We start from the raw sequence: 144,179 nt of genomic DNA on the forward strand, positions 1-144,179 counted from the left end.
ATTCTGTTGCCCAGGCTAGAGTGCCATGGCGTCAGCCTAGCTCACAGCAACCGCAAACTCCTGGGCTCAAGCGATCCTCCTGCCTCAGGCGTCCCGAGTAGCTGGGACTACAGGCACGCACCACCATGCCCAGCTAATTTTTCTCTATATATTTTTAGTTGTCCATATAATTTCTTTCTATTTTTAGTAGAGAGGGGGTCTCGCTCTTGCTCAGGCTGGTCTCGAACTCCTGAGCTCAAACAATCCGCCCATCTCGGCCTCCCAGAGTGCTAGAATTACAGGCGTGAGCCACCACACCCAGCCTGATACTGCTTTTAGAATTCTGTGTTAAATATTCCATCTTTTGTCAAGCAGGGAAAAAATATAATAAGCAGAACCCATACCCCTCATTTTAATCATTAGTAATAAAAACCACCTAAGATCATTTTAAAAAGGGAAAACAGAAATCTTTCTTTTGGGTAATAGCTCAAGACCCTTCTAATGTTTGCCCCAACCCCTAAGAAATAAAATTATGACTAATCAAGTTTCAAGGAAACTCAGTCATTTTACGAAGATATTTGAGGCACCTGTTTTATGCAAGGCAGATTTGCTGGGCCTAAAAACAGGCCATGAGAATAAATCATGCCTTCCTTTCCTGAAAGCACGGCCATCAGCTGGCTGGGGCTGTTGTTGATGACAGTCATTGTATTCAAGAAAGTAGCTATTGGAAAGGAAAGGACATTAGGCCTCTCATCGTCTGGCAGTGGGTTTGGGGAAACAAGGACCAGTCTTTGCTGACAATAAGGACCAACCTGAGGGGGGAACGTAACTCACGTGCAGTTGTTGGGCTGCAAAAGGAAGAATGCCCCTTGCAGTGAGAGGAAACGGCAACTGCAGATTGGAAAGCAAGCAGAGTTCACAGAAGAGCTTAGAACATTCATCCAGGGCATGGCAGACAGCCAGCAAACGAGCGTGTCACGTCAGACAGCGATAAGTACCAGGGAAAGAAACCATGGGGCGCACAGAGGAGGGCAGCCGAGAAGGCGTGTGCTGTGGGGGGCTGGCACAGGTCAGCAAGGGGACGGGGAGAGGCGCTCTGGCCAGGGAGCTTCTCAGCTGACTGCAGAGAGGTGGAGAGGCCCTCATGGGAACGACTGGGGGAAGAACATTCCAGAAGAGGGAGCTGCAAGCACCAAGACGCTGTGGTGGGATGGGAACATGAATAGTGGATAGGAACAAAAAGGAAGGAGTGAGGTGGGAGTGGCAAGAAATGGTAGGAGATGAGGCCTGGTGAGGTGACAGGACACGGGGAGGGCAGGTCTTCTGGGGCTGGTCTCGTGGCCACTGAAAGGCACCCGCTTCCGTGTATCTCGGTGCATCTTTTCCAAGATGACTGATGTCAGCGTGCTGTTGGGATGGTGTCTTGCTCAGAGGGAAGCAAGAGTCTAAACGTTACCGAGTCTCCCCGAGACGTAGGTGCTTCTTGGGTCCAAGACGGCTCAGTGATTCCTTAAAGGCAGACAGACCCCTTCACCCTGACCAAAGATCCCAGGTCACTGTGACCATTGCCACCATGCCGCCACCAGACGAATGCATTCCGCTGTCCCTGCTCCTTTGTGTCACCTACTGGAGAGTCAAAGCAGGAACATGGTTGTGGTCGGGCACTGGCCACGCCGTGGCTGCAGTGAGGCTGCTGGGGGTCAGGGTGAGTGGCCTTCTGGCCTCTGTGGTAGGAGGCAAGACCTGTCTCTTGCCAAGATTCACACGAGGGCAGATGCCCCCAACACTGGAGGGGGAAGTTCAGATACTGAACTGGCAAAATAAACATCCGTTATTACCCCTGCCTACCTTGGACAGGTGGGAGAGGTAGCTCTGCTCTCTGTCAACTCTTGTCAACATCACACCACCCTCTCCAATCAGATCTAGGCCTACCTTGTTCTTTTTCATAAAACAAACGAAATAACCAATGTAAGTAAGCCTGAGTTTGACCTGCTGGTCAGGAAATTACCCTTGGGCTCAACCCACACTTTCTGGAACTGAGTGGGAGGTGTGCTGGGGCGCACTCTAATTATGAGCGCCCCTAGGTGGAAACATGGTCTTGCAAAGCATGGTGTTTAGAAACGGAGCCGCCGTGGTAGGGCCATGTGCAGTTATAACTGTAAGAAAAGCTCGGGGATGCGCAGCTTGCAATAAAACAGCAAAGCAAATTGAATAATCAGTTCCCTGAATACTGTGAAACATTATAAATAGTGCTGCACGATGAGTCAGAACTAACCACATAAATCGAATTTAGAAATTGGTAAAGAATATTTTCTGGGAAAACACTATTCTGTTTCCTTGAGTAAAAATAGCCACCGTGGAAAGGGTACAACTCCAGGATAAACCTGGCGAGGTAATTAGAAAGAAAAGGTAAATGTAGACTCTTCAGTCCCCTGTTCCGTCTGACAGCCTGCCTGCAGGGGGTGAAATGCATGTTGAGCATAAAGCAGGTGGAGGACATGCACCTGTGAAAGCTCGTGCCAGGTGTGTGTGATCTTCATGGCCGCCTACCCCGCACCCCAGATCCTTCCTCCACCCTCCGCTGCCCTGCTTTTCCCGGTGCGCTGACATCTACAGACTTTCACTGTGGCCTGCTTGTCTTCTACTTTTTATTTAGCAATAGCATTGGCCAGTGGGAGGTGTGGGCAGGAAAGCTTTGAGTGTAAGGAGGCAGCTTCCAGTAATCTCCCTCCTCACACGCTCCTGGCCTAGCCATGGCCCTGGCAGTGGCTGCCACGGAGTGTCCCTGTTCCACGGCTCTAGCTCCCACCCACTCAGGCGTCTCAGGCCTGAGGTTGGCTCCCCACTGTTGCTGGTCCCTGGGTGCCTCAACATCCCTTGTTCCAGCCCACAGCTCTGTATATTGTCCCTTCCTCGATTTCTTGAAAGTTAAACCTTTTCTAGTGTGCTATCTGTATTCTGCTGGGACCCTAATTGAAATAGGATCTAATGTTGGGCACCCCCGATCTACCCTTCCAAAGAAGGCAGCAAATATATATATAAGCAAACTCCCAGGAAAACACAGGCTAAGATTATGACAGTTTTATCATCTACTGTATTGTCTTTACTGACATGTTCACCAAAATACATTGGGACTGTGGAAAAGGGGAAATGGACATGAAGAGAGAAGACTGACAGTAGTGAAGTCTTAAATTCCGCCTCATTACCCAAACTATGTTTGGGCTATTCAGATTGGGTGGTTTGGAGGTAATGGTGACCACAGAATTACAACTTAGCCTAGAAGCTTGTAGTAGCAGGAAGAGAGGCTTTTTGCAGAGAAAAAGGCATTTATTGCTGTAAATTTCTGTCTTACAACAGTTTTTGCTGCATCCCATAGATTTTGGTATATCGTTTCCATTTGCATTTATCACAAACTATTTTTAATTTCCTTTTTGATTTCTTCTTTGATACATTGGTCATTCAGTAGGATGTTGTTCAATTTTCACATATTTGTGAATTTTCCAAGATTTCTCCTGTTACTGATTTCTAGTTTTGTACCATTGTGTGCAGAAAAGATGCCTGATATGATTTCAGTCCTCTTAAATCTGTTCAGATTTATTTTGTGGCCTAACATATGATCTATCCTGGAGCCAGTTCTGTGTGCACTTGAAGAATGTATATTCTGCTGCTGTTGGATAGGACGTTCTGTGTATGTCTGTGAGGTCCATTTGGTCTAAAATATAGATCAAGTCCAATGTTTCCTTAATAATTTTCTGTCTGGATGATCTAGCCATTGTTATAGTTGGGGTACTGAAGTGTCCCGTACTATTATTGTATGAACATTTGCTTTATATATTTAGATGCTTCAATGTTGGGTGCATATATTTACAATTTTTATGTCCTCTTAATGAATTGACTCCTTTATCATTAGATAATATCCATTTTTGTCTCTTTTTATAGGTAGGGTTTTGTTGTTGTTTTTGGTAGAGATAAGGCTTTACTATGTTGCCCAGGCTGGTCTCAAACTCCTGGCCTCAAGCAATCCTCCCACCTTGGCCTCCCAAAGTGCTAGGATTACAGGCATGAGCCACTGGGCCTGACTCATTTTTCACAGTTTCTTACTTAAAGGTGATTTTTGTCTGATATAGGTATTACTACCCCCACTGTCTTTTGCATTTCATTTGCATGGAATATCTTTTTCCATCCCTTCACTTTTTATATCCTTAAAGAGAGGTGAATCTCCTGAAGGTAGCATATAGCTGGGTCTTGTTTTTTTTAAAAAATCCATTCAGCCACTTTGTCTTTTTATTAGAGAATTTAATCCATTTACATTCTAAGTGACTATTACTAGGTAAGAACTTACTGCCATTTTATAATTTGTTTTCTGGTTGTTTAGGGTATATTTTGTTTCTTCCAGCCTTGCTGTCTTCCTTTGTGATTTGATGGTTTTCTGTGGCAGTATGCTTTGAATCTTTTCTATTTATGTTTTGTGCATCTACTGCAGATTGTTTGTGATTACCATGATCTTTGCAAAGAAATCAGTTCACATTGTCATATCCCAAAAACTTGCAATTAACTAGTAAGGATGTGAAGTTCATAACTGAAAAAAACGAAAACAAAGATTTTCAAAGAAATCAAAAAGGTTCAAGGATACATTTAAGCAAAGAATGAATTATGCGTGAGTAGAAGCCAAATTTTTAAGGTAACTAAGTATAGGTTCCTTATTTAGAAGATGCTTAAGATTAAGTGCTACAATCTGGAATCTTCACAGCAACTGAGATTTGCCAAGCGTGTGTATGTGTAAACTAAATGGCATAAACAGCATCCACATTTGGCAAACCCCTCTGTTTTCAGGCTATCCTTTGGGATAGCTGAAGGTGTCCTCTAAGTCATATTTTATAAAGTTTTTCAAGCACAATTTCCTTTTTTCCCCTTCCAACTAGGCATTTAAAAAAAAAACAGTGCTCATAGCATGATGGATATATTCATATGAATAATATTTTATATTACTCTTGGCTGCCTGAAGCTTTCAAGAGGAAATTTCATTGTTGGTCCAAGATCCTGGGATGGAAACTCACCAGCCCACTGACACTGGTGAGGCACGCCCACCAGAGCATCAGGGTGGAACAGTTGTTCTCTGGACTATTTACTGTGGTAGGAGTTAGGAATTTGCAGAAACTGTGTTTGGGAGGAGGAAGAGGTCTATGCCATGTAGTCTAAGCATATGTTTTCTTCTTTCTCACTTTGTAAGTATTGTTTTGCTGGCATTCTTCTTTATGCATTTCTGATAATTATTTTTTAAAGAGATGAAATCTCCCATATTACTCAGGCTAGTCTTGAACTCCTAGACTCAAGCAATCGTCCTGCCTCAGCCTCCCAAGTAGCTGGGACTACAGGCATGCGCCACCATGCCTGGCTGATTTTTTCTATATATACATTTTTAGCTGTCCAGATAATTGCTTTCTATTTTTAGTAGAGATCAGGGTCTCACTCTTGCTCAGGCTGGTCTCAAATTCCTGACCTCGAGCGATACTCCTGCCTCAGCCTCCCAGAGTGCTAGGATTACAGGCTGAAAACATATCTTGTGTGTGTGTGTGTGTGTGTGTGTGTGTGTGTGTATATATATATATATATATATATATCTAAAACTCAAGATCTTCCCCATAGCCAGCTCTTAATTTTTGCTTCCATATTTTTATTTATCTAAACCTTGAGAACAGTTTAAGAAGTCACCTAAGCTTGACTTTCACAGATCAGACTCCTCTGTATACTGCATTACGGAACCTTCTTGATACGACCTCTGAAATGCTGCTCACAACTGAAGCCTCTGTTCAAGCCTATACTCCTACGACCCTAGGCCACGTCTTCACACTGTTAGCACTGTAGCTACGTTAATTTAAACTTTATTCCTGTGATGGTCGTTTATGCTGTTCAAGTATTTTCAGCATTCTGGGCACATAGGAGGACTGTACTTCCTGCCCTCCTTGTGACAGGAGGGGATCATGTGACTGGTTTTGGCCAGTAAGTGGGGAGGTGTGTCATCGGTCACTTCTGGGCCAGAGCATTTCATTGCGCTTTCCCTCTGCCCCAGTAACTGGCAACTTTTGTGATAGTGGGGTAATGGGACCAGGCGATACGGACACAATGGACACCGAGTGTGAGCATGATGCGTCTTGTGACAAGCTATTTAGATTTAGGGTTGTAACCAGGGCATAACCTGAACTGTCCTGATATACTTTCCCACCGTCCATGCTAAACACTGCACCTGGTCACAGCACTACCCTGTCCAAACAACTCATCTCTAAGTACCAAAGTACAAATCCTTTAGGCTGTCATTCAAGGCTTTTTATAACTTGGCCCAAGTCTCCTCTTCCAGCCTTGGCTCCCACTTCTATACTGAACAGTTAAATGGGCTTCCTAGGAATTCACTGAGCATGCCCCCCAGTATCCTTTCCAAGTGGCCACATCTAGCATCTGTAACTAACGAAGGGGCAGAACTTAGGTCCCAGTGTGGATTTTTGCTCGGCATTCATGTCTGTCACTAATGGCTAAGAACTTTCTGCACTGACTTTTCCCAATTCTAGTCCCTCTTTCTGGAACTCTTATTAAACTAAAGTTGGATCTTCTCATTTGAGCTTCTTGACTTCCAACCTCTCTTTCCTGCGTTCCATCCCCTTATTTCTGTGCTGTACTCCGGGTTAATTTTCTCAAGATCTATGTTCCAGTTCACCAATTTCCTCTTCAGCGGGGCCACCTAGGTCTCTCCGCAGGGCCACAGCACTGTGCAGTGGTTTTCTACTCTGGATTTCAGTCTCTTCATTCTTGGATCTCTGAGCGTTTTTTAAATTTTTTATATAGTGTCATCCTTGCACAGGGGCCATGCTAATCTCTGTATCGTTCCAACTTTAGTGTACGTGCTGCTGAAGCGAGCACGGGGCATTTTTTAAAACCTTCTTTTGCACTCAACTAAGCATTTAACAGGTGTTAACTGCTTCTTATATCAAGCACTTCTATGCAGTAAAGAATGAAAAGACTTTCAGGTTATCTTATAAAAGCCATAGTGTGCCAAAAACAAAAATTCTGTATCATGTTTTGCACATACTTTTTATTTGTTGAATAAATGAATATTTTATCAATATGTACATAACCACATAGAGCGAGCACTATATTTAGAGCAAAATATTTGGGTTCTAATATGCAAAGCCACTTACCAGCGATGAGGGCTTAGGCAAAGAACTTAATCTGAGCTTAGCTTCCTCAACTGTAAAACTAGGCTACTCAGACCTGCGTGGTTTATTGCACAATAAACCACACAGGTTTATTGCAAGGTTCAGATGCAGAAACAAAGTGCGATGAATACAACTTAGAGCAATACAAATATAACAAGTAACAGCAATTGAATTTCAGGTTGAAGAATAATCACACCCTCGGATGGTATCGATGGAGTCAACGAGAAAGTGACAATAGCTGATTACTAATGAGAATGAATATGCCATTCTTCTGAGTGGGAAGAATTCTGCAAAATCCTGTAGCCTGTCCCTATGACTAATCACTTCCTAGACTTCATGAAGATGTCAGAGACCCACCATCAATAACTCTCTCACAGAAGCACAGGGCCAAATGTCCCACGTTTATTTACATATGAAATGTGTTTAATACAGTTATGATGATGTAGTGCATAACACCTGACAGCAGCAAGACCTTTTGAGGAACCGAACGTTGACTACAGTATATCATGCAAGTATCTATATATACACAAAAGAATTTTTCTTAAAAAAAAAAAAAAAAGGTACAAAACATGATCAGGGATAAATACAAGATATAAAATGCAAAAGAAAACACAGAACAAAAACCAAACAATAGAACTCTCCCAGAGAACTATAAACGGAAGGGACAGAAGAGTACCTCTGCTGCACTTAATAAAGCAGAACTACTGACATGAAATATACTTATTGAAATGACGGAACTAAACCCAGGTGGCTCAGTGCTTAATCTAATGGCCAATTGCAACACTCAGGCTGCTGCGTTGCAAGTCGGTGGTTGAAGTTGTGCATCCCAACTCTAAGTACCAGAACATTTGGCAGTAGCACCCAGAACAGGAAACACCAACTCTTCTGACAGCAAAGGGTTAAGTCAACTGTGATTTTTTTTTTTCCTGTCAAGAGCCAGAAAAATACTTGATATTCTTAGTTGTGTTTCTGTAACAGTTAATAAATTACATGACAAAAAACCTGACTATATAAATCTATTGGTCTAACGACATATTTGTAACTTTTATAGTAGTCCAGCCCTTTCGTAACTTCATCTCCTTGTGCTCTTTAAGCTGGCCTTGCAAATTTGCCCAGAAAACAACCAAAATAGTTTTTGTTTCCCTTTTAGAATACCCTGGGTTCCCCATTCCTCCAGATGCAATTAAGGAAAGCTACATTGTTTCCTGGAGTCCTGGCCTGTTTTTACCCGCCGCTGGGAAAGAGGCGACCTGCAAGGCTGCTTGAAATACTACATGGCGTGGCCTGGAAGCCACACGCCCGCACCGGAGTGCAGTTGTGCCTCAACGGTGCTCGCTCGCTGAGAGCAGGCACGTCGAGGGTGGTGCTAAGACACTTAAAAGTTCCTAGTGTTTTTGAGACCCACAATTATCTATAATTTATGTAGTGAATTCTAAAAATTAAAAACACTAAAAAAGGCATTATTTTAGCCTGTAATTAGTTAACCCATTCAAATTCGCAACATACAAAATGATTTATTTGAATTCAGGAACTGCCCCTGTTACTAAGAACTCCGTTTTAAAGAAACAGTACAAAAAAGAAAAAGTCTAACCCAAAAAAAAAAAAACTCAATATTTTCCACTAAATACTGATACAAACATGTAACAAAGAGTATAAAAAGTTATTCATTTAAATATATACAAACTCTTTTAAACTCAAATACTGTTTTAATACTTATCGAGGATATATACGACCAGGTGAGGGTAGGTGGAAAGAGAATATATTGCAACAGCCTAGACAGTACTGTTAACTCTATTATACTGTGAACTTTTTGTAACAAAAATGTCTTTTTTTATTCCAATGGGGACAGGGATTTTCCTTGGGGAACGTCTGTGGCTATTTCTCAGCTGAACTCATTCTTTTGGATTTAATGAAGGCCATGCCGTGTGTCCGCATGTGAGTATTTAAGGCAGCTTCAGTTTCAAAAGTTTTTGCGCACACTTTGCACTTTCTGTCTGACACGGCGCCGTCGGGGGATTCGTCCTCCGGGCTGGGTTTGTTCTCCTGCTGGCTGTCTTCCCCGGCCCCGTTCTGCTTGGACACCGGCTGAGGCTCCTTCAGCTTGTGCACGATGAACAGGTGCCTGGACAGGGAGACGTGAGACGTGTAGCAGAGGCCGCACTCCCGGCACTGGTAGGAGGAGCCGTCCGATTTGTGTTGAGGGATGTGTTCGTGGAACTGCAGCAGGTTTTCGGTGGTGAAGCCACACACGGCACATTTGTGAACCTTGAACACGTTGATCTTCAGCTTTTTCAGTGGTTGGGTGATCGCTCCTCTGGGAGGCCTGAAGTCTAGAACTGGTTCTTCCAACTTCCGCTTGGGACTGGGAACCTTTGGGGGCGGGGGGGGCCAAAAAACAAAGCAAATGACACAACTGAAAACCATCCTCCTCTACTGATAAATGATCAGTTCTGACTTGAGAGCTGCTAGGAAAACGTGTGCTGCGTGCTTTGAGACTTAGAGGGCACTGAAATCGCGCATTTGCCACCCCACTGGAGGCTCACACACTGTTCTCTGCTCCCCAGACAGGAACCACACCCAGCCTCTGGGGCCCAGCAGTGGACAAACAAGCCTTGTCTTTGTGGAATTTATGTTCCAGCGGAGCTGGACGGACAGAAACAGTAGGAAATCCACAGCACGGGAGAGCCAGGAACACCCAGCAGGGCCTGATGGAGGCTGGACAAGCAGCAGGTATGTGAGCGTCAAGTGACATTTGAACAGAGGCCTGACGCAGCAGGGACTGTGGTCCAGTACCCAGGTGGGAGCAGGCTGGCCCGAGGGGCAGAGTTCCAGGGACACTGCAGGAGACGGCACAGAGTGAGGCAGGGAAGCTCTCAGGGAGAGACACGGCCGGACTCTGCTTCTCCCCTAAGACAGGAAGCTGCTGGGGGACCTGCCAGCTGTCCCTGCCTTTTTCCTTCTTTCTACTCTCCAACTCCCTACCTCAGCCCATCTCCTCACTTCTAGTTCTGCAGAAGTCCAAGCCACGGGGCCGCGTCCCCCCTACCCTCCAGGTCCCTCTCTCCTGCCCTGTGCACAGGCACCTTCACACGTGGCCTTAACCTGAAGCCACCTGTGCCCGTATGTTCTTTAACTCCGAGGGGAAGGACGGCGTATTAACGTGACACTAGTCTGATGAGGGTTTACTCAGTGATTAACTCCTTGAATGTACACATGTGCTTTACACCCAGGTACACTCCAGACGCAGCACCAAAGACCACAGGGCCCCTTAAATGCTGCACTACGGCTTTCTTTACCTCCAGTAGCGCTTGGCACCTGCAACACCCTGTACGTGGGTTCCTATGTACGTATATATTGTTGCCGGACTGAAGTTTACTATCTGCTGATAAAATCACAAATTTGTGCTTTAATCATTACAAAGAGAATTGAGGAATCACATTCTTATTAGGTACCCATCACAACCAATATATTGCCAATAAAAAAAAAATCTAGCTATAATACATTCCTTCTGGCTAGGAACCAATTTCCATGAGTCAACGTAAAATTTTTGAATTCAAATATGCAAGTAGATCCCTGACCCTGTTTCTGCAAGGATACAGAAGAAAACTTAGAAGATTACCTTTCAGAGGCAAGATGAGAGGTCAGAATGGGTGTAGAGGGAGATTAGCCACTACCTTATACCTCTATGCATAGTCTGAATTTTAAAAGGTACGCAACTAGACAAACGCTTGCATGAAAAGAATGAAGGGTGAAGCGAGTCAGCACAGCTTCACTGTAAAGCGAGCGTCTAGGATGTTTCACCTTGGCGTTGTCTTTTATCTCCACTTCCTCCTCGTTGGTGATGTCCGTCATCTCTTTCAGGTCGGGGTCCTTGATGCCGTGCATCAGCTGGATGTGCTTCTCCAGCATCAGCCGCTTGGTGAAGGTCCGCCGGGAGTCCGGGCAGTGCCTGCGGGGCGGGGCGAGGGCGAGGAGGTAACGCCCCTGCTGGCAAGACCGCGCCCAGCGACCCTCACCAGCCAACAAACAGCACACTCAGGTGGGCCAAAGCGAAATAAGCCAATTTGTGTAACTTTTTTACAGCTTTTGTTAGAAATTCTGTTGGTTTTTGTGTCCACAGAGGACCAGCCTTATTTGGTTCAGATGGAATATTTATTTTCTAGGTTTCCTTAAAGTATTTTACTTAATTTATAATTCTAGATGGTTTTAAAGTGTTCTTTACAATGACTCAGTGTTCCCTCAGAATTGTCATGACAGACACTTCAGTATGAAGAAAGTCCCTCCCTGACCCTTCATCCTGATGTTAATTATTCCTGTCTGCCTGCAACAAAGAGCGAGCTTCTAGCCCAAACTCTTCAACACACAAATACTGCATGTGTGTGTATCACAGCACCCAAATATGTGCCTGCATATTAAAATGTAGAAAATTATAAACAGATCCAAAATAGGTCAATTAGGTTTTCATTTTGTGCAAAAGATTATAGATTTATAAAGATCATTTTTCTTTGAAAAATATTTTACTATTAATAAGAGGCTAAAGACAGGTTTTAAAAAAAGTTAATGACCATGGTGATTAAATGCTCTAAGCCAGACGTGAAGAATGCCACTGGAGTGAGGAGGGCTGCAAAGTCTCTCGTGGTCTTATTCAGAAACAAATTTGCTGCCTTCAAAAGGGCTTCTGTGGGTTTTCTAATGACTGGCCCCACAACCCAACTGCATGTTAGACACTGTCCACAGGGGCAGTGGCGGCACCACCACCAGAGGACAAGCGCTCTCGGGGAGGAGGGGGGTTTTGCTGGCTGTAAGTTAGACGACAATCCCAGCATTTTACTGCCTTTCAGTGACTGCATGGGGAGACACAGAAAACTTATAGGGAAGGAGTAAGCCAGGCCAGGCTTCCCTTCCGTCTTCTTAGCCCAGGGCACCCTTCTAAATTCTGATTCTTTTGATCTGGTCTCAACACACAGACTTTATTTAGGGAATATTCTCACCTCACCAAAATCACTCCTAACTTCAATTTCACTGAAGGAGAGTCTACCTCCCCAGTTTTCCTGCCCCGCAAACTTTCCCTAACTGGACCAAAGTCATCATAAGCCCCCAGGAATCTGACTGCCGAGCTTCACGACCCTCCAGGGGTCCCCCTGGCCTTGCTCTGATCAGACATTCATGCGACCTACAGGCTCGCTGGCCTGAGGATCCCTGTTACATCATCCCACTTTAGGCACATTCTGGCTTAGTGGGTAAAAAAGATTTTCCACTAACATTGTAAAGTGGCTTGTGATTGTCTACTGGGGCCTGAATTGACAGTGGCCATGCCAGTCCCTTGAATGTGGCCTCAGCCACTGACGGGTACTGAAAACAGGCCGCCCTGCCTCCTGTGGCAACTGTAGCCCAGGCCCAGCCTAGGACGGAATCTGGAAGTAGGCCCTGGCCGGGCTCCCTCTGAAGCCCTGAGTAAACCAACCAGCCCGATCAGGTGCATGCAGAGAGGCTGGAAGGCATCTTGTTTAACTGCTCACTACACATCAGTCACCTCCTCAAAACTCTCAGTAACAAAATATATGCCTCTGGATCACAAAAGAGTAGACACAGGCTATGCAAGAAAATGCTCCTTAGTATTTTTTAAGTGTGACAACCCAATCCAAAACTGTGCCAAAACCAGAGAAGGTAATTTAAGAAACATAACCTAGGAACTGGGGATCCTAGCAAGCTAATGGTAAAATATGGAAAACCTTCGAGAAGTTAGTTGCCATTGAATCCTCTCACTGTGCTCGCCGTTAGAAACCCCGACTTACGAGCAGGTGTACACTTTCCTGATGCCCTTGTGCTTGATCCGGTTGTGCCGGCACAGGCTGTGGGACGAGCTGAAGGACTTGTCACACTGGCGGCAGGGGTGTTTCTTCATTTGCTTGATTAGGACAAAAGAGAGAAAGGAGAGAAAGTCACTTAAAGGAATGAAAATAGGCACATTTGAAGAATTAAACTTTTCCTAACAGTTTGAGCATCCCTAATCCAAAACTCTTCAAATGCCAACATGAGGCAACAAGTGGAAAATTCCACACCTGACCTCATGTGACAGGCTGCAGTCAAAACTTTGTTTCATGCACAAAATTATTTAAAATGTATAAACTTATCTGCAGACTCTATATGTATAAGGTGTATAGGAAACAAATGAATCTCTTGTTTAGACTTGGGTCCTATCCCTAAGATACTTCATTATGAATATATAAATATTCCAAAAATCTGGAAAAAATCCGAAATTTGAAACATTCTAGTCCCAAAAATTTTGGATCAGGGATACTCAACCTGTATTTAAGGATACAATAACAAAACTAGAAGATTCTTTTTTAAAACGCAGTAGAAATGGAGGGCAGGGCCAGAGCAACCACAAAGGGGCTAATTTCAGGGAGACATTTAAGAGTAAAAAAATATATTTTTTCATTCAAATACTTGTTTCTGATTCAACACAAACATCCAAATATTTGAAACAAAACATTAAATTTCTTTTGCAAAAGAGTTCCTTTTTGAAAGCAGACAATACATGAAAATACTATTTCAGTAAGTACCCAATAAAGCCATTACTTTGTTGTATATAGAATATGCCGTCTTACCCAGTTTGCCATGTTAAATTTCTGGCTAATTTTAAACATTTTAAAACTTTACCCTTTAAGGATTAAGTATCAAATAATAATTATTTAAGGGAAGAGTTTTCTAGAATACCTTTTATTTTAATTAATACTATTTGATTATCTCAAGAACACAACTTTAAAGCTACTTTAAGGAGGCTGCCTGGTGGTTTATCTGGGGAGTGTGTATACAAGCTAGCAAGTAGGTAAAGCCTAACTTTTTCCCCCTCATATTTAAAAGTTTCCTACTTTGGCTAAGACACAACTTAGCCAATGTATTTCCATGCAGAACCTTTGAAGTAAATTAGTAAGTAGCTTAACTTTAAAACAAATTCTTTGGGTATGACATGTGTAGCAGTCTGGAACTAAACAAATGTCATATCACAAGGAAATTAAATCAAAGAGCTGTTACAGCCTCATGAATGAAACAAAATTTGGCTCAACCCTCATTAAAAATAAGGCTGAAGTAGGACTCATGTGAGATAAACTTCCAATTTTTGGCAGGAAGAAGAGATAAGTAAACAATTGCAAACTAAATGATAAAAGAGATTTTTTTCAAATTTTACAATTATTTTTCCACCTGACAAACATGTCCTTATTCAAACTGCTAGGCAAATCTGAGTGGCTGAGAGTCTGGCTCTACAGCACCAGAGATGGGCGGACACCTTGTCTCTGCCACCACGGGTCATGGGACCTGAGGAAGGTTATTCAGCCTCCGGGAACGCCCCCGCCTCAGCTGGGAGGTGGCTCGCTGCCCTGCCTTCTTGAATGTAGCCAAAGAGTGAATAAGAGGTAACAAGTTTACCTTTCCCCACCAGTTCCATGTGTAGTAACAAAGTAACAAGTCTTTATTTTAGATCAAAGCTTTAAGTCATGAAGAAACAAGACTATGTTTCAATAAAGATATTTAAAACTCTAGTATCTATTAACAATTCCTTTTGAATTTGATACATATAAAATCGACACTATAACTAAAGATCGACAGCAAGAGCTAAAACACAGACATCTTTCTAAAAGCGGGGCAGTTTTAGCAAATAATCGTAGCCAATTTAGAGAAGAGAAATAATATCTTTCAGGGCAAGAGGGCCCAGAGAAAGGAAAATTGGATTTTCTATTAAGGTGAAGGATTTACAATTTTATTTCTTGTTACTGTGCAGTTATGTTAATATCAAAACAAAATGAATAGAGAAATGCCAGTAAGGACATTCTCAGCAGATGATAAATTAAATGAACAGCTTAGCTGAACCAATACCTATTTTCAAAAGAGTCGACGATGTGTTAGATATCCTTTATCATCTTTATGAAAAAATGTAGACATCAACTCTGCAATCCCAAAACATTACAGCAGGGTTTCTGATTCACTGGTGACAAGAAAATGAGAGTAAATTTAACACCAGTTTCCAGATCAAACCTGCCACGTTTGCCCTGCCTAACAAAACACATGACTTTCTTCCTCCGTTAAATTTTAAATATTGACTTATTCAAAGGTACTTTACTTAATTTATTTTTATAACTTCTACCCTTCAATATTATGAGTTCATACTGCTACTTTAACAACACAGAAAATTTTTATAAGTCAAAAGAATGGAAAAACGGTGTTAGGAAAGCAGACAGCCCATCGCCACCCTTCTGTTTAAGGCCACTTGCTTCCTCCTGGGCTCGGTGTAGTGTAAGCTGAGACTGAGGGAACCAGGGCCGTGAGAGGACTTTTTATAGTTAACATCAGTAAAGGGACACGTTTTCCCACTCAATTCTGAGTTATTTTGTTTTTAAATAGAACTCTGCAAAGAAATAGGAAACTAATAAGCTGGCAGGGTCCCCAAAATTTTTAGCATAAAACTTTTTTCAGAGTAAAAATATCAAATAAAACACTTGGGCCCATTTCTTAAACTTTCTCCCTAATTTTTTGGATTCTCTTATCTTCACTGCTTTCAAGACAGAAAGCATTAACAGTTCCTCCTCTCACCCAATGACGTGGAGAGTGCCTACCCCGTGGTCGGCATCGCAGCTCTGGGACGCACACTACCTCTAAAAGCCACTCTTTGTGGACAGCATTTAGTGGGTGTGTCTCTGCCCCAGGCTCCCGCACAATCCGCCATTTCCTGTTCTGATAACTCGTCCCTCTGTCTCCGTGCTTGCAGGCCTCTTTCTATTTCAGCTGACTTCTGAGGAAGTTAGAGGGGAAAAGTCCCAGCTTCACGCAAACAGCTGGCAGGCATCCACTTCTCCACCCTGTCCTGAGGGTCCCTACCTCCCTGAGGGCTCAGCCTCGCACCTACATGCAAAGAGCCTCCTTGGGACCACCACACACCCAGAAGCACCCACAGACTTAATACTGAAGGGTGCAGAATTATTCTCAACCCATGCTGACACACGCCCTGTCAACACACTTTATGAAAAAGGGAAAACCAAACCAATGACAAAGTACAGCACCAGGAAGTCCCTCAGAATTTAACTCCTAAAGCATGGAACAACACTTCCACTTGGGAATCTATTCTATGGTTATCTCCACACCCTGTTACAACCCAACACACTTGCTCCTAAAAAAATAACTGCTAGCAAGAGTTGGGCAATGAAAACCATAGGAATTCTAGCAAAAATGGAGGTAAGAAAACAACACTCAAAAACTCAATGACACAGCCAGTAAAACGTACATGCACATGTGCTAACACGTGCATGAAGAAACGTCAAAATACATGAGAAACTTAGTAATTACTGGTGGCAACGGCAAGAATCGGACTTTCCACTGCATTCCTTTGTATTGTTTGCATTTTTGAACCATGTGAATGTAGCACATATGCTAAAAATTCTTTGTTGCCTCAAAAAAATTTTTTAAGTCAGGTTTATTAACTTATAATTTACAAAGGTGAGAGTTGTGACAAATGGGCACAGTTGAATAACTGCCACTACAGTAAAGAGAACAGCTGCGTCACCCCCACAGTCCCGCCCCCAACGCCCAGCTCCTGGCAACCACAGTCTGTTCTCTATCTGTGCAGTTTTGCTGTTTCCATTTGCCACATACCGTGTAGTATGTACCTTTTTGAGGCTAAAGCCTTTCACTTGGCAAAACACATGTGTAACTGACCATGTTGTGGGGTCCAGCACACCCCTCCTTTGCACTGCTGCGTAGTGTACCGGCATGGGGACAAATCCAAACGTGTTTTATCTGTTTACTAGTTGAAGGGCATCTCGAGGGTGTTTCCAGTTGGGGGGATTATGGATGATGCATAACATTCACTTACATGTTTCTGTGTAGGCATCTGATTTTATTTCTCCTGGATAAATACCCAGAAGTGGGATTACCGAATCATATGTCAAATAAGAAACTGCCCAACTGTTTTTCAGAGTGGCTGCTCTTTGCACATCCGCCAGCGACGGACAAGAGCTCCGGCTGCTCTGCAACCTTTTCGGCACTTGGTATCACCATTTTACAGGGTGGTCAGTGGTATTTCATAATGGTTTTAATTTGCATTTCTCTTAATGACTTACGTTATTAAGGTAAAAAATAATTTTTCAACGAACAGATAAAATACCTACTTATATATAACTTTTCCCCCAAAGAAAACTCTGACTGCTATCAAAGATTTTTGGTTTTTAAAGGAACATCAGGGGTGTTTTCACTCTCCTTTAAGCTTCTTGAGGACGGGAGCTATGAACTGTTCATCTCTGTACCCCTGACATTCAGCATACAGAAAACATTAAGTATTTACTAAGTGAATTCATAAATAAAGATTAACTAAACACAATTATCAGAAAAATATCAGTAGGTTCTACAAAGTAATCACAAAGTGACAAATTTAAGCTAAAGGGTGAGACAAGTATGTTTAACACATTGACTGCCGCACTAGACAAGAAATTTTTTTCCTTGGGGCCATGGTGTTTTATTATGAAAATAGAAAAAAAACTTCAAAAACAAAATGATCCTTTCTAATTTAATGAAAATTTTATTTTTTATTGTTTTCTGTGAGTTATATCCAACTAAATTTTCAGTATTAATTGTAACGATAAGAACATCAACAAGTAAGATTTTCATGAACCAACTGCAGGGTTTTGCTTCGCAAGGCCCCGGGCTCAAAATTAGTGTGAGTTAAATACAACTCACGTGGCAGTCAATGTGTTAGATACTGATGGCAGCGAGCCTATAAAAATGAAGATATTGAGGACACAGGAGAGCAGAGTCACTGAGCAGGAAGGTGGGGAGGGATTCCAACAGGAGGAAGCACAGTTCTTCCTGCGTGGCCAGAGCCAAGGTGCCGCCCGCGGACAGGTGCGATGCTTATTAAAGTCAGGGGTGGGCGGCCAGGAAGGGGCCAGGAAATTGAGGGGATTCCAGCACAGAGGCTTCCATTTTCACAGTGAAGCATGTGCAGTGCACCCAGATACTGGGGCCTTCGTTTTCTTTCCTATTCCTTTAATTATAAAACAAAGGCTTACTGCAAAATGAAAGAATAAAGACTGCTTCCAATCTCACCCACAGAAATAACCATTGACAATTTCCAGCAATCTAGCCTTCCCATTTCTTTTCTGAATATACAGTCAAGTGTATTTATAAAAATGGGTCTGTATTATACATGTCAACTTTTAACCTGATTTTTTCCACTTGTAAAACACAGACCTACACATATTTTGACGGTTCTGCATTCTTAAGTATGTATCCTGTTGCACAAATAGACCGTATTTTGCTTAATCATCTTCTTCTACTAATGATTCAGGTTGTTTCAATCTCTTAGTAATTACAGATGCAAATGACTATAATCAACCAATTATTTCCTTTGTATAAATTCCTGAAAGTTGTCTTTCTAGTTTAGTTGTTGTGAAAAATGTTAAGGCTCCTGACGCTACTTGCCAAACTGTCCTCAAAAAGGATTCACGCTCCCACCACCTGCTTGTTCACCAAGCGTTTCCAATACCGGATCATTATTCTTCAATTCTGCCAAAACGACAGTTAAGATGCATGTCACCTTTTTCCAATGCCTGGTGATGCTTAACACTCATCCATGTATTTATTCCTTGCCCATCTATATTTCTTCACTGAACTGCCAGACTACATCCTTTATGTTGCTTTCCATGGAGTAAGGACAGAGGACAGACAGAAGGGCATGTGGACCAGGGTGAGGGCTTTGGGTCATCCATGAGTGTGATGGGAAGACGCCAGAGATTTGATACAACCAACATACGTTAGATGGGTCACTCTGGCTGCCCAGTGTGGATGCAGGGAGGCCAGGGAGGCGGCGTCTGCAACGATCCCGCGCAGAGCTTGTGAGCCTCGGACTTGGAGACCAGGGGAGGTGGGGATGGTTGGCTTCGGTGCAGCTCTCAAGGGTGGAGAGCTAGCAGGATCTGTGGATGGGGCAAATGTGGGTGACAAAGGAGGGGAAGAGGGACCAAGGATTGCTCCAAATTCTCTGGGCTGGGGACCTGAGAGAACAGAGTTGCCACTTACTGAGAAAGACTCGGGGAGAAGCAAGCTAAAGGATGGTGAGGAATCGAGTTAGGTTTTGGGTATGTTAACTTTGAGAGGCCCACTGGAGAGGTAAGTAGAGGAACTAAACAGGTGGTAGATTCAAGTTTGGAGCTCAGGAGATATAAATCTGGGAGTCACTAGGGTATACAGATGGCATTTAAAGTCATGGGCCTAGGTGAGAACATCAACACTTATAAGCTGGAAAGAGGGTGGAGCATGAGAACCAAGAGAAAACCGTATCCAGGAGGCCCAGAAACGAAAGCATTTCAGGACAACTGCTTCAGACAGGGCAAGTAAGATGACAACTGAGAAAGCCAAGAACCCCAGGCTTGGGGACAGGGAAGTCACCAGAAACCTCGACAACAGTGGTTCTGATGGAGTGGCAAGATGAATGCTCAGATGGGAGGACAGAAAGCCACTTCAGGCAGACTTGGTGTAAAGAGGGGTGGGGGGAGGCAGGAGGGGTTCAGTTCTGTCCCAGCAAGAGGCACCACGGCATGCTTTACGACGACTAGAGAATGATCCGGGAAAAGCTGAAGATGCAGGAGAGAGGAGACAGTGTAGTTGGGATATCCTTGAATGGTCCACAAGGGAGCTGGAATGAGCGCACAGATGGAGGGGTGGTCCTTCCAGAGGGACACAGAGTCACCATTTAAAAAAGTTCCTCCTGCGATCAGCTGCAAAAATGTTTTCACTGCGCTGTCTCTCCTTACCTGTAAGGCAAGATCCAACTTCCTGGCTTTCTAGAGTGTCCACAATGTAACCCTCAAACTGGCATCTCAACTGCATCTGCTGGGACTTCATAAACTTTCCATTCAAGGCCAAATTCATACCTGCTGAAGACAATGACACATTCTTCCCCTGCCTGTCTAAAACGGCCTGCATTCTCTCCCTGAGCCCATTCAAGCCCTGTCCACCTCTTGGGCCAGCCCAGCTCTCAGCTCCTTGATGGCCCTCTCCAACGTCCCCAGCCATGTCCCACACAGCTATAGAGCAGGCTGCTGGAAATCCACACCCGATGCGTCACTTGCCTGCTGAAGAGAAGTGACTTCTCTGGTGCTCTCGTAGCTCTAAGGAGCGAGACCTTGGCTTGCCTGCCTTACCGTCCCAGCCTGCCTCCGCCTGCTTTCGGCACATATCGGGCCCTGGAACCACCTGCTGGTTTGTGCCAAATCCACCTTCTTTCTCTTGCTGCACCGTGTGCGGAGCAAATGCCTGTTGTGCAGCCTTCACATGCCTCTTCAGGCAGCATTTCTGCTGTGAAGGCTTCCCTGGCACCTCCTAACCATCCCCCATGAAACATGGACGCTCACATCTCTTCCTTACCTGGACCTTACTCTGCCTCCTGTGCCTTAGATAAAATTCTACCTCTTCCCTTCCATGCATCACACTGGATTTTAATTTTTAATTCAATTCTCTTCTCCTCTGACCTCTTTAAAGGCTAGACTGTCTTTTATTGTTCACTCTATTCACCGGGTCTCAACAAGTAATAAGCTGAAATCTGAATTCGAAGCACTTTTCATTTAGCACTTAATTATATACCACCTGTGATTCCTCTAAGACTATCATTTTACACTCAACTCTCATATTGGTTTTAGCTTTTAAAATGTTTTCTTTTTCTACCCAAGTGTAAGCATCTGTAAGGCATGAATTGTATGTTACACTTCATTTGTACTATCCCATAACAAAATACCATGCAGCTTGTTACTAAAAGAGGTACACACAAAAGAAAAAACAGTTTAAAGTTATACTCCCAAGATAAGAATGGCCATTCTGACAGTTTCAGAACTGTGCATTATACTATAATATATATGTACCCAGACAAACCAAAGACAATTTAGAAAGATAGAAATAGAATATATCTGAACAGGTTTTTGAAAAAGTCTACAGTCTAATATGTCCCCTATAAATTAGCTTTTCTATAGAACAGCAATGTGCTGAGATTACATCTAAACTATAGCTCACAAAGTGATTTTTTTAAAAGAAACTCATTTTTTAAAAATGTAATATTAGCATATTTATTAAATAAATAAAAGTTATCATTTCCACTCCAAGACCTCTTCAAAAAGCTTTTTCATCAGGATAAGTAAAACCCAAGGCTTCAGAGGCACTAAAGTACCTTCATTTATTCATGTTAGGTCCAGATATAGTCAGTGCGTGCCCACAACGCTGGAAAGCTTTCACTCCTGTTATATAAATGTTACCTCCAGTTATATATGGTAAGTTATAGAAATAATCCTGCTTACCCAAACCACCTATGCTTTCTTAGAAAATGGTCTTTTACACAGACAAGCAGGCATCCCCTGAAGCTTGGAATACGGTAGATCATAAATTCTAAAGTCCTTACTGAGCGAATTTAACATCTAGAGCCCTGGTGAGATTTTCCAGTTCCAATTTCACACCATCCAAGAATAAACAAACAAAGGGGTATTTTGATGAGCGCAGCACAGGAAACCCAAACTGCCTACATGGGAAAGCCTAAAAAATATAATTTTCCAGTACCAAAATTAATCATACCACCTAGGTTTCTATATTCAAACTGAGTGGTTTTGGGGAAATATATAAGCTCAGAGTATAAATTTAGACCAGGAATGGGCCAACTTTGTCTGTAAAGGGCCAGAGAATAAGTGAGTGAGTTAGGTTTCGTGGGGCACACAGCTTCTGTTGCAACCACTCACCTCTGCCCCGTGGTTTAAATCTAGGCAATACCACACAAATGAATGGGCCTAGCTGTGTTCCAATAAATTATTTACAAAAACAGGTGGTGGTCCCACGAAACAGAGCTTGCTGATCCTTAATTTAAACCACTGTGTCACGTTCCATACGAAACAGAAGTCTCCATCATGCAGAACCAAATCTGGAAGTGGCTAATCTAGCTAAAACAAGTTACGACTATAAAGTGAGGAGAATGCTTTTATTTTTTCATGTGACCTGCTCTCAGCAGATTCTGAGAACCAGCACTGTCATGGCCATGCACGTAGGTTACTGAGGTGACGACTTTGAAATAAACAGTGTTCATAAGGACGAATGTGTGCTTGCTGCTAGGCTTGTTTAAAACAACAAAACAAAATCAAGTCTTCTGACTTTCTGGTTACAGGACTATCTGGTTTGCTGATGACATTGTATAATTGAAACAGTAACGACATGGAACAGTGATAAATGCACAATAACAAACAGCCAAATCCAGAGCAGATGGGAAAGAAACATGTTGCACACCATAGTTTCCGTGCTCAGAGCGCTGTCAGGCACTCGGGCAGAGGAAGAACAAAGTGCTGAAAGGAAGGCTAACTGCTAAAGAAGCTGCCAGCGTCACGGCAACGAAGCCCAGAGATGCCGGCTAGGGCACGGCTGGCCGGTGGTGATCGCAGCAGAGGCCTGGGGTTGCCACTGCCGCCCCCGGCCTAGACAGACCCCATGGCTCCTCCCAGTCAGGGGACGCTTGGAAGGATACCCTCCTCCATACGCTTGAGTATATCTTCACTAATCCTTATCAGAGGCCCGCACAACAAATCCTGATTAATCGTCACTCTCCTTCCCAACTGACATCCGCGAAGAGAGCGGACAGGCGTGCTGGGGCGTGTGCTGCCATGCTTCGTGACCTCGGAAACATTCTCCAAGGACCACACGGCTATGAAAAAATCTCTGCCCGATTCTTCTAGATCTGGCTCAGCTTCCTTCCCTGCTGTCTACTTAAGGGGGTTTGTCCTCTACCTCTGAAGCCACCTGGGTTCCTGGATCCACACGTACAGATGGGTGACACATGATTTCTCTTATTTTTCCTGCTCTCAGAGAATACGGTCTTCACGGAGAGACCCCTTGCAGAAATATACAGAATGTTTTCCTTCTCACGTAATTTGTAATACAATCTTTTGGCCCTTTGTAATTATAAAGCAATCCAAAGAGAAAAAGGTCACTGTCAAAGATTTTTTTCCTCTATAATCACTAGTACTTTATAAAAGAAAAAGACAAATATTGGTACATAATAAATTAACACATTCTGTCTGAAGACCTAAATAGAATCTTTCTAATAATTATTCATTCACACAAATCAAATGACAAACTAATCATTCCTTTTAAAGACAATCACTGTTTTTCATCAGGTGATCTGTCAGAAATGTGTTAATAACTTAAAAAAGTAAACACAAATGTTAAGAAAGCTCATATTACATCTAATGATGACAGGTTACTTTCTCTTTAGCCCCAGCCCTACATCATGTAGGAATTTTCCAGCTGTCTAAATGAACCGTATTAATGAGGTCCGGCTGGTAGGTATGACCAACCAACAAATCTGAAGTCATAAGGAAAAAAGGGGGGGACCCCTGAGACCCACGGAGTGACCCAGGAAGGCGCTATACACCCCAGTGAGAGGACCAACTGCCAGGCAGCTAAAAGACTCTCCTCTGTACTCCGTGTCTTGTTGGTGTTGATTCCAGCCTTGCGATTCCTTGGTTTTGAGTGGATATGAGGAAAAGATGACCCTGTGGGTTCCCTCTTCCTTCCCTGAACCACCCTCTCAACTGGGCATGAATGTGGACTTGCTGAAATTTAGTGAATCGGACAGAACCTTCCTCTGTGCTCACATCTCACCCCAGGCTCCGGCTCTCCTCCTGCCAAACAATAAGAGTTTGTTCTCACTGTAACTTGGGGTGGCTGCTTCAAAGCCCACACCCCGAGGCTCTGGCACAAGGGCTAAGAGCTTTGAAAAAAGTCCTGCAGTCCTTCTGGGTCTGAAGTTTTCCCACCTACAAACTAATCCCCAACCTCTCAGTTACTTCCAGCGCTGTTTTGTAACTCCTTAAGTCAGCCAGGACCCAGAATGGCCTTTTATTGCCTTTGACATCCCCACTTGTGGCATGTAAAATTATTTTTCTGGTTGTTTTGGGTTTCAAGGTAATAAAGTCACGTTACAGACTGAATTGTGTGTAAATTCTTAAAATCTAAACATTGGGGGGCCGGGCGCGGTGGCTCACGCCTGTAATCCTAGCACTCTGGGAGGCCGAGGCGGGTGGATTGCTCAAGGTCAGGAGTTCGAGACCAGCCTGAGCGAGACCCCGTCTCTACTAAAAATAGAAAGACATTATATGGACAACTAAAAATCTATATAGAAAAAATTAGCCGGGCATAGTGGCGCATGCCTGTAGTCCCAGCTACTCGGGAGGCTGAGGCAGTAGGATCGCTTAAGCCGAGGAGTCTGAGGTTGCTGTGAGCTAAGCTGACGCCACGGCACTCACTCTAGCCTGGGCAACAAAGTGAGACTCTGTCTCAACAAAAAAAAAAAAAAAAAAAAAAAAAAAAAATCTAAACATTGGGTCTGAGAGTTGGATTTAGGAACGCATTCTCCTAAAGAAATTACAAATGATGGTTGCATTCCTGAGCAAGTCCATGGCAGCCTTGCCGAGTGTGACAGAATCATAACACTGGCCTAACCACCACCATTTTCAGCACTGACTCACCGAAGAAACCTAATCACCCCCACCCCCCCGTTCTTCAAGGCATGAAGGATAAGGCTGTCCTCCCCAACCTCCACCCCGCAGGACCTGCACCGACACTCGACCTGCCAGGGATAGGAAGGGAAGCGCCTCCAAGTTTGAGACAGGACAGGGGAGGGGGTTTCAGGGAGGCATCGGCCTGGGCCTAAGGTGAGTTACAGGGCGGGAAGCCAAGGTTTTGCCGTACAGTACAGTTAGCTTCTAAGTGTTGTGAGCAGCACGAAGAGAAGCAAAACCAAGCCTCGCACCAGCCAAAAGGAAGAAGAGGAGGGCTAGCAGCGAGACCCACTGTGGCCACCAGCACCGGGAGCCCAGCTGGAAGGAAGGTGCTCGCCCGTGACGGAGAGGGAGCTCAGTCCCTGGCTGCGGGCGATGTTTTCAATAAAAAATGTTCCCAAGCCAGCAAGTCCTGGTACATTCCCCCAAAGCAGATGCAGACAGGCACCGAGTCTCCTGTTTTTCTGTCCCGGCAACAGCACCAGCCCAGTGTCAAGGGAGCTCTACTTTCTGAACCTCCCAGAGACAAACAGGAAAGAGCCAGGGGGAGGAATTAGATTCCTCAGTCTCCAAAATAACAGCAGCCTGGTAGGAATGCACTACAAAATGTCCGAATGTCTGTAAACATCTTAGTCACTGTGGTGTTTTTAAGCACCATGCTCTAGGCAGTTATTGCTTGCCTCACAGGGTTACTGATTTTTCAGAGATGAGCACCGTATGTGCAAAGATACAACTTGCTAGCTATAACTCAAGTGCTCTAAGTCTGTGGTCCCCAAGCCCCCGGCCGTGGACCAGTACTGGTCCATGGCCTGTTGAGTGACTGGGCCACAGAGCTGAGCCACCACCCCCCATGGCCCCATCTATGGAAAAATTGTTTTCCATGAAACTTAGAAATGGGTGCGGGGGCACAGCAGGAGGTGAGGGTGGGAGGGCGAGGGAAGCTTCATCTATATTTACAGCCGCTCCCCATCACTGGCATCACCTCCTGATCTGCTCCCCACCCCTCCAGTCTGGAAAAATTGTCAGTTCCTGGTGCAAAAAATGTTGGGGACCGCTGCTCTAAGTGATTTTCTAATACCTGTTTAATGAGCCCACACTAAACCACTCCCTTTTGGCCAGTAATTCTAGCCAACGGCTTGCATCGGCCAGGCGGCAAGGTAAAACTGAAGGTACAAATTTATGGTTACAAAGAGAAGTGAGCGTAAGTGGCCACAGCCAGTCCTTGGCCAAACAGAAGGTCTGAACCAGCCTAGCCAACCCAGGACGCCACAGCAGACACACTGCTGTGTGCTTTGATTCCTTCCGCAATATTTACTGAGCTCCTACTTTACCTTGCCAGGACCTCCCTGCTCTTGAGCTTATAACCTGTTGAAGGTGGCAGAAAAATTAAAAAGAGGGTGGCAACGCAACAGGCGGAATGACAGAGGTAGTCACAGATGCATGGGCACAGTGGGGACAGGGAGACTTCTGCTGGCTGTGAGGCAAGGAAAGGGATTTCTAGGCAAAAGGAATTGGAAGTAGCAAAGACAAGGAAGACTATGACATATGTCAAGAAGCTACAAACACCTCTGTGTTGCTGGAACAAGAACAGGCGGGGTCAGGTCATGGCGGGCTTATGTGCATGACAGACGGACTTACAAGAGATGGCTCTGGCAGCTGTGTGGGTCTACCAGGGAAAGCTTTGTCACCTGTCATGGGTTCTAGTCATAGGGGGATTGGTTCTCTTAGGGACCCTCCACTGGGACCACCAGCCCCTAAACCCTGAAAGATTTTCAGAAACAAGCCCACTGAACCAATTACTGGGACTCAAACACATCTGTCTGGCTACTGTGTTATTGATTTTACTGTACATCCTTCCATTTGGGGTTTTTATGCTTAACATCTAATGGAATGCACATGAATATACTCTCTCATACAGTATAATCAGAAAACATACAGATCATGACAGCAAAAGGAGTTAATAAAGAAAGCCATGTCTTTCTTTAGACCACATAACCGAGCATACATAAATATGTATTTGCAGCCTTTCAACCTTGTTTGTAGCAACCTCAGGTGAGTTTACAGAAAAATGCCACCTAAAATGGGCTGCAACAGACATGTGACCAGATACCAACATTTCACACCTAAAAGCAAATCTTTGTAAGAATCTGAAAAAGACACCTCTTCTGGCTATAAACAACAAGATGTGGAACAGTATTTTACAGTCTTATTTGTGTCACATTTTCAAAATAACTTGTTAATCTTTCCTGAAAGGCCTTATTTTTCCTCATTTTACTGTCCCTTGTGGAAAAATAATCAGTAAACTCTAGAAGTGGAAATTGGTCCTTCCTTATCATTTCATTATCTTCCAATTTAGAGGGCCAACCCTTCAAGTTCCTTCTCTCTGTTTCGCTTTATCTCAGTGAAACAAGGAAGAATTGCCGAGCACCGGCAAGCTTGGGGCTTTCCGACGCTGCTTCCTGATTCAAAAGTAAACAGGTTTACTGTAATAGTTGGACTGAAATAGATTATAAACTAACATCGAGGCAAGTAATTTTTAAGGTAAACTTTTTAAATGGAAGATAACGCCCAAAAGAAAAACCTGCAGGTTTTCTAGTTATTTTTTTAAAAATATATTAACTCTTAAATGGAAGTTATTTTCCATTCTCATCTTTCCGTTAGGCAGCTTTTATAAACTCTTCATCATTAAGAGCTAAAGACCCTAAATAGCTTATCTCTCAGCTGCCAACTAACTTAATTCCTTCACAGTAGAACTTCTCAAGGGGAAAAGAGAAGGTAGGAGAGTAGGAGGGAGAGTGTATGTGTGAGTGTGAGGGTATCACAATTATCTAGGAAAGTTTAAAAATAGACTCACTCCTACCCAGGTCCTACCCACTTCTCCACTCCTCTACCAGATCATCAGAAAAACTGATTCTGATTGGCGTCTCTTTCTCTCACCTCTGCTTTAGGGCAACTACTGCAGTCAGGCAGGGGCCTCTCTCCTGCGCATTTCTCCAGGTTTCCAGGTTTCTGAGTCTGTCTCTGCAGGAAGAGCCACTGTCTCCCAGGAGGCTCCCATTCAGCCTCCAGATACACCCTAGGCAATCGCTAAGAAATACCAGCCACTCTAAAATATTTCATGACTCTGCAGGAAGATTTGCCCGATTAATGAACGAGGCAACAGTGCTATTAACCACAACTGCAAGTAACTCCAGTCAAGCATTAGGTCCCATCTGAGGAATATAAAACTATTACACTCAACCATTCTTCCAAAACTACAAACACACGTTCATTTAATGATGGCATAGCCAACTTTAATCAAGATTAAACATCTAAATTAAAATGACTATGTCAAAAGCGGAAGTGAAAACTGGCTAGAAAGTCACATAGCTGCTAACTGTTTCACATCTACACTGAAAGAGTCGGTGAGACTGAATTTAAGCTGTGTTGGAGACGCCAAGCTTCCAGGCTGCGCACACAGTGACTGTTCAGCTTGGCGCTTCAGCCCTCCAGGAGTCTGGGCTGGAAATTCGCCTGTGCCGCAGTCGGGCTGCAGAGCCTGGGCAAGTCACTGACCGTTTCCTAAACTTCACTGCCTCACCTGGAAAGCGGGATTAGTAACAGTGTCTACGTTGGGAGCCTGCTGCAAGGCCTAAATGAGATGACTCGGGCCAGCTGCTGATCCCCTCAGCCCCTCACCCTTACCATCCCTCCCTCCAATCTAGCCGCAAGTTACCAAAATCACCAATAGCTAAATGCGTATTTTAAAAGGCTCTGAACCAAAAATTTTCAACATCATTTTTACAAGGCATTTTATATCCTTACATTTAAAAAAAAAAAAGTTTTCATCAAATAGAAGACTTCTATAAAACTATATATAGTGAACCATACTAATGGCCAATAAAATGAAGATAAAATATAAACTATAAAAAATTAAATTATTCAAAAATAGAATTAAAATATAGATCTTTTAAAAATATGCAAATACGTAAGTATAGCCGAAAAATATTTAGAATAAAAAATATACTAATATCAATTTCAGTGGCAAAAATTAATTAAAAACAAGTTTTATAAAGTCAGCAGTGATATACACCTCTAGCACAAAGCATTCATGCACAAACTGTAATTTAAGTGCCTTTTAACCCTTGGACTTACATCTGATGCAAACAGAGTCAAGTGAAAAACCATCCTCTGTAACAACCGACCAGAGATAGAGCAGAATATGCAAATAAGTTAAATATATTTCTCCTAAAACCTTGAGCAAGCACAAACAAGTTCTCAACCAAAAAGACAGGAGAAACTGATATTTTTATTTTTTACCTGTAGCTAGAATAATACGATTTTGCCAGAAAGTATCACCGTAGCTAAAAGATGAGTTTTAAAAGGATAAAAATCTATTACCTCCCCACATTGAGAGTAATTAAAGACCTTTGAGCATTTCCAGTAGTGAATGCCTAATGACAACGGATAAAAAAATGAAAATGAAACCACCTGGCAACGAACTGCACGAACTAGACGGTATTTTCATCTCCTTAGCCAATGGTCGTGACCGCAGTAAGGTAGGAAGGCAGAAACAAAATGGAGATGGAATGTTTATTTCACAAATTTCAAATTTAAAAATTATGCCCAACCATATATTTTTATAAGCATGACTAGGATCCAGGTTGGGTGGGTGGGTATTTCTTAAAAATTTCACATGTATATATTACACATACATGTATCTATTTACAAATCCTGTGCCAGTGGGAGTCTCTACAAAGCTCCACAGTGAATCTACTCTAACCATGACTGTCCCAAACCGGGACGCATACGCAGCTCACTGTTGTTTTAAGAAGTACAGGACAGCACACAGCATCAGTGTCTCTGCTAATGTCCCAGCACGCCGATCCTTTCGTTTCTCCCATTTTCCTTCGCTGCCACTGCCCTCTCTTTTACCTCGCTCTCTGGGTGAGCTGAAAATGTATTTCAGAACAGTAAAGACTAGGAGCAAGTATTCCAATCACCCACATCCACTATGCAATGCAGGAGATGAGATGTGTGGACTTATCTTAAAAGCTTCACGAACCCATTGCGAACAGAAACATTAAGAGATCCTAAAATCGTTTATAATCAAGGCATTAAATTATATCAAACAGACTTTGGGCTCAGCAGCCCCTCTACTTACTAATACTGAAGTTTCCAACCTCCACAGAGTTCTGCTCCATGTAGTCACCACCGAGCGAACACTGGGTGGGGAGTCTTTACACAAAAGCACTTGGCGTCAGCCTTCCCCAAACTGCGAACCCAGCAAAGGTGCATTGGTGCCATGGAGGTTGCAAGCGAGGGCCACAGGCACGAGGGAAGCTGCGTGGCAGATCCCTGATGATAGTCAGCGAGTGTTCTCGACCCTGGCCACAACACTGGAATCACCTGGAAGCTTTAAAAACGCCCATGCCAGGTCCCCTCCCCAGCGATGCCAGTTAATTGGTCTGGGGCACACGTGTGCTGGGATGGTAGTAACAGCTCTCCAAGTGATTCCAATGTGCAGCCACTACTGCCTGAGTAATTCCAGTGACAGGTCAGACACTTCACCACACCTGACTCCAGCTGGCCTGTAATTATCACGCACTGGTCCTTACACGGAGGACACAGGTATCTGAAGATGGCTACCAGAGTTCCCTCTGACTCCAACTTCTTTGTTACTCCTGGCCCCGTTTCTAGACTCTCGCCATTGTGGCTACCCTACTCTGCTAGCGTGTCAGCACCCGTCTTAGCCTGGTGACACGGGAACCTGAGCACACCATGTCAATTCATGTGGCCACCTTACTGTGCGTGGCAAACATTCCCTGTCATTCTCTCCCCTTCAGGGCACACAGAAGAACATACTTCTCAGCCCCCTCAACTGAGGTTGTACACATGATTCGTGCTGACCGATGACGTGTGTTGTGTGTGATTCTCCAGTCTTTTTCTTCTTTCCTATTGAGGAACACCTATGCTGAGACAGTGGGGCTGGAAGAAGTGGCCTCGATCACTGAGTTACGAGTGGAAGGGACACCTGCCTAGAGAAACGTTCAAACCCATAGCAAACTATGTGCAGGAAACAAACTTTTATTGTATGAATAGATGGGCTTTGGAGGATTTTACTGCCACAAAGTATGGTCCCAAGGCCAGCAACATCAGCATCACCTGGGACTTGATAGAAACACAAATTATCAGGTTCCATTCCAGACCTGCTGAATCAGAAACTCAGGGTGGACACTGGCCATTAGCAGTTTGACAAGCCCTCCAGCTAATTCTGGTGCACACTCAAGTTTTGAGAATCACTAGCCAGATTATGGTGCCAAGTTAAAGGAGAGCGGTATTAGCTTCCTTGATATGAATGCCGTCTCAGTAGCTACAAAGGAAGATTATATTAATATTTACAGTCCAATTCACCCAGCACAGCAGGCCGCTCGAGGCGCATGTGGCGGCCACTGTGGGCCTGATCACCAGGAGCCACCACGGCCTGAACCGCCAGGAGGTGAGCTTTGCAGCATCGTCGCAGCCGAGAAGTACACGCCCAAGGCCAAATACCACGGGGACGTTAAGCTGCTGTTGCTCACCAAGACTGGAGGAGCCTACCACAAAGACCTGGGCCCGTGCTACAACCTCTCCCAGGTATGCAACAGCAAGGTGTCCGCGCATGTCCTTGAGGGAGACCACCGCACGCTGCTGGAGGGCAGCGACCTAGAATCCATCGTGGGCATCATCCACGGCTCCCTGGCAGAGCCACCTGCGAGTGTGCAGGAGGGCTGGGCCCAGCCCCCACCAGACAGCTCTGCCGCTCCCCTCACCTGGCCACCCCCCTCCCCTGGCCTGTCCTGCTGATGTGACCCTGCCCCTCTTGGCTGCTAGAAGTAGGCCAATATGCATGTCCTATCCATCTGCCACCATCCACGGGCACGCAGGGAAACCAAAGCCTGATTAGAGACGCCCCATCTGTGAAGAGCCAGCACAGCCCACGGAAGCCAGGCTGAGCCTTTTGTACCAAGTGGACTTTGCCGCTTGGTTGCTTTGTCGTTTCTCCACTTGAATTCGGTATTTACTGCATTGCTGGCAAAGCCTCTTAGGGTCACCTTCACCCTCTGTGAAGACCAAAGAAGCCACCCAGCCGGGCCCTGGGCACCGTATCCATTCTGCATCCACTGTACACCCAGGTGGCCGCCCAGCCTGCCAGCGGAGCCCCTTCTCAGCCAGGCCTGGCCCCTGCCCACTGCACGGGAGGTGGCAGGCAGAGCAAGTCCCCCCGAACCAGGACAGGTTTACATGTACATAAAAATAAAGATTAGCCAGACGTGATGGTGCACCTAGTCCCAGGTTCCAGGAGGATCGCTTGAGCCCAGGAGTTTGAGGTAGCAGTGAGCTACGATGATGACACTGTACTCCAGCCTGGGCAACAGAGCGAGATCCTATGTCGAAAAAATAAAAAAAAAAATCTAGGTTCAGAAAGGAAATACAGGATAGAAAGAAAATGAAGAAAATGGCTACTATATACTGTGTTAGAGACATGATCTCATCTGATTTAATTTCAAAAGAACCTTATGTGGTAAACATTATTTCCATTTTAGACATAAAATGAAGCTGGAAGGTCACTTTGTTTTTTAACAAAGCCACACTGCTAGTGGGTGGTGGTGCCAGAATTCACACCAAGTCTCTCCGGCTCCTCCCATGTTACAAACGCAGAACCGGACCACATCTCCACACCACGGAGACTCTTGAGAGATCTAAGGTTCATCTGGGTGTCACCTGAGTTCCATAACCCAACACATGCACCTCTGCTTTAGGATCTTTCATTAAAAAGTTCAGTAATAGTTTTTAGATGTGTAGGGGTATACCAAGCAGCAAATGAGAAAATGACAACAATTATCACAGATCACGTAGTGATTTCCTAGATTTGAACAAGTACGCACACCTTTTGCTTTCTTATTTTCCTACCAGCTCACGTAATTGCAGAATGTTTGATCTCTCAGAATGACCTCAGATACCTCTTTCAGAGGATCTTAACTTGAGGTTCCTAGAAGACCCCTTAGAGCAACCAATCAAGAACATGAGGAACGACAACAAAAAGAGGAACATTAGGAGGTACATAACTTGTCTAACATTGTATGTAGAATTCTGTGTATTTGTACATGTACGACAAAGGGTTCATCGCTTGGATGAGATCATCAGGTTAACGACACAGACAAGCCCATCCTCCCGATTTTAGGGTTGAAAATAAAGAGATAACGGAGGTGAAAGAATTTCTGTGGTTAGGAAACTATTTAAATATCCAAACCTAGACTTCTAGTAACCAGTGTGTACTTGTGACTAACACAAAGCCCCTTTCCATATGTGGAGTAAGGGTCCAAAGAGAACTGCTGCACCAGTGACTCCGGGGATGGCCCTGCAGGCACCACGCTGCCAGCTACAGAGGACACCACAGTAAGACAGACACAGACCTTGCCCTCAGGGACAGCTAAAACCTGGCCGTGACAAAACAATAATATCAACTTTAGAAAGTGGTCGGGTTTTTTTTTTTCCCTAAGTTTTCTATATAGAACTTCTACAACACACTTTTTACAATGCTGCTGCTTTAACCATTTTTATTTTTTAAATGGCTAAAGTAGTAATTCAGCAAGTTGTGGGTTATAAAATGATTATGCCGTTAATAAACATGTATTGAATATCTGTCAAAAAATTTAAGTACTTGATATCAGGTTATAACAAATTACTAGAAAAAAGTTAAAAAACACTTAAAGTAGATACTGGGTTGGTATTAGTTTAAAAATGCATTGGAGACAGAGAAGTTAGCTTCCGAATAACTAGCATAACTGGAACTATGTTTATGAATCTTAAAGACAAGCCTACTGAATTACCTTTATTTAAAAAGTAGAAGTCTACACAAAATATTTCTTTTAGTAAAGAATTTTTGGGGCCGGGCGCGGTGGCTCACGCCTGTAATCCTAGCACTCTGGGAGGCCGAGGCGGGTGGATCGCTCAAGGTCAGGAGTTCGAGACCAGCCTGAGTGAGACCCCGTCTCTACTAAAAATAGAAAGACATTATATGGACAACTAAAAATCTATATAGAAAAAATTAGCCGGGCATGGTGGCGCATGCCTGTAGTCCCAGCTACTCGGGAGGCTGAGGCAGTAGGATCGCTTAAGCCGAGGAGTCTGAGGTTGCTGTGAGCTAAGCTGATGCCACGGCACTCACTCTAGCCTGGGCAACAAAGTGAGACTCTGTCTCAACAAAAAAAAAAAAAAAAAAAAAAAAATTTTTGGATGGGAACTGAAGAGAGAAATAAAGGTCAAAAATAATTACTGAAACCAAAAGGTCATCTAAAACAAACAGCAGTGAATTACTTTTATGTGAATTTTTAACTTATGCCAGTTGGATTTACTCCTAACTTAAAATCCTTTCTCTAAACCCTATCAAAATAACAATCACACTAGTAGCAATAACAATAAGGTAATGACTACAGTATGGTTGGCAGAATGTTTAGATGAACCCCAAAATTATTCTATACACACACATATTATTTTTTAAGTCATAATTATGGTATTGAAATCAAGTATACCTTCACAGTTCACTGGTTCAGAACATGAATGTACTTATCATATTGCATAATCCTATTTCATTGGGTAACCCAATAAATTTAGATCTTTCCAATAACTTCTTGCCTGGTGGAAGTAACATTTATGCTTTCCTAAGACCTTTAGCCAAATATAATTTTCAATCCCTTTATAAATTTATAGCATATTTCATATTTATATCTCATCTTAAACCCAAAAGGACTGGAGAATGCTTATCACCTCACATATAGTTCTTCTCTAGGTACCTCCAACACAGGACACTGGGCAGCCACTAAAGCATGTACCCATTTTAAAGAGGAGGAAGTCAAGTCTAAGGGAGGTTAGATATCCTCAGCTTACTGTGAGGTAGGTGCAGAAGCCCCCAAAGACTGTATAGATGGGAACTGAAGAAAGGAAAAAAGCATGAAGTCCAACAACGAAAGAGGTGGGGGACACCGTCACACAGTGGGATTCTGATAAGGTAGAGTGGACCCGGAGAGCCATGCTCTGAAGGCTGGACTATTTGGAGGGCGACAGGAACAAAACACCTTGTGCAAGAGAGCAACACAACCAGATCTGTCCCTTAGGAAAAACTCTGGCTACAGTGAGAACAATAAATCCGAGGGAGAACTGACACAGCCTAAACCAAAGTAGTGGCTATGAAGAGAGAGAAATGGGTGGACTAAAGGGTACTCAGGCTGCCCCTGAGGGGGCTGGGTGGACAGAAGGAATTACTGGGTCAAGAGGAACACTGACCTTCCGCAGAAGCTGGGGGCAGGGGAACAGCTGAGGTTCACTGTTGGGCAGGCTCAGACGAAAGCCTCTGTGCGTTATCCAAGAAGCCGAAACACTTAGTAAGTGGCTGGATTTCGGAGACTGGCATTCGGGTGAGAGGCCACAGCTGGAGACACAGATCTGGCTGTTTTCTGCGCACATGCTGTATGTGAGAAGTGGAGCAACCAGACTGGCCGACTTTCCCCGAGAGTTAAATGTTTTGAGGACAGAAACCTGATGGGTGTTCCAGCAACCACGAGAAAACCCAGAAGAAAGTGGCGTTCCATGGTAAAGGTAGAAAACACTTTTAGAAAGAGCTGCCAATCGTGCAAAATACTGCCGTGGGGCCAACGGAGGCAAAGAAGGAAACACGTCCGGCGACTCCACAGCAAGGAGGTCCTGAGAGCATGGGTTTGTTCAGTGACGAGGTGGATCTAAAGCCCGCAGGCAGCACGCTGGGGAGTGGACGGGAAGGGACAGTGCGGACAGCAAGGTGCCCACTTGCTAGTCTGGGAGAAGACGGAGCAGAGACAGGGCAGGAGATGTGAAGTTCGGGGGACGTGAGTATTCTGCAGGAGGAAAGGCATAAAGACTGGGAATCGGTGCGGGACACTTGCACGTCGGGTGTCTGGAAGTGGATGGAGGGTTCCAGTCTGACTCACGCCCTGGCTGCCGCTCCCTTCAACACTCTTTCCACGCCACTGGCTTGTAAAGACATGACTTCTGTCCCCTCCCCACCTCCCCTTTGCCCTCGCAGGAGGCCGAGGGAACAGAATCGAAACCACAATCCAATCTGATGTGCCTCATCCCAAAAGGCAGGGCCTCAACTCCTTCAAAGCCAACCCTGAAATCCTGCCGAGCCAGACATTTCCTTTCTGACGAATGGCTCCATCTAGCACACGAGCACACACTGCGCACACACGTCCGGTTCCGAGTGGGCTCCCGGCCCTCGTCCTAGAGCAAACGGTTTCCCTAAGTGCTGTACTTCATCCCACCAACTCTTTTTTGGAGCCATCTCCTCATCGTACCGTCTAGATCTAATAATTACCCGATGTGCAAGATAAAGGTAGTAGTTTTAAAAAGGAAAAGGAAAAATCTGTAATGTTAGAAGATAGTTACAGAAATCTCACACGTAAAAGGAAGGATGGGACTACTAGATAACTATTAAGGTGAGCTCCTGTTTTAACATTTATGGTACCCAGTTTGGATTCCAAGCAAAAAAGACTTTTCCTAGAATCACCGTATCAGGCTCTGAAAGAACTATTGGTAGCGTGTTTATACAGTGGGTTGATAAAGTATTGTTCCTTACAAATGACCCAATATTTACCATGAACATTACAGGATGCTATATAGGATGCATAAAATTAAGATGATTAAATAATCAATATGCCACTAAAGGCAAATATATTCTATAAGTAACTTATTATAGTTAGACCGAATATAATAAAAACATCTTTTTGCAATTTATGGTCATTGTGATCGATCCTCAAAGGCCATTTGGATGGTAACAAGGTAAAACATGTCAGCTTAATTAGTTGCTCAAATAAATGGTATAAATAAATGAGATTACAGAGTAATGCTTAACACACTTAATATAACAAACTAGGCAAGGGTATAGTATATACTAATTCCTATCTACTCGTTATACAGGTTCACTAAGGAAAACTACTTTGTTCTATTAGCTACAGAAATAAGACGGCTTTCTTTAAAAACACCATGTATTTGAAGCCACTAATCAATCTTAGCATCACTAAAAGTGGGACACGTTGGCATTATGTTCCTCATGATGACACAGAAAAAGAATATAGCATCTATGACACATTCTTATCTAAAAAAAATTCAATCTGAATCTAATCAAACTTCTGGGAATTATGGGATAAAGAGGAATAAGTTAAATAATACCAAAAAGAAGCAATTACCTAAATCCAGTAAGATGAGGAATAATCTGTAGGACAAACAACCCAGTTGTTCCAACAAATCAACAGTACATTAAATAAATGAAATAAAACGGCGGGAGGGCAACAACCACATGCAATGTGCAGGCTCCTTCTGGATCCTGACCATAACAAACCAACTCTGAGACAACCAGGAAATGTGAGCGCAGCCTAATCATGTATCTAATACAGTATTAGATAACATCTGAAAATAATTTTGCTAATCTTATTCGGTCAAATAATGGGTCTTTTCAAAATTCCTCAACAGTTGGAGATGCGCACCTACTATTTCAAAAAAGAGAAAGAACATACATATTGTGACTCAGACTTTTTGGCGATTTTGAGTTACAGAGCTTCTCCCCGAGGGTGAAGGTGAAGCTCCTCTTCCCGCTACCAAACTCAAGGAAGAGTCACGTGAGTCACACAAATGCTACTAGCAGTTTTGAGCACATCCACTTTCTTTCTCGCCCCGTCTTCCTTATTTATCACAGGGCTGAGAGGCACATTCAAACGGTTTACTATTGTTCTCAGTTTCCTCAGCTATAAACACAAACATGGTGAATAGCTTGCATCTAGTCTTGCCGTGTGCAAGTGAAGGAAACGATTAGCAAAATCAGAGAACAAAAACAGAAGCATTTGGAAATGGCCATTTTGCAGATAAAGAAACTGAGGCACAGAGACAGAGTGGTTTTTGAGGTCATGCTACCCATGACTGACAGAGCCAGACCGAGAACCCGAGTCTCGGCGGCTTGCCAGTCGGGGCTCTTTCTCCCGCTCATGCGGAGCAGCCCCACTCTCTACTGACCTTCCCATGCTCCTTCCTCACGTGGGATATGTACACATCTCTCTGCGTGAACAGGCGGTCACACTCCCAACACGTCCACCCAGGACTGGCCACTTTCTTGGGTTCCACTGATTTTTTCACAGGAGATGGAGATTTCTTTTCCAATTTCTCTTTCCCGTTCATGGATTTGGTGTCGTCTTTGTTCTGATTTGCTGAATTTTGAGTTGCAGGCTTAATGCTCAAAGGCAAGTTTATACCCAAGTTTGGAGGCCCTTCAATACTTTTCAATGTTCCATGCATAGACTACATTATAAAAAGAAAAGAAATATCTATCACAAATCACACCACTAAAAGAAAGCATATGTAGACTATCTTAATTCATTATAGACATTTCAACAGGATTTTTATATTCATTCAGAAATATTTAATATACAAAGAAGAAAACCTAAGCTAAATATACATTTAAAAAGATAAAGGCGTATTAATTTTTATGATTGCCGTAAGTTATTTATTTTTAGTTCCAAATAATTTTTAAAAGCTTATATATTTGTGCCATTTTAAAATTCTTTAAAGACCAACCTTCAAATTAAAATTCTTCAATTTGAATCCAGATTAATCCTGATACTCTATCCTCCCACAATGTCCCAGACGGAGGCCTCTCTACAAGAGACCACTTCTGAAGAACACTTTAATTTCCCATCAGCCCAGAAATGTCTAAATAGGCTAATATACCACCATCAGGTATTCAACCAGAATGAATCGAATTGAATGAACATCTAAGACCAATGCGTTAATAGCAAGCCTTTCTCCTTCCTTTCATGCTCTTGGAACACTTGTAACAGTTTGGGGTTTGCTGTGTTTGCTGGCTAATTTTCATCTGCCTACATCCTATTCCAACTCAGCCCTTCTTACTGATAGCACCCAGGCTTGAGAACGATGCCCGTTAGGTACGTAAAAAGTCTTTTAAAATCGTTTAGCTGTTCATCATCACGTTAGGTATGTAAAAAAGTCTTTTAAAATCGTTTAGCTGTTTATCATCATTAACGTAGCCACAACAGCCATCTTCAACTTAGGACTTCAAATTTGAGAAAGATAAATTAGTACAATTTGATTGTAAGACCAGGTCACTTTGGTTTTTGTTTTGTGTACTAAAAGCATGGAGAGGAAGGAAGGAAGGAAGAAAGGAAGGGGGGAGAGAGAGAAAGAAAAGAAAGAGAGAAAAATCTGTGCTTCAATATATAATTTATCTTGGAATAGGGCCTTCTCTTCTTATTGGCATTCAGGCTGGTAGTTAGCCTCCAAATTCCTGAGCCTACAGAAAGACGTTAACAACAAAAACGTTTCCACAGTGCAGGACCCCCTGCTGGGTCACAGACTCAACAGAGTGGAGAGCTCAGCCCCACATCCCTTCTCGAGTGTTCAGGTAAGGAGCCGTTCCTTCGGCACACTCTCCATACTTACTCAAGGTAAGGTCTTCTCTAAACAGTACCACGAATCAGCCAACCTTCTTCAATACTGTCTTTCCCCAGAGGAAAAAAAGGGGGCTCGATGATTTTCTCACTAGCAGAGATTACAAGATCTACCCAAATAGATAACCATTAAACTGATCCACAAAAGGGGAGTCGGGTGAATGTCTAAGCATGTTCCTTTGCAAAGAAAAAATCTGGAGCAAGACGTGATTTCTTGATAGTCAAAAACTATACATGTGCTTCTTTTCCACTATGCAGGGCAGAAGGCTTCTCTGTTTGAATGGCCCTTTTTCAAAAGAGAAACTAAGTTTTTACATTTTTAAACACTTAAAACCCAAAGAAAACAAAATCTAAAACCTTCTAATAAACTTTTCTTAAGTTTCTAGGCAAATGCATTTTCACTAATGGACAAGTTGAAGAGAGAGTAAAGTATTAAAGTATTCTTCTGAAAGATAACCTTAAAGTACTATAGAAATTACAGAAAAGCAAAAAGTTCTTTAACAAAAGAAGGTGATGGACTGCGTGCTAAAAAGAGCATTTCAAATTTACTAATTTTATTTACACATTGTAAGTAAAAACAAGACTATTAAAAACAAGTGTCATTTTTAAATAAAAGAAACACAACTTAATTCTTTTAGAATTGGTTTTTCCAGCTGGGCACAGTGGCTCATGCCTGTAATCCCAGCACTTTGGAAGGATCACTTGAGGCCAGGACTCTGAGACAACACAGTGAAAACCCTGTCTCTACAAAAAAATTTGTTTAATAAATAAATAAATAAATAAAAGGTTTTTTCTTAGCTCCTGTAACTTGAAAGTGTACTTTAAATGTAAATGCCAATGTGGAATACAGGGGTCCTACAAAGTAAATAAATACACATTTTGGCAGAACAAATGACACAAAGTGGATTAAACTGGGCAAAGAAAGATCCGCCTTCAAATGAACATGCATGCGGAGAAACACTGTTCCTGTTCCACTTCCTCTTAATTCCTTCCTCATAAAAAAAGTACGCAGCACAGGTGCTGAGCAATGTGAATAAATAACAAAAGCTAAATATATTACCTTAAAAATGAAAACAAAAACAGGGTGACCCTAAACTGTATCCTTACCTATCCCCAAACACATAAATAAATGCAGGATAATATTTTAAAATGCACAGAACATACTTGAGACGAGAACGTTAAGTGATTATTCCCACTGTTTTCATGTCATGCAGTCTTACAAAGGTTTGGATGAATAAAAACCATTCTTTCCTCCTTGCAGGCACAGGATTTGACCACTCCTCTTCAGTTCTTGGAACCTGTATTCCCCCAAATTCGCTACTAACACAAGGAAGGCCCTAACCACAAAGTCGCTGACCCCCCCTGCGGACATAAAGATGAGTTCCAGAAAGCCAAGACCTTAAAAGCCTCTTCAGAAGCAACTGTTCTCTTGTTCCTTTTTTCTTGGTTGGCCCATATATTGTATGTTAAAATATTTTGGTCTAATGCCAATGTCCCTAGGTTTTTATTAGCAGTTTTGGGGTTTTCCTGATGATTCATTAAATAAATATTTATTGTCAAGATAATTCTGTAATTTTAGCTAAAACACTGAAAATATCTTAAAAGAAGATTTTACTGTACTTCAAGTGAAAATGACGAAACATACCTCCCATGCATTTCATTCACTCTAGTAATGGCACAACCACTACTATCTTCACCTTGCCAATAAGGAATAGAATGTCCAAGATGTTAACTTCATTTACAGTAGCCAATTACTCTGTCGGAACTCAAATATGTTCAAGACAAGAAATTTTAAGGATTAATAATACAGTCATTTAACTGACATGGGACTAGAATAATTCAGAGACTTTACTTGCTCTTTAAACTGATTTTTTTTTTTGTACAGTGTATTTTTAAAAGAGCAAAACTAAGAGAAAGAGATTCAATTCATGATAATACTGGGTCTCTTGTTTCTCTGTTTAAAAAGTAAATCATTTTAATCTCTGAAAGCCAGTGGATATTATCTCCTAATCACACAAGGAATAAAATTGTTGAACCTATCACAGTGGACAGTTAAGAAGCTAGGACTAAGCACTGGCCTTAGTAAGCTTAAAAGGCTATAAATAGACTTTGGTGCCCCTTTTGGGGGTTAGAGAGTAAATAATCCCAACTGGACACATACTTATTCATTTCATTAACTGAACACCCCCCACGGACCAGGTACTATGCTATATCCTAGATATTTAATAGTCAATTCACATGCAATCTTTAGAGGAAAAAAAGGACTAAAAGATCTAGGGGCATCAATTATAATGCAAACTTAACTGTTTAAAAAATTGCAAAGGAAAACCTTTATTTTTCTAAATATACCGATGTTTGTAAAAATTAACACAACTCATCACAGCCTCTACTTCTAAATCTCATACAACACGAGTTCTCAAAAACAGTAAACTTCACAGTCATCATTTTCATATACATATATATGAACCCTAATACCCTACTATTCTTTTAAAAATCAAGGCATGCATTGGTTCCTTTTCACTAGCCTTTTACAGTGAGCAGTTCAGGACTCCTGAAGGAAAGCATCCCACAGTCAAGTGAACACACCATGACAGCATGTAAGTTGCTCACTGACAACTACCAGCATCCATCCCTTCCTTCAATAGCAAGGTATGCTTTTTAGTAATCTGTAGCTCAGGCTTGATTTATGAGCAACGAATGTATCTGCAATTCATTTAAAGGAGAGGATAGATGCACACACACCTTGATATGGTCCATCATAAGTTGCTTCTGTGCATATAAAAGAGAACAGTCTGGACACTTGAAAACAGACACCTTCTGGTTTTCAGTGTGTTGGTCAAAGTGGCGATACAGCAAGGTTTGCAGGGTGAACACAGTGTCGCACATGGAACACTTATATATTATTCTAAAATAGAAGAAGTGCAGCGAAATAACGTCAGTCAGCCTCATCTCTCACGTCTCTGCTACTTTACAGCTGAAGAACTCAGGAGGCAGAAGCACATTGAGTACACACAAATATCATAAAAAGAACAAAAGTTTGGCTTTGAAACAAACTATGGAAGACAACTAGCATCACTCAATCCTAGAACAATCTTAACATTTTGAGTAAAGACGCATTTGGCTACATTTATTTAGACGTCTAAATTAATGACCATTTTACTACTCGCAAATCTACAACTGTACAAAGTCGTCACGTTAGTTACTTTGACACAGAGCAAAAGCATCCCCTTTTTTTTTCGAGATTTTTTTTTAAGATCAGACAAGGCAATATAGCTTGATTGTGGTACACTAACTTGAACAAAAATTTGAATTGGATTAATGAACTAAGTAGGCCTACTCAACTCCAAAGTTTTCTTTTAGCATTAGCAGCAATTTTACACTTAAATGTCAACATTTCTATACTTGTTCTTAACACAAGAAGCCCTATGCCAGTAACCAATTATATAGTGAAATAAAGAAACAGGAAGGAAAATCCACACCACTGGTATTTAAAAACACTTGAATGTTTCTTGTGCTTTAAATGGTTTAAAATACTCACTTGTTCACTACAAACTATTTCTGCACCTAATATGTTATCACCAAGCAGCCTCCTTAAATTAATTCAGCAGACCTTAATCTTCTGAACATAATCCCTCCTACCCATCTACACTCTCTTCTGAAGCCTGGGCAGGAGATGCTGATGTCTGCAGGGGTTAAAGAAGCCTCATCTGCTACCAACCTTCACCTCCAATGGATCTGAACGGCCACTTGTGAACAACTCTGACCACAGCAGGTCACGCTGCTCCTTAGGGGTGGCCCTATGGGAATCTGTGTCTCCTTTGAAGAACTATGAGGACAGGCACAAAGAATTCCAGGGAGCAGCTTAGGAAAAGACCAGAGAAAAACAACTGAATGTGAAGGTTAGACACGAAAATTTGAGGTTTCACCTGGTATTTCCACAGCAAAGTTAAAGAAAGGAATGCCTCCTAAAACCACCTGCCTTTCCTCTCAGGGTCTCAAGAGACCACTTTCTTACGTAGCTTCAAACCTCACTGTGTGATTGTCTGTCTAAAAATTATAGATTTAGCCTTTATTTCTTTTCAGTTTTTGGGGGTGTTTTGGGGGGTTTTTTGGGGGGGGGGAGGAATAGGGTCTCACTCTGTCTCCCTCTGTCTCCCTGGCTAGAGTGCAGTGAAGTCATCGTAGCTCATAGCAACCTCAAATTCCTGGGCTCAGTGATCCTCCTGCCACAGCCTCCTGAGTAGCTAGGACTACAGTTGTGTGCCACCATGCCCAGCTAGCTAATTTGTCAATTTTTGTAGAGATGGGGTCTCCCGCTGTTGCTCAGGCTGGTCTTGAACTGCAAGGCTCAAGTGACCCTCCCTGCCTCGGCCTCCCAGAGTGCTAGGAATACAGGAGTAAGCCACCACGCCTGGCCTTTTTTTTTTTTTTTTTTTTGGTCTTTTTCTACATAAGATTTATAAATTTAACTGGAACGGCACATTTTTATAAGTTCTTGACATGTTAGTTCCTTTACCTCAGAGCACCAGTCCCCTTGATTGGCAGGAGGGGGGCTTATTTCTGAAGATCAGACAAGGTTGTGCAGGACTTTAAAATGCAGCCCAATGTGAGTACACTAACGATGTGCCATCACTAACCTAACAGGTGTGACAAAGATGTTCACTTCCTCACTGTCTGAAATAGCTTAGTGTTGTGAACTGCCCAAACATCCAGTAACGTAAGTGATTAAATAGAACAACTATTAGGTCATTAAACACAAAATGCCTAATTTCAAATCAAAAGTTCAGTTTATTGTGTCTCAAACAAGACGCAGTACATTTAGTCAGAGTTTGTGCCTAAACTATCGACACAGTTTTGCCATCTCAATGGTAGCTTGTTTATGCCAGCAGCAAAGAAACCTGGAGAGCCAGTGGTGATGAAACCATGAAAGGCATTTTCCACAGCTTGTTGAGAATTGAGTATTTTCCTTGCAAGGTGTGGTCCAAAGCCTGGAAGAAGTGGTAGTCAGTTGGTACAAGGTCTGCTGAATACAGTGGATGACAGAGAGTTCCCAAGTCCAGCCCCTGTAGTTTGACCAGTGTTGTCTGTGCAACGTGTGGTCGAGCATCATCTTGCAAGAGGATTGGCCTGTCTCTATTGACCAATCTTGGCTGCTTAATTGCAAGCATCCTCATTATTTCATCCAATTGGTTGCAGTAGACATCCGCTGTAATTGATTCACTGACCAGGTTTCATGAAGCTGTAGTGGATAATACCAGCACTGGACCACCAAACAGATACCATTAGCTTTTTTTGATGACTATTTGGTTTTGGACTGTGTTTCAGCACTTCATCTTTATCCAGCCATTGTGCTCAATGCTTGCAACTGTCAAAAAGAATCCATTTTTCATCATACATAACAATATGGTATAGAAATGGTTGGCCTTTATGTTGTGACAGAAGAAAGGGAAGCTTCCAGACGATTTCTCTTCTGACACTCATTTAATTCATGTAGTACCCATCTATCCAGCTTCTTTACCTTGCCGATTTGTTTCAAATGGTCCAATATTGTTGGAATAGTAAAGTCAAACCTTGTTGCTAATTCACCCGTAGGTTGAGATGGATTCGGTTTCACCACAGCTTTCAGCTCATCATTATCCACCTTGGTCTCAGGTCACCCACATGGCTCATCTTTAAGATTAAAACCACCAGAACGAAACTTCTCAAACCATCGACATACTGTGTGCTCATTAGCCACATCCTTCCCAAACAGTATGTTGATACTTAGAGCTGTCTGTGTTGCATTGGTTCCATGACAGAACTCTCACATTTGAAAATAATACGAATTTTTTTTACTTATCCAAGGTTTCACAAAAATTGCTCTAAAAAAATTTTTTGAAGATAATCACAAGCCAAACTGTACATTTGAAAGAATGAGGATGTACCTTCACAATAAAAATAAAAAAAGTGTCACAGAGAAATGTCAGAGATATCAGCTGTCAAACTTAGTACTTAAGGAAATCAGACATTTCATACTTAATAACCTAATCCTGTAAAGATTTTTTTTTAAATGATGTTGCAGACATATCCCAATGACATGGAAGGATTTTCATGATATGATCGAATTTTTAAAAGGGCCTAGAAAAGAAACAGAAGGCATATGATTGTCGTCATCTCTGCTGGATGATAGTATATGTATTCTTTTTATTGTTTTGCTTGCCTGTATTTCCTGGTTTTTCTGTAAACAGCACATAACAGCTTAAAAAGAGAATAGTTTCAAGAAAAGAACTGAGATTTACTAGCTAGGCTAAGAGTTTCCTCAGGATTCAAGTCACACGTTTTGAGAAATAACCATTTCAGGAAAAACGGCATGGTTCATTTTATTCATGTTGCATTCTTTTGGGGAGGGATCTTGTTTGATAGTTGTCTTGCAGTTAATAACAGAACGTATAAACAGGAGATAATCAATTTGTGCTCAGGTATCTTTCTGAGGAAACTGAGGAAGAGGCTACTGGTATAATATGGGGGAAATATAAAGGGGAAGGTGGTGACTTCACAGTGGAGAAGACTGGGGGACACCAATTTGACTTGGTGACAAAGGGTGCCATCACCACTAACCAGAGGACAGGTGGACGCTGCCAGAGCTCCTGATGGGAGCAACAAGGAGACCACAGCACCTCCTATGAGTCGTCCTGCCAAGAGCACGAGTCCTGTCCAGCTATGAGGAAGCAGCGACAGGCCAGGGAGGGCTGACGTCAGACTGGGAGGCCTGTACCCTTGTCCTGCAGGGCCAAAGACATGAAAGGGCAGGGGAAGCCGAGCGACTGTGCCAGACGGAAGGACACTGATGAGTCAGAACAATTCCATCCAAAACGTATACCCAGAAAGGATCTCGGACGAGAAAGGAAAAAGACGCCATCTCAACAACTGGAAATTTGAATAAAATCTAGGAATTGGACAGTATTGCAATCAACACTGATGTCTGGATTGGGTGTTATATGGTGGTAATTGACATGACAGTGTGGGGGTGGGGACGGAACACTACAAAGTATTTACTTCACGATGTGCCTTTACTCCTAAATATAAAGGGGGGGGGCAGGAGGGGGACGACACCAACTCCCATAAATGCTGACAACTGAGGAATCTGGTGTGGGGGGCGCAAGAGTTCTCTGTACCTTCTTCCAACTTTTTTGTACGACAGAAACTATTAAAAACTGGTGCTAATGTTTTTGTTTTTTACAAAAAGCCCAAATAAAGGCACCAGGACCCTCACGTGTGGTTTTAGGGACAGAACATGAGGATGGAGCAAATTCTCCAAAGACAAGAGAAAAATTCCAGGGAGACAGACTGCCAGGATTGAGGAGGGGAAAACACTCCAGACAGGGAAAGAGCGCTCTGCACAAAGGCAGAGTTCTGCCTGGGCACGGCTTGCTGGGAACAGCGAGAACCCCGGCGTGGCGTGACTCCCAGGGGCGTGGGAGTGGCAGGGGAGGGCACGGTGGAGCACTGAAGGGCTTTGAAAGCCAGCCTGGGCGAGCAGCCGGGTAACTACATTGTAACAAAGGGTCGGGGAGCAGAGGGGAGGTGGAGAAGAGAAGGAGACAGAGGGTGTGGAGCAAGAAGCAGGAATAGAAAGCCAAAGCCAAATACCCACGACTCAGGTCAAGCTGAGAGCCACCAAAACTTACCAGCACGTAGTGCCACACTTGAAACGGGTGTAATAGGGGAGTAAAGGATTCTAAGCTCTGAGGCTGCTACCATAAGCCGCCTCCATTATCACTGACTGGATCCGACCAGATGTGAAGTACGACCCTCCGTGTCATGCACCTAATCCCCACAGCCCCAGTGAGGTTTCCCAAATGGGACGCAAGACTTACAGAGATTTGATAATCTGCTCGGTGTTAAATAAATCCCATGGCCAAGGTTCAAATTCAGCTTTCTGACTCCACGGTCCGCCACCATGCTGTTTTCTAATTTTGTGTGTTTTATTTCTTAGGAACTTGTTCAAAAACTCTGTCTCTTATACAATGTTTGATTTTAGAGCTCTCATTTCTCTACTTACATACATTTAGAAACTGCAAATAAAAGGAAAGCGTAGCAAAAGCAATTGCCGTGAATTAGATGTCAAGGAAAAAATAAAAACGGACACAAAACTTTATCAACATAAAATACAGTAATGGACATTCAAAATGATCTTGAAGCATCCAGAAAACATCAAAGGGTGTCCAAAGTGTCCTTTTGGACAGCAGGGAGATATGCCTGCCCCACACTGGGAAACAGGAAACAAAGCACTTACAACAACAACTGGCACACAGTAAACGCTACCTGAGTGTGTGTTAAATGAAAATCTCGTGTCGTGCTTTTAGAACTGAGGTGCTGGGAATGCAGGACTTTCTATTTTCAGACTTCCATGTGTTCTCTAAAGAAAATGGGTGAGGGGTTATTTTAATATTGATCGTTAAGAATTAATGCAAGCATCTGCATAATCTGGAATCATTTGCATGACCACCTGTTAACCAAATACTGCTGGGAGATTTCCGTGCCTGAGGTTCCTTTGCGGTGGGACCTACTTACTGATTTTGGACTAATGTAAACAGGGCAGAGATGGATTTAATGTCAAAATGAAACTCTTGGGCCAAATGTAGGCCAAACGGCCACAAGATGAAACCTTTTACGGTAACTTGAATTGGAAAAGGTGACAGAAGAGTATCTTAGGTGCCGCAGTCCAGGTCTGACAGGCCCAGCAGGGCCGACACACCTGTTGCCACAGCCAGGGCGTGAGACGCCCACCCTCAGGGTACATCAGTGCTATTTGCTCACATCTCCTTTTGTTTACCATTTCACCTGTGAATCTGTTGTAGTTTTATACCTCAATATACAGTATCTATTTTTAGGCTTGTACTTGTTAAAGAACCAAAGTATTAAAAAAAACTTAAAGAAAATACTAGAACAATGTTTTCCTATACACTGCTCAAATTTGAGGAATATTGTTTTAGCTGATTTTAATCATTTGCTGCCCTATAGTCCCAGGTAACAACTATTACTCCAGAATTCACACAATTAAGTTTCATGTATTTGAATAAAGAGCCAAATAAAAACTACATTGACTGCACGGGGCAGGCTGCATCAGTGCCCAGAAGGCTTACTTGTCATGAAAACTGAGGACACTAAAATTCACTAATTCCCGTCTTCAGAGTCAAGATACCAAGTTGCACAGGGAGCCCCTGATTTGGGATGTGTTTCATGTTGAGGATTAATCTACAAAAATCAGAGTGAAGGTATTATTAGGATAAAACTCCACTGTTTTTTAGCAAACAGTCATTTCTAGTCTTCAGTCACATTTCTCCAAAACTAAATGTTCCAGTAAGAGCTCTGTGTGTGTGTGTGTGTGTGTGTGTGTGTGTGTCACATCTACATATGTTCCCCCTAATACGTCCTTGATTATGGAGTTATGGGCAAAAACATACCAACAGATTTGGACAGCAAATCTTGCCTCGAGTAATTATCAAACTCTCCATTGCCGTAAGTGATCCACGAATGAAACGAGCACGACCAGAAGCATTTGCTCCAGTGCTGTGCACACGAAGAGAGAGTGAGGAAATGCAGGCGGGAACTGTGCTTACAGAGCCCCATGCTGACTCGGGGACGGTGTGCCACACACCTGAAATACGCCGTCTCATTTCACCCTCACTAAAGCATTGCCCTCACTTCATGGGGAGAAAACCACGGGTGAGAAAGCGTAACGGGCCAAGGTCACCCGGGTGGCGGGCGGTAGGATCTGACCCTCTGCTGCGAAGTTGCCCTACTACGGGCAGCCCCTAAGTGTCTGCTCACGAACCCTTTCATAATTAAAGACTCCACTAAGCAAAAAAAAAAAATCGATAGAATTAAGAGCAAGATTATGGCAAAAATAAAATTTACTTTGATTAACCAAGGACTTATACTGGCTATGAAGTTAAACTCAGTAACCAGTGCCTTGAATTGACTTCATCTCATAAATATTACTTTTTAAGTAAAAATGTATCCTATGAAAAAGGAACTGTGGAAAAATTTAAAGATGACAGGTTTGGTTTTTTTTTAATAGTTTTCCTAGAACTTGTCAAAATCATCTTATAAATAAATTAGATAAATATTTGCTTGCTGAACAAAAATTGATGGCAAGAGCATAAATAATAGGTAACATTTTTGGACAAGGACTTCACCTAGAAAGAATAGAAAGGTTTGGGGTGAACTATGAGCTATGAGCTGTACTTCAAGAGCATAAAAATTGGCATAGTTGTGTAATTTTTCATATCTTATTAAATTTTATTAAGTAGAACTACTACCCTCCTCTAAATTACTAATAAAGTAGTGGATTAAAATGTCGGGATGACTTACTTCGGTTCTCCTATCTTGAGGCCAGGATGCTGTGTGTAGGCATGGGAATGTGTACTTGGGGCAGACTTAAACGCCATTGGACAAATAGAACACTTGTAGAAGACTTCACAGTGGGAACCTTGAATGTGAGACTTCAGCGCAGCCACATCAGAGTATACAACATTGCAATGCACACATCTGTCAGAAGAATAAACACGCAGTCATTAGCACAAGACCACTACACATGCGCAACTGTGCAAAAAATGGGTAAAATGAAAATATCTTCACAGCCCTTTCAGGTTTCTAATGGCCTTTTGGAAGTGTGTTTTGAGTTTTTTTTCTATTTATAACAAATCAACTTATTTTTATATGTTTAAGAGGAAAGATTATGAAGAAGAAAAATAAAACTCAAATGGTGTATTTTTTGAGCCTCTTTAAAGTTTCTAGGAATGAATGAGCAGATTCCAGACTAAAGTGAAACTGATGGAGGGTGCAAGGCATGTCAAGACTAGGGAACACAGCAAGACCCTGTGACTTCTGACTTTGGAGATTTCCATATGCTGAATTCTGACACCAGTGCCCTGAGGTTCCTACCCATCCTCAACACTCAAATGGTGTTTCTAATTCAAGAAATTGCCAATGTCTAAACCTACATGCCATCAGGAGAGGGGCAGAGAGGAACCAATGACTATTGCTCCAAAGCCATGGCCCACTGTGTCCTGGTGCACACTAATGTGGGTCAATGTATCTGGAGGTTATGGTGGCCCATGGCGTAAAGAAGGTCAACCACCTAGGTTTTCTGTCTGCTAGACTATAAATCTAAGTATATTTGTATTTAAGAAATTACAAGAATTATAAACTTCTGAAAAATCAGCATCTCTAAAACCTGCCTCTCTAGCTAACTTTACTTTTTTGATTTCTAACAATTTGACAATTAGCTCATCCCTTACTCAAATCTAATCCTATAGAAACAACTTTAAAACTAAGATACATTTCTCCTGTATCTCATCTTTTTCACACCAAGACTGTCACCAACAATTATATCACCTCCATTTGATGACCCAATCTACCTGAACTGTTATTTCAGGCACTAGAGACACCCACGCATACTAAAATTACTGTGAGTTAACTTGCTGTGTTGTCTCAAACAGCTTAATGCCCTCTCTGTGTTAGATACTCATTTGTAAAATGAGAAGAGTTGGAATAGATCATTTTTAGCCCTTCCCAACCCTAGAATCCTATGACTCCACTGAAAGGGGAAGACTACGTAAAACAGAAGTAGACGGGTCACTAATGAAACCGAAAATGAAGGTCCCACCACTCCATGAACCATAAACAGAAGATTTTCCCATGAAAGGTAGAAAGGTGGTATGTTCATCAAAGGCCAAAAGACCAAGGAAGGACAAAAAGAGATAAAGAGAAAATCACTGATTCCTTGAAGTCACTTGGAGTAAGAGGAACGTTTACAGAAAGGAAAGAAGAAGTTAAAAGTATAAACTAAAGATGGAATTTTTTTCGTGGCAGGAGGAAGTGGCTATGACTCAGTCCAAAGTACCCAGGGAAAACCCTCCTTAACATGAGGAAGCAAAGCAGTGCCTTTAATAAGAACTTACAAAAAGAAAATGTTGTAAAGCATTGCCTACAGATGAAAGAAAAGGTTCGAGGGCAACAGAGGCCAACGGAGAATGTGAGTGAGACTGGAAAGAGAAAGCAGAATTTGAAGGGCTCGTACAGGATCCTAAATATGCTATGAAAAAGCCAGTCTACTAAGAAATATTTAATATCCCTGAAGTCCTTTGTGTTCTGGGTGCCAATCAAGTTTCTTTATTTTTTGAATATTTTTTAAGAAGTGTTTACAATATAGAATCCCATAATGACTCCCCTTTCTAGATGCACATCCAGTGTATCAGGTGGCAGGAAAATTCAGAAAAATATTTGACTGTTACCAAGTTAACCAAGAGCTAGGGGTTAACCAGGGGTTAACCAGGAGCTAGGGGTTAACCAGGAGCTAGCTGTCAATATTTGGGAGATGTCGTATGAGCCAGAAGAGAGAGAATGAGGCACACTGGCTTCATCGAGGAAAGACAGAGGAAAGCATCGGAGCCATGTTGCCATGTTGGAGCCTTCTCTGGCTAAAGACAAAACAAACTGAAAATGATTAACTATGGAGCCAAAAGGAAAAGAAAAACACCACAAGGCCAAGGGGCTGCCAAGTCCCAGTCAAACATGAGAATGGACCATTATTTGAAACAGCAGGAAAAAAAATTAAGGTTAAAATTATTTTCTCTCTACTAAAAAAAGCAGTAAGCATGAACTAAACCTCATAACAGACAGTTGTTTTTTTGTTTTGTTTTTGTTTGTTTTTTTACAGTTCGTATAGTCTCAGGTCCCACGGGTGGGAGGGTGGGGGGACCTATACTTAAAAACTTTTGGTAAAAATTTGAAATCTGCCAATTCAAAACACCAGATTTAAGCAACTCTGTGAATGGAGCAAAAGAATAGAAACGCAGGGACAGTCTTTTCCAAGTGAGTTGATTACTTTCAGCCTACATGTGGAGCTTCTGTTTTAATTCAGGAAAGCTACCAGGAATGGCTAAAATTGCAGAAGCCTTACTTCCTTTCCTTTATTCATTCCAACCTAAGTTTACTTTCATTATATTAGAAAAATAAACTAAACATTTGAGAAACGTTTGGCATCAGTTCTCACAAGAATAGCACTTGGAAAATGTCACAGAGCTGCTTTCTATTATTAAACATAGAATCCACTAATAATAGTTCAAAACGTGATAAGAACCAAAGTATTATTCTGCATGGACTTTGTGGATCTAGGGCACCTTTGATTATCCTGTTTTACTCTAAGACAGCCCAGTGGAGCTGGAGGCAGGCAATGCACCAGTTTTATAGACAGAGACATCACAGCACAGAGCGCATACATGAACTATCACAAAATCAGTCCCTGGCAGAAGTGGTACAAAAAACTCTGGTTTCTTGATTTCCAAGCCAAAGGTTTTCTACCAGGCTATATCCCAACCCATAAAACATGTGTGTGCTAGAAGTTTGGAGGCATGAGATAAAAATGTGAAGTCTCATAGCTTAGTGTTAGAAAAATGGGCACAGTCACCCAGGAATCAAAGATACCATAATCTAAATTTAAATAAAACCATCAAATCATGCCAATTGAACTTTGTTTTTACAAAATAACTGTATTATAACTAAAAAAAAAAAAAAAAAAATCACTGCATATTAACAATCTAACATTAAAGTTACCAGGTAAGGAAACACTTAATGTTAAGATAAATGTAAAATACAGTAATACCTCTATTAACAAAGACTCTGTGCATTGGTGACATGCTTTCTTGGGGCATCTTCATCAGGTCAAAATATAAACAGCACAGGAATGCATTTCAGAAAGTCATAAAATGGCGAATAAAGTTCAAGTATATCATTGCTCAACGCTAGCTAATCTATAATTAGATTTGCCAGATGTAAAATACACATCTAGGAATCTTAGCGGGCAGTGAAAGAGGCCATAGTTAAGATGTGCAGAGAAGACGAGATACACAGAGGAGACCTGGACTCAGGTAAGGGAAGAGGAGGAGCAGGAGAAAGAAGAGGAAGTGGAGGAAGAGAAGGTTATTTGGAGTGGAAGGCTCTTCCAGAGAGAGTAGTGTTAGAAAAGAACATACACCCAATCCTTCGATGTGGACAAAATAAAACTAACAGACCATCGCACCTTTTCTGTTTTCAGTAGAGGAAGAAAAGTCTTAAGAGGTACAGAAATGCATGGTATTCTTGCAGGGGTTAAAATGCAAAGAGTGGCCAAGCATGGTGGCTCATGCCTGTAATCTCAGCACTTTGGGAAGCCAAGGCAGGAGGATCACCGGAGGCCAGGAGTTCGAGACGAGCCTGGGCAACATGGCAAGACCTCACCTCTACAAAAAAATTTTATTAAAAAAATGCATAGTATGACAACAGAAGTGTGCTAAAAAGGGTACAGAAAGAAAAAGCTGACAGTCACTCAAAGCCAAACTTTCACACACGTGTGATTCTGCCTAAAGGTTCCGTTTACCCTCAGCTTTGTGTGGACCGGCAGGACCAGTATTACATTAAAAGGACTCAAATGGATCAACTCTGACAAGATAAGCTGGGCTCCCAGAGGATCTGTTAATCGAGGTATCACCGTATGACCCTGGAAAGTATGTGCGCAGACCACTCGAAATGCTGTGTGGTTATAAGTGAACGATATACTGACCGAAAACCAACTCTCCGAGTGTAGTGCAGACAGTTCTTGGTGACGTGGGTCTGGAAGTGCACCGACCTGCAGATGGCCCCGCACTCAGGGCAGGTGTAGGGAGATTTGTGCTGGTGGATTCTCTGGTGTGATGCATAACTGCACTGGTTAGGAAGCAGCATCTGGCAGACAGTGCAAGTCTTCTAAATAAACCAAAGGGGGAAACAGGGTTGGTCCTACGAAGTATTTTCTAATTTGCAAAGAACCTTGGTTAAACCTCAAAATAATTATACATCCCTCATTTTGAATGCTACTATAATTGCCTCTAAGCCCAAGGGAAAAGCAAACTTGAAAATTACATGTCCGCTGTAAAATTCTTTATCCTGTAAAATAAAAAGAAGATGTACTACGTAGTCAGGCTCATCCCAAAGTCTGGGCTAAAAATGTCAGCTTTAGGTAGAGCTCCAATTTTGTTACTTTTGCAGTTTGTTTAATGCCGAGAAGAAGTATTAGAACAGGTATTCTTGCAAATTATGTTAGCAAATCAACTTTAATGTGTATTTACAGGTTTGTGGGCATACATATCTTGATAGTAGTCACAGTTGCCACAATTCATAAAAAATTTGCTTCAATATAATAAAAATCAATTAGAGGCTAATCCAGTTTCTTTGTTTTCCCCCAAATCACTTCAGTTATCTGAAATCTGAAATATGGGAATACAAAAGAATGGCTACAGCAATTAGTTCTTTTTGCACTTAAATTGAGCCTTAAATGGATGAGCTGGCCATAATTTGTAATTAAAATCAATGAACTCAAGCTCGAATACATAAATTTACACATTAAATTGAAATTGTATAGAGCTTAAGATGTGATTATACATGAAATAAAATTAAGACTGAAATCCTCTTTGGAGAAGGTTCTAAATCATTAACTGTCCAGAAAAACCCAAACTGTATTTATCCCCTTAGATGTAAGCACTAAACACAGTATATTTTTAAAACACAAAACCAAAAAGACTTAAAGTAAATATAAACTGAGGTCTTACTTCCACCCCCAAAATAAACCTAATCTAGCACATGACATAAACTGTGTTTGAATACTTTACAGACATCCGTATAAAAACAAGTTAGCTACCATCTTCTAAAGTGTACAATCTATATTAAAGTCAAAGAAAGTCTCAGAATATAGATTCTTGCTAAGATGTAAAACACTCTTCCATATTGACAACAGTTTTGAAATTTTAAAACAACTTTTTATTCTTCTAGCTTTTGAATCAAGCCCAAAAATTCAGGTTTAAACTACTGAGTGATTTAGACTAAGAAAAATGGGGGACTCACTTGAAAATTCTTTGTCGGTTTTCTCCTGAAAGGACTAAAATACAAATTTTATCCCACAAAATGTTTATTATAATCACAAAATAAGAATATTACAGGCAGCTTTGATGAAGTTATTTAGCATCATTAAAAAAAATAGCATTCCTTTTCTAGTAACACATATTTCAAAGGTTAAAACAAGCTACAACAAGGAAAACCAATCAAGAGGTTCATTAATTAGAAGATCCTATTAACATCTATGTTATCAGAGGTAATCACTTGTTTCTTTGAAGTAAATTCTTCTATCCACCCTCACACAATCCTGGGCAGTGAATTATAATGTCTGAATTTCCACAGGTATCTTAAAATATCTCGTACGTATTTGGGAATAAAATTAATATTTTCTATACTAAAAGAAGTCACAAAACATTTTTTACATATAATATATTCATAATATAGATTTTATATACTACGTATATGTATACATATATATAATATGGATATGTATATATACAGTAGATATATAAGTATGCAGTGTGTATGTATATATATAAATAAACAAAAATACATGAACTGGCCCCTTTCCACCATGAGCCACAGCATTTCATTTAATAATCTATGAAATAGATAATGTCTCCATTTTACTGATAAAGAAATGAGGCTCAGCAAAGTGAAGAAAGTTGCCCAAGGCCCCACAGATATTAAGAAGAAGAACCAGGATCTGAACCAGGCTCTGAATAATTCCGAGGCCTCTGATGGAGGAACATGAGGCGTGGGGTGGAGGTTACAAGGAATGAGCAAATGAAAATACACGGAGGAAAACCATGAGCAAAAGATGTGAGCCCCCCTCTGCCCCTAAAGCTTCTCTCTTCTATCTAAGGCAATGTGATTACACTACTTTTACAATAGTTACAAATAAAAAGGAAGTCTAAAAAGGAGATAAAAGTGTTCCCTAAAAGCTGAAAAAAAAAAAATGTTTACCTTAGATTTCATCAAGATATAGCACAAATGGTTATTCTTCACAACACACATAAAATGCACAATGACTGAAAATCATTGGGATTTATCATAACCCCCACTATAGGAATTTGCACTCATCCATTTCCATCAGCTGAGGCTCCTCCCCCACTTTAGATACAGAAGTACAAGGAGAAAGGGGGTCAATAAGGACTATATATAGCTTCAAATCAAAATGCTTTCATATTTTGCAATTACTCAAACGGGAGAAGTCGGTCATTGGGGAACCAGTTGGATACTTAGGGACCCTACCTTTAATTTATACAGATGCAAATATATTCATGCGCATACACTGTGTCTAATCCCACATTTCTATCTTTGTTTACCTGCCTCCTCCACACTTTGCCTCCCTTCCATTTTGAGAAAAAGCACACCATTTTGGCTGGAGACATTCTCCTCCTGATGCTTGCACAGTATCAGTAGTTTTACACTCATATGGTATTGTTTACTGAACTGTACTCCCTCCCTCAAGTTTTACTCACTGTACCTGTTATAGAAAACATGTCATCCCCGCTTCCCGAGGTAGTGGTGATGCATTTTCACAGCATAAAAGAGTATATACTACACTAGCTTTTCTGGAATGCTTGGAATTCATGACGATGATGCACATTCTGTGGATTAGAGGGATGCATTTGAGCACAGGGGCAGATAAGGATTTCCTTGTGGTCTACAACTGAGGTCTCCAAGCCCCAGGCCACAGACTGGTACCGTCTATGGCCTGTTAGGAACCAGGCCGTACAGCCAGAGGTGAGCACAGGTGAGGGAAGCCTCATCTGTATTTACAGCATGGCTCTCCATTGCTCCCATCACCATATAAGCTCTGCCTCCCGTCAGATCAGTAGGGCCATGAGATTCTCATAGGGGCACAACCCCTACTGTAGACTGCTCACGCGAGGGATCTAGGCTGCACTCTCTTTATGAGAATCTAATGCCTGATGATCTGAGGTGGAGCTGAGGCGGGGATGCTAGCACTGGGGAATGGCTGCAAATACAGATTATCATTAGCAGAGAGGTTTGACTGCACAATAAACATAATGCATTTGAATCATCCTGAAACCATCCCCCTCCACAACCCCCCCATGAAAAAGTGTCTTCCAAGAAACTGGTCCCTGGTACCAAAAAGGCTGGGGACTGTTGGTCTAAAGGAATCTGATTTTCCTTCCTTTTTTTGTTTAAATCAAATAAGTTGAAACATATCTTAAAATTCTAACTCTCTACTGTATAAGTTCAGGCTACTTACTAGAGGATAAAGCAGTTTAATGTGACAGTTCTTGCTTTTCCAATAGAAGCAAGCATACTAAAATGCACTGAAATGGTTTTGTGTGTCTCTTGACATTTTACTTACATCATCTGAAAAGGGAGAAATGTTTTTCCATACTTAGATAATGAACAGCTAATTTCTACTCTGGGGCAGCCTCGTTTGCTCAGAGAACCATTACTTCTTAAAGTAGAATATAACTTTTCAATAGTCAGGTAACACTAGAAAACTACAGGAAGACAGAGCTGAAAAGTAATCACATTCCACGCTTTGCAATTACAGCCAGCCCTCCGTATCCACGGGTCTTGCGCATCCACGGATTCAACCGACCACAGATAAACATATTCGGGAAAAAAATAAAAAATAATACAAATCCAAAAATAAAGTATAACAACTATTTACATAGCATTTACATTGTATTAGGTGTGGTAAGTAATCTAGAAATGATTTAAGGTATATAGGATGATGTGTGTAGGTTATATGCAAATACTACACCATTTTTATAGCAGTGACTCACGCATCCTCGGAGGGTCCTGGAACCAATGCACCCAGCACATGGGGTACTGAGGTACAACTGTACTGTTCTACCCAATCCTGGCATTGGAATCAACAGCTGGCACGCAAACACAGGCCACAAGGAAGGGGAACAGGGCACATTATGGCCCTGGTAAGGAATCAGAGAATGCTAGGACTCAACATCCTCTTTCTACAGAGGAGGAATTATCCAAGTTAATAAGGAAAATAATTCTACATGTTTCCGTTCGTATTTTAAAGAAAAAAGAAACAGCTTGGGAAAGGTACATGGGGAAAACTACGCCAGGCTAGAGAAATGTCAATATAGCCATGTATTTATGCTTAAATTTCAAATAGACCAAAGCCTGCAGCAACATGAAACACTGAAGCTAAAGGTGGAAACATTGCCAGGTTAACAACCAGCCCGGATGCTACGTGAATTACTGTCACCTCATTAACAGCAGTTTCATAATTCTGTCTAAAGTATAATCACCAAAAAACAATAATAATAAAGGATACCAGTTTCTTTTGTGGCTTTCACTTTTGCCCAATGTCACACTGAGGACACAAAGAGAGCATTTCGTTTCAGATCTCACTTACATGGAAATAACACAAAGCAAGCGTTATAGAAAAACTGGCCCTAATATGTACCTTTTGTTCCCAAAGCTAGTTGGCTGTGGTGGTTTTGTCCTCAAATCATTCTGGTACACTCAAAATCCCTCATAAGAGCTGACAGCTAAACAAGCAAATTTACAGAAAACTACATGGTCCACACTTAACCTACTTAGTAGATTATCACTGCAGAAAATAGGTAAATGAGGGGCTGGTAACACTAAAATATAAGCTGGGACAGAACCAGCATGACCAAAATTCAAATTAAGCACTTAGGAGCGTAGGACCAAAACCCAAAGGTCTTGAGTCTTCACCTCCTAACGACGTGCTGGGGGACTGCAGGGGTTAAGGGGAGACAACTGAGCCGGCGCCACGGTTTCCAGACGAAGCTGCGTGAATCTAGAAAGAAGCACTGGCAGGGCCTGCTCAAAGCAGCTCAATGTACTTGGTATGTCGTGTTAATGATGCCCAGAAAGTTCCTGGAACTAAAATGAACGAGCAACCCCTAACACAAGGACCACTGCAAACATGTCGCCTATCTGTATAACCCCAGGAGTCTGTTCTTACAGGATTCCTAAGGTCCTTCCAGCCGTAAGATTCTACGCTTGTGCATCTTGGGGAATCAGCAGGATAAAGCAGGAAGAATAACGAACCAGCAGCAAAGAAACCGTGCCTGAGTTCCAGCTCTGCCACTCACTGGGCATTTGCTTTCCCCATTGCAAAATAAAAAGGCTGACCACAGGACTGCAACATTCTATGATTCTATGCCTGATGCAAACGCCATAGGAAGAAAACGGATTTTCATGATTAAGAGGTTACAGTGTGCATTTCTAGTCTGTACTTGGCTAAATTTAGTCATGGTTTTACTAAGAGATGAAGCAATGACATCCAGATACATTTAAATATCAATTATTTAAACTACAGTCACCAGCTCTTAAATACTTCATGGAGGAGAGAGAAGGAAAGCTTCTAGAACTGACCTCTCCCCTACTCCTTTTCTCAACCTAAAGCAGGGATTATGATCAGATAGGTCAGAATACAAACCCCCAACTGGGGCAGATTTACTGGTGTTAAAAAGTCAATTGCCCATAGCTCTATTTTTATAGCACTGCTTGGTTCCACACCAGGGTCCTAGGCCCTCTGGCTCTCTCCCTTCACCTCTTGCTCCAACCTCCTCCTCCCCCCATCCCTCTGTGGGGAAATCACACACAGCCTGGGCAGCCTAACCTCAGCCCAAGCATGCCTTAGGTCCCTGGGCCATATCTCGCACCTGCGTGTGATAAAATTCCAAGACTGGGGCTCAGGCCTGGGGAATGTAGGGCAAAGAGGGCCCGGAGCTACATTCCACCCAGCCCCTGCCAGAGACCTGCACTAGGCCTGCTGAGCACAGGGCCAGTTCATGATGAAGTGAGACTTGGATTTTCCCTGGGAATTATTACTTCTGTACAGAGCAGCCACAGAACACTTGGAGGAGGAGCAGCACTGGCAAAGCAGATTCACCAAAGGCCACCCAAGCCTTCCTCTATCCCGTGACAGGGTGGCAAAGTCTCCGAAGGCGACGGTGTGTGCGGGGAGGCGGCGGAAGGAGCTGCGGGGAGCACAGCCCCAGCTGGTGCTCACAGGAAGACACATCCCGTACTGGGTGCAGAGAAGCAGCCTGCAGAAACCTAGAAAGGGTCTGTTCAAGACAGAAACCAGGCAAAACATAAAATGATATCGAATGGAAGAAAAAATGTAAAATGAAACATAAAGAGAAGGGAGATAGTGACTGGACTAAGCCCAGAAAAGGTGGTTCTTGAGAGAAAGGCTGAGGTCTTAAGATGCTCTCCAGATGTGAAAGCATAAAGGAGCGATCATCACTGCTGAAGGCTCCTGAAGATGAGGCTAAGGAAAGGAAATTTACCCTGGGGGCGTGGGGGGAGGAAGTCAGAGATTCAGAGAAGACAGAAATCCCAAAAAGCCAAACGGAATGCCTTCCTCCAGGGAGCCTAATTCCAAAAAACAAGTGAGAATTGCTGTCTGAATATCTCAGGCAGAGCACAGATAACTTGACTATGGAATCTCTCCTTGAAGACAGGACAGTTACATTAGGACCTTTAATAACAACAAAAAAAATGAAGTGAAACTTCCACTTCCAGGAAAAATGGAATAAAAGTACCTTTCCCGGCCGGGCGCGGTGGCTCACGCCTGTAATCCTAGCACTCTGGGAGGCCGAGGCGGGTGGATTGCTCAAGGTCAGGAGTTCGAGACCAGCCTGAGCGAGACCCCGTCTCTACTAAAAATAGAAAGACATTATATGGACACCTAAAAATCTATATAGAAAAAATTAGCTGGGCATAGTGGCGCATGCCTGTAGTCCCAGCTACTCGGGAGGCTGAGGCAGTAGGATCGCTTAAGCCCAGGAGTTTGAGGTTGCTGTGAGCTAAGCTGACGCCACGGCACTCACTCTAGCCTGGGCAACAAAGTGAGACTCTGTCTCAACAAAAAAAAAAAAAAAAAAAAGTACCTTTCCCTATTCTTCCCACCAAGTGCCACTGGACACCCTGGGCATTATACATAAAACAAACACAAAAGGACTCTGCAGGGTGGAGCGAAGAAGGCAGTCTGGCTGGGGACCTCGGGGATGACAGGGCGGTGAGCTCCTCGTTTGTTTTTGCCTCATATATCCCAGATCTGGAGCTGAAGAAGCTGGTGATCTAGAAACACCAACAGGTAGAGAGAAAAATCCCCAACAAAAGCCTGCTCTCTATAGTCAAAGGACCAGAAAATGGGCAGTCTAGGAAAATGGAAAACTTTTAGACAATTACTGCTCCATTCCAGGCAAACCCCACAGAAAGCACTGTGGCTCCATCCCAGCCCTGTGCCAAGTGTAGGTGGAGCCCAGACTTCCACCCTCTTGAGACTGTAATGAAGTGTCCCAACACCCCTGGCCCAGATGGCCTCAGAGAAGGCCATTAGGGAAGAGGGACTTTCATCCCTGCCAAGTGGTAATGAGCCCCCTCCCTTAGCCCAGCAGGTATTTTTTTAAAATCCCAAAAAAGAAATCTCCAGGCCCAGGTGGTTTCACTGGAAGATTCTACCAAACATTTCACCAAAGAATTCTACCAAAGAAAAACCAATTACACACACTCTTCTAGAAAAACTGAAGAGGAAGGAACATTTCTCAATTCACTATATTAAATATAAAGCTAGTATCAACCTACCCCAGACAAGGACAGAACAAAAAGAAGAAACCTACATGAATATAGATGCGAAACTCGTAACAGAATCTTAGCAAATATAATTCACAATATATAAAAAGAATTATGCAGTCTGATCAAGTGGGATAAACTCCAGGGATGCAAGAAGAAATGAGCCTCGGCCGGGCGTGGTGGCTCACGCCTGTAATCCTAGCACTCTGGGAGGCTGAGGTGGGCGGATTGTTTGAGCTCAGGAGTTCGAGACCAGCCTGAGCAAGAGCGAGACCCCATCTCTACTAAGAATAGAAAGAAATTATATAGACAGCTAAAAATATATATAGAAAAAATTAGCCGGGCATGGTGGCACATGCCTGTAGTCCCAGCTACTCGGGAGGCTGAGACAGGAGGATCCCTTGAGCTCAGGAGTTTGAGGTTGCTGTGAGGTAGGCTGACGCCACGGCACTCACTCTAGCCTGGGCAACAAAGTGAGACTCTGTCTCAACAAAAAAAAAAAAAAAAAAAAAAAAAAAAACTTCCAGGGAAGAAAAGATAAGAAAGTCTTCAGGGATATCTTAAAGATCAATGTAATTTACCCTTTAAAAAAAAACCCAAAACTCTGAAATCAATAAATGAGTTCAATAGTCACAGGATACACTATATATGTATGAAAATTAATTGCATTTCCATATATTAGCAGTGAGTGTATTCACCAAAAAATATCATCCCATTTACAATTGCCTAAAAAAAGAAACCTAACAAAACATGTATAGGACTTGTATGATGAAAACTACAAAATGATTAAAGACATCAAAGAAGATCTAAATAAATGGAGAGAGAGTCTGTGTTGATGGACTGAAAGACTCAACATAGTAAAGATGTTGATTCTACTCCAAATGGATGTAAAAATTTAACACAATTCCTACCAAAATCCTAGCAAGATTTTTTTTGTAAATACAGATGAGATTATTCTAAAATTTATATGCAAAGGCAAAAGAACAAGAATAGCTAAAACAATTTTAGGAAGGGAGAATAAAGGTGGAGGAATCAGTCTATCTGATTTGAAGACATCACACAGCTAAACGTGGTACTTAAGACAATGTGATATTGGGAGAGGGACACACAGATCAATAGAGTAGAAGCAGCCAGAAATATCCCCACACAAGGATGCCTGACTGATACCTGACAAAGTCGCAAAAGCAATTCATTGAAGGAAAGACAGCCTCTTCAACAAACGGGGCTGGAGGAAGAAGACAAGCACAGGGCAAGAGAAGAAATGAACCTCAACCGAGGGCCCATACCTTAGACAGAAATGAACTCAAAATGGATCACAGACTTCAATGTAAAACACAGAACTATAAAACTTCCAGGGGAAGAAAGACAAGAAAATCTTCAGGATCTAAGACCAGGCAAACAGTAATACCAAAAGCTGAAAAGGGAAAATTGATATATTAGACTTCATCAAAATTAAAAACTTGTTCTGCCAAAAACCTGTTAAAAGGATGAGAAGATAAGCTACCGACTGGGAAGAAAGACCTGCAACCACACAGCCAACAAACCACTAGTATCTAAACTCTCTCGAGAACTTGTAAAACTCAGTACTAAAACAAACAAAAAACCTGATTAGAAAATGGGCAAAAGATAGGAAGAAACACTTCACCAAAAGAGACACACAGATGGCAAATAAACCTATGAAAAGATGTTCAACACCATTAGTCATTAGGGAAATACAAATTAAAACCACAATGCAATAGTGAAATGGCATCACACACCTATGAGGATGGCTAAAGTAAAAACTGGTACCATCACCAAACGCCGACGAGGATGCAGAGACACTGGGTCCCCATACACTACTCGTGGGAATAGGAAATGGTACCACCACGCTGGAAAACTGCTTAAGAATCTAAACGTGCAACTACCACGTAACTCAGCAATTACATTCCTGGGCATTTATCTCAGAAAAACAAAAACTATGTTTTTGTACACCATGTTCATAACAGTCCCAAACAGAAAACAATGCAGATGTCCTTCAATGAGTGCTGGTGAAACAAACTATGGTACAACCATATAATGGAATACTACTCAGCAATAAAAACGAATAAACTGTCGATACTATTGATTGGACACCCAAGCAATCATGCTGACGAAAAAAGCCAATCCCAAAGAGTTATATATTACATGGTTCCATGTGTATAACACTCTTGAAATGACAGAATTATAGCAACAGGAAACAGGTTCGTGGTTGCCAGGGGTTAAATAGGGTATTGGGGTGGCTAAAAAAGGGCAGCACAAGAGACCCTTGCAATGGTAGAGGAGTTCTGTATCCTGCCTGCGCCACCGTCAACATCCTCCTTGAGATATGGTTCTGCAGTTTCATGAGATGTTCCCTTTGGGGGGAACTGGACGAAGGGTACACAGGCTCTCTCTGCATTATTTCTTACATGAATCTACGATCATCTCAAAATAAACAGGGCAGGAGGTCCCTCTCCCAGGGAGGTAGTACCTTGCTCCAGGCCCCAGTAAACTCAGAGGCAAGAATGCAATAAGTGAAGGGTGAGGACCTGCTGGTCTAGCAAGGGCCCAGGGGCTGCACCCTTTCAACCTCAGGCACCCTTCAATGGCAGCACGGGGTCAGCTCAGGAACCCACTGCAGATGACCCCCTAAGTACGACTAACATGGAGGCCAAGGAAACCCTGCCAGGCCGGCAGATGCAGGACCTGTACTGGGTCCCGACTCCAGAAAGGCCGGGCCGGGGAGTGGGGCCGTGGAGGGCATTTACACACGTGGGGTAGTCCACTCTCTCGATTCACCCGTGAGCTACCAAAACGTGGAGGTCAGAGGGGAAACGGAAAGCCAAGGTTTCAAGCGGTGGAACACGGAGGACAACAGAGGAAGGGAGGAACTCGGCAAAGCCTGTGGTACTTGCGGTGCCATTGGATCGACTTCTAAATTTTGGAAGAAGACACAGTTCTAAGTGACATTCTCAGAGAAGAAACAATTCCTGTGGGTAGACTTTTCTTCCCCAAGTCAACAAATTGTCAACTGGCCAACGGTCATGTGATGGTAAACTGGAGAGATGAAATGAAGGGTATTTCCCCTTCTCTCTCCCTGCCTCCCACCACCGTGGCTACCGGATGCTACAGCAGGTGACAGCAGTGGATGAGAACCACCCTACCTGCCACTACAGCAACAGCCACAGCCACATGTGTCTGACTGACCTCCCGGAGCTGGGGGGAGACTCGAGCTCGGGGTAGGCTGGATGCTGAGGCAGCAGCCATTCCTGCTAGCATAGAAAGCAGATCCCTGGCCTGGGTCTGCGTGAGAACCGTGAGGCTGGGCCCAAGGAGAATGGGCAGTGGTGGAGGGGTTCCTCGGACTGCAATTCCAAGGAGAGAAGGGAGCCAAGAAACAGTGTACCAGGGACATGCTTATGTAGCCCTGTAGCACCTGGCCGTGCCGTCGGCTGACACTCACTAAATGTCAACACTCTTCTCTGGCGAGCCGGGTGGATGACTTAGCTAGGCAGAATTGGAGAAAGGAAATAGAATAGGAGGCAAACGTTTTGCTTAGAGTGTATTTGGCCTTAGAGTTAAAGGTACATTCATCATGACTCATTCCTTGGACTCGGGGTGAAATAGGTGACAGGCACATTTTACTTGCCCCAGCAAAATATAAAAGTGATGCCAAAGCAACCACACACACAAGAGATACTTATCTCCTTCTGCCAGGAAAAGACCTTCACCCATTTGACCCTGGTTTGGCTGTTCAGACTAAAAGGTTAACAGCAAACAAAAACTGAGAGAACACAGGGGAGGAGGAATATTCCTACCTCTCTGCCCATGTCCTTCCTCATTCCTAGAGGAGGGATCCAAGGAAGACAGACACATCTGAGGGCAGCTCAAAATGCCAGATACAGGGCACCCAGCCAGCAATAAGAACCCTCCTAAGCCAGGACATGGCCTACCGCTCCCCACGATGTACCCACAAACACAGAAACAGGACAAACGGAACTGGAGAAAGGGCTTTTTGGCCCTCTTTCCCTTTCACTGCATCCTTTTGGGATGAAAAGAAATATGACCATTTTGATTAAGTAGTGACAAGGTAAGAGGATATCCAGACAGACAGAGCTCGAGCATGATCACTAGGACAGGCTAAAGAGCTACAGCTGCCACTGCCTTCTTCCACTGCGCAGCTGCCTTCCTCTTCTTTGAGCTTTCTACTGTCAGAGCCGATGAAACATTTAGCATCAAGCCTGCAGGAATGTCCTAAAAACTCCTCATTGCTTCCATTTCCACTGAACTGAAAATCCAGCGGAAAAAAAATATTGAGATATTCTTGATCTTTTGTTTCTAAAACTCTAAATCGTACAAAGAACTTAACTCAGTAACTGCCCTTCTGCCCTTCGGGAACTCTCCGCCAAGACGGTACCAACTGCTGACCTGCAGCAGCAACCTTCCAATTAACAAATATTGGCAGATAAAAAAATGAAAGACCAGTTTAATGCTGAATCTTCACAAAGAAAAGTCTGAGAGGCAGAGCACATTAGCTCAAACTAGCACCCACTTTGAACTTCCCAAGTTTTCTGGTTTCGACAATATGTTATATGGGTTAAGTAGAATTTATTTCCTTCAACATGTCCAGTTCCTTCCAAATAACTGTATCATATATGCGTTAAACACATTTATCTATTAGCCAGATGTTGCCTCATGGAGTAACAAGTAAGAGATAAAAGGCTGAAATGTCACCAATATCATCCTGTACTTGGCTACAAAACAGAAGCTGCAAGCATGCACGTACACACACACACACACACACACACACACACACAGTAATCTGCTTAAGTAGAGATGGGTTTGCCACTGTAGCCTAATTCATTGCAGTGAAGAATATTACTAAATATACTTCTAAACCATCATCTTAAGTAGACACACCATAAAAGCGGGTACTGATTAAGTGTGTTTAACTATAAAAGAGATTTCATTATTATAAATAACAGTAAGTAATTTTTAAAATCTCAAAATCATCACTAATAACTCATGAACTCTGATGATACAGCCTTACCTGAACACTTAATACAACGGGGTGACACTATAATTAGCTATATCTCTGACTTCCGATATATAATCCAATGACTGAGCAGTTACCAAAATCTAAAGTACCATACATAGCTCAACTAGTACATACGGTGTACATCTGGCTAAAAGAATTATCTTCCCCCAAAAAACCATTTTTTGAAAATAAGATTCATGTTTCCACACTGTTTCTATTCTATGAAAACGATCCTTTCTCTCTCACGTGCATGCGTGCCTGCTGGCATGCCATGTGCACACATACACACACACCCCCATTTAACCAAGCTCCCACGCCCAAAATCAAAGGCATCTCATCAAGCACTCGTGTCTACAGACTCATCACTGAAACACCAAGATTTAAATGATACTCTACTTGTCCACACGTATCTGCAGCCTGCTGGAAATGTGTAGCCAGTGACGTCTCATCCTGGAAGACTTCGTTACACTCCAAGCATTTTAGGTTGTGTCTACAGAGTTTGGAGGGGTCTTCATCCAGGGGCATGGCTGGGGTGACGGGAGTGGAAGGAGCCGATATGACCGTCCCTGTGATGCCAGACTGAATTTTTGTTACAGTGTGCGTGCCGGCTCCCCCAGGGCTCTGCAGAGTGGAAGATGGAGCGGAAGTATTGCTTGATGGAGAAACTATCATTTGATCTGCTGGGACTGGCTTTAGAATTAAGTGGGAGCACTGCATCACCACCCCTTTTTCCTTATGCCCACGGGCATGGGAAAGGAGGCTGCATTTGTTGTAAAAAACAAGGTTCTTTGTACAATGGTTGCACGTTACTTCGATGCGCACACTACGTCTGTCGTAGTGCTGGGTCAGGCTCTTTTCAAGCGCAAAGGAGTCCCCGCACTCCAAGCACTTGTACCCACGCGTCGGTAACGTGATCCCTGCATTGGCGGGAGGACTGAGGTTTGGGATGTAAACTGGGACTGGATTGACACTGCTCAGCACCTTGTTGAAAGCTTCCACCACCGAACTCTGCAAGGATGACACCACCTGGACTCGAGACACCTTTTTGGGTGGTTGCGAGGCGGCTGCATTGATTATTGCCTGCTTTATTTGTTGCTGAGGTTTGGTTAGCACTTGGCGGAGTTCAGAGGCGGCCTGGGCACCCTGAGGCAGAAGGTTAAGGTTGGCAAGGTGCACAGTCTTTGGCACGAGTTTGGCATTGGCCAGGCTGGACGCCGGCACCACAACAGTTTGCTGCTGGATGGCGTTGGCGGCTTTAATGATGGCGCTGCTGGCACTCTGGACAGAGGCAGCAGATATGACAGTGGCTTTCACTGTCGTGTTGTTAGCAAGCTTCAAATTAATGACTTGGGATCCTGCCGTCTTGACAGCGGACACTGGGAGGAAAGCAGTAGCCACAGGTTTGATGGTGACCTGCTTCGGGGTCAGCTCCACAGAAGAAACCGCATTGGCCACAACTGCCGACTGCAGAGGCGCCCTGGGGGGAGAGGCAAGGACGGCGGCTGTCGCTGTGGACGACAGAAGGGACGTCACAGAGGCCATGACGGACGGCGTCTGCTCGGAAGGCTTCTTCCCAGAGTCAAGATCCGCTTCTGGCAATACCCTGGTCACTGTTCTCTTGATTTCCCCAGAAGACGTCTTAATGGTTTTTATGCGGACTTTGGGAATTGCTGGTGTGGATCCTGCAGGAGAGGACGGGGATCCCTTGCTGCTGTTCTCGCTTGAAATGCTCCTGGGACTATCTGGTGGCTTTTGGGATGCTTTCTTTGTCCCATCGATGAGACTCTGGGATTCAGGAGACTTGTCGGTGGCTTTCGGGCTTTCGTTTACTTCTTTTGGTAACGGAGAGGATTCTCCTGAATTGGCCACTGGTTCTTTGCAGGAGTCTGAAGCCGCCTTTTTAGCGCTGAGAGCCGCGATCGCAGCTATGCAGGACGAGAGCTTGGAGGATGACTTTGTCTTTGACGGCGCAACGCTGGCGAGGCTGGTGTCATTCTTCTCTGAGCTCAGCTTCCCGTCAAGGATCTTGTTTTCAAGCACCTTTTCAGAGTTTTCCTTCGATTTATCCTCCGCTTTTCTGACTTTAAAAGGTTCATAAACACTCAGGTTTATAGAATTTGTTTCTGTTTCTCTCTTAACTTTGTTTTTATCTATATTGCCTGATGCAGAGGTTCCAGTTTTGCTGGAGTTTTCCCCTCCGAGTGACTTTCCTTTATCGTAGTCCTGTTGGGGAGCCGACCCTGGCAACACGTTGGACCTGAAGCTCGAACGCACGTCTTCCTTGTCAGGCGGGTCGTCCACCTCTATCTTCTCGTCGTCGTCAAACTCTTCAGCGCTGGAGATGGGACTGAACTGGCTGAACGCTGCATCTTTCAGAGTCACCTCAGAGGCAGGTGCGTCTCCTTTCAAGGACTTTGCTCCGTCTTTGCTGTAACTGTCCAGGGAGGATGCCGTGAGAAACCCATTGTGCAAGCCATTGCCGGTGGGATTGTGGCCGTCCTTCTCCCCGCCCTCGGAGGAATCCATGTTCCGAACGTTCTTAACGATGACACTGACGCCCACGTCGGAGGAGGACGGTGTGTGGGAGTCGTCGTCTCCGTGAGCATTCTGTTTCATGTGGCTCTCGTGGTCATCGTGTCCAGACTCGATAGCTGCTTTAGGGTCGACCATATCTGGGATGTCAAATGCTGCCAAGAGGTCATCGAAGTCTGGGGTCTTCATGTCCCCCATGGTCATGAATGTGATCAGAGGTTCTGTTAAACGAACAGAAAATAACTCCATCAGCAATTAACGTCTTCTAACCATGAGATAAGTCTCCTCGCAGGATTTACACTAACGTAGTGATGATTACCAAGAAAGAGCAAAGTTGTGACTGCATTTTTATTGTAATTACAGAACTCTGAGTCAAAGTGAACAAACACCCAGAGAATATGCACAGAACCTAAATAATTTTAGTTCCAAAGTAATCCCTCCAAACTGCTGTGCAGTGTGTGCAGTGCAGTGTCACCAGCGTGACTCCTCGCTAACAAGAATGAAATTGATCGAAACTGTTACAGCACAGAAGAGCAGGTTTTCGTGTAGCAACTACAAAATGTGTCATTTTCATAAAAAGCTACTACCAGACATATTTTGGAATATGACAGTGTTTAACTGACAGTATTTGATTCTGCTGGCAAATTATCACTATCATAGTCATCATCAGATTGGGAATACACACTAAAAGAAACATAATCAAAAAACCAATTAGAGATCTCAACATTCATCTGCAGAGGAAATGAGCATCCAAACCCACCACACAATATCTACTGCTAATAAGTCCACCTAGGACTTAAGAGAAAATAACAGCTGGGCATGGTGGCTCACACCTATAATCCTAGCACTCTGGGAGGCTGAGGCAGTAGGATCGAGTGAGCTCAGGAGTTCCAGACCAGCCTGAGCAAGAACAAGATTCCGTCTCTACTAAAAATAGAAAAATTAGCCGGGCATAGTGGCATACACTTATAGTCCCAGCTACTTGGGAGGCTGAGGCTGGAAGACTGCTTGAGCCCAGGAGTTTGAGGTTGCAGTGAGCTATGATGACGCCCTCTGCATTCTACTCCAGGTAACAGAGTGAGACTCAAAAAAAAAAAAACCCAACCCATAATGTGCTTATTCCATCAATTTTTATTTAATCCTAATTATCCCTATTATGTTAAAAAAAAAAAAAAACACTCTCAGGTGGTAGGAGGATGGAGAGTTTTAGGAAAATGGACAGTTACAGCCTTTCCTAAAGATGAAGGACATGTAAATACATGCAGTGCTCATGCTTGGGGTCTTTAAAAGGAGCCCTTCACTCCACCTGCAGAGGACAAGTGATTGTGGGGATCAGACAAAACCTCCACTGCAAGGGGGCTGTTCCGCTCCCTGGACCCCCAGATCGCTCACTGCATCTTAGGGTTCTATTATTTCCTGGTATGTACCCCAGTGTGTGTGTGTACTTGTCTCTTCTAACCCCCCAGCCTGAGGACAAAGTCCCACTCACCTTTATACCATAAATGTCAAATAATTAACACATAGTACAAGTCAGGGGCCAGAACACTGGATTTATAACAAAAGAGCAGGCCTGGACCCTGCTCTGTCGCTCACTAGGCTCTGGGACCCTGGGAAGTGACAGAATCTCTACCTATTCCTTTCTGCAGTGGAAGTGAGCATCTAGGGAGAGAAGCAAAGAAGGAAAGGAAAGAGGGAGGAACAGAGAGAGAAGAGAAAGAAAACGAAGCAAGCAACCATCAAGTCGGAAGGGAAGAGGGTTACAGCTGAATTTAGGTAACTTCCAATAGAAGAATTTGCCTAGCTGATTTATAGGTACCTAGTCCTACACTCTTTGTTCTTCAGTATTTATTGTCATTGGTCTTCCTTTAATGTTTTAGTCATCCCTGAGAAGTTACCTTCCATGTTTTACTAAAGCATTTAATACTTTTTTTTTTAACAATTTGTAAAAGATCATGCATTCCTGATCAAAGCAACTCTACCAGGGTCAAGGTAGAATTTAAACTCAGACAAGAACATGCGTACCTGTGAAAACTCACACAAACCACAAATCCATCAACAGCTGCTAAGACCCTCAGTGTGTTAACCCACTCTGGGGACACGTCCAAACACTCCTAAGAATTTGGTTGGGAAAAACTACTGCTGATGGTGAAATAAACACCTAAGGTTCGATGGGAGCTGAGGAATAAATCACCTTCCATTCGCACGTGTCTAAGTTACTACAGAGCTGAAGAAGTCACATGTACTTTTCCCTCAGTGGCTTACTTAGCCCGGAGAAAACACTCCACGGCCACTATTCTCTTAGACGGTGTCTGTGGGCCCACACAGGGAAAAACATACCCCAGTATCAAACTACTGCCAATGTAAAAGGTACACAGGAAACAAAACCTTTCTACAGTGATACTGATGTGAAACTATCTATGAGAAGTCAGACCCAGTGGGAAAGTCTGAGATTATGGTTTTCTTTTTTAAATGAAATTGAATACCTAAACTGCAAAATGTGGGCAATGAAATACCCATCTGTCAGACACTATATCCACATAAGAATCCACCCACTTATGAATAATCCCTGAATGTCAGCACACTTATTTTTAACCATCATATTGATGTTGTAAAGTCACCATTAGCAAGGTATCCCTGTGATCTATCTTTACCAACCATGTTCATCTATGGCTGGAGGTCACTGTTATTAGAAAATTCAGGGCACAGAATCATGAACCACCCCTCCCCCAACACCAAGGTTGAACAGGCCTGACAGATGGGCTCTTAGTGCCTCCACTTACCCAAAGCTTGGCCCCAGCTCTGGAAGTCCTCAACGGTAGCTGGGCTCTGCCAAAGTCCCTCTACCCACCCACCCCCCTTTTTTTTTTTGAGACAGAATCTCACTTTGTCACCCTCGGTAGAGTGCAGTGGTGTCATCATAGCTCACTGCAACCTCAAACTGGGCTCAAGTGATCCTCTTGCCTCAGCCTCCCAAGTAGCTGGGACTACAGGCACTTGCCACCAACCACATCCAGCTAATTTTTCTATTTAAGTAGATATAGGCTCTCGCTCTTGCTCAGGCTGGTCTGGAACTCCTGAGCTCAAGCGATCCTCCCGCCTAGGCCTCCCAGAGTGCTAGGATTACAGGCATAAGCCTCCATGCCCAGCCCCCTCTACCCTTTCTTTATAGCTAAATGGCATTTGTGTCATTTGCCTTCTCTTTATGATTGTGGTGAGCAAAAGACATCACGTAGTTTCACACTGTTCATCCCAGAGGGCACTCAGCTGAGGAACAAAAAGAAGTTAAGAGATAACTCAAATACTCAGCAGGTGGTAGGCCCAGATGGCAGGTCAGAGGCAGCAGTGCAACTGGCAGGTATCCTCAGGAATCCTGGGAGGGTTAACACATGATCCTGATCATCTCCTGCAATACGTACCAGGGACCCGCCTCATTTACAAACAGGCACGCAGCAGTATCAAACCACCTAATCAATGTTAGTGAGCTTGTTGCCCACCACGCCATCCTATCTTTTCCTATGTGACCAGCTAAAGCAGAGTTAAGGTCTGGAAAGTCCCAGAGAGGAAACTCCAAGCCTGCAAACCCTGAAAGGAAGTGAGAAGCAACTTTTTCTCCATAGTAATCCAGCCACACCCGGCTCCCCAGTCCCTTTATTTCACCTAAGATTTGTACTCTTCTCTTGGGGGAGGCGAGTGAGCCCGGGGTGAAGTGGCGTGGCATTTCGAAGAGGTCACGGCGAATTGCCAGTGGTTTAAAAAATATCAGTCAGCCATCCTTTACCTGAAGGAAGTCCGACTCTGAGCTGAAAATGCATAATGGAAATTTTGCAAAGCCTCGATGCAGCGGCAACTGAGAGCACATCGTGTCGTCTGAAACCCAAGATCACTGCGGCAGGTGGACTCCCCTCTCCGGGGTTGTATAATTAATGTAATAAATACCGCTCTCTGTAACTTTACACTTCTTTTTTGGTTTATAGAAATGTTTTTCATACCCACAATCACACTGTCCTATTACCCTTTCCTTCCCACATTCTGAACTCGAGAGCAAGTGTTCCACTTGCCAGAGGGAAAAAATGTTTAACTCCCACTTCAGTTCTCAGTTATATTGAATACAAAGAGAAATATTTATGTGTGAAAGTTTTCTTCATATTCCACTCCAATTCCTAAGTACTACTGTCTTAAAAATAGACTCTTTTGCTTAAAAACACTATAAAAATAAATCTGTCCTCTTTTAAAAGATAATATAGAACAATCTCATTTTAGCTTCCCTTACCCTCAACAGTTAGATTTTCAAACAGAATTAGCTTTAGTTATTATAACAATGTCTTTCATTTATACCCTACAAAATATACCTTCCTTCAAAGGCACTAACGGCCTTTTATTATAATTTAAAACTAAACCCTATACAAATAAACCTGTAATTCACTAATAGCATTTGTGCTTAACGTATAATGTCCTTTCACCCAAAGACACCGATAATATCTGAGGGGGAAAAAATGCAAGGCCTGTTTATAAAAAAAAAAATGAAATTGAAAGAATCACGTCTGTCACATGATCACTTTATTCCCTCCTATGATACAGACAAAACATTCCCTTTCCTACCAAAGCCTCTTAAAATTATAGAAAGCTATTTCATCTTTGTTGGCAGAAGTCAAAAATTATCAAGTAAAAAGGACACCATAAGAAAACCCTATTCACCCCCTAATCATACTTCTTATACTTTCTAATAAAAAACTGTTCCTTCTTTGCAATAAAAAACTGTTGGTTTCCCAATTTCCAACTAGAGAATGTCAGTATAGAATGCACAGACACAATGCACACGCATCCTCTTTCTTCTAAGCCCTGTAACTCCTCTAGTTTGGACTATCTCACTTTCTACCTAGACAAAATACCCTGTTCTCCATTTTCCTATCCTCTCATTCAGAATTTCCAGATTAACCTTTTTAAAGATACATTTCCAAAATATATCTATCACCCTCGCTATTAAAAATCCTTAAATCACAAATTAAGTCCAAACTCCTTGGCCTCCCCGCGAAGTCCCTGCATGATCTGCCCCCACCCGCCGCTGAGCTGCAGTGCAGGGCCTGTCTGGCGGGCCCAGCTCTCCTTCCCCATCACGCTGCCCCCGGACCTCAAACGCCCCCCAACACTAACCTCACCAGCCATGAGCCTCTATCTCCCCATCTTCACAAAGAGAAAGAATAAGAACAGCCACATCACAGGCTGTTTTCTTCCTCTCGCTATATGTTCTAATAATAAAACAAAACGAGAGGGAAGAAAGCTGAATTCATGACTTTTGAGACGAGTGAAGAAGTTTCAAGGTGATGATGGTTTGAACAGAGGAAAAGGAGGAGGTGGAGGATTCCTGGTACTTTCCAGAGTGGGGGCACTGGCTCCTTAGTAGATTTCATTTCATTTCAAACGTACGGCCTTTCTCCTAATGTGCACGTGTCTCCAGTCCTACTCTAGGCATCATCAGCCATTAGCAGGGTCACCTGGAGTTCATAAATGGAAAAGAATGCACAGTTGTCTCTTAAAGAGCAACAAAATTTCATTAATTCACAAAACAAAATATCTTAGTGTTTCTCTGACTTTCCTGTGACCCTTTCTCTTGACTTGTCTTCCCAGCCAAGCGCTAACCAAAGATGGGCTGTCATCTCCATGGCGCCCTGCCGGATCCACACCTCCACAGCACAGTCCCCCTGACGACACAGCTGCCCAGGGCCGGCTCACAGAGCAGGCCCCACAGACAGCAGAACACCAGGATGAGCGGCCTCAACGTGACATGGGTGGATAAGAGCACTTGGGCATCATCTGCGTGGCGAGGAACCCCAATCCAGAGCAGCAGCACCCACGTCCTAGAACACCAAGAGAGGCCAGGGAAGAACAGGAACAGAGAGACCGAGCTTAGAGAGAAGACAAAGTGACAGTGGGCTAAGAAGCCCTCAGCACACTGCAGAGGTCTCTGGCCCCTGTCCTCTGGAAGGGAGGCAGCCCCAGAGATGGCAGCAGGGGAGCCCCACTGCCAGGCCACCAGCAGGTCAGGCACTAGCCGGGCGCACCGTGAGAGTCAGGGTGAGACATGGGGCCAACCCAGACATCCAGCAGTCAGAAAGCGACCAGGCCATGTCCCCCAGGAGCAGCCGCAGTGAGAAGAGGCCAATATCTGTTCAGGGCGACCCTTACGGCCATGCTAATTGGTGGCGTCACCTGCAGCTCCAAAAGAGCAGAATTTCAGGTCAAGCAAAGCATTAAACGGAGGACTAAGAAGGAAAAGGAAGAATGAGACACAGAGGAAAATTCCCATCTCTGTCAAGGTACATCAGTCAATACGCCAAAGGCAGAAATAGAGAAACGGGCAGAATATTTTTTGTATTTTCATATGCGGCAAGGACTGCCCACGAAACAGCACTGAGTAAATTCATGAGTTTCTTTCCCTTCCCCCCTGAAATCCTAAAAGATGGTATTAAAAGTATTTTTAAAATGATGTAAGTAGGCAAATACAGAGAGACAGAAAGCAGACTGGCAGCTGCCTAGGGCTGGAGAGCTGCGGCTAAAGGGCACAGGGCTTCTTTCGGAGGTAAGGAAAATGTCCTAAACTTGACCGCGGTGACGGCTGCATACCCTGTGAACACACTAAAACCACCAAACTGTATTCTCTAAATGGGTGAGCTGCGTGGTATGTGAATTATATCTCAATAACTGTCGCCAAAAATATATTCTGCGAGAACGGCATCACAGCCGAGGTGAGACATCAAATAACGTTTGGGGAAAAGGAAAAGGACAGGGGAGTGGCCACTGACTCAGCAGGTCACGAAGTGACACCTCGAGGTCTCGCAGAAGGCTGCTGAGGTGGCGGACGGGCAGTCCTGGACCGCCACAGACGCCCGGCCCCGCAGCGGCAAAGGAAGGGGGAAATGGGGATGGCCGGGATGGCCGGCAGCAGGGCCTGGAGGGCGTCTGCCCCCGAGCCAGCCCTGACCCTCCCCGCTACCCGCTACCCGCTACCCGGGGCAGCTCGGGAAGAAGAGGAGGGAAATCTCCCGGTTATCAACGCCACGGAAGCTCAGGATTTCACAGCCCTGGAGTAGGAGACAGAAAGCAGGACCCAGGGCCTGGCCTCCCATTTCCTCCAGCCCCAAGGCCAAAACCCAAGCTTATTCTCCCGGCAGGAGCATGGACCAGTCTCCTATGAAAACAAAAGCTGCAGTGAAAAGACTCCAGATGCTGACTTGTGGGAACCTCCAACAACAGGTCCTGCTCCACAAGAAATCAGAGAACCCCCCAGGGCCAGGCCCCACCTGTGTGGGCAGAGCTCTCCCCTCCTCCGGGCAGCCAGACCCGTGAGGAAGCCTCTAGCACAGGAGATCAAAATCAACAAAAAAATAATTTTTTTAAAAAAAAGACAGAGATGATGCCAGGAGAGGAAGAAAAAGAACATATATACAGTTACTATGCTCTGAGTAAAAAGGACAGGAGTTATAAAGGAACTTTTATAAATTATAGTAACAACTGAAATAAAAGATAAAACAAGAAAAAAAGAGTCAGAGAAATCAGGATATCTCTCAGCATAGAACTAGAAAAGACATACAGACAATAGGAGAGGCATGAAAATTACAAGTTCAACCCAATTGGTTCAACATCTGACTAGTGAGAGTATTCCAAAAAGAGAAAATGCGGAGAGAATATTAGCAAAGAAAGAATACAGGAATGTCTCCCACGACTAAAGGAGCCAGTTCCAATTGAAGGGGCCCTCACAGGGCTGCCGGATAAAATAGAGCATGCCCAGTTAAATCTGAACATCAGATAAACAACAAATAGTCTTTCAGAGTAAGTATGTGCTGTTGCGTATCCAAGCATCTTTTTGTTTTTTGTGTTTTGAGACAGGGTCTTGCTCTGTTGCCCACGCTGGAGTGCAATGGTGTGATCATAACTCACTGCAGCCTCGAACTCCTGGGCTTAAGCAATCCTCCCACCTCAGCCTCCCAAGTAGCTAGGGCTACAGGTGTGAGCCACCACACCCAACTAATTTTTCTATATTTTTTTTTTTGGTAGAGACAGGATCTCACTATGTTGCCCAGGCTGGTGCTAAACTCCTGGCCTCAAGCAATCCTCCTGCCTCAGCCTCCCAGAGTGCTGGTATTACAGGTGCAAGCCACCGCACCCAGCCAGCATTTTTCATTTGCTAAATCTGGAAACCTTCTACCTCTATTGGCCCAGCACATCAAATGAAAAAAAAGTCCACACTGTAGCAAAATTACAGAGCACCAAAAACGTAAGCAGCAACCAACAACTGGTGGGGCTTACTGTGTCCCAGGCACAGGAACAGGTTTGCAGGTGTCAGCTCCCGAATCCCCACAGCCCACGGGCACTCAGTGCCTTTGCTTCCAGACAAGAGGGGCCTCTGACCTGGGCCTGTGCTTTAGATAACCCATTTATCTCAAGAAGTAAAACAGAGAAATTTGTTTCAGTCTTATAGGAAAGTTCTGTTTAATTTTATTTTCGATTTTTGAAACTGGATGAACAGGAATTCCAAGAGAGACTGGTAAGGAGAGGGGTGACTTTCGTGTGCAGATCATAGCGTCTGCCCTGCTCTAGCAGAGAGTGGGCGTCTAAGCAGGCCAGGCTCCCCACGTAACCAAGTTCCCCAAGTCCTCTGCACGGAAGGTACGGTTTACGGGAAGCAGGGGTGGAGAGTGCTTAGAACTGCCTAGAAATCCCAAGTCAGAGAAGTGAGGTGTCGGGAAAGTACAAAATTATCCTGCATAGAGACAGGCTCTCTGGGAAGCCTGCGCTGCCAAGACTAACTGGGATCAGTGGGTCCAGCCATAGCTTCCCCACCCCTACCCTCGCCACGCCCGAGCAGATCTCGGCTGTCCCAGGCTTGTGGGCTGGGCCGAGTGTGAGGGCATCCTTTAGCCTTTGGCCTTGAGGGAGATGCCTGGAGAGTAGGCTCTAAGGCCCTGGGTGAACACAAGCGGCCAGAGTTAGATGTAAACCTTTTAAATATTTAGGCCTATGGCATATACCTTGTAAATATTTAAATATACCTTTTAAATATTTAGCCATCTGGTCTCCACTTGTTCTCTTGCCCCAGGCCCTACAAACATTAAGGGCAGGCTGGAGCCTTTACTATTATGATTATTGTGATTATTGCTACCCCTAATTCTATACATTAGGCAGAGAAAGCATCTTGCTCAGGGACATATGGTCAGGAAGTGGGAGGGCGGGTGAGGACCCAGACCTTCTGCCTCCACAGGTCAGGCTTCTAACCTTCTCTAGGGCCACAGAGTCAGCAGGTAATATCTAAAATGAAGAAGCCCACGTTTAGCAGTGTAAGCAAATTACTGAGAAATAAAGTCAGTAACAAAAGAACAGATCAAAAGTTCAAATTCACTGCCTATGGGCATTATGATTGTTGAGTACTATTTTTTTGAATCTATGTACATGTATTACCTTGAAAATAATTTTCAATTGCTGAAAAGAGTTAAGTAACAACCTTAAATTTACATCTCTTCCCTCAATGTAAACAACTTAAAAATCACACTGCTCCTCAAGCCTCATTCTTCCCAAAAATGCATAAAATATACTCACAGTTTTTCTTAATGCAAATGCAAATCTGTCACAATAATATTTCACTAACTGTAATCCTAAGGGTGTTACTGCATTTGATGTGGTCTTAAAATTGTTTACAGCGAAATACAGCAAATTACTATTATTTGTCAGAAAAATGTTATATAACTGAAAACCCAGAAATAGTAATTTTAGATTCAACATTAGGTGTCATGAATATACAGAAAGGATTATTAAATGTATTATTTTTAAGGTCTTCCACCTGCCCCCTACCCTCAGTGCATTTAAAGCATCTTCAGTGAGAATTAAAAAATAAAAGATGGGTAGGAGAAGAAAGACTTTCAGTATTCAACTACTTCTGGATTATCTATATATTCTAGAAAGCTATAAAGCTCATAAACTTATTTAATGCAGAAACAGGGAAACTGTCCGTCAAATTTACCAAATGTAAGAGCACACAATTATGAAATGTTAATGACAATTCCCCCATAGACCAAGTCCAATATCAAAGAGAAAATCCAACCCAGAGAATTTTTGTGTATCTGTTTAAGCCCTGAAGGGAAAAAACAAAAAGAAAAAAGAAAAAAGCTTACAACCTAAGACTTGACCCCAGAACAAAACCACAGCTCTTTGAAGAACAAGGTCTGTGTAGCCTTTCATGTCTCTACCTTGCTGCGCAGCCTGTTTTAAAATGTGTGGTCACGCAGGACGGGGAGATCCTGTCTCTCGACATTTCTTGGTTTATTGTCACCTGCACCATCTGTCAGCCCAGGCTTTCTTCCTCCTGTCCAAAGCCCTTCAAAACACCTCCCTGATTGATTAATGTCGACCTATTTCAACCCTTCCAATTTACTGATCTTTCCAGTATTTATGTGCATCATGTATTACTATTTACTTATTAAATACCAGTACTGAAAGATTTGAGGTGGTTTATCATAAGATACATACACATAAGGACCAAACACAGTGCAGAGGAAAAGGAATATAAAGCTATAATCCTACATATAGCTAGGCAGACAAATAGTATCTAAATACATAGGCATCTAGATAGATATCTAGGTAGATAGAGACAAGACACCTAGCTGGATGGATAGAGGGACAGGTACACGCGTGCATGTATGGCTAAAGGTGTTCCAGCATGTGCTGCAATCTCTTTCGCTGCCTTCCCATCCCAGACACAGGTGGTGGCTTGGCTGGGTCACAGGAGACCCTCCAGATAGAAAAGGCTACACTTTGCACTTACTTGAAGTGCCTAGAATAGGCAAATTAACAGAAAAAAAGTAGAACAGAAGTTGCCAGGGACTGGAGGAAGGTGAAAAGGGAGAGTTATTATTTATTTGGATCAGAATTTTTGTTGGGGGTGATAAAAAGTTTGATTGAGGGTAATGTCTTCCATGCCACTGACCTACATACTTATGAATGGTTAAAATGATATTATGTCATGTAGATTTTACTACAATATTTAAAAAACACTGCTATATTGAAGGGGGGGACCAAGTTACACTGAATAGAAAAGTGAAGATTTCAGAAATGCACTGATTTCTAATGTCTGACACCCCTGTGACATCTTTAGGGAAATGGGCTGATAAATGTGGGTGATGTGCTGCTGAGCAGCCAGCAGTCTGAGGGTAGAGACCCCTGACTTTCAGCTGTTGCCCACTTTTGTGACCTAAATCCTCCCACCGTGATCCATTTCAAGCTACATTAGTCAAGACGCCACTGTGGAGCTGAGAGTAGACACGCGATGCGGTGGGCTGGTGCGCTGGCTCACAGCACTCACCTACATCACTGTCTCCCAAACGTGTTCTGTTTATAGGTATCAGGAGCTAAGGAGATTCTAGGGCCAAATGGTTAAACAAAGCTTAAACTGGTTTGTTTCTTGGCCATCAGACTTCCCCAAATCTGTCCCCACCCCTCTTTGAGACCTTTAATATAGGAATGTGCGTTTTGAATCGCACAGAAGGGCTAGAGTACAAAAATGTTTACCCAATCTATCCGACCTCCAGACTCTTTCCCCCTAAGCCATCTCAGAGGTTTGCTGTGCCTCTTTGGGAAATACTACCTTAAAGAAATGACTCTAAGCCTGGTGCCATGGCTCATGCCTATACTCTCAGCAGTTTGGGAGGCTGTCACAAGAGTTCAAAACCAGCCTGAGCAACATAGCACAACCCAGTCTCTACAGAAAATAGAAAAATTAGCCAGGAGTGGTGGTGCACACCTGTAGCCCCAGCTACCTAGGAGGCTGAGGCAGAAGGATCACTTGAGCCCAGAAGTTTGAGGTTGCAATGAGCTCTGATGATGCCACTGCACTCCAGCCTAGGCAACAGAGCAAGACCCTATCACAAAAAAAGAAATGAGTCTGTTCATTGCAGGCAAACACAAAGCAGAAGCAGCAAGGCATCCAGAAAATTTGGCTACTCCTCAGTAGAGGGCCACCAATGCCACTTGTGATTGGCACTCAGGTAGACAATCCAAGTTGGGCAAGCCATGTTAGGTCAAACTTTAGCAACAACTTACACTGAAAGGTCCAATTAGAGCCCCTGCCAATGGCCCCGTGTCACAGGGATAAGGGAGAAGGAAGGGGGAAAGGTTCAGGTGCGGTTTCTTTTGGCCTTTTCTATGGGATATTAACTTTTCTCTGAGTTCCACGAGGTATGATTCCAACAGCCCTCAAAATCCTAATGTATATTAATCTCGAAAATATCCCAGGTAGGACAAAATATTAACCCAGGGGGGGGAAAAAAAAAAAACCTGCCAAAATACCTGGAAAAAAATTGACAGGCTAGTTCTGTTCATAAAATGCCAAGGATTGCCTAAAAATCCAGGGTGACTTCAAGGCTAATGAAAATGAAGTGGGTAAAAGGAACATCCAGGCTGCACAAAAGGCAAACGATTAATTGCTTCCTTAGGGAAGAATAAGAAGGTCGATATTCATAAAGCCTAGCAAATTAATACCCAGAACGAGCCATGGTTTACTGGATTTGATTAGTAGGAATGTTATTTTCCCTTATTCTATTATTTAAACCCTTCCTAGACAGAGGGAAGTCTTTCTATTTTCAATGGCGAGATGAAAATCACATATTTAGGCTTCTGTGCAAAAGTGCTCTAAAAACTGGTGAGACAAACGACGGGCCGTAAGGAAAGACAACAGCGTCCAGCATGAAGGCACTGTGACGCGGGACGGGCGCACGGAGCTAAGCCTGGCAAACGTTCTCTCAGCCCTCCTGAAGGATCGGGATATTCAGGAACCACTCAGCTGATCTATAGTCAGGTAAAAACATGTCCTTGTTCTACCCCTGTGTAATCGCTCCTCTCTCTGGCTTATACCCACGAGAAGGATAAGGCAAACTCATCAAAGATAAAATAACAAGCCAACCATTTCACAGGTACTAAGTTAGGTCATCAAGCAGTCCTAACACATTAAGTAATAAGCAATGGGTCTAAAAATTCAGGCAGCTTCCCAATTAACTCATTTCTCTTTTTACTTTTTATTTTTGAGACAGGGTCTCTCTGCTGCCCAGGCTGGAGTGCAGTGGCCCAATCTTAGCTCACTGCAGCTTCGAAGTCATGGGCTCAAGAGATCCTCCCGCTTCAGCCTCCCCGGTAGCTGAGGCTACAGGCGCACACCACCAGGCCTAACTAATTTTTCTATTTTTTGGAGAGATGGGGTCGCGTTATGTTGCTCAGGCTGGTCTCCAACAATCCTCTGCCTTAGCCTCCCAAAGTGCTGGGATTACAGGTGTGAGCCACCGCCACACCTGGCCCAAATTTCTAAAAGCCAATATTAACATAATCAAAAAACAGGAAAAGATTAGTCGACATCTAAAGCAACTCATAGAAACTTCTAAGTATTCTTTTTCTTTGAAGCACAAATCAGAAATTGCTGAGTTGGTAATCTGGAATTACCAACTTACTCTCAATTAACTGACAAGCATTTCTTAAGTATTTCTGTATACAGAGCACTACAGAAACGGCAGGTCAAGATCTCATCATTTCGTCTACCAGCAGCAGATCCTTGAATCCTTTTGTGTGAGTTCTACTGCAGGAATGATGGTTCCCCCCTCCTCCGTCTCTTCCAGGCGGCTACTCAGGCATCTTTAGGCAATATAACCTCTTAGATTCGAAATCTCTACACAAACATTGCTACTCTATTAAAATAAGTCTAACTTGAATGCCAAAGCAGCATCTTTGTAAACAGCTTTATGTAGCTGACAAGCTGCCCTTTATTCAAATGTACCTCTCTTTCATTCCTGGATTTCCTTTTAGAGTAGTATGTGCTCTTTGCCAATACTCTAGAACCCAGAAGTATAAGCAACAGAAAGCAAAAGCCTCTGGGAGGCCACCTCATCAGAGATAAACTTAGGCAGCATACGGTAGATAGACTTCTAGATGCATGCATAAGCATAAATATACATACATAAAAATGTAACTTTAACATAATAGGCTTTTTCACACTCAGCAATATATTACAGACATTGTTCCATGTCTGCATGTTTCCGTCATATCACAGATGTGTGTGCAAGTCAATTTAACACACAGAGTTGTTCAAGAGTATCCTTTAAATTCAGATTGTAAGTTTGGCGCAATGGCACGTGCCTATAGTCCCAGCTACTCAAGAGGCGGGAGGATCACCTGAGCTGAAGAGTTTGAGACCAGACTGGACAATACAGCGAGACCCTGTCTCTAAAGGGAAAAAAAAATTAAGATTCTGATTTTTCTAAAAAGAGTTTAAAGCCAAAGCAAGGAACCACAAGAGAGACCTTTCTTCATAAATTCTTGGAAAAATAAGAACACTTCAAAAAATAACCTTTAAGACATACAGTGTTGAGTTTCACACTTTTGCTTTAAAATTCTGAAAATATATTCTTAACTCACAGTATAAAATGAAAGATGAGGGAAATAGAGACATCAAAATCATTTACTCATGCTCTTAGACCATAATCTTTAGTTTAAAATGTCTCAAAGAACAACTTCTGTCATTGCGTGCATCAAGAAATTAGATATTCTTGATTGCATAGTAAACTAGGGTTGCCTATGGGTAAGTGCCTGATTTTTTGGTACTTTTACTTTCACTTTCCCGAAGTATCTTAGCCTAAAGGAACTCTTCTAACCCAAATAATGAACTGCTTCTCAAAACTCAAGAAAAGTGTGCACGCAGTTCACCCAGCCATAGGAGAGACCAACTGGCCTAGGCTGGCACGTAGCAGCGTGCTGAGATGAGAAAGAAATGGCACGGTGGAAGACAACCGAAGGGTTGCTCAGGACAGAATGAGACAGCTAGCCACCTTTCTGAGGTCCCTTTAGTCAAACTCATTATAAATTAATTCCTATTTTAAGTAAACAGCCTTCGAATATATGCAAAAACACAGACCAATACCAAGTATAAGAAATCTTTTTAACCCCACTTATAAAGCATGATCCATTTCATCTGGTGATTTTAAAATGTTCATAAGCACAAGGCTCCCAGTCCCTTTTAAAAGGAAAGAGAGAAACTGTTTACCTACAGGGAAGGAGAGCTGGAGAGGTCCGAGGAAGAGGAAGAGGAGGAGGAACAGACGGCAGGACTGAGCAAGGGAACAGAACAAGCACACACAGATAGCCACAGTTAAAATAGCGGCTGGTGCGAATCTAGGCAGTATCTAATAAGGAATTCATATCCCTTTCCTTACATTTTAAATTCTTCAAAAAAGGGTGTGGGAGACAAAATAATTCTTTTAACTGGGCAATGCAGAGGCATGGGGATTTTGGCAGGTAGACACCAGGTAGAGTTTTAAGGTTAAAAAAAAAAAAAAAGAAACTAAAAGTCATTAAGGAGATAATAACCACCCGTCCAGTGCAAAACAAGCATCAAACTGGAGCCATGGGTACAATAGCTGCCTTCCAGGTAGCAGAAAAGCAAATGTTTACATAAGTCAAGGTTGTAACAGTAAAGTAGTGACAAGGATAATTAATTTTACTGAAGAGTTTATATTTCTTAAGCACCTGCTCCCCTTCTGGAAAAGTGTCTTTTTAAGTAAAAAGTGTAAGTTAATGTCAGTGCTGTTTTCTTACCAACCATATTTTATTAAAAAAGTAAAAGTACATGGATGTATGTTACATGGAAGACTACAAGAGGTTTATTCACCTCTACCTAGCTACCTTCAGAACTTTTTTTTTTTTTTTTTTTTGAGACAGAGTCTTGCTCTGTTGCCCGGGCTAGAGTGCCGTGACATCAGCCTAGCTCACAGCAACCTCAAACTCCTGGGCTCAAGCAATCCTTCTGCCTCAGCCTCCAAAGTAGCTGGGACTACAGGAGTGCGCCACCATGCCCGCCTAATTTTTTCTATAAATTTTTAGTTGTCCAGCTAGTTTCTTTCTATTTTTAGTAGAGATGGGGGTCTCGTTCTTGCTTAGGCTGGTCTCGACTCCTGAGCTCAAACGATCCGCCCACCTCGGCCTCCCAGAGTGCTAGGATTACAGGCGTGAGCCACCTCGCCCGACATACCTTCAGAACTTTCAACTCTTACGTGTTAACTACTGAGCATACATACGTATCTAAAATGCTTGGGAAAGAGAGGAAAAGAAAATCAAGGAAAGAGAAAACATGGTCTGTAATACACTGAAGACAGGGAAAAACAGAAAAGGAAGTATGAGTTGAGCACCCCAAATCTGAAAATGCAATACCCAAAATACATCATAATCCAAAACTTTTGAACACCAACATGATGCCCAAAGGAAATGCTCATTAGTGCATTTCAGATTTTGGATTTTGGGATTTAGGATGCTCAACTGGTAAGTTTAATGTAACATTCCAAAGTCCAAAAAAAAATCTGAAATCCAAAACACTTCTGGTCCCAAGCATTTCAGATAAGGGATACTCAACCTATATGAATCATACATATTTTCATTAAAAAAAAAACTGAAAATCAAAATATTTGATTCATATTTACAAAATTAGAAAATACATGACATGGAGCCACGACAGGATGCACTGTGACTCTTTACCTTCACATGGAGTTAACCGATTTCATATTTGACTTTGAAACGTAGTTTGCTAAAATCACATGCCTGTTTCAAAATGCTCAATTTACCTCAATTAAGGAACTACCTAAGTTTTACACTGAGTCTGCTTATCTAAAATACTCCATCAAGACTGTTTTATTATTTGATTGAATAAATTCCTTTAAAATATATTTTCATAATTTATATCAGAGCAAAAATCCCAGAAAATCCTTTACGTCAAAAGACAAAGTTCTGTTCTTGCAATTTTCTGAGAACTAGAGTAACAGAGCAGTTGGAAATAACTTACAAAAAGCAAAGCACTAACCTAACAAAAAGATTACTTGGGAAGAGCACCTTTAATTCCAAAGCCCCTGCTCATAGGAAAAGCCACTTGCACATGATTTCTACTCCCCTCTGTCCCCGCAGTGGGACCAGGGGGATAAAGCAGCGTTCACAAAGCCCCGCTGCCTCAGTCACTTCCTCAGGAAGTGGCACTAACCACAGCTCACCCCCAGACTCAGCGTGGTCTCCAACATTCAGACAGGCACTGGGATTGGGAGGAGGACACTCTGACCACAACCAGCAATCCTGGCCAGTCCTGCGTGACACAGACACTCTGGCAAGCCCAGGCGTGGGAGTTTCTGTTTTGGTTTGTGGTTTTGTGTTGGAGCCCAGGTGGAAGATGTCAGGTCCCACACTGACGCAGCAGACTACACAGTCTTCTTTCTCTCCCTCTTCCCCCACCAGACCACCTCACCAACCCAAAGCACGTGAGCAGCAGAGTGCCACACATCGCCCCGGGACAAAATCTGCATCAGACAATACCCAAATTAAGCAAATGCAGTCAATCCACATGACTGGTGTTTTCTTTCTCATGCTCAAGAGTCAAAAATAAAATTGTGCTGACTAGCTGTGAGCATGAAGTTTCTTGAACAGTGGGAATGTCTACTTACTGAATACATAAAGCTTCCCAAAATACCTGCCCCGTGTTTTTCTTTAGAAAACAGAATGTACGTTTAAAGGGCAAGATTTCCCCCAGGTTAGCATTTCAAAAAAAGTGACTCTTCGAAAAACTAAAACATAGTAGTAAGAGTTTACTAACTACCAAACCATTGCATGAGGACCAGGGCTCCCTTTGCCCTGGGGCCCCTGCACACCAGTGTTATGGAATAAGCTGCCTAACCCAGCTATCAGAGCTTGGTTGTCTGGCTCTGCGTTCTCCCTGGGGGTGTCCTTCATTTCACCTCCATGAATGCCTTTGGGAACCAGGCAGTTTACCTGGTCTAATACATTCACATTGTTTTTGGTACAGTGCTTTGTTGTTGTTGTTGTTTTGAGACAGAGTCTCACTCTGTTGCCCTGGCTAGAGTGTAGTGGTGCCATCATAGCTCACAGCAAGCTCAAACTCCCTGGGCTCAAGTGATCCTCCTGCCTCAGCCTCCTAAGTAGCTGGGACTGTAGGCGTGCACCACTGCGCCTGGATAATTTTTCTATTTTTAGTAGAGACGGGGTCTCGCTCTTGCTCAGGCTGGTCTCAAACTCCTAAGCTCATGCAATTCTTCCATCTCGGCCTCCCACAGTGCTAGGATTACAGGCGTGAGCCACCGTGCCCAGCCACGGTACAGTGGTTTTTATAGAGTACTATGCAGTGATTAAAAGTGAAGTAGAGCCATTGTAAGTACTGGATAGATCAAGGTAGACCATCAGGTGAAGAAAATCAGCTCTTAATACATAAACTACATTAAAGTTTAAAAAGCACATATTTTTATGTTTATATACATAGACATATAAGACTTATCAATGTGTAAAATTTCATAGAAAGGCTCAGAAAGACGCACACCAAAGATTCTCACACATGGACCTAGAAAGCGCAGTGGAACCAAGCTGGGAAGGGAACTGCAGCAGTACCTTGAGCTTTCAGTGTATACTCCCATTTGTATTCTTGTAACTAACACGCACACACACGCACACACACCCCCCCCACAATTGTTTTCAAAGTCCATCCACAGAAGTGTAGGTCTGCATTTTCAAAATCTCATGTCTACACAAAAGGAAGAAGGTAGAAGTTTAAACTTCCTACCAGTTTAGGGACAGTCAAAATCATCAATCCTGGCAATTCTATCAAAGGCACTTTTGGACAAGCTGTATTTCCCATTGGATATACAGTCTTTTAACTAAAAGACCTTTGTGCTGACAGCTAAATTCATCAATGAGTTTAGAGAAATACTGAAAGGATCTAGGCTAAACCTGTCACTATTAATAAACTTCAGGAAAATTCATTATAGCCTCTGCTTGAAATGGGTTATTCAAATAGTTTCATGATGAGAAAACAAGAAAAAAATTGCTAAGTTTCTTCGCTGTTAGTTGTTTATACACTGCCTTTTTTTTTTCTTTTAAAGAAGCACGTTTGGTGAATTCCAATATTTCAAAACTAAGAAGTTACTTATCCATGTAAATACTAGTAACAAAGGATTCCTGGCTTAGGAGTGAAACTCACGCAGACTTTAGAAGCATTCCTCTGGCACTTTATAAATACCATGCTTAGCATCTCTGCAACTGTAGCTTGAAGCAAAGTATAGATTTCCCAAATTAGAAGTGATGTTTTGAGCATAGAAAGGAGAGTTTCAAGGTCATTTTCTTTGGTCACCTGAATAAGCCTTCTCAATTTTTACACATAAGTCCTAAATCCTGCAGAGAAGCCTTTGTCTCTGAAACGCTCCGAACCATCAGCAACATTTGCTGTTTCTTCTCATTCATTTTATCAATTTTTTAAATTTTAAATACTAAAGAAAAAGATATTTGCAAACTTTTTTTGAGACTTCCAGCATTAGAAAACACGGAAAAGAAAATGAGTCGCTGAAGGTATCTTGCACTTCCCTGGAGATTTTACAGTTCAGTGACGCTTGTCTGCTTGGTTCCCTCAATACAGGTCTTTCTTCTGGAACGTTCTCCACTCAAAGCTTTGAAGTCCTGTTCTTGCTACAAGGTTTGACGTCAGTTGTTCTCAACTGAGGCGATTTCCCACCACCAGTGATATTTAGCAACGTCCAAAGACACTCTGGTTGTCATGGGTTGAGAAAGGAGGCCGCTAGTAGCACGTAGCAGGCGGAGGCCAAGGATGCTGCTAAACATCCTACAATGCCCAGGACAGCCCCCCACGACACAGAGTCATCCAGCCCCAAATGTCAATAGTGCTGAGTGGAAAAACCCTGCTATGTGGACATAGACACTCTGCCTGTGTCACCCTGACCTCCTCCCACCAACACTTAATTCTACTAATTAATGCTTCCTCGGTCATCCACACCAGAGCCTCCTCGAACACAGGTGGTGGCCAGTCTCTGCTCCAGCCCGACCCTGCCCCGACCCTCTCCCACCAGTTGAGGGAGGGGACAAATGGGCTCCTTGTGTAGTTATCACAACCGTTCTTACACGCCAAGATGATACCACTGGCTAAGCAAGAAACAATCCTCACTAGATAACAAATTCACTTAAAACATTTTTGGAACTATGAAACACAGTACTTTCATCTATAAAATATGCCCCAGAGCATCCCCCAAACTGATCTGTCACAGCGTGCCTTACCGCTGCTGATTTTAAAAATAAACTCATTTAAAAGTCCTATTTCTGGAATAGATAGAAAACAGGGAAAAACAGAGAAACAGAATTAATTACATCAGTTTATCAATCGCTATGTTATATTAAGAGGAGGATGGGTGAAGCCCTATGAGTATTCCTAACAAAGCCCTCTCTCATTTTTCATTAATTTCATCAAAGACAACAACAGCTTAGAACAATATTTACCCAGGAATGCTCCTCCTGTTACTAAACTTTCCACTAAAAAAAAAAGGGGGGAAAGAATGGGTCTACAGTCTAGGAATTTGAGAAATGCTAGGTTAAATACACACACACACACACACACACACACACACTTCTCTAGGCTTCTCTGAGCTTTCCAGTGCTAATAGGAACCTCCATTGTGAATCTTCCAAATGGACATCTAGAGCTGGGAGCATTAGCCAAACTTATTTGTTGCCAGAAGTTTTCAGGGTAAAATATCTTTGGGATGTATTCAAAGCAAAGTTTAAGAAATGATTCTCTTCAGACCAGGCATGGTGGCTCACACCTGTAATCCTAGCACTTTGGGAGGCTGGGGAGGATCGCTTGAGGCCAGCAGTTCGAGATCAGTCTGGGCAAGAGCGAGACCCCAGCTCTACAAAAAATAGAAAAACTAGCCAGGTGTGGTGGCACACGCCTGTCGTCCCAGCTACCCACGAGGCTGAGGCAGGAGGATCCCTTGAGCCCAGGAGTTGGAGGTCACAGTGAGCAGTGATGATGCCACTGCACTCTAGCTTGGGCAACAGAGAATCCGTCTCAAAAAAAAAAAAGAAGAAAGGAAAGAAAGGAAGAAAGAAAAGAAATGATTCTCTTTGGGAGTTGGTTTTAGGATATAGTGTGAGAGTATGAGTGAAGTGTTTTCTGCCATTTTTCTGACAACTTTACTCTCTGCTTTTCTTGGGCATGGTTCCTCTCCAGGCACACCTCTGCATCAACCCAAGACGCCTTAAGGAAAGAATAAGTGAACCAATCTCCAAATAGGGAAGAAGAACAATAATAAGAAAGTATTTCTAGCCGGGCACGGTGGCTCACGCCTGTAATCCTAGCACTCTGGGATGCCGAGGCGGGTGGATCGTTTGAGCTCAGGAGTTCGAGACCAGCCTGAGCAAGAGCGAGACCCCGTCTCTACTAAAAATAGAAAGAAATTATATGGACAGCTAAAAATATATAGAGAAAAAATTAGCCGGGCATGGTGGCATGCCTGTAGTCCCAGCTACTCGGGAGGCTGAGGTAGGAGGATCGCTTGAGCCCAGAAGTTTGAGGTTGCTGTGAGCTAGGCTGACGCCATGGCACTCTAGCCTGGGCAACACAGTGAGACTCTGTCTCAAAAAAAAAAAAAAAAAGTATTTCTAAAGGGGCTCTGCCTTAAGTTTCATGCCATAGAAAGGACTATAAAAACCTTATTTGACTGATTCTATAAATACCGCCACAGGAAGCTATTTGTGTTGTAAAACGCACACAAGTAGGCACACATATATAGAATAAAGGTAGAAAAACTCACAAAGGGAGCATGCTATCTCCTCATGTTTACAGACTTTCAGTACCACAGCCACACCAGTTTCAGGAAGCAAAAAAGAAATACCTCTTGGATCTTGACAATAGGAGGAATACTGGTTGACCCAGAAGTAGTGGCTTTGAACCTCAAAAATATTCTAGCCTATCACCAATTGGCTACAGAAATGACACCTATAAACCACAGTACACTGTAGTGGTTAAAAGCATGGGCTCTGGAGTAAGACAAACTAGGGTGACTTCTGGCTTTTCCCTTTAAAAGTAACAAAATTCTAAGCAAGTGACTTAACTTGTTTAAAACTCCATTTCCTCAAGGGTAAAATGGAGATAATAAGATCTACCTCACAGAGTTATTGAGAGGATTAAATAAAACAATCCAAGTAGGCTGCTAACTAAAGTACCTGGAACATAGTAAGTGTGTACTAAATGTGAGCTATTATGGTAACATCAAAACAAGGGCAGTGATAGACAGGACTCTGGCACAAAGTCCTAGAAGAAATTAAGCCACAACTCTGATTCTCCTAAATAGGTAATAACAAGAAAGATGCCACCAGAATTCCCAACAAGACGTGGGCTAGAATGAAGCACACCTCAACTTAAGTGCCCCTTGCAGACAGGCCACCCAGCAAGGTCTTCTAAGAGCAAAACAGATGCAGAACAGACTTTTCCTATCCTCAATGACCTGAAACTAGAGCACTGTGTAACCAAAGATGTCACCGCTCAATCTGAAACTCCAAGTGAAGTCAACAATATCCTAATGCTCAAGATTAGAACAGAAATTTTTTTAAATTTTCAGCCGTCTGAACCAAACCACTAAAGCCTAATTATAGTATTACATCAAGTGCTAAAGTATGTGTTTAATCTTTTCCAAAATTAACATTGGCCAGATAAAACAGATTTGCATTTTGCCAAACAGATATACACCCATGAGGGGCCCCAAACATGCCACACACACACATAAACACACACACAGCCTATGAGAAGCCTCCAATACACATCTGTGTACCAAGGAAAGACCCTAAACATTAGGCTTGGACAATTCTGCCAGTCACCTGGCCAAATTCCCTACCCTTCAGAGTCTCAGTCCAATACATTACATAGACAACCAGCATTTGCTACGCATTTATGGAGCAAATACTGCAAGCTAAACATTTTATGATTTTGAGTGAATAGAAAACAAATCCACTTTCTGCACTCCAAAGAGCTCATACACCTTGGCTACTGTACCGAAGCATGATAAAGGGCATAGACTTCAGGGTCAGAAAGACCCAGGTATAAATGCCAATTCCAATTTAGCCATGGCATACTCGATACACTCTCCAAGCCTCAGGTTCCTCGGGCATAAGACGGGATTCCTCAGGCTAAAACTACCCACTGTTCAGAGCTGCCGTGAGGCCTGACTACTCAGATATCAAAAATGGCTCCAAGGCGGGCATGGTGGTTCATGCCTGTAATCCTAGCCCTTTGGGAGGCCAAAGCAGGAGGTTCCCTTGAGGCCAAGGGTTCAAGACCAGCCTGGGCAACATAGCAAGACCGCATCTCTACAAAAAAATTAGAAAGTTAGCCAGGCATGGTGGCATACACCCATAGTCCTAGCTACTCGAGAGGCCGAGGTGGGAGGATGGCTTGAGCCCAGGAGTTTGAGGTTACAGTGAGCTATGATCACAACACTGCACTCTAGTCTGAGTGATAGAGCAAGACCCTATCTTTAAAAAAAAAAAAAAAAAGGCTCCAAATAAACAGTTTCCTTAGCTTCATTTGCCCAAGGTCACCAAGTCACCCTTCAGCTCATCTTCCCTGCAACTCTTGTTTTTCATCATTTCTTATCACAAAATGTCCATCCAGCCACACAGCTATGCTCAGTGGCCTCCGCACGCATTTTCTTCAGCTGCCAACAGTTAAATGTTCCCATCATTTCCCACACTAGGTCATCTTTCCCTCTTCGTCAAACACCTCGCCTTTTTCGCAATCCCACCAAAACTTATCTTTTCAGAAACTCTATTTGGATCCAATCCTTTCCTTTTTTGTATTCTTCCCACCTCTGCTCCTAGAACCCAAGCATGTCAGAAAAGAGTGTTAAAAATTGAGGACACGCGTTCAGTTCACTTACAGGTAAGTTATTGTCTGACAATAATGAATTATGGCAAAGCTACAAACTACACCCCCAAAACAGTGTAGTCAATCATATACAACTCTGTGCTCAAGGCTATACAGAGAACAAACGAAAGATGGAATAAACCAAGGAAAATCCATCCCTACCACTGAAAAAACCAATAGTTGGCCAACGATGTCACTTTTATATATGAACAACAGCACATTCCATATAAAAAGGCAGCCCCTGATTTCATTGCCTTTTTGTATCCAAGCCTGTTAAACTTGTCTAATAAATGTGTGTAACTCATTTCTCATTGACTTTACTCATTCACTTAATAGTTCTGCCAATGTCTGAACAAAGGTAGCCACCAGATTTTGCTCTTTCAATGAATGACATTCTTTAGAAAGTATCGCATTTTAAAATGAAGAACACCTTGACTAGACACAGGAAATGGCTAATGAACCACATTGGCTTAACGGTTTCTACTGTAGCAGACTCCTCCGGGGGTGTCTCATTGCGCCTACTGTCCACCTTCACTGAAAACTACTGTCACCTACTTAGGGTTAAGAATATAGGGTCAGGCGTGGTGCCTCACACCTGTAATATCAGCACTTTGTGAGGCCAAGGCAGGCGGATGGCTTGAAGCCAGGAATTTGAGACCAGACTGGGCAACACAGCAAGACCCCATCTCTAAAAAACATTTCTTAAATTAGCTGGGCATGGTGGTGCACACCTGTACTCCCAGCTACTTGGGAGGCTGAGGCAAGAAGATCCCTTGAGCCCAGGAGTTCAAGGCTATAGTGAGCTATGATCATGCCACTGCACTCCAGCCCGGGCAACAGAGCGAGACCCTATCTCAAAAAAAAAAAAAAAAAAAGGAATAAACCCACTCTCTTAGGCCATAGCTGATTAGACCAAGATCAGTTAGATTTTTGGTCTTGCGAACTTAGACTGAGGAATACAGGTAATGTCCACTACTGGTATTTTAAACAAGGACATGGAAATACAGCAATATCTTACCACACAGGAAAGAAGTTCTACCAAGGGGGAAGCACAAAGAGATAACCAAGGACTTGAGGTCCTGAAAACAATGCACAGCAAGCTTAGTGAGAGATGACGGCTGAGTTCCTAATGTCAAGTCCCGAGACAGCTGCCACCTCTGTGCCTTACAATGAGCTCCCTTTTTTATTGTGTTAGCTTGATCGTGTGTCCTGCATATCTAAACAATCTAGTGTTTTAATGCTCTCCCTTATGAATCTTGCCTACAAGGAGCTACTGCTTCTCCTGGTCCACACACCTCACCGCAGCCACCTGGGCCACAGGTGTCCTCAGTCAGTATTCCACATGAAGGCTGCCAGGTGAGACTGGCTCCAGTGCAGGCATCGGTGACCACTGTACTGGTATCTCACACAGTCCTCATCCATCCAGCTACTCACCCACTCACTCCAGGGCCCTTCAGCGGCCGCACCTATCAGCACTGCAGATCAATCGGACGGCCTGCTTCCTGCCACCTTGCCCTTTCACATGCTCACCTGTGCTGCGTCCTTGTGCTCTCCCGGTTCCTGCCTGTTTCCCTGCACTTGCAACCACCGGTCTCTGTTTTGCCTTCTGATGCCCTCCACAGGTCTGTCTGCCTCGTCTTTGACTCCTAACCCACCCTGACTCTTGCCATGCTCCAGCAAGGCTTCTGACTTACGGCCCCAGCTACATTCTGAACTCACCTCCAACTCTGAAGAACTTCCACTCCCTTCCTCCGGGACGGGCCCCACGGCCTTACCTGTCCTGACACCCAGGCTTGCATCTGTTCTTCCAAACCCCACTCTCCACCCCTTCGACACTCTGCCGCTCCACGGCCGCCAGACGCACAGGCCCAGAGCGGACACTCTCACCACGCCAGGCAAAGGACTCTATAAAAAAAGAGGGAGCTGATGGATTTAGCCACCAGTTAATAAATTGTACTCAATGTGCCAGATTCATATACCACAGAACTGTGTCCAGATGTCCAATAAGATCTAAAACTCAACTCGAATTTCTGTGAAATGGTAGACTTTCTTGCAGAGATGGGGGAGGTTAACTATCTCATGCAACAGACATCATTTTATTGCTATAGATGTGCCTTCCCAAAGTAAAAAACAAAACAAAACAAAACAAAATGCTGACTAAAGTTTTCCAGTCTCTTAAAGTTCAAACACATAATATACCCAACTCGTTCCTGCAACTCGGCCTCTTGTTTGGCCCAGGCCCCTGGGCAACACCTTCCCAGGACAGCTGGGCCCAAGGACCCATGGTGGCCGTCTTCATCGTGTGCTGGAGAAGTGGTGCAATTAGCCATTTTCCAACACTGCCATCTGAGGTGGCTCTTGTAACTCCCATTCTAAGGAAAAGTCCCAAGTCACCTCAATTCCTTATCAGGCCTGAGGGCAGAAAGAGTGGCACTCTAGCTGTTTTGAGTCCTCATCTATCACTGGATACTGAATCCCTGAGCCAAACACCACACGGTCACTCTGATGTGCTCATGTAAGGCCTGACAGTCTCCACGACAATGAGTCACAACGGGTAGCTGAATCTAATCTCAATACTAAAATTACCTACTGTCTTACCAGACTACGGGTGTCAGGGGGTCGGTGGGATCAAGGTATCAAAGCTGGAGTAAAGCAGGAATGTAAGAAGAGGAATAAATCCAGAAATCTGTGTTCATGCCAGAGCTGGGCAACAAGGACCAAAAAACCAGCTCTGGCCCTGTCTGTACTCACTGCTAGCATCACGTGCCGAGCCAAAGGGTAAATCCCTGTGGAGTCAGGCACCGCCCAGAGAATCAGATCATTCTGGAAGCAGAGAGGAAGAAGTCCGAGATCAAGGGAAGAATAGAGATCCTTGCCACTCAAAGCGTGACAGTCCATGGACCAGCAGGGCCAACATCTCCAGGAAGCTACCTAGAAATGCAGAACACTGGGCCCACTGCAGCCCCACTGAATCGTCACCTGTATTTTAACGAGATCCCCAGATGATCTGTATGCAAATTAAAGTTCGAGAAGTGCAGTGTAGACAACAAGGGCACCCAGGACCCAGCCTGGGATTCTGGGTGACCGGTATAGGACAAGAGCAGCAAGTAGGAGCTTCTACATGGGACAAGCGGCACGAATGAAGCAGTGCAATCGAGGAAGAACCTCAAAGCCAGCCAAACCCTGGTTCAAATCCAGGGTCAACCATTTACCAGCAGGGCAATCTCTGGCTAATCACTTAACCTCTCTGAGTCTCAGTAGGGATGTTAGTTGCAACCTTACAGGGGACAGTAAAGGTCAGGCATCTAGCACACATTAAACCTGCAATAAATGCCATTTTCCCCTTTCCATCATAAAGCAGACACGGACCCTGTATGTCTGTGTAGACTCTGTGATGGAGACAGATGAATAAGAAACACCTGGGAGAGAAAATGGGTTCCCAACTAGAGGAGGAGGAGTTTCTTCTCAGTTATTATCCTGCCCTTTCAACCAAAGGAGGGGCTGGATAGCAATAAACATGAATACCGCAGGGCAGCAGAGCAATGTCACTGCTAAATTTACTTCATGTCTGTCCAACATTCCAGACCAGCACCATCCAACACAAACATAATGAAAGCCATGTATGTAGTTTTACATTTTCCAGTAGACACATTTTAAAAAGAAGGAAAAAAAGGGGGGAGAGAGCAAAATAAATTTGATAAATTGCATTTAACCAAAATATTATGAGCTCAACATGAAATCGACAGAAAAAGTTAATAAGATAATTTCCTCTTTTTTTTTTTTTGAGACAGAGTCTCGCTCTGTTGCCCGGGCTAGAGTGCCGTGGCGTCAGCCTAGCTCACAGCAACCTCACACTCCTGGGCTCAAGCAATCCTCCTGCCTCAGCCTCCCAAGTAGCTGGGACTACAGGCATGCGCCACCATGCCCGGCTAATTTTTTCTATATATTGTCAGTTGTTCAGCTAATTTCTTTCTATTTTTGGTAGAGATGGGGGGGGGGGTGTCTCGCTCTTGCTCAGCCTGGTCTCGAACTCCTGAGCTCAAACGATCCACCCGCCTCGACCTCCCAGAGTGCTAGGATTACAGGCGAGAGGCGCTACGCCCGGCCCTCTTTTTTTTTTTTTATTAAGTCTTCAAAACCTGGTGTGTGTCTTATCCTTTCAGCTCAACTCAATTAAGACTGCCCACATTTCACCTGCTCAGCAGCCATAGGCGGCTCGTGGCTACCACACTGGACAAAGCAGTTCCAGAGATCTCTCGGATCCCTTCTCCACTCAACCTCCTGCCCAGCCCCAATCCTGGTGTGCAGAGTACGACTCTCCCTCTAGTCATCGTCAAACATGGGAAGCAAAGTGCCAGGGGAAAAGGAACACAGGCTTTTGCTAACCTAGCATATTTTCACAATCAAGTTTTGTTTTGCTTTAAACTTTAGTCAACATAAATTACACCAAAAGACAGACAAGCTAAACTACAGCCACTCAATGGTTGAGCTAAATTTTTCCGGGAGCAAAGAAAGTTCAAGTACAAAACTTGGACAAGATTCGCCAACTATAAATGAAAGTACAGCCAAGTAGGAACAAGTACGCTACCCTCGTGCCTACATTTCACCCACTTTTAACCAGATGTAGAGCAGCTGTAACTGAAGCCCTACAGATGAGGCAGGAGACATACATTCTGTGTGTTTTCATGGTCAAAAACAAACACCTACTTGCAAATGAAGTAAGGCAGGACAGGAGACACAATACCCTCCAAGGGAAAAAAAAAAAAAAAATTCTGGGGCTAACACCATTCTCCTAAAACAGAGAGAGAAAAACACAGAAGAACTACAATTTTAGGAAGGACTTACCACATGCACTCTGCTGAGCACTTTACATGCATTTACTCCTCTGAGCAACCCCCAAGAAAAGCATGGCTTAGAATTTAAGTAAGTTGCTTAAGGTCCCACGGCCAGTAAGCGGCAGAACACAGGTTTAGATCATTGAAGTTTAGGCACACAAGTGTATATCATTGAGAGCTAGGCACAGGCAACTGAAAAGCTCCCTGTCCTTAGCACCCAGATTTAACTGAACACTAAGCATAATCAGTTCTCAAACTGACCCTCCCATCCTTGCTATGTTAGACCAGCAAAACCATTAAGGACCAGCTGACCAATAAGTACCTGTGTGAGGCTTAATTTGATCAACTCATGTTTCTGGGTTCACATGATATAAGGATTATGAATAAGAGCTGGATTAAATACCATCAAAACACATAAGACAAATCTGAAAGGCAGAGAGAAAGCAGTAAGGGCAGTGGTCTGGGACTAGAGTCCAGAGTGCTGGGTTCCTGTTTCAAACCTGCCATGAACTACACGCTGGCCCCTGCCCCCCAGCGTGGGCTCAATGCAGAAAATGAGGAGATAACTATAAATATCTGAAGCACTTCCAGTTATGTGATCCTTTAAAACAGAGAGTTTTGAATTTTCTAACCTCTTAAGTTTTTCAACAATCTAATTGTTATTAGTCAGATCCCTAGAAAGAATTTCTTTCTCACAAAAGAAAATTATAAAATCAATACCCATTACTAGCACCATGAGTCAGCCTTTGGAAAGAAGGAGTTTTTGTACCAAAAGGAAAGGGCTCATATTGAACAGTCAAGAACTTCAACACCCTAATTTTATCTTTAGGTCTCTATAGATCATTCAAAATATCTAAAAGCTCTAATTATGTAAAATTGTAATAACGGACTGAAAACAATATAAAAACTGCATTTGGTGGCCCTAAAGACCATCCTTAAAGAGGAATCCTTAGTAGGGAACATGTGAGACAGCTAAAATAAACACTCTGAAGTTTGTCTAAAAATTACTTATTTCAGTCTCCAGATTTAGATTAAACAGAATTTGCTCTTCCCCCTCCTAAAACAGCCAGAATTCAGAACTTCCTGCCTGTAGAAGACGATTCAAAGAATTCTTTAAACTGTTGTTTATTTATTGTTGGAACAAAAGATTCTTCTCAGCACCACTTTCGATTTACTTTGATTTTCTCATCCTTTTCAAAGAATACATAAAATAAAAACATCTCTCCATTCCTTCTCCCTTCCAGTCTGTATCCTTACCCTAGTGACCACTAGAACTGTTTAGGTCTTTCCAACATGCCATTTCTGGAGCCGTCCCTGGTGCAGATACAGATTCTTCTCTGTGCTGATGAAAGTCAGGAAAATCTGGCTAAACACAAAGGCCCTCAGTGTAGCTCCAGCTTCTCCACTGCATGTTCTCACTTCGAGGAGATGTCAACTGTCACCTCTAACCCGAACACCATCAGTCGTCTTTGCTGTTTAGCACCTGCTGTGCCCTTTCTGGGCACCTCCTGGCCTTCAAAGCCCTAAAAAGCTTCCACGTCACCCCCTGTCCACCAACTGTGCTCCCTGCCAAGGCAGAACAGCACAGTGATGGGGAGATCCTTCAAATCCTGCCTCTACTACGATTTATGAGCTGGGGGACTTTGGCCAGGGTCTCTGCCTCGGTTTCCCCACCATGGGGATAAGAGAATACAGCTCATGTCATTGTTTCATATTAAATGAGATAACATAATAGCTGAACATGGCAGTGCACCCTGGTAGTCCCAGCTACTACAGAGAGAGAATTGCTTGAGCCCAGGAGCTCAAGTCTAGCCTAGGCAACATAGCAAGACCCCATCTCTTAAAAAAAAAAAAAGAAAGAAAAGAAAAAAAATGAAATAACAGAAATAAAGGGCCACCACCTTCTGCAGTGCCTGCACGTGTTAGCTACTAATCTTTTTTTTTTTTTTTTGTAGAAACAGAATCTAGCTATGTGGCCCAGGCTGGTCTTGAACCTCAAATGATCTTCTGGCCTCAACCTCCCCAAGGGCTGGGACTACAGCATGAGCCACTGCACCCAGCCTAATTTTCTACCTTTCTGGAAATACCCTCCAACTTCCTGCAGCACGTATTTTAAGTTCTTCGGAGGCTCCTCTCCCTTTCGTTGATGGTTTTCACTATGTAAGACATTATCTTATGGGACAGGAACTCAACCCTTCAGACACCTTTCTTCCATCCTCTCGGTATGCTAATTACTCACAGTGCAGACCTCCAGCTCAAATAGCCCTCCTGAAGCCCAGACCCACAGAGCCAAGAGGCAAAGGGAGGCTCCGCAGGCAACGGAGCCCAAAACCAAACTCATTCGGCCTTCTGAACTGCTATCTCGAAGACGTAGCCTCAGCCTGCCACCGGGGAGGCGGCCTCTGCCCCTCCCTCTGTCTCTCCCTTATCCAGTCAGGTGCGCACCCAGCCCCCTGAAGCAGCCACCAGCTGCCCCTCCGTCCCCAGGAACAAGGCTTCAGATCAAAGCCCTCACGGTTTCTCTCCTGGGATCCTGTAGCCGTCCCCTCGTTTGGCCTCCCTACCTCCGCTCCATCCTCCAGTGCTGCCACAGGACCTTTGTCATGAAAGGGAAGTCCTTCTGCCTACACTGCCCACACAGGAAGTCCACACTCGAAGGGACTGTACTGAAGGACCTTCCTCAGGCTGGCCCTCCACCGCCACTCCCCCCACAGCCCACTCCCAACACTGGACGCTCCCGTGCCTTCCGCATCCCACTACTCCTCCCCACGTCTTTCCCGGTTCAGCTCTCAAACCACCTCTCCAAGGGCTCCTCCCCTGATGCTGGCACTAGGTGGCCCATTCACATTCCTGTCATAGCTTCTGCAGGCTCCTTCCCACTACACTTGTCTCTCTGGTGTCCTTTCCCCTCTGCACTCCCCGCGCCTAGCACAATGTCTGCTTAGTAAACAGCAGGCATTTGTTAAATGGCCGGAACAATCCCCAAATTAACATCGCTTCCTATTTTTTGGTCTATCCCTCTACACCACCATGATCTCTGTCTATCCCTAAAACAGCTTTCAGGATCTATTCTTGCCAATCCTGAAAGCTGTTTTATCCTAAAAAAAAAAAAAAAAAAAGAATCTGCTTCCTTTCACTGCCTTGATATTGCTTAAACATTTTCAGTTCCTTAAAAGTTAGAAAAACTGAATAATAACTATTAAAACACCACCAATATTGGCAGTCAATAAATCAAATTATAATTAAGAAGTTGTTTACATACAACTAAGATTTCGACAAAGATCCTTCCATATCACTTTCCAAAACTGCAATTCTATTTTAATGTCTGGTGTTTTATTGAACCTGAAGACAAACGTAAAAATTAAACTGCCAAATGTTTCTGAAGAGATTAAAAATAACTGCTGCAGAGAGAATGGATATTTTACCACTGGCAGTTTTTGTTTCCACTTTTGGCTAATTCCGATTAGTTCAGGGTTATAAAGCATGTCATCCCATTACAGAGTGTTCTATTATCATGATCATCTCTCGTGTGTCTTCGGACAATGTTCACTACGATCTCTTTCTTGGGAAGTCTTAACTGCAGCTGTCAAGGCCAGATCTTTTCTGTGACTTACAATGAGATGAATTTATTTTCATTCAAACTTTTAATTCTTGTGTATGTACCATATGACCCAGACGTCTCAATTCTAAGTAGAGTCATGTGACGCATTGTGACACTTTGGTCAACGATGGCCTGCATATACAACAGTGGTTCCATAAGATTACAATACCATATTTTTACTGTACCTTGTCTATGTTTATGTATGTTTCCATACACACATACTTACCATTGGGCTGCAACTGCCCACAGTATTGAGTACAGTAACACGCTGTACAGGTTTGCAGCACGGGAGCAGCAGACCATACCACATGGCCTAGGTGTGCACCAGGACATACCACCTAGGTTTGTGGAAGTGCACTCCGCGGTGTTCACATGACGATGTAATAACCTAACAACGCATTTCTCAGATCATACCCCCATCATCACTCGACACATGACTGCATTTACCAAAGAGAAATGAAAACTTATATTCACAAAAAACCCTGTACAAATGTTTATTCACAATTACCAAAAACTGGAAACAACCCTAATGTCCTCCAAGCAGGGAATGAATAAACCAACTGTGGTACATCCATACAGTGGGGTACTACTCAGCATTAAAAAAAAAACCAAGCATGATACACAGAATATGGATGTACCTCAATTGTATTCTGCTAAGTGAAAGAAGCCATTTATATGACATTCTGGAAAAGACCAAATTTCAGGGACAGAGAACAACGTCCCTATAGTGGGACAGTGGTTGCCGAGGGAAGGGCTGGGGAGAAAGGGCAGCAAGAGGCGTTTTTTGGGGTGGTGGAGCTATTCCGTATCGACTGTGGTGCTGGATAAACGACTCCATACATATGTTGAACCCATAGGCTTGGATATCACAGAGTAAGTTTTACTGTTTGTAAATTTAAAAATTGAAAAAGTTAATTCTTCAATCATGACTCAGTTAAAGATCATTCCTAAAATATAATTAACACAAAGGTGTGTATTTCTGTAATGTTTACCGTGGCTGCTGCTGTTCTTGTTTTGGGGATTAGGAAGTATGGGGATTAGGAAGAGATGTTAGGGGAATGAAAGAGTCACTGGCAACCTTTCTGAGGTTCCACGCAAGGGCAACCTCCACTCCAGCTGTGAACAGCCAGATGGACTTCCACCAAGGATATGGGAAAGGTTATTCAACACCAACTGAAGACAGACCGTACTCCACAGCAAAGCCCAGGAAAGAATGTCAAGGGAAGAAATAAATGGAGGATGGCAGAATTCACAAATCCTAAAATTCTAATGTAGGTATTAAGCAGAAAATTCCACTTATGTTGTTGACTACTTCCTTCCTAGGCCTTCCCTAAAAATGAGTACAGGTGGGTGGGGGCAGGGAATCTACGACAGGAGAGAGGGAGGGAGGGAGGGAGGGAGAGAGAACAAGCTCACACTCCTGAACCAGGTTAGGCTGAGTTCTAAACCCCTGCATCCAATGTTCCTTAACACGGAGAAAATGACTCTACACAGGCAAATGATAAAAACAAGAAGGACTCAACACCAAGTTACACTTCCTTTCCAGTGTACTCTGCTCAGCCAAACCCACACATTCCTGCTCCAGAGGGGATGGCCCGCAGGTCGTCCTTGGAGACTGCTGCAGGCGATCCCAACCAGAGGCTGGGCTGGGCTAGGCTAAGCGACAGTAACAGCCAGGCGGCCCCGCCCCAAGTATGGGTGCCCAGTGTCTCCTCCTGGCTCTCCCAGGAAGGAACATGCCCTTGCTTACTGTCCACACTCACATTCGCGCATTCCCAAGCCCAGAAGCCTCTCCGCTCCTCTCCCGGGAGACCTGGGCCTGCTACATTGTTATACCTCCCTGTGAGATCACCACCTGAGACAAGCTTCCATCCACGATGAGCTCATGATTACTGCCCTGGAGAACCAGCTCTCCAGCCTTCAACAGCATTTGCAGCTGGAAAGACTGGTCTAAATGCAAAACAAATGCTATTTTCAGGAGACTTCTGGGGGGGGTGGGGGAGGGAGAGTAACAAAGCTAAAAACCACCAAGAGAGCAAACCAGAACATTCCATGACGTGCAATGCCTTACAAAGAGATTTTTTAAAAACATATTCTCAAGAAATAGCCAGTGCAAGGGGTTGGCTATCTAAGTTAAAGAAAAATCACTGACTCTGGAAAGACAAGAAGGAAGGGCCAAACGATAAAACAGCTTATTGTATTAAGCTAATTAAGGTGTACCGTATTAGCCATCTGAGTTTTAGTTGGCACCAGAAAAGCAGGAGCAGCATATCTTGCAACATGGATTGGGATCTGCTTTGCAAGCATATTTCTGCCATGCTCATACACAGAACCTCTGGCAGTCAAAAATGATGTAGAATTGAAAACCAATTTTAGCACAGCGATTTGTAAAGAATTTTGTTCCATCATGTAAGCTATTTGCAGGTCTATCCGTCCGAGATTACATTTATCTCTATTAAATACTACATAAAGTATTCTGAGCTAACCATGCACTCTTGTTTCCCTTTTGCCAGTTTTATCACACAGTGGATGTTCCGTAGCCAAATGAAAAACATCGTAACAATAAAAACTCTTGCATACTTGACATCCTTCACTGCAGATATTCTGCCCACCAACTGCCAGCACACAACCTAACCAATTCTAAGATTCCCGGCATTGCTGAAAAGACTCTATTCTGCTGAGCACAGAGAGGAACAAAATGCCCACTTCAAAGTAGGGCAGAAATTTATTTTCAATCATGTCTTCTGTGAGCTCCTCTGGATGTACTTTCACCAAACCAGCAGAAAGGCAGAACCAGTTCTATCTGTTGCTGAGATCATACTGGATATGATTGTGGAGCCACTGGTTTCCTGTTTGGGGAAGTTACAGTTCTTTTCATAAGGAACCCCAAGGCAAAATGTTTAGTGTTCCCCTGTAAGCTCTCTCAGCCTTTGTTCTTCACTTTGCTAGACTCCTTGCTGCATTCTTCTCCTCTCCTCTCCAACCTCTGGTTTTGGAGGGTGCATAAAAATGCCAGCTCAGATCTAATGCAATCTTTTAAGACATTACACATTTCCTACCATCCATTACAGAACAACTTTGAGTTAACAGGCATCTTTTCACAGATGAAGCCAGACTACCCGGTTTCCTCCTGGTATTGCATTAGTATTCCACATTAAAATGTATGCCACAAATAATCCAATGGCGAACTCACCGTCAACAGCCCCCAAAATCAATAAAAGACATTCCACCACTTGACTCGGAGTGAAAAACCTTTCAGGTTAACACAGAGAGCAAGGTAAAAGAAAGGTAATGAATGAACAAAAGGCAACTCTACCCTTCAGATTCCTCAAATCCTCAAAAGGTGGCTAGGCTGCCTCGATTTGGTGAAGCCCTTCCTTTTCTTATAATCATCGGGAAAATGCCACATGTGTACCGCTTTTGTTGTATGCAAAACAGCACATTCTCCACAAGGCCCTGACGCCTACCATTCTCTAAACTCCCTTCTTTCCAGGCCTGACTCTTCCAATTTGCCCAGACACATGCGATTTAATGAAGGCATTCAGATTTCGCCTTGATAGCAATACCATCATAAAGTCACTCTAATCCCATTAAACTGGGTTAACATTAAGAGAATTTCTTCTCCACTCTGAACCCAATTTTATCTCCAGGGTAGCAATCCACTGTCAGGCTATGTCTGAATGGATCTGCAAATAAATATTTAAATTCATGCTCAAAACAGCATATCTCACCTTGTGAACCTTGACCTTTTGAAAAGACTTTGGACCAGTGTTCAGTTACTGTCACACGGCTGCATTCTCAGCAAATATGAAAGGGTTAAAAGCAGCCCCAGTCAACAGGCCTACAAGGAAAAAAAAGACAGCATGTATGGCTAACAGCATCACTGGAACGCATTTATGCTCATTTCCTAGAACAATATTGTTACCTTTCGGCCTTCATAATAGTCAGAAGTATCCCCAACACCCTTTAGTAGCTTCTAAAAGGAAAAGCACAAAACAGAACATACCCTGCAAGAGAAAAAAGGCATGCAAAGTAGCATTCTCCAGCAACAAACAGACTACCATTACAAATCCATCAGTTCATTTGGTTTGGTTTTGTTAAAAACAGAGAAAGAGAGAGACTGCATAAACCAAGTGTCCCCACCCTAGCAAGGCACATTTTTTTCTTTAATAAGGGTCATAAATCTCAGCTCCTTGTCCATCCCTTAAGCAAAAGAAAAAGGCAGGAAAAGCCCAAGTAATCTCAGACCCTGCAAACCTGCACCTTTTTTTCCATCTTCTCTACCCAGAATCTTTCAGGGCTCCATTAGTCACGTACCAGTGCTGTGTGGTGTCTAAGTGTGCATTCACATACTGTGTTGGGATGGTACCTTCCTGCAAGCTCCTCTGCTTTTGGCTGCCATGGAGGGAGGAAGCTGCTATCCCACTGTAGTAGCTCAGTGACTGCATTGTGTTCAGGAGCTGATCTGCCTCAAACCAGTTTCAGCCGGTTCTGGTCACCCTACATAAAAAAGCTATGGCAACCCTCGCTGAGTTGCCAACAAGTCCCTGAAAATCATCAGCACAGGGGGATCTCGCTGGGGGTTGCTTTTCCCTTTTAGGTCTTCCTGAGCAGGGGAAGGTCATCGTGTGTCCCCCCCACCACACACGCACACAGTCTTGGAAATGCTCACCTCACAAGCACCCCAGAGCCCCTCAGGGCCCATCCCCCGCCCCTCCGCCCCACAGCCCTCCGCGGACACTGTTTCCCCCTCCTTCTCCTTCCCCCACTTACCTCCCACAACCTGGCTCAGATCTTTGTGTACGTGTGTGTCAGTGTGTGTTCTCTGTGTTGGTGGCTGACAAAGAGCCCCCAAGAAAGCAAGCTATGTGTGTCTGCTCACACAGGATGCGTCGGCTGCAGGAGGCGGCCTGGCCTCCTAGCAGAGTGGTGCTGGCTTGTTGACCAGGCTCCTCTCTGCCTGTCACCCCCACCCCACCCAGCCCCCTCCTCCCTTCCGTCCCTCTCCTCTCTCTCCCAGCCCTGTCACCACCACCAGCAGCCCCCCAGCCGCCTCCTCCTCCTCCAACCTTCTCTTCTTTCAAGCACCTGGGGGGAGAAGTCCAAATCCCTTCACCTCGGGGAAGAAAACTGGGACTGTCTAGGGTGGGGGCGGGGGGCGAAGGAAGGGCCAGTGGGACAGGGGGCACGGAGGCCTTTGAGAAAGCATCTGTGCACGCCAGCGCCGGCGGGGGGAGGAGGAGAGCTGCGCCCACGTGGCCCCCCTCTCTGAACCTGCGGGGCCTAGTAAAGCCAGCTCTTCCTCGGCCCCCCAAGCAAGCCGGCGGGGCGCGAAGGCCTGCTATCCCCAAGGCCAGGGTGGGACAGGCCACTGCAATCAGGCCAAGGGGCCTGAGCCTCACGCGCTCGCCCCGATCCGCAGGGCTGGGCACGAGGAGCCGAGCCCCCGCCTCTCCCCGGCGCCCACCCGCGCCCCTCGCTTGCCCCGGCCGCCCCCAGGCCGCCCCCCACACCCAGAGGCGCACACCCACCCCCTTCCCGGGGTTGGCCTCGCAGCGGTCAAGCCCGGGCGCCTGGGCCGCAGCTCGGATGACCTTTGTTCAGCGCGGCGCCGCCGGCTGCTGCTGCTGTGGCTGCTGCTGCTGTCGTCGGAGCGGCGGCGGCGGCGGCTTCCATGTTACGGGCGTGTCATCTGCGTTCCCGCTGCCGGGGTCTGTGTGTGCGTGTGCGGTGGAGCGGCCTCGCCGCCGCCACCGCCGCCGCTGCCGCCGCCTCCCGGGCCCCCGGCCGCCGCCGCCGCCGCCGGGCCTCGCCGAGCGCCCGGCCCGGGCCCCGCGCCTCCCCGGGCGCCGCGCTCTAGGCCGCGCGGCGGCGGCGGCGGCCGGCCCGCCACGCCGGGGCCTACGGCTGGGGGTGCGGGCCCGGGCGGCGGCGGCGGCGGCTCGGCCCGGGCGGCGAGCGAACAAAGGGGAGCGCGGGCGAGGGGGAGGGGGCGGCCGGTGGGGGAAGGGAGGACCCGGGGAGAAGGGCGGCGGGCGCGCGAAGCCCCGCGGCCGGCGGGCGCCGACGCCCGGCCGCTGCAGCCCAGAGTCCGGCGGCTGCACACAGGCGCCCCGCAGACCTGCCAAGTCTCGCCCATATGGGGCTGCAGGCTTGCAACTTCGCCCCGGAGAGCACAGCCGGGTGGTGGTGGTGGTGAGGGGATGGAGGGAGGGCTGCTTTTTTTTCAAACGACATTTCAGGCTCTCACCCAGTCCTTTCCATGGCCCCAAGCCGCGACTTACTCGAGTGGAAGGAAGCAAGGCCTCGCCAAAGATGGTTGAAAAAGACCGTGAGCCTCTACCCAGGATCTTGAAGCCAAGGTGGTGTTTTGTTCTCCTCGTAATGGTGGCAAATAAGTAAGAAGAGAGCACGCTATCTTCAGATAAATTAAATCTGGAATTCTCCCTGGAGGTGGGAGAAGGGGCTCTCCTCTGGTTAGTTAGTGGTTTGGAGCCCTTTTCGCCTTAAACTGAGCCACAAAAGAATGGAAGACACCCCCTGGGGTGGGGAGAAAGCCCTGGTGTAAAAGACACACGTTTTGCTTTCAGAGAAAAAGCCACTGGGGCCAGATTGAAACATGGCATGTTCAGTTCATGTGGGTTTTTTTTTTTTTTTTCCTTAATGGGGGAATGATATTGAGTAAACAAGATGTAATAGCTGGGTCTTTAAATTCTAGAAGGGAGATGGTGTACAAATGTAACAAGCACGTATTGTACATACAGCAGGTGGTCATAGCCTACAGAACACAAAAAGATACATATATAAACCCGCTAAAGGCCACGAAGGAGTGCAGAAAGAGACTATTTCCATTCCAGATGAGGTATGCTATTTTTCCAGCCCGGTGTCCTGGTTCCTATATTGTTCACAGACGTGCACTCCATTGAAAGGTTTTTAAAACCAGAGAGAAAACCCCCATGTCAGGCTAATTGTGCTGACACTGGAAATAGGACAAAAATGGAAGGATCTGAAAAAAATATCACCATAGCCTATTAAAAAGGCTCACTCCTGTTTGATCAGAATCTGAAGACACTAATATTACTTGAGTAGCAGTGAAGACTCCCAGCATAGGAAGCATTTCTGTGTGTTTTATTTTAAATTAGATTGATTGGTTACTACTTGCAAAGTGTGCTGGAAAAGTTAAAAAAAAAAAAATCCCAGTCTGCCTCTCCCTTGCATGAACTTCCATGGAGGAAGCCATTGTTCTCTATTGTGGGAGCACTGTATGATGTAAATTGCAAGTAGCACTTTTGCTATTTAAGACTTTTCATGTAAATGACTTGAATTTTAGTCTCACTGAAAAGTTGTTGGTCTTTTAATTTCAAACAACAAATTGTTTGGAGCTGCACTGAAGTTGGAATACATATTTACATATTTACCTGTTTAGAAAGACCTATGCAGTCTGCAAATTTTTCCAGTCACAGCATCACATTTATCAGTGTTACAAGATGATGAAATTGAAGCTCTCATTTTCTTTTAACCTGAAAACGGTGCCAATACTCTGTGGGTTGAGTTTCAACTTTACCTGGGCTTCATTTCATTTGAAAGGAACCCTTTTTTTCTTCTCCCAAAGATGGGCCTTTATTAATATGCATGTAAAAACATTATGTGTCTTGAAGGGTATACAAGGACCAGCTAATTTGAAATCTTGGCATGCTACACATTTTACAATATATGGAACTGCATGATGTACATACCATAGTAAATCCTAGGTTTCATGGATTTGGAATCTTTGTTTACTTAAAATACTCTCTTGCCCCTCCCCCATTCCCTTCTCTTAAGAGTTGAAATCACAGCAAAGCAGAGTTACAAGAGTTGTATTACCAAAACTGAAGTCTGAATCGCTTATCATAAAGAGTCTTCAGCTGTAGGACTGCCTTGTGGCTTCATGCCAGATACTTTTTGAGCAGGGCTCTGTGCAAAGCCCAGTGTTTTGGTAGAGCCTCGGCTGGAGGAAATTTGGTTTAAAAGCAAAAATTCATCATCTGCACAAATGGCAACAATAACATTGCATCTGCTTTTAAATACCATAAACAACCAAAAATAATAATTTGTTGCAAATTATCTCAGTTCCATTTTTACAAAAAGAATTTCAGAGAAACCCCTTTGCCCAGGTAGACCAATAGTTAAAAGCAAAGCCATCTTAGTCTACTTTACAAAATCATTGAATTTCACAGCTGAAAAAGACAGCATTTATTCTAAGTTTCTTTATAAAAAAGGACCCTACACTCTTCCAAAGAAACCAATAAAGAAAAGGTTCATTCTATTGCTCTACATGTGTAAGGCCATCTTGTGCAGACTCTGTTTTGAGCAACAATAGAATCAGTAACTGCAAGAATGAAATAAAACTATCATTTGAGTGCAGTAGATAAGGACAGGCAGAACAAAGAAATTATATGATTTTATGCCAAATAGAAACTAAAGGAATTCTAAACCCTTTGAGATTTTGTTGTTGCTGTTTTTCTTACTACCTCTCAATGTCTTTGTTTTTCCTCCAATCAGTGTATTGCAAAATCCCAGCTTTTTTTTTTTTTTTTTAATCTTTTGTGGTTAGAAGCTGGTTTTGCAGAAGTATGTAGATGCTTTCCCTCCAAATTCCACTGTGAAATTAGGAAATTCCTTTGTTAGGCAGAGCACACAAAAGGTGTGTTCCTGGAGGGAAAGAGGAAGGAAAAAAAGAAAGAAAAGCCTTTTCTTTATCTCACCATCAAAAGGTCTTACAAACTACTCCTACACTGAGCTGCCCCACGCCTCGAACTACACATTTTTTAGCTCAAAACCCAGCTAGGCCTAGGCGTTTATAGAGAATTTAATATATTAAATGTGTTAGCCTGTTTTTAAACGAATTATTACATTGTTCGATCATGGCATAATAAAGATTTGTAGCAGAGTCTCCAGCAAAAAAATATGGGGAAAGAAAAATCTACCTTTTCTTTTCAAGAACATCAAAATATTGATATAATCAGGATTTTCTTTTTAATTTCCAAAAACATACCCTTGAAAGAAATCATAACCAGGTTTAAATTGTTATTAGCCTGCCAGAAATAAACTAAGGGGAGGTCTGGAAATGGATTCCCTTTATCCTTTGTTAGTGATTTCATAAATAGATTTTCTGTAGCAAAACCATCTCCCCTTTTCTGAGCCTCAGTTTGGAAGTGCTTGCAAAGGCCTTTCTCTCTGAGACCCGGAAGGGGTGGGGGCTGGGCTCTGAGTTGGGCATTATTTAGGAGGCCCCTAGATATTTGAATGACCTCCTAGGTCCTGCCTACTAGATGAATCCACTAATCCTTACCGCCTGCTGACTCCAGGCCTAAATGCTGGAAAGCTGGCCTTGTACAAGGAAAGAGAAGAGAAGGGTGTAGGGACAGGAGAACGTGGGTAGTTTCTAGGAGCTCTCCCTTCAGGAATCAAAGGAGGGCCATTAGTATGGGGTCTGGGATACCAGCAAAGAATCATCTGCAGAAACCGTGGGCCAAAGGAGAAGTCTGTTGAGAATCCCGTAAGGTTTCCTAACCCTTTGTAACTTTTATGTTACATCTGGGCTTCCTGAGAAGGAATTTGTCTTTGGTTTTGTTTCCTACACTCTTAAGTCCAAGAGAAGGGGAAGAGAAAGAAGAGGAAGCTTAGGAAGGTACCTGAGAAAAGGAAAAGCCATCAGGCTTCCTCCTTGGAGGGCCTTCTGGAAGGAGAAGGGAGCACACAGGAAACGGGGACTCAGTTCCACCTGGGAAGGGCTCTCACTGGTCTCCTGCGGCATGGAGACTACCTGGCCGCTGTGCACGTGCATCTTCATCCCTGCATCCTGCTCTCGGCATCCCCACCACACTGTAGTGTTTTATCTAGTTTCTCTCCTCAGGGTGTACACCCTCCGTCCCTAGCTGCTGAGAACACTGGCTACTGACCCCTCACAGCAGAGTCTGTCACTGTAAACTGCCTTGGCCCCTGTCTTGTGCCAGTTCTTGGGAACTGTCTCACCCAGTGTTACACCTCTGCCCCCTCCCAAGGAGCAGCCAACGTCTGGCTGATGTAGAGAGAGAAAGACATGGACCTCTCGCCTTAATTTGGGCCCACTCTGAAGGGCCATCCCAGCTCTCAAGCTCCCTGTACATTGGCGGAGGCCTCAGTCACCACAGCAGCATAGGTCAACTTCTCCTTTCTTCTGGCTTCCTCACTCCCTCACAGGTGGATCTCCAGAGATTATTCCGGGTCTGTTTCCAGGTACCTCAGCCCAAGATACCGACCCAACCAGATCTGTCTCCCCAGCGACGGCACTCTCTGAAAATGGCCCTATTCCCTCTCCTCTGCTCCATCGCTAGATGCAGGGAGGATTCTACCTCGTGAGCGTCCGTTGACCCCAATGCCTCCTCTCTCCATAGCCAGCACCCAGGCTCAACTTTGGGCCCATTGCTTCAGTTTGGAACTTGTCACTAACTCCTTGCCTCCAGCCTGGCCAACTTTTGGTGCATTCTCCACCCTGAAATTCTAGGAATCTTTCTCAGGATACCATCTTACCACCCCTCTGTGCAAACTTTTCCATATCTCTCCATTGTCCTTGGAATACAATCCAGACTCTGTAAACGTGACATAGTGGGCTCGTCATGATTCAGCCCACCCACTTGCCTGCCCACATCCCTCTCTTCCCTCGTCACATTCCAGGATCTGGTCTTGTGGAACATTTTGTTTTTTGAATGAGACCTGCTCCCTCTCACTGTCAGGCCCACACACGTGCTGTCTCCTCTTTCTGGAAGACTCTCCCCACCCTTCCCCAGCCTCCTTCATCTAACTAACTCCTGGGTATCTTCAGGTCTAAATGTGTGTCACTCACTTGGGGAAGTTCTCCCTGAGCCCTCCCCGTACATACAAACTGGGTTTAGATGCCCTGACATGTGCTTCTAAGTTGCCCTTTTCACATGATATTTGAGGCTTATTTTACTCTGTCCCCATGAGATAAGAAGCCTGTGAGTTCAGGGACAATGACACTCTAACTCACTGGGGTCTTCCCAATGCCATCCCAGTGAGCAAGACATTTATAGATTAAGCGTTCATTAGCCTGGGGTGGTGGCACACACCTGTAGTCCCAGCTACTCGGGAGGCTGAGGCAGGAGGATCGCTTGAGCCCAGGAGTTTGAGGTTGCAGTGAGCTATGATGATGCCACTGCACTCTAGCCTGGGCAACAGAGTGAGACCCGTCTCCAAAAAACAAGATAAAATAATAAAAATTAAGTGTTCAGAACATCAAGATTAACACCTACATGGTTTAAGGTTTTTTTCCCCCCAACGACAAAGATAAAAGATGATCAAGTAGTTTATAACTTTCTGCTCAACTTAATGATAAATATTTTGAAGTGTCTTTTGAGGTTTTTTATTTAATACCAAAAGACCAAAAGTCACATATCACTGGGGAAACACTCGTTATTTCTGGCAAAGTTTTTCAAAATAATAGTAGTAACAACATACACACATAAGCAAAAAACAAATGTTAAAATATAAAAACAATAACCAGAAAATATGGCCGCAAAATAAAATACATTCATTTGTCAGCAAACAGTTGGAAGATGCTTAGAAAATATTGCTGTAGACTTAAAGAAACATGTATTAGAATAAATTACACAGTGTGGGAGGTTTGCTCAGCTATTGAGAGGCAAGTGCAGGTATTCCTAACATGCCACTGCTTGCTCCTATCCCAGTGATGACATACCTGAAAATAACTTATTTTTTATGAACCATTAAATTAAAACTTTAGCAGAGAAGGCATACTCTCAATAATAAATGATCTCTCTTTAATCAAAACATTACATGATTTGGTTTTGTTTTTTTTTTTGAGAGAGTCTCACTCTGTTGCTGGGACTAGAGTGCCATGGCGTCAGCCTAGCTCACAGCAACCTCAGACTCGTGGGCTCACATGATCCTCCTGCCTCAGCCTCCCAAGTAGCTGGGACTACAGGCATGCACCACCATGCCTGGCTAATTTTTTCTGTATATATTTTTAGTCATCCATATAATTTCTTTCTATTTTTTTTTTTTTTTTTTTAGTAGAGACAGGGTCTCGCTCTTGCTCAGGCTGGTCTCGAACTCCTGAGCTCAAACTATCCACCTGCCTCAGCCTCCCAGAGTGGAAACGTTACATGATTTAAAAAAAAAAAAAAACTGTAACAGTAATCCCTAATGGAACAGCTTCTATACAGAAATTTAAAATTCTGGGATTAAATAACAAATTCCAACACAAAATTTATCACTATATCATCCACAGAGAAGCTCCTATGGCAAAGAAGTTGAAGCCAGAAATTCACAAGTTTCTATAGGATATCATCAGCGAAGTTCATTTTATTTAAAAGGTCATTAGGGGCTGGGCATGGTGGCTCATGCCTATAATCCCAACACCTTGGGAGGCCAAGGTGGGAGGATCACTTAAGGCCAGAAGTTCAAGACCAGTCCGGGCAACACAGCAAGACCCCGTCTCTACAAAAATTTGTTTAAATGAACCAGGTGTGGTCACACACGCCTGTAGTCCCGGCTACTCAGGAGGCTGAGGCAGGAAGATCATTTGGGATCAGGAGTTAGGGGTTGCAATGAGCTATGATTGTGCCACTATACTCCAGCCTGGGTGACAAAGTGAGACCAGGTTTCAAAAATTAATTAATTAATTTAATTTAATAAATAAAAGGATGGGTTGGGTGAGTAGGGGGACTTTTTTTGGTGGGTTTTTTTTTTTTTTTTTTTTTTGAGACAGGGTCTTGTTCTGTTGCCCAGGCCAAAGTGCAGTGGCATCATCATAGATCACTGGAACCTCAAACTCCTGGGCTCAAGCGATCCTCCTGCCTCAGCCTCCCTAATAGTTGGGACTACAGGTATGTGCCACGACACCTGGCTAATTTTTTTTTTTTTTGTAGAGACAAGGTCTTACTATGTTGCCCAGGCTGATCTCAAACTCCTGGCCTCAAGCAATCCTCCCCAGCCTCCCAAAGTGCTAGGATTACAGGCATGAGCCACCACACCTGGTCTAGGAGGACTTTATAACAGTCCCTTTACCAGAGACTCTCTACTGTACTTTGAAAGATGAAGCATGACTAGTGAAATCTTTCGTATCACACAGTAGTTTGTTGGCTATGTCATGGAAAAGAACTTAAAGTTATTCCTTATCCTTTTTAAAAGAGTAGAGTTTCAAATTTGCTGACTTTTTCTTCCATAAGAGCAATCCATAATATGCTATCTGGAAGATTTTGGAGCAGGGGACCAAAAACATTTAATCTGTCCCTTTAAGGTGAAGATAATATTTTAACCACAAGAAAGAAAATAATTACTTTTAGAAAGAAACTCATGCAATGAAGAGAGCATTTTAGAAACAAATGTTTGGAAATCCCTTCTTACATAATTTTGATACTAAAAATTGTGCAAGAACATTACCTCTGCTGGCAAATACACAGGCTAATTTTTTCAAATAAAAAAATAAAAACAATTACTTCTGACAACAATCACCTAAGTACACTTAAAATATCATAAACAGAATTTTCTCATGTTAAAAAAAACCCCAAACTCCCAGATAAAGAGTTTCCGTGGGCTTAATCCTATTTGTTTAAAATATTAAAATGTGAATACAACACCTTCCAATTTACATTTGCAGAAACAATTGAGTGAGATTCACAAGCAATTCACCATCCAAATTTTTTTTTTTAATTTTATAAAATATGGAACGCTTCATGAATTTGTGTCATCCTTACGCAGGGACCATGCTAATCTCTGTATCATTACAATTTTAGTGTATGTGCTGCCGAAGCAAGCACACCACCCAAATTTCAACTAAACTTTTTGCATACTTGGTCAATGAGATTGAAAAATAAGCATTATCAGTGAGTGGTGAAAATTATCCATCTCTTCCAGCTGGCACAAAACTTCGTAAGGCATCTTTTCCCGTTATCATAGCCTTTAAAACAACCCAAGTTGGAAAAAAATGAATTTAGAGTAAGATATTCAAAGTATTTTGTCATGCTATACCAAGATTTCAAAAAAAAAGAAGCATATTCAATCATACTGAGCTTGAAATATTAAGAATTTAGTAAGAGCAAAATAGTAATAATAATACTTTGTACTGCTAATAAATAAAATTTAATTTTAATGGTATTCGTCCATCATAATTTTAACCTTTAATTTCTATTTTTGTGTATAACTTACAACGTATTTAACAGCCTAGTACTACCTATAATTAAATTCCAAGTGAATTTTTATAAATTATCAGTGATTAAATAAGTGACTAATTGAGATGAATACTCAAATTTTTTTTTACTACGGGTATGATCCATCAAAAGAGTATAAAGGCCACTAAGTTAGAAAAATTGCCTAAGTGGACAAGCTCAACTCTGCTCTGCACCATGAAATCTTCTATAGTTTCACTTCATCATCAGTCTAGATTTGGGGAAATAAAATACATGTGTCCCTGAATAAACTCATTCCAAGTACTAGATAAATAAGAAAACATATCATACTCATGCTGTGCTTGACAAGGCCATGTGAACAGTCCAAGCAGTGTATCATCACCACACCCTTTCTGAGTTTCCATCTCTGCCTGTGGCCAGATGTACAAGGAGTCTACATTGCAGCATTTACAGACAGCCCCTGGGTTGCCCCTCTGTCACTGTCTCTTCTCTCTGTTCTTTCATCTTGTCCTTCCCATATAGTGTTAATCAACTTGACTGTTGCCCATGGAGAATTTAGAGCATGAACCACAACCAGTTAAGCTACCACGAGCATCAGGCACCCTGTACCTATGCACCCTGCTCAGTAGCTTTGCAAAGCAAGTATTAAATAAGCCCTAGCAGGTGCTACCCATCTGTCCATTCTTTTAAATAGCCCATCCTACTCCTACCCTCTAAACACACATTAAGTTGAGAGGAATAAAGATCCTTCCTCTTGGGGCATAAGATAAACCTTCAGGCCCCTTTTTTGGCTGCCTCGTCAGTGAAACTTCGTAACTCTATATATAGTCTGAAAGGCTCTCCCTGCATTGGGAATTCTGTATGGGGCACGACACAGCAGCCTTCTCTTGAAATTCTCTTCCCTTAGGTTTCACGACAGCTTTCCCTCTTCCATAAACTCATTCCTTCTCAGTCTTCCTTCTCAGCGGACTTTCCTGCACTCCTCTCTGAAATACAGATTTTTCTTAAGGCCCTATCTTTGGCCTCTTTCTTTTCTAAATCTGCATCTAAAAAATCTAAAATCTAAATCTGCATCCCCTGGGGAAACACAGTCACTCTCAAGGCCTCAAGTTTAGTCCAGTGATTCTCAAATCTGCGTCTGCAGGTCTGACCTCTCCCCTAATTCCAGATCACAATGAATTGCCAAGTAGACAGAGAAATGCTCCAAAACCACTTCCAACTTAGGAGGTCCAAAAATGCACCTCCTCCCCTTCCATCCTCCACAACCACCATCTCACTCAATGGCACCACACTTTTTTTCTCCCTTTCTCTCACATTACACTCCTCCGTACGTATCCAGGGGGAAAGTGCTGCCAGTTCTTTCTGCAAGCTTCTCTCTGTTCCAGATCCAGTGGCTGCCTTAGTTGAATCAGTTATCTTCTCCCTGATCTCTTACGGAGACTTCTTAACTGATCACTAATCTCTTTACTGCCAATTGCTTCTCACAGCCCTTAAGCAACCAGAGTTTATCGTATTAAATGCATATTACACCATGTTACTTCATCGAAAAGAACAAAGGTCCCTCTTGTCAGAAACTGTCTCCCAAACATGAACCAACACAACTGCTGATAAGGGAAGGCTGAGTCTGTGGTTTCCCAAGGTACATATGGGAGAACAAGGCCTTGTAGGGCTCAGGTAGTACCCCAAAGGGGGGGGGGGTCAGAATTTTTGAGAACTAGCAGCTTGGTTTAAGGCGGGTCTTTCCATGCAGAAACTTGGCTGGAAGTGTAACAGTCCAGGATTGGTACAAACAGCAAGGTGAGGACTTTGAGGTGAGGGATTTAAAGAATCTCAGGGTACAAACTGACTATTGTGTCCTTTCCATAGAAGGTCTTTAGGGAAGTCTCCCGTAGGGGTCCAGGGAAAACCTCCCCTTCACCCTCTAAAAGTTTTCTGAAAATCAACTGACAAAAGGCAGAATAGGAGAAAAAGCACATAAATTTATCTGGTCATAGTTTTATGTGACATAGGAGCCTTTAGAATGAAGACCCAAAGATATCAGGGAAACTGTCCATTATTATGCTTAGGTTCAACAAAGTATGCCCAGCCATATAGAAATATGATTGCACAACAAGGGGAGGATCTAATGCTAATAGACTGAGTGGGGAAACCCAGCAAGGCCTGGCTGTCTGGGTTCTTCTTGGCCTCTCTGTGCAGCATCCTTCCAAGTATGAGGCAGCACGCTCTCCAGAATGAGGGTCTTAGGACAGGAAATCAAACAAGGTGGGTCTGATAATTTCTTTATGGCTAGTTTTTACACAGAAAGGTGGGGAGAAAATTAGGGGAATATCTTCAGGTTTTATGGCTGCCTTTGGGGAAAAGGGGTTCTGGTTTCCAGGACCCACCTTGGGGAAGAGGGATTCTAGTTTCTAGCCTTGGGGGAGAATGAGGGACTAGAGACAGAAGGACAGAGAAAAACTTTTGCTTCTGAGGAGTTCATTTTGGGGTATCATAGTCTCGGCCCAACACTCTCTATGGAACAATCAAATTATTTGCTTGGGCAGGTCAGTTGAGGAAGAGTAAAGCAACGCATTTTAAAAAATGGAATAGCAAAGTTGTGTCAAGATAGGTGGTAAGGTGTGGTGTAGGTTCTCAGCATCCAGGCTGAGCTGAGGAAGCCAGTTTTGGTTCTCGCTGATTTTGTCCCTTTAAGACCTTTCTAATTTGACTCCAGCCTCATCTGCCATCTCACCCATCCTTGGCCAGGGCCAGAGTGTGAGGCGAGGAGCCCAGACATGAATAGAGAACATGCACAGAAGTGTCTCAAAGCCTCCCCTCTAGAACCTACTAAATAATAAAGCATTTGGACAAATAAGAAAACAATCTCAATAAAAAGGCCTGATCCTTTCATCCCTAGCAAATCCACGGAGTCCTGCCATCAAATGAGGGAGCATCTTGCCATCTGTAAAAGCAAAACCATCTCAGAACTCGCACGGTCAGGTGGGTAGGACCCAAGGGACACACAGGGCGGGCAGATCTGGGGAAGGAACTGTGCTTCCGTCTTTATCCTGTTAACCTACTTATTTTGTGTTAAAATATTTATATTGTTTCTCTTAGGAAGCCTGTCACCAAAGAAAAAACTTTTTTATTACTTTCCTAGTTAAGTTGCAAATATGCACTTATGATCAAACAGCAAAAGTCCGTGAGCAAATATCAAACAGAGAAGGCTTCCCATTGTCTTAGAGCTGTGAATCTCTAGGTCGTTTCTATGGTTTGAAGGCGTCCTCCAAAGCTCACATGTTGGAAACTTAATCCCCAATGCAACAGTGCTGAGAGGTAGGACCTTTGAGAGGTGATTGGAGTGGGTTCATTATCACAAGAGTGGGTTTGTTATAAAGGTGAGTTTGGCCTCTTTCCCTCTCACATGCACTTTCTTGCCACGTGATGCCTTCTGCCATGTGACGACCCAGCAAGAAGTCCCTCACCAGGTGCAGTCTGTTGGATTAACTGCTTTAAATCCCCAGCATCGAGTGTTCTGTGGCACTGTCAGGCTTGGCACACAGTAGGCACTCATAAGTGCTGAGGAACGAAGGAAGAAAGCACAAAGCTGTACAGCACCAACTAAGGATTTAAGTGCTAACTGGGCAATTCACGCCACATTCCCATCTGGCCTCGGCTGTCTCCTCGGAAATTTTCCAATTGTAACGGGGATTCAAAGGATGCAAACATTTGCTTTCTGGTCCAGATACCAGATCAAGACCACCAGTATGTACCATGCTGGCAAACCCCAGGCAAATAACAGCTTACAAATCCTACTAACGCCAATCAAAACTGAGCCATAAATTTGGCAATTAAGAAAATCTTTTCCTGTTTTAAAACATACCCCTATCCATTCCTAGTCTTGCCAAGTATTCCCCACCTATAATCACTGCATTTCCTTCCTCCAGCTGCATCCACTGTTACTGTTCCATTGAGCTCTGTTCCCATAAACTAGAAAACCAAACTACATCCATCAAATATTGTCCTTAACAGCCAGTCTTTAAAATACTTGGATGCATATAGGGTGATAGTTTGGGCAGCTTCATCAGATGTTCTGACAACTGAGTATTGTTATTTTGACTAGATTACCTAGAGGGGACTTTGTAATTCTCTCTCAATCACTCATGTGTATTTACTCAGCTAAGTAACTCTTGTGACCCGTGGCATTCCTCTCATGGCCATTTTACAGAGGCAGGAAGCCAGAAAGGAGGCCCCCTCTCCTGGGGGACAGGGGGACACACACTAGAAACCATCTGCCTTTGTATAAATTGTTAGGTATGCTTTTTTTCATAATAATTATTTTAAGCTTTGTTGTGACTTAATCCTACAGAGTAATTATGAGCAGTGTATATCTCTGTACATCTTGAAGTAGACGACCAAGTACCAACAAAACTGTGGTGGGGACAGGAAGAAAGTGAGGTGAACTGGGACAAATCACCACTGAAAACCTACCAAGAAAATTTCAAGAATGTAAGACACAACCCTCCCTTCCCTGCACTCCCACCCCACCCCCCACCCCCGCGCCAAAAAAAAAAAAAAAAAAAAAAAGTCAAAACAGGTACAAGACCTAGACCACAAGGCAGGCAGGAACTGCAATTTAGGAACAGGGATTCCATACACAGGGCTCTTTTGCATTGGGCCTCTTGTGAATTCACAATTTTCTGACCATCATAACATTATTTCTGAAATTCCAAAACGACATCCTCCAACTTTAATGGGCAAGCTGCATTCTGAACAGAGCCTTCATGCTTCCAATAACTGTGCTAAAATAGTGAAGCCTTCCGCGTGCTTTGGGTGCCCTCGGTTCTAAACGACACCAGTTTGCTAGTCTGCTATGCTTCTGTTCCCCACAGCACCTCAACAGTCTTTCCCCAGCTGTACTCGCAGGAGAATGAGTCACTTCCGCCTTTCCTAGTGGACCAGCTTCCGGCAGCTCCCTCCTTTTTAATCAGCTATTGAAACCAAGTAACCAAGTTTACCAGAACCAAGACTAAACTAAGAGGAGGAGCTTGCAGTTCTGGGGCCGTTTGTAAGCTTTCCCCTCCCACTGCATTCCTCAGATGTGTTTTAAATAACTGGTTGGGCAGGACCCGAGACTTCTGGGAGTTGTAGTAGCCAGGATAATACTCAACGTTTGTGGAGCACCTACTCCACACCGGGTACTGTGGTTAAGTATTTACTCTGTAAGCGTTATCTCATTTCACCACATTCTTTCACACAAACCTCTGACTTGGGGCCTGGGATGGTCCCAGTTTGCAAATGAGCTTCAGTCACTTTCTCACGCACGTGGCCATGAACCTTATCGAAGCAGTCAGCTTTCAATGGCAGGCAGTCTAGCACCACAGCCTGCTGCCTACTACTGGATTTGGAGCCCAAATTTGAAAGCCCCGAGTCATCTGCAGCTCTGCACAGGCTGGACTAGAACTCCTAGGCTTAAGCGATCCTCCTGCCTCAGCCTCCAGAGTAGTTGGGACTACCATGCTCCAACTGGTATCGAGCCTGTGGACGCCCGTCTCTTAAACACCCCACAGCTTTTAGGATAAATACTCAAATTTCAGAGTTTACTCACCCCTCCAAAGTCTGGCCCTTGCGTACCTCCCTAGCCTCTTCGGCCCGATCTAGCAAGGAACACTCCAGTAGTTCTTCCGTGTCTCAAGGTTGGAAGAAACCCGTTCTTGCCCCTGAGGCCTTTGCACCAGGATGGTGCCTTCACCAGGTACACAGATCCTCCACCGGGCCTGGCCAACAGTGAGTCAGCATTTCCGTCATTGCTGGGAGCCCACTTCCGCCGGGGGAGCCTGGGAGACCTGGTCACCGGGTTAGGTGCTCCTGCTACAGCCGCAGTCACACTCCATGTTTCCCCAGTCCAGGTTGCATTTATCCCGCAGCACTGGGATGGCTTCTCTGTCCCTCGTAGAACAGACGGGAGGCTCCCTGAAGGCAGGACCTCCCTGGTGCACCATTATACCACCAAAGAGTAGCAAGTGCCCGCCTGGCAGGAGTAGCAGTAATCAAACCTAATGTTTATTCATTCACCCATTGAACAAATAGACTGAGTGCCTACTAGACACCAGGCACTGTGGGACTCAAGATTTTCTCGTTTAACTCAGCTCATAGATTAGGAAAGTGAGATGTAGTTTCTTCTGTTTAAAAAATAATTACCGAGGGTCACAAAGACACTCAAATATGTCTTCGTTGAATGAATACATAGATGGCTGGAGGAATGGATGGGTCTAGGTTGGGATTGGGGGCAGCCGGACTGAGATACCACTGACAGAACTCAGAAATAAGGTTAAAAATTTGCCTCCTTAGAGGGGAACTATTTTTAAAAAATCTAATGTAAAAGGCTTGATATAGGCAAAGTCTCCTTGAAAGAGACAAAAGCCTGCAGGCCAAGACAAGACTAGACAGTAATCTAATTGGAAGTATTAGCATATCTAAAGAAAGAATGTGTCAATCAGAAGAGGGGGGTGGGTTAGTTTAGAACCTGGGAAAATAAACTCCAGTCGGGATCCTGCTTGGACCGCGCCAGACCCAGAACCTTCCCCGCGGGAGGCGCCAGCTGAGACGGCAGGTGTGGCCCGGCGCGGGGAAGGGTGCGGCCGCGGCTGAATCAGCGCCCACCTCCCCCGCTCCGGTTCCCGCGGAGCTGGCAACCCGATTGCAATTCCGCTTCCGCCTGCAGGAATTGCCTAATAATAGCTCCCCGGTGTTTGCACCCCGTGCGAGGCTCTTGCCTACCCCGCTCCCAGCACTGGGACCTCACGGCCCAGCCTCCGGCGGGGGAAGCCTGGGGAGCTGCAGGGTTCGTCCAAGGCCAGCCTGCAGATACCAGCGAAGGGACAGCCGGGGTTGGGACCCGGCTGGCCCAGCCCCAGGCGCAAGCTCGCCTCGCCTCTCCCTTGCACGGACCGCCCACACCCGCTTGCCTGGGCCCTGGGTAGAAACTAACTAAGTGGGCCTTCTGGTTTAGGCCCCTGCGCTGTGCGGGCTGGCTTCCTGTCTGCCTTCCCTGCGATGCAAGTCATCCCAGAACGTGCAGATCGAAGCTTCTCCACCCCCGAAGTCCTCCTCCTTCGGCCCCAGCGCCTCCCGCTCTGCTCACGAAACCACTCACAGGATCCCAGAGACGCTCCTGTCCCTGCGTGCCTTCCTGCCGTCTCTCTCTTCAAAACGAACACCGTCGCTTATCGGCACCAGACATCCCGCGAGGGGGTGGGGGGTAGAAGAAAGAAATGGGTGCTCCCCTCAAACCACTGAACAAATCGCTGAACACCCCACCTGTTACACCCCTGACAGAGAAAGGGGCAGCCCACCAGTAATTAGGCACCCAGAACTAACCCCAGGCCCTTGGAAGAGGCAGGAACATGGATCTGAAACCTTGGTTCTGCCATTGGATGGCCGTGTGACCTTGGAAAAGCCACCAAACTTTTAAGGACTGAAATGTAAGACACAGTGCCGATATTCCCCTCTCTTCAAGGTCAGAGTCAGTTTAGAAGTACACCGGTTTAGCCTGTGCACCGATAGTCCCCGTGCCTGCTTTGTGACATTTCCCCCTAGCTCCAGGCCTGCAGCGGTAAGAGAACAGCACAGTGAGCAAAAGGCGCGTACACGTTGTGACCTGCATTGTTCGCTCTCATCTCTCCGCTCCCTCTTTGCTCTCCCTTGCTCTTCAAACACGCGCCAATGCCTCATTAAAGTCTGCAAACCATCCCATTAGGTGCAAATGCATGGAAACATATTCATGATTATTCAAATGAACCCCTGTAAAATAATCAGCGCCGCCTTCATAAATATTCATTGTCGCTGTGCTAATCACTACGTAATCTCACAAGAGGGTGTGCCCCTGTAATCCTGCTCTCTTTTGCCCTCTCCTCCCTCCTCCCTTTGTCTGAGATTCTTTTTTCCTCCACGCCTAAGCCTCCTAAGGTCTTCCTAGGTCTTCAGGATCTCGTTCAGGGTAAAGATATTTCTGGTTCTGATCTAATGCTTGCTTTATTTATCTCGATCAGAGGATTATTCTACCAGAAGGTTATCCTTTCTCTGTCTGACTATGGCTCAACAGCGCTAGATTCTCAGGCATCAATACTTCCCTGACACTCCCTGTAATGGGTAACAAGAGGTTCTCTTCGCCTCATGGGCACTGTGGGCAGCGGTGTGCTGGCGCTGGGGTGGCAGCCAGAAGGATGACACCTTACGATTTGGTGCAGGATGAGGACAAGGGAAACGATGCTCTGTAACAGCATGCAGAATGAAATCACACAGATAGAAGTACAAGGCCAGAGCCAGGGGAGCACATGGCAGGCAGCTGGCACCAGGGGAGGCCGGAGATACGGAGGAAGGGGCAGCCAGGGCCCAGAGTGGCATTGCAATACTCCCTATTCCAGCTGTGTACCTGGCTACTTATAATGTTCTCTTTTATGCTCATCCTGGTTGTCTGCCTCTTTCCTAACTGGATCCTGTGTTACTGATTGCAGCAAGGATGTGCAAAGTTAGAAAATGAGTGTGAATTGGGGTGAGGCAAGGTATGAGGAAGATTCCTGCAAGAGGGATGAGTCAGTGGACGTTAATCCTTTAAATAGAGCCCTCCAGGAGCTTGTTCCAGTCACTAGGATTTAGCATGGTGACAAGAAAGAGCCAAAGAAAGCAAAGAGAGGCCTATGCATTTATAAGCTTGGAGGAACCAGAGCCCTGGGTCATACCAGTGCCCTTTTTTGGTAGCACTCAGAGTAATGCCAGTGTAGTCTATTTGGGCACTTGCTGAGGAAGTGTCAAAGCCATTTATATCCTCTGATGGAAAAAGATACAAAGGAACAGGAACCTTTTTATAGTTAAGGACTTTGGAAATTCTAGAATGGGAATAGAAATAACAAAAAATAAAGGGGGGAAAAAAGAAAATAGCAGCTATCACAACTTCTAGGCCCACATAAAATGGCAAGTATTATATGTTATATGCTACAGTGTAGGATACAGGGGAATCTCACTGTTGTCTTTAATTTGATAACAAGGACCATTTTACCTTTCAAGTTTTTCAGAGCGTAAGGAAAACTCACTATTGCTTGTGTTTTGAGTAAGAATCATTTTTCTTATCAAATGAGAAGCAAATTGCTCCCAAGTACCAAACATGTATAGGATGAAAATGAATTGAAAATAGTTTCAAAAGCAATACTTTTCAGTAGTTTCATTTGTCTTCTTAAAGGCCTGAAAATAAAATAGCCCAGCAAAGAAAGCCCTCTGTCTCCCCTTCCCATTAAACACAGAGAACGCTACCAGGGTAGAAAAAGGATGCTGGGTGACAAAAACCAATTTTTCATGGTTGATTTGTTAGTGGCTTCAGAGAGAGAAATAATATTACTTTCTAATCCAAAGAGGTCTCATACCTAAGATTTGCAACATTATTTCTTAAATCAACATAGCTTTCTCTTTCTAGAAATTGTCACACAAAAATAGGAGTCCCTAGTTTGATTTAATGAGATTTACACAAAGGGAGTTGTCAGTAACCACAGAAACAGGGCAGGGTTTTCATAATGATCGTGCTTGAATTGTATTCCGTTCTGAAAAGAGGCTTTTTAATTATAGGGTTTTGGGGTGGGGGGAGCAAGGTGGGGGAGAGTGGAAGGGGAGGGGGGTTGGATGTAGTTTTTCACGGTAAAAGACTGAAAAGTCTTTTATCTATTTAAAAGGATAGCAGGTGGGCTCCACTAACAAGTCTTAACCCCAGGACTTGGCTTAACCCTGGAGAAAATGTGTTTCATTTTCAACCCTATGTATTTGCTGTTTCTTCACTTCTTTAAATTAGAAGCTCTTCAAATAGAGCTCCGAAGGCCTAGGGGAGTAGACAACGGTTCAGGCAAGAACAGTTCACAGGGTTTGGAATACCTCTGCCCAACAGAGTTCCTGGAGACCTCGGCAGTTCTGCGGGCTGCCCTGAATCAGCAGCTCCCAGGCAACGCTGACCCCAGCTATTTTGAAGCTGGTGACACCAAAGCTTATGACTGTCTCCCGGATTAACAGCGTGGGAGCTGCGATTTTTGACAGTGTTAGGTAATTCCACCCATCTGAATTTCTGTATTTTAATTTCTCACCTCAAGCCTGAAAACATCCGTGAGACTCGTTTTAGAAAGATGCCTAATCCAGTTAATGTTACCAATGTGCTGTATAGGACTAAATCCCCAAAGGGCAGGGCTCAGAGCCCTCTCCCCAAGTAAGCTGTGCTTGGAGGTTCGGTCTTCTCAGGATCTACCTCTCCTCCACGAATCTTTTTATTTTTTTATTTCTTATTTATTTACTTGAGAAGAGTCTCGCTTTGTCACCCTGGGTAGAATGCAGTGGCGTGATCATAGCTCACTGCAACCTCAAACTCCTGGGCTAAATAAAGCGAACCTCCTGCCTCAGCCTCCCGAGTATCTAGGACTACAGGCACAAACCACCGCCCCCGGCTAGTTTTTTAAATATTTTGTAGAGATGGGGTCTCATTCTGTTGCTCAGACTGGTCTTGAATTTCTGGCCTCAAGCAATCCTCCCACTGTGGCTTCCCAAAGTGCTAGGATTACAAGCGTGAGCCACCTCGACCAGTCAAAATTTACTATTTTAGCCATTCCAACTCTACTATGCTGATTCCTCATGTGCTTTATAAAGTAATGGGAGCTTTGACTTTCAATAAACATAGATTAAATTAAATATTGAATCTAGCAATGTGGTTGGGCTTGAGGAAAGTAATTCCTTGACTCCCTCTATTGGAAACATTTTATAACCCAGGGCAGGTTCATGGTGTCATTCTAGCCTTCTTTAAATGCGGAATATTCCAGCCAAAAGCAGTACTGGCTTTGAGAGTGAACAAATCTAGGAAACCTTAGTGCCAATTTTCTTTCTCATGAAAGGAAATGGACTATTGGAATGCCCTAGAAGTCTTCAGTAAGACAAAGGATTTTGAAACACTGGTGTTTCCTCCATATTGGTGAGTATACAGCTAATAGCCTTGTAACCAGTTCCTATATTTACCGAGTTTTTGACAAGTGAAGAAGTTTCCCTGGCATAAACACAATAGGCCTTTTTCCTGGGTGGAGAAATATTCTCTATTACAAAAAACAAAATCTCTCCTACAATGCCTAAAATTATACTTTGCTAGCATTAAACAAATAATTAGAAAAGTACAATATATGAAAAGTATAGAAGAGTACAAATGTCCTGCTCCCCAAAGGTAACCACTGTTTCTTGGGTAGCGTTTCGTATAGGCTATGCAAATCAACTGGGTGTGTATGAGCGTGCACACACACACACACACACACACACGCGCACACACGCAAGGAACTATGCTATACACTGTTCTGAAACGTGCTTTTATCTTTATCAGTGACATCTTTCTATTTCATATTGAGAGCACAGAGTATACATAGCATGAATAACACATATTTTATTTAACCATGGCAAACACCATATGTGCACGTGACCTGCGCTGCCTCACTTCCCCATTCGCTCTCAGTACTTCAATAAACTACTAGCACCTGGGGGAACCCCAAACTAAGACACCACCCTGTAGGCTACCCACTGGCCTGACCTCTGTAGTCAGGAAGATCATGCCAGAAAAAGCCTCCGTGCATGGTAGCAAATTTCAAAATGGCATGTTTTTGTGTTTGTTTTCTTTTCTTAGTGGATGACCATTTAAAATGATTTTTAAGAATACGTCTGTTGTTCACATGCTTCTGAGTTCAGACTGTTGAATAAAAGAAGCAGCCGGGTGTGATGGCTCACGCCTACAATCCCAGCGACTCTGGAGGCTGAGGGAGGAGGATGGCTTCAGCCCAGGAGGCTGCAGTGAGCTATGATTGTGCCACTGCACTCCAGACTGGGCGACAGAGTCCTCGTTTTACAAAAAAAGGTGTTCTGCAGTTAATGTGGCTAGAGTATAGGGTCTCTATGAGGGGGGAGGGGCGGGGGATGGCCTGTAGGGCAATTCTACTGTTATCTGAACAGCACAGCGCCACCTTTTGTTGAGAAAGGCTCTCCCCTTGCCCCATGTGGTTGTAACTGCGACTGATGAACAAAGTACCCAGCCCACCTGAATTTCTCCAGTAAGTGCTAAAAGGAAAGAGCCCCTTTCGGCTGTGGGGTAGAGTGGGGCGCGGGTTGGAAGCAGTGGGGGAAGAGCAGTGTTTGGCTGGGAAATGGGAGCCCCAGACCTCTGGTGCCCAAGCGGGGCCTCTGCTTCTCCAAACATGTAGACATTCAACTTTTTTTTTTTTTTTTTTTGTAACAGAGCCTCGCTCTGTTGCCCGGGCTAGAGTGCCATGGTAATCCTCCTGCCTTAGCCTCCCAAGTAGCTGGGACTACAGACCTACGCCATAATGCCCAGCTAATTTTTTCTAGACGGGGCAGGGTTTGTGGGGGGGAGTCTTGCTCTTGCTGTGGTTGGTCTCGAGCTCCTGAGCTCAAGCGATCCTCCCACTCGGCCTCCCAGAGTGCCAGGATTACAGGCGTGAGCCACCACGCCCGGCCATAGACATACAACTCTGAACCTGTTTATGTTTTTTGTTGTTTTTTTCTGAGACAGGGTCTCATTGTGTCGCCTCAGCTAGAGTGCAGTGGCGTCATCAAAGCTCACTGCAACCTCAAACTCCTGGACTGAAGCCATCTTCCCACCCGGCCTCCCAAAGTGCTAGATTACAGGCATGCGACACCCTTATTTAAGCTCTCAGAACAAAGATCCTCTACAGTGAAGAAACTGGAGTCTGGCCCGTGGGCTTCATTAGCACACGATTTAAGTGCAGAAGTAATATCTTTATTTAATGTATTGTCCCTGAACTCCTTTTTTCCCCATCTCTTGCTGCCAAGAATTGCTGTTGGGTTGTGTGTGTCCTGTGGCGCCATCCAATGCTGTCGGCTGACTCACTCTGGGAAGAGCTCTTTCTGCCAGGTCCTCGCCCACACAGGGCAGGAGCGAGGGCCACCAGGACAGCAAAGGCAGCTCCTGAGCGCTGTGCTAGCCACGGAGGCTGCCGGGGAGAGCAGAAGCTTTCAGAAGTGGGCAACTGCATCAGGGCCACCACACCTACAGGAGAGATGTGTCCTAAGGCTGCAGCTTGCTGCCAATCCTGGGAGTCCTCCTAAGACTGTGAGTCATACAAAGACAACTCTCTGGAACCCAAGCCCATTAGGACAGACAGAATGTAAACAGCCCCTGCCTGGAAGGCCCTGTCACATTCTGGAAGACACAGTGCATCAGGAAGACCGGGCTTTGAATCTCAGCCTCCGTTCATGCAAATGTGTGTGATAATACAGTCTTCCTGTGTATACAAGAGTTCCATACCCGCAAGTTCAACCAAGCAACCTTGGATGGAAAATATTCAGAAAAAAAAAAAAAAAAAGGATGGCTGTGTCTGGACTGAACAAGTATAGACCTTTTTGCTTGTCATTCTTTAAACAATACAGTATTGCAACTATTTACACTGCATTTACATTGTAGTAGATATTATAAGTAATGGAGAGATGATTTAAAGTATGAGGGAGAGGACCGGGAGTGGTGACTCACACTGTAATCAATCCCAGCACTTTGGGAAGTAGAGGCAGGAGGATCACTTAAGCCCTAGAAGTTCAAGGCTGCAGTGAGCTATGATTGTCCCACTGCACTCTAGTCTGGGCAACAGAACAAGAAACTGTCTCAAAAAAAGCAAAGCAAACCAAAAATAAATAAATAAGTAAATAAAGTATAGGGGAGGATGTGTGTAGATCGTATGCAAATACTTCACCGTTTTATATCAGGGCCTTGAGCATCCAGGGATTTCGGTGTCTGTGGGAGTCCTGGAACTGGTCCCCCACGGATATCGAGGGCTGACTGTGTCTATCTCAAGGACTGTCCTGAGCACCAAATGTAATCATGTATATGAGAGTACTTCAAAAACGGCATTAAGTTACTTGCCATTTACCTACTCCCCCAAAATTGGGGCTACCTAGAGGGCAAGGTCTAATTCTCATTCTTTTTTTTTTTTTAAATTGTAGGCCGGGCGCAGTGGCTCACGCCTGTAATCCTAACACTTTGGGAGGTCGAGGCGGGCGGATTGCTGAGCTCAGGAGTTCGGGGCCTGAGCAAGAGCGAGACCCAGTCTCTACTAAAAAAAAAGAAAGAAATTAGCTGGACAACCAAAAACATATAGAAAAAATTAGCTGGGCATGGTGGCGCATGCCTGTAGTCTCAGTTACTCGAGAGGCTGAGGCAGGAGGATCGCTGGAGCCCCGGAGTTTGAGTTTGCTGTGAGCTAGGCTGATGCCATGGCACTCTAGCCTGGGCAACAGAGTGAGACTCTGTCTCAAAAAAAAAATAAATAAATAAAGTTGTGGTTAAAGAAACAACAGAATTTGCCATTTAACCATTTTTAAGTGTACAGTTCAGCAGTGTTAAATATATTCACATTGTTGTAAAACAGACCTTCAGCACTTTTTCATCTTACAAAACTGAAACTCTGTAACCCCCATCTTCTTTCTGTCTCTATGGATTTGCCTGTTCTGGACATTTCATATAAGTGGACTCATACGACTGTGACCTTTTGTTCCATGGTAAGCGGGTCTATGCAAACCTACCCCCAAAGTCCGAGGGAGCTGAAGGCCAAAGAGAGAGGCTGACAAATCCAGTTTCTTGAGCCCAAATCCAGTCTCAGCTATGATGACACCACTGCACTCTAGCCCAAGCAACAGAGCAAGACCCTTTCTCAAGTAAATAAATAAGAACATCTTGATTTTAATTGTTTATAAAGCATTTATTTGTGTCTATGCCTACTCATAGGGGTGCTGTCTATAAACTTCTAAATAACAGGATATGGATGTGGGCTGGTGGGAGGCATGTCTTCACAGCAGTGAACTAGGATCTGGGGGCCACAGACACTTTGAGGAAGCAGATTGGGCTGCTGGGAAGATCCCAGGTTGGGAGTTGAGAAGCCTAGGTCTCCACTTTCCCCCTGACACTGGTAGAATTATTTACTTCTTGTGTTAGTCAGCTAAGGGTGCCATAGAAAATATCACAGACAGGTGGCTTAAACAACAGACATTTATTTTCTCACAGTTCTGGAGGCTGGAAGTCCAAGATCAAGACGTCATTGGGTGTAGTTTCTCCTGAGGCCTCTCCTTGGCTTGCAGAGAGCATCTCCTCGCTGTGTCCTCACCTGGCCTTTTCCCTGTGTGCACGTCCCTGGTGTCTCTTCCTCTTACAAGGACCCCAGTCCTATTGCATTAGGGCCCCACCCTCACATCCTCATTTAACCTCAGGTACCTCTTTAAAGGCCTTATCTCCAAATACAGTCACAATTGGGGGTTAGACCTTCAAAATATGAATTTTAAGGGGACATAATTCAGTCCTTCTGAGCTTTGACTTTATCGTCATTGTGAAGAGAATTGAAACCACCTTGAGAAGTTTATTGGAAACTAAAGAGTAAAATCTCAGCCCTCTACTGTGCCACTACTGGGCTCATTGAGCCAGCCCAGATAGTGGGTTACGGCAGAGGCAGCTGTGCCCCAGGGCCAGGAGAGGATGGCTTTCAGCTCGGAGGCTAGCACCAAAGTCCTATTATGCCTCCAGCCAGGGAGGTTATTATGAGGATCAAAAGAGAAAAAGCATTTGAAAGTGTGTTGAAATTATAAAGCATTATAAAAAGCAAGCTGGTATTATTACTGCTCTTCTTGTCCTTAGGATGCAATCTCAGCTAAGCCATGGAGTTACTAATTTCGTCACTAACTGCCACCTCCTTGAGTGCTTCACTTACGCCATTTGCCACTGAATTAGTAATGATTTGGCTTGGCTGTGAGTGATAGAAAACCCCAAATAACAGCTGCTTAACAAGATAGACAATTTAAAGAATAAGCAGTCTGCTCCAAGAAATCTTCAGGAACTGATCCTTGCAGTCCAACTCGGGGGCGTCTTCATTCCCAACAGCAAGAGACAAGAAAGGGCGATGAGGAGGAGACAAGGAGAGGGTAGTGAGCCACTCAGACTGTGCATTTGTGCATCCTAATGGCCAGAACCCAGTCACATGGCCTCATCTGGCTGCGAGGGAGGTCAGCAAATACAATGTTTGTTCTGGGTGGCCATGTGCGCCACTAAAATTTTTATTACTAAGAAAGATGAGAAAAATAAATATTGCTGGAAACTAGGAGTCTCTGCTGCTGAAATGCTCTGGACTTCAGCAGTTGCATGAATCACTCAACAAGATGTTAAATAAGCCAAGAAATTTGGTAGGAAATACTTTGATGGGTGCAGTTCCATATTTAAAAAATTGCTTTTAATACTATGTTTCAGAGTCCACAGGTTCCAAGGCGAGCTGAAACAGATACAAGCGTGCACATAACTACAAGAGTATTACTGTGACAGAGTAAGAGAGTTTTGCAGAGCATCGATTTGGTGCTGCAGGAAGCCGCCTACATCAGTTCCTCCTTGGATCGCGTCGGGGTGTCCAGTGTTTTGAAATTTGTACCTGTGGGGTTATAATTTGTGGAGGTGACTGAAAAATGACACAGAAAGGCAATGCCGTTGAAAGGTTTTTATTACTTGCTTTTCCCTAGAGAAGCGGGCACAGCATGCCACACAGGGTTTGGTCAGGAGACAGAAACAGCATCAAGGGAAAAGCCAAGGCCAGAGACTTTATTAGGGTGTCGGCACGAAAGGCAAGGCAGGGTAAACAGTTTAGGGTGGGGAGTTTAAGTAATTCCAGCGAGCTTTGGGCTATGGGGGTGGCCTCTAGTGGCCTGGTCCCTGGCCCGGTGATGGTTAAGAAGAGGGGAAATATGGGCTTGGTGTGAGGGTTAGATAAGGAGGTGGTTGGGGCTATCCACTGGTTGGTTTGCACGTGAAAGGCATGGTCTCAGACAACTGGTTATTATCCTTAGGAATTAGCTGGCCCCAGAGGGGCAGTCTCTGGGTCTAGAAGGCCCCCCAAGATGTCAAAAACATCATAAAATACAGAAGATTTAAAAACACAATTAATTCAGTCAGAGCTAGAACACATGGTCTTCCCATCACTAGGAAAAATTCTTCACCATCAACCAAGAAAGATTATCGGCTGCTCTGTCTAAAGCAGTGACTTCCAAATTTTCTTTTAGGCAGGGAGACAGCATTGCATGACTTCAAGAAAACTGGCTTTGGAGTCAGGCCTGAGCTTAGTTTTGCTTGCAACCATGTGCCTTGGGGAAAAATAAATACAGGTTGAGTATCCCTGACCTGAAATTCTTGGGCCCAGAAGTGTTTTAGATTTTGGATTTTTTCAGACTTCAGAATACTTGCATTATATGGCTTAAGCATCCCTAGTCTGAAATCTGAAATGCTCCAGTGAACACTTCCTTTGAGCATCACGTCGGTGCTCAAAAAAGTGGTGGATTTTGGAGTATTTCGAATTTTGGATTTCGGATTTCAGATTAGGAATATTCAAACTGTACTATCTCTAAAGCTTGACCTCTTTATCCACAGAATGTATAGAATAGTAATATCTACACAGAAGTGTTGTGAGAATTAAGTGAGCTAATGTGTGTCCCCCTAGCATCGAGGGACCTCGTGCATTTTCAGGAATCTCCGCTGTGTTGGTCATACCGTATCTTCTGAGAACCTCTTGGAGAAAGTTATGCCTCAAAACTGATTAGACTTCCAGCCACAGAGTCCTGCTTCCATTCTCATTGAGCAACTCGACGTTAACAATCGGTCTCTAGGTTGGAACTCACTGTGTCGTTAGTGTACCTCATCTAGCAAGTGTATTCCCTGTGAGATTTTTTTATTCTTTCTCTCTTTAAGTATTGTGATAAAGAAAAAAAAATTCTTTGGCAATAAACTGGGTGATTTGTGAAATCATACTTTGCTCATCTTATTTTAACCATACAAATCAGTTGTTGTTATTACTGCTACTGTTATTATTAGCAGCAGTGGCATGTTTATGCAATGATCTGGAAGTGCATGAAAAATGGGCCATTATTTATTCAGGACCTACGCAGTGGCAGCCACTCAGCCCCAGAGATATCCGAGTGAACAAACAGAGGTTCCTGTTGGCATAGAGTTCACATCCTAGTGAGGGAGACAGTTGATAAACACCTGGGTGAGTAAAATGGGAGTGGAGCTGGGCAGAGTGGTGGCACCTGTAGTCCCTGCTACTTGGGAGGCTGAGGCGGAGGATCACTTGGGCTCCAATTTCAAGGCCAGCCTGAGCAACATAGCAAGACCCTGTCTCAAAAAAAAATGCAGCTCTTTGTCGTAATTTCTTGTGTTCATGCTCTTAAGCATAGAATATTCCTGAATTTTAAGAGTATTCTAAATATAGACTACTTTGTCTGAATTAGGCCTATTCCTGGCAGAACTACTTAATCAACTTCTTTGCTGCTAAAGCCAAAAGCTCTGAGTCGAACTGCGGTAAAGACTGGTTTAATCAAAGGTTCTTGAGTTTATTTTTCTCTTGAACCAAGGTTCTTTGGCAGAGGACTTGGGAAAATCTCATACCTCACAGGCTGGGAACTTCTGAGCTAGGAGCCTTGGGAAAAATAAAGAGGCACAGTTGATCGTACAGAGCTTAGACGGATAGCTCCGGAGACCCGCACCATGCTGCAAATGTGCATACCTCCCTCTAGCAAAGCGTCGCCCTATAAAATGAACTTGCATATTGGCTGGAACAGTTGCTGAAATATGATTTAAACAACACAGCAGACATATCACATCTGATCTGATCCACCACTGAATGTCACTTGATAGCTCAGCCCTTGAGAGTCTCTCTGAACCTATTCTGGTTGGGAGGCTGCCAGAGAAAAAATTAAGAGAAAAGAAAACAGTTCAGTCTGAACTTCCTCCCCTCCCCCAACACACTGGAAACCATTACTTTCTTAAACATCCCCAATTTCTCTTCACTTCCAGGACATGAACTTGGCTTTCTGTTGAGAACTATATTTCTTGAAGGGTTGACGTGTTTATCTTGTCCTGCGAGCTGCTGCATATTGTCCATTACCCGTAGGACCCCCTGAGAATGACTCAGGTGCAGAGGTGGGGAGGCCGGTGAGGCTCCTTCGCTAGCGTGCGACAGTGGCACCACCCCTCAGGAAGCAAGGGTCGAGTCTGTGGCTTGGCAAAGTTGGAAATAACTACATGACATTTGTATTTGAACTGCTGATGAAAGTTAAACAAGCAACGCCACCGTGCTGAGAACATGGTGTATTATCTATCGCTGCGTAAGAAGTGACTCCAAAACACAGTAGTTTAAAAACAAAACAAAAGTCATGTGTTAGGAATCCAGAGAGGGTGCAGCAGGGATGCTTGATCTCTATTCCGTAACGTCTGGGCCTCAGCTGGAAGACTTGAAGGCTGAAGGCTGCAGGCTGAAATCATCTGAAGGCTTGTTCACTCGCATGTCTGGGGTTTATGGAGACACGGAGTTGTTGGCCAGGGCCCAGGAATGCTGGTCAGAGCATCCACACAGGGTCTGTCCATGTAACCTGGGCTTCCTCACAAAATGGCGGTGGAGTTCAAAGGGCAAGCATCTTTTTAAATTTTATTTTATTTTAATAGATTTAGGAGCCATTAATGTAAGTTGAATTCCATTACATGTATATATTGTATACTAGTGGAGTCTGGGCTTTTAGTGTACCCATCCCCCAAATAGTGTACATTGTACCCATAGGTAAGTTCTCATCCCTCCCCCCTTCCGGCCTCTCCCCTTTTGAGTCTCCAGTGTCCATTATACCACTCTGTGTGCCCTTGGGTAGCCATAGTTTAGCTCTCACTTAAAAGTGAGAACATGTGGCATTTATTTTTCTGTTCCTGAGTTACTTCACTTAGGATATGGCCTCCAGTTCTATCCAAGTTGCTGCAGAAATCATTATTTCATTCTTTATTAATGACTGTGTGGGTCACCCATCTATGACACTTTATTTTCTATTTTTATTTATTTATTTTTTTGAGATAGAGTCTCACTCTGTCACCCCCAGGTAGATGTACTGATGTCATTATAGCTCACTGCAACCTCAAACTCCTGGGCTCAAGTGATCCTCCTGCCTCAGCCTCCCAAGTAGCTGGGACTATGGGTGCATGCCACCATACCTGGCTAATTATTCTATTTTTATTTTTGTAGAGACAGGGGTCTCACTCTTGCTCAGGCTGGTCTCAAACTCCTGATCTCAAGAGATCCTCCCACCTCGGCCTCCCAGAGTGCTGTGATTACAGGCACGAGCCACTGTGCCCGGCCTCTATGACCCTTTAGTGTGCATCTGGAGAAATCCTGAGCTACAGCCAAGCAACTTAGTTTCAAGTTTTAGCTCAGCTGCTCATCAGTTATGTGATCTTGGACAAGTAAACTCATCTCTCCTAACTCGTGTTTCCTCTTATAAAATGGAGTGATTGACTCAGTCAAGAAAAATTATCCAAAAATTCGGATATAAGTTAAAGGGATTCTTGCATGTTCTTTCAATATCGTATTGGAATATTGTTTAGCCCAAGGCCCACCCAAGGGTTATTCAGTTTTCTAGAAGTTATACTTTGTTTGTCTTGCTATTTTCTAATGACTAAGGCCCAGAATCTCTGAAGTTACGAGTTAACTTGTGGATTTTGAAGAGTAGCAAAGATAACTCCAAAGGTTACAGTTCTATTGCCCCTTAGGACATCAACCAATTTTGTCTGTAATTTAGAAAACTTATTCTAGGATGCCTTTCCTGTCTGACTACACAGACCTCTGTTCATCAAATTCTCCTTTCAACCAGTTTTACACCCTCCCAGCACCCTTATAAATTAATTTCATATAAAATTGATGTGTTCATTCTACATTTGTATGAGAGTCAGGTTTTTGTCTTTTTAAAAGTTATACTTTGACAGCCCAAAGTCCTATGTACCATGAAGGGAAAAAGTAATTAGTGTCCTAGCAATGCATTGGAGGAAGAGATCCGAAGAGGTTCAGGGAGACTTTCTAGAAAAGATTTTATATAGAAAGACTTTCCAGAAAGGATCATGATAGTTGTGGGGGATAGTTCCAGAAAAGAGGAGGGCCTTTGAGGACTGGGAGGGCATTTGTGCAGAAAAGGCACCTAGTAAGTGGGGAAGTCAATTAAATAAACCAGAAAGCCACAGCCTAGAGAGGATAATAAATAATACGTTGACACAAACCACATGAAAGACTATAGATAAACTCCCAGCATCATCAGTTGTGAATTATCGAGATGAAAACCGGCAGTTATTATGTATCTAAATTACTTTTGTTTTTATTTTATTCTATTGTTTTGCTTTTTTAACATAGAGGCAATAGAAACACTGTTGCTTCAGTGTACGGTTAAGTCTCTCTCGCATCTGCACAAACACGCATGGGTGGTCTCTCACGGGTTTAGTTTAGAAAGGAAATGAAATAGTGCTCTTGGTCATAAAGGTTTTATTATTTTCCCGGGCTCTGCAGAGCAGCCCAGCGAGGGAAGCCTGTGTCAGTGCAGAAGGGGTTCCGATTACCAGCTCGACTTGTAACATATATAAAGGAGCAGTCGTTTCCTGGCTTTGAAATGATTCTTTAGAACTCATGAATTTTTTATTCTGTAAATTAAAGAATGACCACGTACGATACTTGGGATCAGCCAAGCCAGTCCATTGCAGAAAGCCACAGTTTGGGAAACCTCGTCTGCGAAAAGAAAATCTTTTCACGTCTCCTTTTCCACCCACCTCAGTTGAGCTGCTGGCATCTCTACTATTGGGCACTGCATTTAAGGCAAAAAAAATTGTGGAGAACTACACGTAACGTAAAAGTTCCTATTTTAACCATTTTGAAGAACACAGTTCAGTGGCCTTAAGTGCATTCACATTGTTGTGCAGCCGTCACCACCGTCCATCTGCAGAACTCTTTTCATCTTATAAAAGCGAAACTCTGTACTCATCGAACAGCAACCCCACTCCCTCCTACCCCAGCCCCTGGCCACCACCATTCCACTCTTTGATTCAATGGATTTGACTATTTTAGATACCGCAGATAAGTGGAATCATGCAGTATTTATCTTTCTGTGTCTGGCTTATTTCACTTAGCATAATGTCTTCCACTCTCGTCTGTGTTGTAGCATGCGTCAGAATTTCTTTCCTTTTTAAGGCTGAATAATATTCCACTGTGTATATATACCACATGTTATTTATCCATTCACACATGGAAGAAACAAAGGACACATGCATTGCTCCTATCGTTTGTGAACAGTACTGCTACCAACACAGGTGTACAGACATTGGCACATTGCTTTTTTTTTTGCTTTTTGCTTTTTTTTTCTTGTCCACTATTACACATCAGTGGCAGGCACATTGCTTTTTAAATGCCCACTTTTAAAAAAATGATAGGCCCTGTCCAAAGACTGAAACATATTCAGGACTCCTCAGACACACAAGGGAGTTTTGAGAACCTTTTTGTGCAGTCCTAACCCTACTCAGTCTTCTACCCATTTTCATGATGTCATAGCTGCTATCAGTGTCTCAATACAGCACTTCTGCCTACTCCAGATCCAGTATGTATGGCTATAAATTACTGGATGATTTGGGGGGTAGTATTGCAGTCTGGCTGGCATAGTTCCCAATTTCCCGCACCCTTGCTGGCATCAGCCTCAGCCCCTGACCACAGGAAGTGGGCAGGTTATGAAGCCAAAGCAATCAGATTATTTTTCCTAGGAATTTGAAAAAAAATCATCCGATGGCAAGATGCCAGATAGAAACTTCTCACAGGCCTCTGCCACTGTCGTTCCTAGACCTGCCCTGGTTCCTGCTTTTAATTCTGTGAGTTGCTCAATATCATTGAAATAACCTTTTTCGGTTCACGTTCATGAGTCAATTTCTATTGCTTTCTATCAGAGAACCTCAGCTGATAAACTATTCAAAGGCTGATGCTTGAATTTCTTCAAGAAATAGAAGAATGTCATAAAACTCACTTGACATAAAAATGATGTATTTTATTATGGTCCATTTCTCTCAGCACACTCTGACAGTTATTTTCAAAACATGTCATAAGCACAAGAAGATCTGTTCTCTGTTTCCTTCTGGCCTCCGTGTCTCTGCCTTTGTGTCTGTCTGTCTCTCAGAGGACGAGGAGGATAAAGAAGTTTGAAAGAAGGAAACAGAAGAAATGAATGCTATAGAGTAGAATCTTCAATGGTATAAAAATGTGGAAACTTCTAAAAGGGTGTTTGTCTTTGCTCCTGGAAACACATGCCTTTGTACTAGAGTGTGTTTCTAATTCAGGGCGTGATTTACTGTCTTCAATTTCTGGCATAGCCTCAAAGTCAAGATTCACTTGGGTTGGAAAGTTATTCTCATCGGAGTGAGAATAATTGTGTTTGCATTTTCCATTATTTGCTTTTGTGTTTTCTTAAATGAGGGAATTCCTCCAAAGTCAGAAATTCTCCAAGTCCTCTAAAAACTTCTCTTTTTTGAGCCATAGCTCTGCGAGCTCTTTCTTCTAAAGCTCTTTCTTCTGCGTGCTGTTTCTCAAAGAGTTTTAAAATGTGGTGTTGGTCTCTTTCTTCTGAACCACATCAAAGAGCACAGATTGTTTCCTTTCTGAGAACAAAACTCTTTAATGACAAGAAAGAACAAGAAACTGAGCAGCCAACCATCCCTATCAGGAAAGACACCAGTAACCCTAACTATGACAAATGATCTGCCTCTGCAATCTCTAGTTACTTTTTGAAATTTAAGCACAAATATAGCAATATCCTAGCATATATGTTCCTAAAATGCAATCACACGTTTCCGCTCTAAACACTCTTCACAAAACTGGATTAATAATTCATCCTCACAGGGCAGTTTAATAAGACCTATCAAATATTTATTAATAGCATGAAATATTTAGCAAAATTAAAAGTTGTTAGCAAAATGACAAATAGTAAAATTATACTTAGCAAAATTATAAACGTTCTTATTCTTTGACTAAGCAATGATATTTGTAGGACTTTATCTCACAGATATATATATTATATATGTGTATGTGCAAAACGATAGATGTAAAAGATTATTTGTTGCACTATTGTTTGTAAGAGCCAAATATTGCAAACTGCTTGATGTCCATAAATGCCATGATATTCTATCCATCCAGTGGAATACTCCGTGGCTGTTCAAAGAGAGGGCATACTTATATATAGCTATTGAAGGATCTCTAAGACATCTTTTTAAACAAAAACTAAGCTACAGAACAGTGTGTATGCAGTGGTTCTTGACTTGGACATATAATACATTGGAATCACCCAGAGAAATTAAGAAAAATACTGACAGTTGAGTCCCTCCTCCAGCAATTCTGATTTATGTTTTCTGGAATGCTCCCCCAAATGATTCCAATGTGCAGCCAAGGTTGAGATAAATTAGCAATGGTATACTTCCATTTGCTTAAAAAAGGGAAACAATGCATTTGCTTTTATATATGCTAAGACCATCTCTAGAAGGATTCCCAAGGAACTAGTGTCAATGGCTATGTTAGGATGGGAGCTGGGTGTAAGTTTTCATCTGTGTATTTTTCAACCATTTGAACCTGTTATCTTATGAATGTGTTACGTATTCAAAAATATATAAGTGTAATAGAATTTTAGAAGTAATCTTCACAAATGCTACTTTGAAAAGAACAGGTGAAAACTATTAGGAGAAATGATCTCCTCTTCTCCCTTTTTACCCACCCACAAAAGCTAATGTAGTTTAAGAGAAAAATGCATGAGGGAGGCAACTGTAAAAAGAAAGGATCAAAATACCAGTTTTCAGGCAGGCTCATCCTTTCTGTTTAGCCTAGAAATGGAGCCATGATATTCTGACTGTGGGGAGGTAAGAAAGGCAATAGTTCATATCACTTACAGAAAGTAAGTAATGTCTAGACTGGGTGTGGTGGCTCACACCCGTAATCCTAGCACTCTGGGAGGCCAAGGTGGGAGGATCTCTTGAGGCCAGGAGTTCAAGACCTGCCTGAGCAAGAGCAAGACGCCGTCTCTATAAAAAATAGAAAAAATTAGCCAGACGTGGTGGCGCATGCCTGCAGTCCCAGCTACTTGGAGGCTAAGGCAGTACGATCGCTCAGGCCCAGGAGTATGAGGTTGCTGTGAGCTATGATGATGCCACTGCACTCACCCGGGTGACAGAGCAAGACCCTATCTTAAAAAAAAAGTAAATAATGTCCATCCATCCATGCAATACTTTATCTTTTTTTTTAAAAAAAGTCTACAATAAATACCAGTGCACATGCAGTACTCTAATAAAACATAAGGTGAACATTTAATATGTGGCAGGCACAGTGTTTCTGCTCTTAAGCAGCTCAGTCAATCTGGGGGAAAAGAAAAAAAATTTTTTTTTTTTTAAATTTTAACCAATAATAAGAATCCAAAGTGCTGAGGGCTCTAGTATCAATGTGTACAGAATATTTTGTTTTCTTCAATCCTTGGGATTCTCTGCACCGAGAAGACGTAAAAGTGCAATACTCATGGATAGGGAATTTCCCCCTTACTGACACCTTGCATTTTCCTCCCAGGGACAGGAACAAGGCGGTGGGTACATGTGGAAAGGGACATGCCACCACTAGGCAAGAAGCACAGGGTGTTTCTTCTGTTTCAAAATATCCCTCTAACTCATCCAGCAGACTTTCATATGCTGACAGCAACTCTATGTTCATAAATATGCATTAGATTAAATTTATCATTGGCTCCAATACAATTTCCTCTACTCCTTTTTGGTTTTTTTTTTTTTTTTTTTTTGGTAATCCCAAATTCAGGTGCTTAATCTGCAGTACATTCTCCACAATTCATTTCAACTTAGCAAACATTTACTATCTCCCCAATCTCCCCATTCCAGGCCCTGTGCTAGGCACGGGGGGAGAAAGCTAAATAAGACATGGTCTTGTGGCAGGAGAGAGCGCGCCAGGCAATTATCTAGAATTCAGTGTGTTCAGTATGACATTCTAAGTGCCCACACTGCCGCCACCTCCTTCTGAACAAGCAGCCACTCGATTCTTTATGCAAAGGCCATCCAAGGTAGAAACAAAGATGTTGGATCTCCTGAGGGAGATTAATTTGGGGTAAAGGTTGGTGTGGGATAAACCAAGGTGACACTGGAATTTGGACTCGAGGAGGATACGATTTCATAAGGCAGAGAGAGGCGTGCTGCAAAGAATGAGAACTATTTGTGAGAACTTGGAGGTATGCCATTACCTGGAGGCTTGGGGTCGTGAGAATGACTATGAACATCACGCACGGGGCTGTGCAGGGCCAGGGGTGGCGGGGGATGGGGTAGGCTGGGAAAGCAGGCTGAGGCTCAGACTGCCAGGTGACATCACAGACATGTTTTTGAAAGAAAAATCAGTAACAAGGAAGGGTTGTGGTTCGTAGTTGTGAGGTGCCAGGAGGCAGACTAAAAGCTGGACAGCCGGGGGAAGAAGCTACTGCCATAGTCTGGAGAGGCAGGCGGCAGGGCCTGACCCGGAGCCGTGGGCACAGGAAGGGAAGGAGGGAGAATCCGCCAGACTTAGCAGGACCAGGAGGGGAGCCGTCCAGGCCAGGCTGTGGAGCTTTGGTGACTACAAAGTCGACAGAGCTAGAGAACACTGGGGAAGCAGCAAGCTGCAGCGGAAAGTGATTTTTCTGATCTCAGTTGTGTTGAGTCTGAAATGCTCGTGAGACACCCAGAAGGAGAGGGCAGCAGGAAGTGACATCTACCGATGTGGACCTCAGGAGAGACAGCTGGAAACATCGGCTTATGTTATTATCATACATCATCTATTGATTTACTATTCTTGGTGTATTAGGGATATTTGTCCCCAGGAGGAGGGTGGGAATTACCCTGGAAAAGAATGAGAACTAGTAGTTTATTATTTATGTTGTCCCCTCCCTGCTGAGAAATATAGTTTAGAATTTGTTTCTGAGCTTCAGTATAATTGAGGGAAATCATCATTTCTATCATGAATGGGGACTCCTTGTGAACCACTGGGTGGGAGAAATGAGAGTCCCAGGTGGGCAGCCAGATTCAAACGCCTCCCAAATCATGCTGATGGAGACCTACCTGTCTGCCATTTGGACCAGGGTGTATGTTCAAAACCGGTAGTACAGGCTGGTAAGAAAACAGCAAAACCAAGGAAGGAATCCCGGGCAAAAATCGTATTTCCAGGGTGGCAACAGCAAAACTAGTAAACAAAAGGAAAAGGGTGCACGAGAGAGCAGAGGGAGACAGAGTCACATGCTGTAGGACCACTGAAGAGAAGGAAGGCCGAAGAGAGGCCAGGATGTCATGGGAACCTTCTAGCAGCTTAGCAGACTAGTAAGAGCAAAGCCAGACCGTGATGGGTGGCTTATTGAACGGGGGGCAGAGAAGTTGAGGCAGCAGATATAGATATTTTAAAGGAAACTTTGTTGGTGTAAAGAAAGCAGGAGGTGAGGTGGATTTGGGGGATTTGAGGGAAGGGAGGATGGCAGTAAACATGAGTATGTTTGTAGCCAAAAGAGTAGGTGCCAGTGGTGAGCGTGTAGCTGGAAGTGAGTTCATAAAGGAAACAAAATCCCAGAAAAGATAGACGTGAATGTGCTCAGGGTTATAGGAAAGACGGTGTTTCCCCAACTTCCTGGAGCACAGGCACTACCTAGGGCACCCGTTAAAAATAGATTCCCCTGAACCATCCCAGGAAAGTCGGATGCATGAGGTCTGGGTTTGGGGCCCTGGAATTTGTATTTTTAGTAAATTCTCCTTGATGATGAGTCAGTGATTCTAATCATCAGAAACTGTGGGAAACACTGATTAGGAAATACATCAGTAAGAGCCCGTTCAGAAAACAGAACCCACTTTAGTTATTTCAAACAGAGGAATTGAATGCAGGGAAGTGGTTTTGTAGCAGGAAGCAGTTATTCTTCCTGCTGGTGTTACCAGAGTTCAGGAACCACAGAAATATTGTTCACAATAGGCAAAACCTGGAGCAACCTAAATGTCTGTCAACAGTAGAATGGATGAGAAGATTGTCACATAGTCATCACATGGAATAACTGCACAGCAATGAAACGAAACTGCTGCTATGCACAATGGAGACCCATCTCACAAACACAATATTGAGCAAAAGAAGCTTGACATAGTGTGATTCCATCAACAGAAAGTCTGCAACCAATAAAACTAGACCATATATTTAGGATGCATAATTAGGAGGGCAAAGGAAGTGACTACTATGAAGGTCAAGATAGTGGTGAGCCGTGTTGAGGGAGAAAGTGGATTGTAATATACGGGTGTATGTGTGTTGTGGGGCTTGGGTCTTGTGCGGGCAAAAATCTATTTCCTGCCTGGGTGATGGTTACATGAGTGTTTTATAGTTAGTCATTCAATGGCACCTTTGTTTCATGCCCTTTTCTCTATGTGCATTCTATTATTTCACAATAATATATATTTTTCAAAACCACATTAAGGAATGCCAATTCATGGCACTCCCTAGCCAATGAGGAAACTACTTAGAGACAGGAAAGGCAGGCAGCGAGGCACGTGGAGGGACCTTGTGTTT

General features: G+C 43.7%; 1 protein-coding gene, 1 non-coding gene and 1 pseudogene across 17 annotated transcripts; all 3 read right to left on the bottom strand.

The window, feature by feature from the left end:
• Window positions 1-6,790: 6,790 nt before the first annotated feature.
• On the bottom strand, window positions 6,791-6,891 carry LOC138383530 (U6 spliceosomal RNA; annotated as a pseudogene).
• Window positions 6,892-7,043: 152 nt separating this feature from the next.
• On the bottom strand, window positions 7,044-108,049 carry ZNF532 (zinc finger protein 532). 16 transcript variants are annotated; one of them, XM_069467947.1, is made up of 11 exons: window positions 107,806-108,049; window positions 105,447-105,528; window positions 105,253-105,362; window positions 67,175-69,531; window positions 53,861-54,042; window positions 49,630-49,806; window positions 42,016-42,178; window positions 37,826-38,107; window positions 12,983-13,095; window positions 10,989-11,136; window positions 7,044-9,557 (listed from the first exon to the last, which is right to left on the bottom strand). In XM_069467947.1, the coding sequence occupies exons 4-11, from the start codon at window positions 69,512-69,514 to the stop codon at window positions 9,063-9,065; spliced, it is 3,900 nt and encodes a 1,299-aa protein (XP_069324048.1). In that variant the 5' UTR covers window positions 69,515-69,531; window positions 105,253-105,362; window positions 105,447-105,528; window positions 107,806-108,049; the 3' UTR covers window positions 7,044-9,062. The 16 variants fall into 16 exon arrangements, with proteins under 16 accessions (XP_069324048.1, XP_069324049.1, XP_069324053.1 ...); XM_069467948.1 differs by lacking the exon at window positions 107,806-108,049 and adding an exon at window positions 106,591-106,734; XM_069467952.1 differs by lacking the exon at window positions 107,806-108,049 and adding an exon at window positions 106,295-106,466 and having other exon boundaries at window positions 12,995-13,095.
• Window positions 108,050-115,239: 7,190 nt separating this feature from the next.
• Window positions 115,240-115,341, bottom strand: LOC138383604 (U6 spliceosomal RNA). The gene has a single exon (XR_011233658.1). It is a non-coding gene; the product is annotated as a U6 spliceosomal RNA (small nuclear RNA).
• Between the last annotated feature and the right edge of the window lie 28,838 nt (window positions 115,342-144,179).

The sequence above is a fragment of the Eulemur rufifrons genome, chromosome 5 (assembly GCF_041146395.1).
Source record: "Eulemur rufifrons isolate Redbay chromosome 5, OSU_ERuf_1, whole genome shotgun sequence".
Taxonomy (NCBI): Eukaryota; Metazoa; Chordata; class Mammalia; order Primates; family Lemuridae; genus Eulemur; species Eulemur rufifrons.

Bases quoted from the DNA above. Each gene is read 5' to 3' on its own strand.
- ZNF532 (XM_069467950.1), bottom strand. From the start codon at position 69,514: ATGACCATGGGGGACATGAAGACCCCAGACTTCGATGACCTCTTGGCA. The intron at 11,137-12,982 runs GTAAGTCGGGGT...CCCGCCCCGCAG, and splicing joins AGGAAAGTGTACACCTGCTC to GCACTGCCCGGACTCCCGGC. The intron at 9,558-10,988 runs GTGAAACATCCT...CCGCCCCCAAAG, and splicing joins AGATAAAAGACAACGCCAAG to GTTCCCAGTCCCAAGCGGAA.